Source organism: Chrysemys picta, chromosome 6, assembly GCF_011386835.1.
Source record: "Chrysemys picta bellii isolate R12L10 chromosome 6, ASM1138683v2, whole genome shotgun sequence".
In the NCBI taxonomy this organism is placed as follows: domain Eukaryota; kingdom Metazoa; phylum Chordata; order Testudines; family Emydidae; genus Chrysemys; species Chrysemys picta.
Window position 1 is genome coordinate 72,044,610 of NC_088796.1, and position 141,477 is coordinate 72,186,086.

General features: G+C 43.6%; 3 protein-coding genes and 1 long non-coding RNA gene across 11 annotated transcripts; 1 reads left to right on the forward strand and 3 right to left on the reverse strand.

The window, feature by feature from the left end:
* Nucleotides 1-10,855: 10,855 nt before the first annotated feature.
* On the reverse strand, nt 10,856-55,569 carry FEM1C (fem-1 homolog C). Of its 3 annotated transcripts, none has more exons than XM_065550339.1 (3): nt 54,942-55,569; nt 37,966-38,685; nt 10,856-17,116 (listed from the first exon to the last, which is right to left on the reverse strand). In XM_065550339.1, exons 2-3 carry the CDS (start codon nt 38,507-38,509, stop codon nt 15,807-15,809), a joined length of 1,854 nt encoding a protein of 617 aa, XP_065406411.1. In that variant the 5' UTR covers nt 38,510-38,685; nt 54,942-55,569; the 3' UTR covers nt 10,856-15,806. The 3 variants fall into 3 exon arrangements, with proteins under 3 accessions (XP_065406411.1, XP_005300189.1, XP_042710595.1); XM_005300132.5 differs by lacking the exon at nt 54,942-55,569 and adding an exon at nt 39,500-39,742; XM_042854661.2 differs by lacking the exon at nt 54,942-55,569 and adding an exon at nt 39,440-39,619.
* LOC135972396 (uncharacterized) lies at nt 41,202-61,060 on the forward strand. The gene is made up of 3 exons (XR_010588834.1): nt 41,202-41,326; nt 42,672-42,824; nt 60,925-61,060. It is a non-coding gene; the product is annotated as an uncharacterized LOC135972396 (long non-coding RNA).
* Nucleotides 61,061-61,145: 85 nt separating this feature from the next.
* Nucleotides 61,146-86,804, reverse strand: TICAM2 (TIR domain containing adaptor molecule 2). Of its 6 annotated transcripts, none has more exons than XM_065550341.1 (2): nt 86,665-86,804; nt 61,146-62,551 (listed from the first exon to the last, which is right to left on the reverse strand). In XM_065550341.1, the coding sequence occupies exon 2, from the start codon at nt 62,490-62,492 to the stop codon at nt 61,839-61,841; it is 654 nt and encodes a 217-aa protein (XP_065406413.1). In that variant the 5' UTR covers nt 62,493-62,551; nt 86,665-86,804; the 3' UTR covers nt 61,146-61,838. The 6 variants fall into 6 exon arrangements, with proteins under 6 accessions (XP_065406413.1, XP_005300191.1, XP_065406416.1 ...); XM_005300134.4 differs by lacking the exon at nt 86,665-86,804 and adding an exon at nt 72,761-72,900; XM_065550344.1 differs by lacking the exon at nt 86,665-86,804 and adding an exon at nt 72,224-72,245.
* TMED7 (transmembrane p24 trafficking protein 7) lies at nt 81,039-90,388 on the reverse strand. The gene is made up of 4 exons (XM_005300133.4): nt 90,232-90,388; nt 89,796-90,045; nt 86,665-86,910; nt 81,039-84,081 (listed from the first exon to the last, which is right to left on the reverse strand). Exons 2-4 carry the CDS (start codon nt 89,988-89,990, stop codon nt 83,845-83,847), a joined length of 678 nt encoding a protein of 225 aa, XP_005300190.2. The 5' UTR covers nt 89,991-90,045; nt 90,232-90,388; the 3' UTR covers nt 81,039-83,844.
* Between the last annotated feature and the right edge of the window lie 51,089 nt (nt 90,389-141,477).

Consider the following 141,477-nt stretch of genomic DNA (forward strand, 5'->3'; position numbering starts at 1 on the left):
TGTATGAGCAGGTGCAGAGCAAAGTTGATGCTCCTTCCAGCCCCCTCAACGCCTGTGTGGGTATTTGTCAGCTCACAAGAGGAGCGTGCTCTGAACTTCAGCTGATATGTTGGCACGATCTCTGCTGACCCACACAACCCTAATCCCACTGATTTGAGGCAGAGTACTTTTTGAAGGGTCAGAAGGAAGGGAATTATGGCCGGAACAATTGCCTCTTCTCCCTACCGTAGCCCTTCACCAATTCCACTAGCTTCTTCCCCACCAGAAGGAGGAAAGCACACAGCTCTGAGGGTGTAGTGAAAAGGACTTGGAGAATCACTGAAACTCCCTTATAGCCCTGGACTTACTGTCATATGCAACAAGATGTATATTAAGGATTTAGGAGAATGTAAACTATGTAAGGACACACAAGGAAAGCAGCTCTCTCTCTTTTGGTTTGTAGATATGACTCTCTTGTTCAAAAAAAAAAAGTGTGTGTGGGGGAGGCATATCTTAAGCAGGGTGCACTCGAAGTGGCCTGTAAGGCAAGTTGCCAGACAGAATACTCCAGGAGACTACTCTGAGGCTGTGCTCAGCTTTACTCCTATTTACACCTAAAGGGTCTGATTCTCCAGTTTTGCACCTTCTGCAGCATAACCAACTATGACTTTCTGGGGTGAAATCCAAATCAGGGAGAAGTTGTGTCACGCCTGCCCTGCAATTTTGGGTTCCTCACAATGCTTTGCTGCAGTAGCTCCCACCTGGACTGCTCACAAACAGCATGCAGGTCACATCCTGAGTGTCTGTGTATAGCCACGGCCCTTGTCCAGCAAGTCTGACCCCAGCAGCCTGTCAGCAAACAACAGCCACATTCTGACTTCTAGCAGCCTCGATTACTACTCGCAGGGTGACTCCAACACACTCCCAGTCCTGAATTTTCCCTCTAAACCATGTGTTCTGTACTGTGCAGCCCTCTCCTTGACTGTCTAGATATACTAGGTTTTTTGCCCCTCTAAGGGCATCACTATACAACAGTCTGGTACCTTAAATGGAGTTACCCAAACAATTCACAACACTGGATTAGTGTTAAAGAATGAAACAATTTTATTTTACTACAAGGCAATAGGTTTTGAGACCAAGTACAAGGCATTAAAGTCAGAAATGGGTACAAGAGAAATAAAGATAAAACACTTCTAAGGACTAAACTTAACAAGCTAGAATTGGCTCAAGATAAAATTCTTACCACATGCTCCCAGCAACAGGGCTGACCAAATTTCAGGTCAGGATCTGCTCCCAAAGTCCAACGGCTGTCTCTTTTGTTTTATTAGGTGAAAGAGAGAGCTGAATAGGGAGAGAGAACTTTGGGTGGTTTTGCCCCACACTTTTATAGTTTCCTGAGGTTACCCCTAGATAAAGTTTATTCCCACTATGTGAAGGGAAAACAAGGAGTCTGGGGGTGAAAGAGATTCCATGTGATTGTTTGCTAAGATGCAGATCTGTTTTCCCCCCCCCCCTTTCCTTGCCAAAGAATGGCCACTTGATAGGTGATTGCCCAACAGCTTTGATGACACCTGGCCAGAGGCATCTGCTTATTCTTTATCTTTGAGAAACAGGTTTACCCAATCCCCAGACTTGTCTGCTAAACACACTTCACTCATGATTTCAGCTTATGTTCATAACTTTACATATAACGTTGCTACATTTCACCATGATATTATTGATCAGCAAGTTATTAGTTTACAAATGATACCTTGCATGGCATATTTTTTACAAAGATTATTACAATGGTGATAGCAGTGGTGGGCAACCTGTGGCCCGCCCACTTCTAATAGCTCCCATTGGCTGGGAACGGTGAACCGTGGCCACTGGGAGCTGCGGGCAGCTGTGCCTGTGGACGGTCAATGTAAACAAACTGTGGCACAGCCCGCCAGCGGATTACTCTGGTGGGCCGCAGGTTGCCCACGACTGGTGTATCGGGTGTGCATACAAGGGGGCATTCCATCACACCAATTTTCATATTTGGGGGTTTTCTTAAACTCTCAGCTCCTGAAGCCTAGCAATTAGGTGAAACTCACTGAACTTTTGTTTCTTAAAAATAGAAATGTTCTAGCCCTCAGATTGTGTAGAAAAGCTTGAAAATATGACCCAAGAGCACCCTAGTGTCTCAGGAACCAGAAGACAAACTGAACATAACATTTATTATTTTTAAAACATTTCATAATTTTTAAGCCAATCTCATGAACTTTTGAAGCCTGACTTGTGATTGTGAATGATTGGGGCTGGCCACATTTCTTCTATACCCATCTCCCCCTATGTAAAATGGATGTAAACTATTAAGATTGATTTGGTAGCATATCACAGCCTCTTGCATAGGTGTAAATGACTGGAACGGGGCAAGGCAGAGAAGAATTGGGCCCAGTAAGTTTTAATATTTTATTTGTTCCTTGTTTTGCTTTAAGGAAAGCTGCTACAGCAGCTGCTGCTCCTTTAAGTGGGCTTGAGGTTAGGCAAGGGAGCTTCTTGTGCTGTGGTGTTATATTACATCTCACCTTCTACTGATGATTCCTGGGAAGTAGCCAATAGACTTTGACCTGGTCTACACCTAAAACTTAGGTGAACCTAGTGGCATCACTTTGGGGTGTGAAAAATTCAGAGACATAGGTAAGTCAACCTAACCCCAGTATAGACTTTGTTAGGTAGAAGAATTCTTCTGTTGACATAGCACAGTCTGCACTGGGGTTTAGGTCAGTATAGCTGTCTCTCAGGGGTGTGGATTTTTCACACCCCAAGAGACGTAGCTATCCTGCTGTAAGTCCCTAGTGTAGACCAGGCCTCTGTTATTACGAGTGAAACAATGATTTTTCCAATAGCAAAGCAGATAGCAGCACAGGTACCCTGCTAGAGGAGGGGCTTGCCCCTCATCTGATCCATAATAAGTGTGGAAGTTATAAAAGGGTCCATAGAAATTTGGAAGAGGGAATGTGTATGAACTGAATTTATAGTGATGGGATAGAACCTCTGCACCTGGGAATTTAGAACTATCCACAACATAAGGATTATTTTAAGAAGAAATAATGTTCTGCAGGAGTTATTATTAGAATCCCTAAAGGGGGGCAGGGCCGGCTGTAACTTTTTTGCTGCCCCAAGCAGCAAAAAAAAGCGCCGCCCCCCGAGCGCCGCGCCACCTCCCCCGCCGAGCGCCGCACCGCCGGAACCCCCCCTGAGCGCCACGCCCCGCGCCGCCCCCCCGCCGAGCGCCGCCGGAACCCCCCCAAGCGCCGCACCGCTGAAGCCTGCCCCCCAACCGAGCGCCGCCGGAACCCCCCCCCCCCAGTGCCGTGCCCGCGCCGCCCCCCCGCTGAGCGCCGCGCCGCTGGAGCCCGCCCCCCCCCCACCGAGCGCCGCGCCGCCGGAGCCCGCCCCCCCCGCCGAGCGCCACACCACCGGATCGCCCCCCGCCCTCCCCCGTGGAATGCCACACCGTGACGCGCTCCCCCCGCCACCCCTTACCAGGTGCCGCCCCAAGCATGTGCTTGGTTGCCTGGTGCCTGGAGCTGGCCCTGAAGGGGGGAAGCGTGATGGTAGTCTCCTGTGCCCTACCCACTTATGACACCCATATAAGCAGCTAATCTATAGTTTACACAAATTTTCTACTCTTCCCTCTCCTCTCTTGAATGCTTTGGCCAGCAGCAAAATAGTTAACTGTGTTGACATAAATAGTCATGATTGGGTGGCATAGTTAACTTTCCCACTGAAAGGACTGGAAGACAGCCCACCTCTCAGAGATATTGTTTCAGGCACTCTGCAGCCAGGGCAGCATTGATTTGCCACCAGTTCACTTTTGAAAGTTATCTTCTCAACCATAAAGGTTAGAGTTTTAATTTACTTTTAAATAAAAGATAAGATGCAAGCAGAAGAGAAAAAGTACCAACTCTGTGAGCTGCTATCTCAATTGCTGGCTATTAATTCTTGCACTGGTGTGTTTTCACCATTAAATCCCCATTTATTTAAGAACCATCTCTCACCACCTAATATTCTCCAGCCTAAAATATCTCCACTGCCAAATTTAATAGTAGTAATCAAACATTAAAAATACCCACCAAACCTATTCTACCTATACTTTCTACTATGCAGCATGCAGATTTTACAGGTATTGAACTTTCTCAGACACTGGAGATAAAAAAATTACTAACCTCAGTGTCTATGGAAAATGAAGCAAATACCCTAACAGTTGTGCTATTTTGCAAGTGAGCTATTTTACTAAGCAAACCACACTTCCACTTTTCAACAAGTGTGACCATTATGATGTAAAGACAAGGTCACATAGGAGTAGTTCCTCATTTATGTACAAGAAATAAAGGGCTAGATCCACAAAGGGACTTAGGCACTGCAATGCCTACCTTCTAGGTCTCTTGCCACCCAGGGGAATCTACAGTCCTGCATTAGGCACCTAGGCTTCCTGTACAATGCATGGAGAGAGGTAGGTACCTACGCACGCTGTACAATGTATGGAGACAGAGAGAGATTCACAAAAGCCAGCAAGCTGAGAAGGAAGCCACTTGAAATAGACAGTAGAAATGCTGAGGAGGAGAAGGGGGTGATGTAAGCCCTGCCCTCTCAGAGAACTAGGCAGTATGTCGGGGCTGGAGGGAGACACCTATCACTGCTTGGGATTCTCAGCCATGAACCCTTTCCTGGAGTTAGGCACTGAAGCTGGTTTTTGCAAGAAACACCAGAGGAAAAGAAGGAGATGGTACTGCCCACCCCCCATTTGTAACTTTTAGCCCTGTGGTTAGAACACTCCCTCAGGATGGGGGAAGACGCCGTTTTAATATTCCCTTTGCCTGATGTAGAGATTTGAACTTGAGTCTCCTCTCAGGAGGGAGCGCTAACCCCTGGACTATAGGATGTTGTGGGGCATGTTTTTCAAAACATCTCCTGTTGAAGCTGTTTCATTGTGTATATGTAGTTAAACAGTTATAGAGCCATAGCTGTGCTCTGTACAATAGCTGCTGTGTTTACACCAAATATACCGGCACAGTAGTGATGACAAACTAGATGCAGGAGTTTTGCAGATCAGTTTTTAAAGCACTGTAGAATCCTTCAGTGTGTAAGATCATTAACACAGTCTAGCAAAGGTTCAAGTTAATTTTTGTTTCCATTATGTTCTGTCACATAGGCCTAAGCATCTTTCTTCACAACTAAGAGTATCTATCACTAGACAAAATAGTGTTTAGATGTGCAGTTTTAAGTGTCATGTTATTGAAAATGTTAATCTTTGTAAACCATTTCTACTTAAGAGGATACACCTGTCTGAACATCTGGGCTTCCGCTGCGGCCAATAACTGGCAAGCAGGTGAACTAATAGGACACGGAGTTTTGATGCCATTGCTTCTCCTCAGCCCTTGGTCTTTCTATCCAGGGCAATGGGCCTTTTTTATTTTTTTAAAGTCACCTTGTGGCTTTCAGTCATGCCACTCTTGGACTAAAGGCATATGAAAAGTGAACACTAAGTTACTGTAAATGCTTTATAACCCATGTATAAAACAATCTATTTTCCTGGTGATTTATACAACTCAAGCCACAGGTGCTGGTCCCTCCCCTGAGGAAAACTAAAAATGAAACTTCTTAAGAAATGATTCCTAATGGTATTAAAGACTGTTTGATACAGACTTTTATGGCTGGTGCTAAATCCAATAATTTTATAGTATCTTTCAGCAGACTACAGTGTGTGTGTAAGGAATTAGGCAAGGAATAGTTAAAGATGGGGGAGTACTAGGAGTTTTAAAAAAGTCTTGTAAAACTCATAACCTCTTCTGTTTTTCTCATTTTCAGAATCAAATACTTCCCCTGATTAGGATCACACAGGAAAATTCCAAAAATTCAGCCATCTGATTGCCCAGATAGCATCAAATGGTATGAGGTCCTTCTGCAGAAATATCTCCCTCCCACACACATTGAAAAATGGATTTTGGAAAGTGCTATTTTTTATTTTGCTCCAGCAGATTAGATTTTTTACAAATAGTATAAGGAAATGGTCCCTCTTGCCTATGGACTGTCTATATTGCAAGCAGAAATGAGCCTCCCAGCCCAGCTCCCCAAACTCAGGCTAGCAGGGCTCACACTGGTGCTCTAAAAATAGCTGCAACAGGCCACATCTCTGGCTCGGAAGCCTTTTTGGGGGTGGGGTTTGAAAGCCCAACCCAGAACATGAAATCAACAGCACTTCTAGAGTGCTAGCATCAGCCCCACTAGTGCCTGGCTGTGGAGCAGCAGAGGGAGGCTCACTCCCACGTGCAGGTTGGTTTTAACGAGGTCCCCACTTTTACGTACCAGACACACAATTTTAAAAGAAGCAGATGAATGGCACATTCTTAATATTATCACATGCTTCTGCAGTACAAAAGTACAACAGAGGGTCACAAAATAAAGGAACTGGAACTTCCTGAATAGACAAAACTAGTGAAACTTTTAAAATGCATTGAAAAATGGACACATTGAGGACCGTTCCTCAGAAGTACTAAATTGTGCAGTGGGTTAGAACCACCACATCACAGGCTTTTAAATAGAGGGCCGAGCTTCTAACTACCTTCCTCCATTCAAGAACAGGAATCCACTATAAGTACTCTCCGAGTGCTTTGTTTACGGATTTATAACAATTCACTAAGGGCATGATCTTGCCCAGTACCCATCCAGAGTCTTGCAGAAGATAAACAGTGATGAACAGGACAGCTAGTCAGGCAAACCCAACCTTATATTAATTCCAGTGATGTTAAGCAGCTGCCAAGTTATTTTTCTGCTCAGTAGCTGGAGAATGGCTGGAGACAAAGCATAGCTAAGTTATTCCTTAGGGTGACAAGGATCATGGTGAAGCCCATGTCTCTTCTGACACACCCATTTCCCAATACAGTTTTGTTTAAATGAAAAACAAACGAAAAACCCGTACACTGTAAGGAGCAAGAGTACAAGAACCTTAAGATTTAGCAAAGGCCCAATCCTGCTGATGCCCTCAATTCCCATTTCAACATCAACCAGAGCAGGCAGCAGCTGTGAAAAAAGTGTGATGACAGAAGGGAGAGAGGAAGAGGGGGGAAACAAAGACAGAAGGGGCACAGAAGTGGCAGGGAAGAGAATGAGGAGAGTGGGAATTAAGCGGCAGAAAAGCTTGGGGAGGAAACAGAGAGGGATGGTCAGAGATGAAGGGATCAGGTATAGGAGAAACTGGGCTCCCCAATTTTAAATTTCCTTAGCAGGAGTCATTCATTCCATACACAGAAAAATAAATTAAGAGGGAAGATGGGTTGCAGCTCTTGGATACTGCAAGTGGGCTGAGCCCTGGGGAGAGGTAGTGCTCTCTGAAGGGGTAGGAGGAGAACACTCCGGACCAAGGACTGGGATGGAGTGTGATGGTACAGGGATTTTTCCACATCGACTAGTATGATTAGTTTTCAGAATGGTAGGTGGCAAGTATGTTTTCTCAAGCCATAATCCTTCCAAGTCTTAACCTTTGTCAGCCACTGAAGAATTTCCTCTCCCAAGCCCCATTTCATAACAACTTTAAGCATGTTAAAGTAAGGAAGAGTTGTCCTTCTTGAGTAGATCAGATATTTTATTTGCATCACTCCATACAAATCTGATTACGTAGTGTTTCCCTGAACCTAACTCCTCCTGAAGTTGTCATCAACGCGAGTGTCAACAGTATCAGAGCTCAAAGAGTTAAATTTGAATTCACTGTTTCTCCCCAACCTGATTAGCAGGCTTTTGTAACTTGTCTACAACTATTAATTCCAGACAAACTTGACATACATTGTTCTTTCACCTTATTTAGGAAAACAGGCAGATAAACCTCTGTGTGGTTCTGGAGAGTTTGTGCTGCTGCAGATTTCATGTTTCCAATTACATTCCATGGCATAAATAGAACACAGTTGAGCACAGTAACTTGGAAGTCAACAGCATGAGAAAAAATGATCTGTAAAAGCGCTGCTGCCCCAGTGCTCAGATACGACAGTGACGGGCACAGTATAGGAACTAAACAACAAAAAAATTAACACTTGTTCCTGTTTTTTCAAGAGACTATGCATGTGAAATTAATGACAAATTTATAGATTGAGGAAGCTTGGTCTTACAGTGAAGTCACAGGACAGACATGTTCAGTATATTTGATACATTCTCCAATCAGCAACAACATGCTACATTGGCAGAAGGAATGGACAGCATGATCCAATTCTACAGTAACACCGTGTGGCCTAAGGCACCTGACTTCGGATCAGGTGATTGAGGGTTTGAGTCCCTTCAGGGTTGTGCTTGTGTAGTTTCCCCTTTGTACTGAAAGTCCTGCTCTCTTGGGGGAGGGGAGAAGATAGCTCTGTGGTTTGAGCATTGGCGTGATAAACCCAGGGTTGTGAGTTCAATCCTTGAGGGGGTCATTTAGGGATCGGGGGTAAAAATCCATCTGGGGATGGGGGTTGGACTAGATGACCTCCTGAGCTCCCTTCCAACCCTGATATTCTTTGATTCTATGAACGTTGTAGTTATGTTCCTGAAAAATGCAACTTTAAGTAAAATATATATACACACACAGTATAAGTTTTAAACAAACAATTTAATACTGTACACAGCAATGATGATTGTGAAGCTTGGTGAAGTCAGAGGGTGGGATATTTCCCAGGGAATGTCTTACTGCTAAATGATGAACTAGCACTTGGCTGAGCCCTCAAGGGTTAGCACATTGTTAATATAGCCTCACACTCTCCTCTCCCCTCCCTCCATTCGTCCTACCTTGTAGACAGCATGGCAGACAGACAGGGACACACACCCTGTGTGAGAGAGAGAGAGAGAGAGAGAGAGAGATGCGCATTGCCCTTTTAAGTACTCTGACACCACTCTAAGTACATTGTCTTTTAAAGTCGATCAGGAAATTGAGACAGTAGCTGCGGCCAGCAAGGTCTCAATCCATGGTGTGTCCCCACCCCGCTCTATATGGAGAAGGGGTAAGTAGGGGGCAGGGGGATATCCTGATATTAGCCCCCTTCTTCCCCCCTCACAGCAAGCAGGAGGCTCCCAGGAGCAGCTCCAATGCAGAGGGCAGAGCAGCACATGGCAGTGAGGGGAGGGACAGCTGACCTGCCAGCAATTGATAGCCTACTGGGCGGCTTCCGCACAGGGAACTTAGGGAAGCAGGAAGCTGATAGGGGGGCTGCTGGTCCACACTGGTTCCAAGCCCCCACCAGCTAGCTCCAACGGGCTGCTCTTCCTGCAAGCAGTGGACAAAGCAGACAGCTGCCAAAGGATGTTGTAAGGGAGCATTGCACAACTTTAAACAAGCATGTTTCCTAATTAGTCAGCAATGTAACAACAAAACAATGTTAACCGGGACGACTTTAAGTGAGGAGTTACTGTAATTTGTCAACTTTAATTTGGATTTGTACAAGTAGAACAGCCATCTAAAAAAGTCTGCTGTAGCAAGGCTGGAAGTGGCAAGTTGCTCATAAACTGCTCTCTACCCCTAAACACGGCCCAGCAGCAGCAAGGTCCCAATTCTAGATTCTTTCTACTAACATAAGTTCTCTCATTATCCATCAGACCATAAGACTAATAGTCAATCTAGCTAAGAATACAATTTATATAAACGTTTTATTTTCCGCTTCAATATTTCCTATTTGGTTCATGTTAAAACCATGTTTTATTTTCCACTGGGGGGAAAAGGGGGGAAATGCTACTGGAAAAACATCAGATGAGGTTGCACTGGAGTTAGATAGATGGTGCATTGAACATGGCTGAAAGCATAACAAAGACTGTTGTGTCAATGGTAAGAAATGACAACCAACCACAAACAACAGAAAAACAAATCTATGTTTGTATAACAGTTTATGTTTACGATGCGAGATCAGGCAGAGCCATAATGCTGCTGGTCCACACGTTTTCCCATTGCTATTTCCTCCAAAGTTAGATACGGGATTTGACTGAACAGAAGCCACATCTTGCCTCATCAACACCCTGGTCATTCTACTGAACTTCTGCCTCACACAGGACAAAACTCCTTTCTTCTATGTTACCCCAAAAAATGAGTCAAATATACTTGAGAGAAACATATTTGAACCATTAAAATGTGCAGCTGCTTATCTGAGTAACTGCATATTTCTCACTGTACAACTCCTTAGTCTACCTCATCCTCTCCCTATTGCTTGCTACTCTGACTCATTGTGTCATGTCTAAATCTAAATGAGCAAACTAGAGTACTGAGCACTGCCTACTACTCTTTTTGGGGCACTACAAAAATAATCTAACTCCAGAGATCCCAAATAAACAAACAAACAATGAAAACATGGTTCAAAGCTTTGCATTCTGCATCCCGCTTCATGAGAGAAGATCATCTCATGGCTCTATACACCTCCACTCCCAGCACTCCAGTTCCCTATATTTTTTTATTCTGTAAACTTCAGGAAAAAGGCTTCAGAGACCACACTTTTTTGCTAACTTTTTGGTGACAGATTATGAGTCTTCCTAAAGTTTGTTCTGAAAACTGTTAATTAGGTTTGGTTATGCTGTAAAAACATAAGCAGATGTAATATTTAACATTTAAAATGGCACTATTAACCGTCTGTTAATTTTGTGTACTTTCTCTCCATCAGCTACAGTGTCTTTTGGAAACTTGAAGTTAATTTTTCTCCCGATGCCTGTATTCAGAACTCAAACAGTTCCATTATAGACAGCAGTCATGTTTAGTTCCCTTTTGGATACAGTCATTAATAGCAGCAGGAGGAAATGTCGAAAGCTGTAGCATCAGTGTTTAGCCATTCTTACCTTGACAGAAAATGCCCTCTTTCTTAGAAAGGCTATAGTAGCCCTTAAAGAAAACAGATATAGACTCAGTCAATTGTTCTCCAAAACAATTTTAATTTAATTTGTATTTTGGATCCTAAAGAGATTAAGAGCCGAGAAAAGTTTGTTATTCCTTTTTTACATTTCTATTAAAGCTTAATTACTTCACGTAAAAAAGAAATTGCAGTATTTCAATACACTGAGCTAGCCCTGCATAGGAAGTCTGTGACACGATGGGACGTTTATACAAAATGAGTTAAAAAATCAGGTAAACAATCACTTTTCCACTTTGCCATCAGCGAAGGGTCCAAATCCATACAACAGTTATTTTCACATTTACAGAAGCCAAGGGATTTGTACAGTATAAAATAGTGTCCTTCAAACTAGATCAGATTATCTCTTCCCCTCATTTACAATGTACTGCCATCAACGCTTTTCCCACAAAGTTACTTTGTAATACCAATTACCATGCCCTGTCAATTGACTTTACAGTAAAGACGATCAACATTAGTACAATGTCTTCATATTCACTTGTCAAAATTACATAACCTAGTCAGTGTTCTAACTCCTTCCATTTGAAATATCATTTAATGAAATTTGCAGCATAAAGTAGTCACATACACAGCTACTATTACTTTGCAATTGATATGAAAACTGAAGTGATACAGATGTTTTTCCTAATAAGGATTTTATCCTTTTGTATAAAGTCTGCCATGACATTCCATTCCTTTTTTAAAATAGCTTTTCAAAAAAATGGAAATAATTTATGTTCATCCAGTTTTAAAAGCAGTTCTCAACAGAGGATTGTTTTGGAAGCTAGGAAATATTTACCTATATTTTCTATCAAGAGCTGTTGCAGAATAGGTTTGGAATGAGATTGGATGGCTGAGAGATTGCGATTGGTATCTCAAAACCAGGTTGGAATTTAGCATCCGTCAGCTATTTGCTGACCTACATGAAATGAGTTGACTGTCTCATTTAAGTGGCTAAAGAATGGATGTCTGTATCACAACAAAACCATTTAAAATGCTATCTGAGACACTAAGGATTGAGTACTGATGAAGACTAAAAAAATCACCCTTTCCCTCAAAAATTTTGGTCCTCCAGTTCAGGAAGGATATTTAGTTCTGGAACAGAGAGGGAAAACTTACATTAGTACTGCTGTACATAATTTGCAGATAACAGATGGCTCTCAGTTCAGCCCCTTTCACAGACACTATATTGACTTTAAATTATAATTTGAATGTCAGAAAGTCTACCTTTTGCATCTGCTGAAACACCATCACACTCATACTTTAAAAAGTATCTTTACTTTGTTCACTACAGAAGTCAGAACCACCAAAGATAGCACAAACATATGGAGAGTACTTGCTATTAGGATGGCAAAAACAGAGAGAGAAATATAAATTTCACCATAACACTCTGAGGGGGAAGAAGAAAGTTTCATTTTATACCACTGTAATTCTCATCTCCCTGGCTGAAGTATTCCAATGAAAACTCTAAGTGGGATGAAGAACAAAAAAAAAAAAAGTAAAAAAAATCCTTTGAGTGTGTGTGCGCGCGCACATATGTATAAAAAAAAATCTACCTTCACATCTCTCAACAAGCAGGCCTCTTAGGGGTATCGGTATCCCATCTTCTTAGGAACATGCTGTAGATTGTTTAAATACTTTAAAATGTGTTGTACCCCAAAAATGCATAAGGTTGTATATAATGTCCTTGACACACGTGTGGCACTGGGTTGGTACCTCTAGAACAGTACATTCCAGTTACAGAAATATGTAACAGGAAGATAACAGAGGGAAGGGGAAAGAGGGTGTTAAGTAAATAATGACAGAAAGGAGAAAAGAAAATAATTCATCATCATGTTCTGAAGGTCCTTAGTTCCTTAGCATACTTCAATTCCAGCTAACAGTGCTGCTGCATTTTGCATCCCTGTGTTGCACTAGGATAACTCCATTCCCAGTATTAAAGGAGTAACACGACCAGGAACAAAAGTAATCAGAACCTTGTTACAGGTGGTGGACAGCTAAATTTAGGGCCTTATTTACAAACTCAATGAAAGCCCACAGCACCCTAACTTATTACCTTCCAATGGAGTCTGGACTGCTTTAATTTGAAAGTGAAATAAAAATTAAGAAAAGGTAATGTAAACGTTGGTGGCTAAGTGGCAGATAGGTTTAAATGTGCCAGCCATTACCCTCTGGAAGCCTAGGTTTAAATACCTGGAGATCATAAAAGTTCATTAGGTGGCCTCATCCCATTACAAACGCAAAATTCGGAATAACAGAGGTGCTGTAGGACAGGATAGCGGTACATTGGTAGAGATACAGGGAAAACATGCACAGGAGATTAGTCGCTCCCATACTTTACGATATTTGCATACATTTCTTTAGAAACAAACAGTAGAATAAACTTTCATACTAAGACTTGGCAACCTTCATTGGATCACTATTTAAAGAAAATGATCTGTTCCCTAAGATTTTTGTAGCCAGAAAACTCATGGGTATGTTTTCTAATTCAGAAATTTTGCTAGCACCATAATAGCAGCACAGTATTCCTGTTGTTTTTAAATCACAGTTCTGGACTCTCAAAAGGTAAAACTCTTGGAGAAAACTGTCCAACCAAATAACTATAGCTGTCCATTATCCCATTTAAAGTTAGAAATTTAAACTATTAACAATGAAGAGCAGCACAGATTCTAGAATACAAAAAACAATGTTCTAGAATCTCTTTTTCTATTATCCATGTTGGAGCTCCAACCACATTGTGGCTCATTCCTACAGTGTGGTGTTGATTATTAATTAAATCTTCTTGCAGAATGGTAAGCGAAAGAGGAAGAATGTTGAAAATAAGAAGCTGAAGTAATGAAACTTGTTCTTACGATCAATAATTGGTGTAGCATGTGTTTTAATAATTATAAATCAAAGAAATTCAGATAATTGAATAGAAATTTACTCATATCCTTGTGAAATTAAGTTAACTCATACTTTGCTTTTCATACAAACAATGCAAATGTGCCATGGAACAAAAAATAGAAAGTTGTTTCAATATATTTTATGAAGTTTTCAAACTTTGAAATATGTATAAACGACAGTGCTTCTGACATGACTGCTGGCTGTTTAAAAGTCATCAAGATCTGAGGGTGACCCAGCCACTCCGCTTCACTTTCCATCACAAAGTAAGAGAAGGAGAGAGAGAATACCTAAACAGCCAAAAGGTAAGGAAAGCACTGCCTTTTTACACACTGTCAAGGATGTGCTCATCACTAATGAAATTCACAAACATCAAAGACAAAAATATTCTAAAATAAAATTAAAAAACTAAAACCACTAAGCTCAAGTCACCTTAGTGTCATTAATTTGGCTTTTGAAATTCCTCTGCTATTATCTTTGCAAGTTCATAATCTGATGAAAGTCCAGATAAACCCACTGAATTTCTGGAATTAAAAAAACCCATTAAGTATGATTACTGACCATCACTGAAAATAAATGCCAAGTCAAATGACATTCACTGTGCTTGACCATTGAACTGGCAGTAAGTTTTACTCTACTCAACCCAAAATAATTTTCTCTTGAGAACATTTTTAAAACGTTTGTAGGGCTAACGTGCCAGAATAAGTTTTACTCTGAATCAACAATAAAGTGCTGAATTATATTAATTACCTGAATCTTACTCATTTAGAATCTTCACTTGTGGATTTCTAATCAAGTTGAAAGAGCCCTTTCTGCTGAGATAGCTAAGCTGTTGTGCAAATATTATAAAAATAGGTAACTTTCAATAGAAGCTATGTACACACCACAACCTCTGGTGTTTAAGTATGGCTGACAATACGAGAGGTGAAAAATGCATGCAAATTATCTAAAAGGGTATATTTAAAATGAAGGAAAGGGACACTGCTATGGAATTTGAGATATATTATAATGAGTGGCTCTCTGCCAAGGTAATATAATTATACTAGATGTCTAAACCTGGTTTGACTAGGTATCATGCCACCAACATGCTTTAGTTCCTTTTGTAGGTAAGGAAGTTGATTTGTAATTTCAGACTACTGCATACATTCAATTTATTTCTTATTCAAGTGTATTATTAAGTTTGAGGTTAAAAATTTGAGCAAACTCTCTACATCTAGTCACACAATCAGCACAAACAAGACATTAGTGCAGAGGGAAAAAGTCAGATGTACATGATAAGGACTCTTCCCTTTGCTGCATGATGCATCAGAATGACTTAGACTTAAATCTCAATTGGGTTACCAAGAGAACAAGAATAGATTTTTCTCCCAAATTTAGCACATATTTCCAGAGGACTAAGAGAAAGCAACCTCAGATACAGCTAGAATAAAAGTCAACCCAAAAAGTTTGGACAATTGACACATAGCTCCAAAAATTGTCATGCTGTGAAGGAAGTGTTCTCAGAAAAAGCTCCATAAAACTGCAAAAAATGCTGTTTGAGCTGAAGTTGGCCAACTGCTGCATAGAAATATGCTAACACACAACAGTCATGTTTAAGCCAGTGCATAGAGAAGATAAAGCACTTATGGTAATTGCAAATGTTAACAAGTCCATACAACTTGTTCAGTTTAGCAATGAGTTCATAGAAAAAACAGAATTTGAGTAGAAATGCACAAGCAAAAACAAAAAAAGATGACCTTCCAACTGTATAAAATCCACATACCAGTAATAGTAAAAAGACACCAGTGAAAAATATTAATCTCAGTCCCAAACACCCAACAGGCAAATAAAACCAGAGTAGACAAGCCTTTGGCAGACAATTTTAAGAGAGAGTCTAAATATGGCATTACATTTCTAAATAATCCACAAAATATATTATATGGCATATTCATATTAAATACTGGGTAGCCAATTCTGCAGATCTGATGCTAATGATGCTTTAGCCAATGAGAACATGATAGCTCAAGCTAAATCAACGCTGGTGTATCACAACAGTGCTTGAGAAAGCAACAATTAATGTCACCAACTCGTGTTTCAACAGTTGTCACACTATCATCTATGGAGCAACACAAAGTTCTCTAGCTTTTCAGGGATGTTCCCTTTATAACATATGCTATGATTCACTATAACACGAGCAGCAAGACACTGCAATGTAGTATGATTTATGGGCTGGATCAAATTTTTTGCCATTTCCTTCTCATCCAGCAAATCACTAGCAGTTTGTTTATGCAAGTTTGTGGTGTCAAAGTGTGAACCTGACTTGATAAGAAGATTCATGATGTCTGGATGGTTGTTCAGTGCAGCAATGTGCAAGGGGCTGTTATCATCAGAGTCTCTGACATTTACATCAGCACCACATTCCACCAGTATAGCAGTAACTTGTAGAGAGGGGAATTTGCAAACAGGGTAACGACCCACACATGTAGTATTCTTATCAACAGCAAGATGAAGTGGGCTGAAGTTATTCTTTCCTCTAGGCTGCAGTTTAAGAAACCTGTAAATAGTCTGCTTTTTAAAATGGTCTTGTTCTGGACTGCAAGGAACTTTTTCCAGCAAGCAAATTAAATGCAAAATGATAGAAAGAGCTTTGTTTAGCTGTATTTGGTCAGGTGGACACTGAGTTTGTTTGATAGCCCGATCTATTTCGAGGACACTTTTGCACAGTATTCCCATAAGATCATCAAATGTAACGGTGGTGCCTAGGAGGCCTTTTGCCCTATCCTGTAGCATGAAGGAAAAGAGTTCAGCAAATGATAGTAAACTGCTGGCTGTCATAGGGCTCAGGGGGTCTAAATTGCTTTGCTGCATGTCCAAAGCATATTTCCATAGGTTGATGCATCGTTTAAAGTTTCCAGAGTCTGCATAGACAGCACCTCTGTACCTAATATAATAAGATGTATCTGGGTGAGAAGGACCAAGAATACGTTCTCTAATTAACAGCGCTTGCATTCTCATCTCATCAGGGTCTGCAATAAGATTTTCTAGCTCTTCTGCACTATTCACCTCCTTGGCATAGTCATAAGCCATAATTAGTGTTTGTGGCACAGGTTTGCTGAGGATATTAGTCCTGTCACTGTACCTCATGTCCATAGCTCTTTTCCAGTATTTCAAAGCACCAAGCAGATCTCTTTTTTTGTCAACAAATGTTGCTCCTAAAAGCTCCAAAGCATTAATACGTTCTGCCTTACTGGTCTGTACATGCTGTGTCAGGAAGTCCACAATATTTGTATGACCCGTCACACTGGCTGACAGAAGGGGAGTCATTCCATAGCCATCTTTTTCCATCTTTGCACAGTATTTAAGAAGCATCTTCATGATGTCCAAGCTTCCAGATTCTGCACAGTCATGTAATGCAGTATTTCCTGACAAGAAAAGAAAATCATAATTGCACAAAAATCATGGCAAATTTATAGAGCTATACTAACAGCTAAAGGAGAAATACTCAGTGCATACATGTCAAAACAGGCAAGCTGCAAGTTAATAGCTGGAATACGCTGGACTTAATTAAAATACCAAGGTTGTCAAGCAGCTATACAAGTGCAAAGTTACTTGATAAAATTAAAGATGTTTCAAGTAAACTTTTGTCTCGTTACTCCAAAAACAAAACAAATCCTGAATCCTCCATTCTGTGGTAATTTCATATTTGCTTTTAAGGATAAAACATTAGCTCTAAACATGCTACCTCTATCCTTCCAGACTTTTCATATATCCTTCCTCCTTTCCTCTACCTGATTTTTTTTTAAAATACCCAATACACATAAACTTATGCCAACTCTTCAGCAGATTCATTTACTTGCACACGGTACACTCATTCCCTACCTTTCATCTGGGTCTTTAGATAGAAAAATCCCTGCCCTGAAAGGCTTACTTTCTGTATTTGTACAACACTAGTATAATGGGGCTCCAATCCCAATGGAGGCTTTTTGATGCTGTCATAACATTTAAATGATCTAGGAAATACACCTTTACCCCGATATAATGCAACACGATACAACACGAATTCAGATATAATGCGGTAAAGCAGTGCTCGGGGGGAGGGAGGGGGGGGGAAGAGTGGAAGAGTTGCACACTCCGGCAGATCAAAGCAAGTTCGATATAACGTGGTTTCACCTATAACGCAGTAAGATTTTTTGGCTCCCGCGGACAGCGTTATATCGGGGTAGAGGTGTATGGCTATTTCTTTGTCTAATCTATATCAATTCAAACACTCTCACCTTTGTATTTGATTAAATTATTCTACGGACACTGGGTTGATGAAGTAAAATGCATATAACATTTTGTCCACCTAGTCTTTATCCTAAAGTCCCAAGCTTTATCCCCCTGCTATTCTGGTTAGGATTCCCAAAGCCAAGAATAAGTTAATAGAAGAAAACATTAGCACATTGTTTCTTGAAAGATATTATGGGTGTCATCTACACAAGAGTGGAAATTGTAAAACACACCTGAAGAATTTATTTTTAGCTGTGGATTATTTCCCATCAGTACCACACTCCAAGTGTATCTTGTAAAATGTATTAAGTGTTCTAATGCTGTGTGTGGGAAGAATCCAGAAAAATGACAGCAAGCATTAATGACATTTCACTGAAAGCCATGCTTGCAGCAAAGTTGAAAGGAAACATTAGAAGCTACAGTCCACCAAATCTTTCATACTCCGGAAGTACTGTAGCTGAATGTCTTAGTTTAAATATGTACATTTCACCAGCAAAGCAAAAAAAAAAAAAAAAAAAAAAAAAAAAAGATGACCAAACAATGTCTTTAACACAGCTGATTTCTTTAAAAAGTCCACAATTTAACACAAGCTGTTCTTTAGCTCTTCATCTGGTACATGCATGTGTTCCATTTTAACACATGACTCCTACTGCATTAACAGGACACTAATTAGAAAAGTATCAAAGTTCACACAAAAATCCAGCTACAATTGCAGTGAAAATTCTAGCAAACAGTACATTTCCTACAGCATCAGAATTAACTGGAAGTCAACTGAGGATCATATAACCTATTAGAATTATTATTTCCTTGCTAGCTGATCAATATTTTTGGTGGAACTGTCACTCCACAGGAAATTAGGTATATTATCTTATTGTCAGTCATTTTCCCAACAGAAGAAATGATAGTTTTCCACTGGAACCTACTATTACAGCTGCTGCAGCTTGGATTATTGTTGCTCCAGCCAGCCACTTCACCATGTTCTCCTGCTCCATATTGTTTGTGTATTCTCTGGGCCAGATGCTCAGTTGCATTCTACTGGCTTTGTGCCACCCGAGAGCACAAAAATTCTAAATCTGGCCAGCTAGGAAATTCTCTGGTGTGGGGGAAGTCCCAGCTGATACAAAGCCAATATACCTGCCTCCTGCACCACCCACTCACATTCAACCCAAACGTAGGTGGTGTGTCAGAGTCGGGAGCAGGTATAGTTGGCATATGCTATGCTCCAGCTATGCTCAATTGGTGTAGTCTCTTAGAACTACAGCCAGCTGTCATTGTTGCACAGGCCACTCTACGTTAGATTGTAGATCAATCCCAGTATCAGAGGGTGGTGACCAATTTCTCTGACAGACCCTCCTTTTCCTTAGCATAGCAGACAAACATTTTCAAATTACACCTACTTAGGACATAGTATCAAATATTGTTATATGCAGTGTTGTAGCTGCATCGGTCCCAGGATAAGAGAAAGAAGGGTGGGTGAGGTAATATTTTTTATGGTTTCTCTCATGAACAGAAGTTAGTCCAATAAAAGATATTACCTCACTCACCTTGTGTCTATAGTTTCAGATAGTCATTTACAGAATCTATATACCTTTACATGACTTCTCTAATTGACAGTTAATCTTGAATGAACTATAGTTCACTAAGATACATTTGCAGTGTCCTAACTCGACTTCTCATCACTGTATGAAATTAATTTAGTCACATCATCCCTACTGTCCTTGAGAGTGTAGGGAAAATTCGTTTTTGTCCCCAATTAGCCTACCCAATTTGCCAAGGATTTCCAAACTCCAGTGACAGGTCTCAAAAGAAGATGGGATTATGAGGCTTTTATTCTAACAGACATCTCTCTTCTACTTATTGCAACCACGTATGGATCCAGAGGATTCCTCCTTGATGGACGCCCTAAGACTTTATTAGGAATTAACAGGGAATACAGGACAGTGAGACCAAAACAACAACTGGGATTATCCACAACTTAGTATAAGATGTCACTTCACAAAATAATGTAATGTTTTGTGGAGCACTTGCAGTCTTCAGATCCTTTCTTGGTGGTGCACAAAATAAAATATTTTGAGAACCAAGTAATGGAGTGGAGGAAGGATCAGAATATTGGGTGGGGAATATAAATAATAAAACTGTCTCTCTTATGCAAAAAACAGTCTGTAAAACAAAGGATGGAAAATGCTCAAATGTTACTGATCACTTTGTAAATGGTTTAGTCCAAAAAGACAGATGACTCTCCTGTGAAAATAAATATTCTACTATAAATTGGCAATGGCCATAAAGCTTATCAAAATGTTAATCTTTTCATGGAAAAAAAACAACCTAGATCCTGGTCTTGTCAGCACTTACTACTATGCTTACTACCAGAAGTGGCACTATTGATTTCCAGCAGCAGAAGTACTATACTTGACAGTGTTTTCAGGTTCAGGCCTGTAATTTACAAAATACTATGAAAAACTATGAATAAAAAAATCTTTCATTTCAACACTTGTCCAGTCCAGTAAGTTGTCTTTCAAAAAGTGTTATAAACATAAATTTTAATACTGATTTTGGTTGCATTGTCAACTAAATATCCACATCCTCACACTGTGCTTTTTTCCTTGGTGTTCTCTAGCTATTCATTTTAGTCTGATTTTACTTGTATAGTTTATAAGGAAGTGTCATTCTCCCGTGTTCCTTTTTGGCAGGTTCTCAGCTGTGCCTTCTGATGAAAGCTCTGCCATAATATTTCAGACAAGCCAACTGTCCCAAAAATAGGACTAAAATCAAAGTGACAGTCTCACAATCTCCACATGAATTTTGGGACAAGGATATTTCCTGAAACTGGGTCCCACCAGTCTAAACACATTCGATTTACCTTACAATTTTTGTTAATTTTTTCCTTAATTTTAGCCTTTTAGAATTGCAAAGCATTTATTTACTACAACTGAAGTCAAACACAAAAATGTGCCAGACATATCTAGAAAATGGAACAATATATGGGGAGTAACAAACTAAGACCAGGATTGAGGTATTAGCTTTGAAGTAACTCCTACTTTCTGATCATTTATTGTATACAGACATGGAGACAAAAAAAGTGACAGTGTTGTAGGTTTTATTATGTATAAAAATATATTTGGTATTATGTAATTTGCACACATACATGAAAAAAAGACTTTCATACCTTATGTTCTATTTTCAAATTTTATTTCACAAAAGGAACAAAAAATTTCCCCCCAATTCCACTTGCACTTATGACAATTTTAATTACTTTTATCCCCAGGGCATCTTGTACAGTTCAACAATGTCAAATGTTCTTGAGAATATCTTGTCTTTTTGCTATTTAGTTTATGTGGATAACTATGTTTACTACCAAGGTATGTCCCTTACCAGAAGGGAACCCACTGGAGTCATGCCAACTTGACAGCAGTGTCCCAGGACATGACTTCCCTGCAGTGCCCCCTTAGGCAGAGAGTGGCATTTCAGGTACTCCCTGTTTTCCCTCTCAACAACCCAGTCAGTCAACCTCAAGGTCTCTTGACTCAGCAATATCCTCCCTGGGCTGGTTTATTATAAAATGTTGTGAAAATAGTCCATGACAAAAGACCCAAATAAACAAAAGGCAAACTGGCTTTCAGGGTTTCCTCTGAAGCCCACCCTCTGAATTCTGTTCCCAATCCCATCAGTTACCGTTCAGTCTTTGTCTCTCTCCTTACAGCAGGAGCCCCAGCCCTCTTCCTGGAGCTGGGAAATTCAGCCACTTATTATCCCTCTCTTTAAACAAGAAATTCCCAGCTCTCCTGGATCTGGGTTGTAATTTAGTGCTCAGGAGGGCCTTAGCCAGTTCCTCTCTCAGCTGGCACTTTCCCCCTAATTAGCCCTCAGGCTCAGGGGGTCAGCAGGCCCATCTTCTACTGCTGGTGTCTGCCTTATTATGAGGTAGTAAAGGCAGCATATATGCTATTCCCTATCTCCCAGCTAATTCCAAATTGGTTGGGTGAGGAGGGGAGCTTTGCCCCTCTGTCTTTGCAAGGTTCCTCCCCTAAGCCCCTTAAAGATACAGTGGTGGGATTTCCTCCCAAGCACCATTCATTCCCAGGACCTCTTCCTCTCTATCCATATCCCCCTAAGATCCTTATCTTGGACATTTCAAATCCGTAAAGAGCCATGCCTCTTGGTGAGGTTGGTTGACCACTAGGGACTACTGCCTTTAAGGGGAAGGCTACTCTGTCACAGGCAGCATAGTTTCTCTTCCTTGTATTTGTTTCCAGCAGTGCCTGCTATATGCTTAGCAGGAAGAACTTTCCTTTTATATATATATATCTATATAATATATAGATATATATATAGATATATAGATATATCTCATAGAACTGGAAGGGACCCCGAAAGGTCATCGAGTCCAGCTCCCTGCCTTCACTAGCAGGACCAAGTACTGATTTTTGCCCCAGATCCCTAAGTGGTTCCCCCCAAGGATTAAACTCACAACTCTGGGTTTAGCAGGCCAATGCTCAAACCACTGAGCTATCCCTCCTTGCATCATTAGGACCACAGCCATGGTAGTGAGATCTTATGGAAGAGAGCCTTAAGTCCATACCTTTTATGACCAAGAATACCAAGCAGGGTAGACTCCCTCCAGTCACTCTTCTTCACTACCTATTCTTAAGAGGCATGAATAAGGGTAAAAAAAAATATTTAATAGCTACCTATTCAGTGACTACCATTCAACTTGGGCACTGAATGAGGCAGGGAGCATTTAGAAAAAATAGTATATAATCATATAATTAAGGACTGCATCCTAATGCATATACATACGGAGGCCAATTTAAGGAGGCACAAGTAACTTTAATTCTGGCATTTCCTAACTTTTGAGTACTAGACTTTGCCATTTTAACATCAGTTTCTTGTAGCTTTCTTTTTTAAATTATAATTTCACAGGTTTTTAAAAAAGCAAACTGAAAAAACAAAACAAAACATCATGTAGAACCATTCTCACTGTCCATATGGGTCATCAGCAGTGTTAGAAACATTCGATCCAAATCACAGATTTTCTACCATTTGAGCTAATAGAGTAACCAACAGAAGTAGTAGGCTGGTATACTCTATGTGGACCAGCCACTAGAGGAAGCATGGGACACTTTTAGCCAATCGGTTTTACATGGATTTGTTAGAGAGCAGAGAACAAAGGTACTCTGATATCCCAAGTTCTATTTCTGGTTCTAGAAGGAAGCATGTCTAGGAGTTACAGACCCTTCTGCCCTGATCTCCAGAGCCTCCCCCCTCTTTAATCTCTGTGCTTCTTCTTCCAAACTGTTTGTGCACCAGCAGGAGGAGAATTTAGACTACATGTGACAGTGTCTCACTGCTCACAATGCCAGTGGCCAGGACCACTGTGGCCGCGGCAGTGGGGAGGACAACTCCAGGAAAAATCGTGCTCAGCCCTGGAGTGGGGCATGCTCACTGTAGATAGAAACTTGGGAGAATTTAGCTACCAGCCTCTAACAAAGATCTACTGAAGATGTGAAAATGTTTTTCCAGAGGCTTACAACTGAGCCAAATTCTTGGGAGTTTTCACAAGAACAGCAAAAGGCACCTCTAACCCCAAGTTGATTCCCTCCTCCAAGGAATGGAAGCACTAAAATTTCTCAATAGAACAAGTGTAAGAACTTTTGAATATTGGCAAAATAACATTTTTCCCTAACCTCTTTCTTGAAAATAGTTAAACTGTTTTCACTGACACTTTCCAAAAAAAAATTCTGCCCAAGGTAGACACCCAGCATAAAATGTTTCAGCCTGAATGGTTAAAGTATGGCTAAGTTATAAGTAACTGAAAATAGGGTCTTACAATGGGGCTGCTCTTGGGCCCTCCCACGCCCGGCAGGTTGAGGGCTCCAGGCTCCCCTGGCCCCCTCCAGCTTCTGGCTTGACTGGGGGCGGGGAAGTGGCGGGGCAGTGGCACGGGCACAGAGGGGGCGGGAGCACAGCTACAACACTGCAAGAGACATACATTGTCATGACACATAGCAAAAACTCAACACACTTAAAACTAAAATTAGCAGCTAGCTGAATAGATTCAACTCTAAATCAAACATCTTTACAATCTCATGAATTTACCATAAATGGACACACAGAGAACCATGAAAAAAGTAGAATATTCCACAGAGAATCTCACTGCCCTCTCAGACTAGACTTCCATCTACAAACAGATAATTTTCCTTTTTACCTATGCTGAAAGAAACCATTGTTCTACCAGTTATCAGGCTGGAACTACCAGAAGTAGTTGGGTTTTGTTTTTTAGTTATTTGTATTACAATAGTATTTACAGGATCCAACTGTACAGAGAACAGTATAAGCACAGTAAGAGACAGTCTCTGCCTCTAAGGCAGAGGTGGGCAAACTACGGCCTGCGGGTTACATCTGGCCCTTCAGCCTGTTTAATCTGGTCCTCGATCTCCCACTGGGGAGTGGGATCTGGGGCTTGCCCTGCTCCCACGCTCCAGCCGGGAAGCAGGGACGGAGACCGCTCCACATGCGCGTGCCAAGGCTCCCAGAAGCAGCAGCACGTCTCCCCCTCCGGCTCTTACATTTAGGTATAACCAGAGGGCTCCACACGCAGCCCCCATCCCAAGTGCCACCCCCATTGGCTGGGAACTGCAGCTAATGAGAACTGCAGGGGCAGCCCCTGCGGACGGGGCAGCGCACGGAGCTGCCTGGCCGCACCTCCACATAGGAGCTGGAGAGGAAGGGGGGACATGCCGCTGCTTCCAAGAGCTGCTTGAGGTAAGCGCCTCCCGGAGTCTGCACCCTGATCCCCTCCCGTGCCCCAACCTCCTTCCCCAGCCCAGAGCCCCCTCCCGCACCGTGAACTCCTCATTTCTAGCCCAACCCCAGAGCCTGCATCCCCAGCCAGAGCCCTCCCGCCTCCTCAACCCCAATTTCGTGAGAATTCATGGCCCACCAAACAATTTCTATACCCAGATGTGGTCCTCAGGCCAAAAAGTTTGCCCACCCCGATCTAAGGCTACATCTATACTTAAAACACTAGAACAGCACAGTAGAGCCCTGTGCGGACACAAAATTTATATCTGCATCTGATCCGTAATCCATGGATGCTGATACCCGCAGATATTCAGCAGATATCCACGGGTTTGCAGGGCTCTATAGCACCAGCTCACAATAGTGCTTCAGTTTAGACACTCACTATAGCGACGGGAGGATTTCTCCCCTTGCTGTAGTTAGTCCACCTCCTTGAGAGTCAGTAGCTAGGTCAACAGAAGAATTCTTCCATTGACTTAGCGCTGTCTACATTGGGGTTAGGTTAGCATAGCTACGTGCCTCCGGGGTGTGGATTTTTCACACCCGAGAGATGTAGCAATGCCGATGTAAGTTTTCAGTGTGGACCAGCCCTAAACTTTAAACTAAATTAAGATGAAATGCAACAAGTGTTCGTAACAATCAGAAGGGACACAAGGAGAGGTTAGGGGAAAGGTTACAAGAATACACGTTTACATTGGCCAGACAGATGCACAGAGAGATGGCTTTGGTTTGGCTACATTTTAGAAATAATATATTGTGAACTCGGTGAAACCTTGTTATGGGTTGGGTTAAAGCATCTTTGATGTTGAGAAGTATGAACTCACTCATCAATTAACGTAACTATAAATACAAGTCAACCCTAAACCAAAAGGGGTGTGTGAACCTGCCCAGGAGCTTTTGGGATGAGTACTGTTTTGGGTAGGTGTTTGTGTGGGAGTGAGAGAACACACAGATACTAAGGCCGCTCACAGACAAGAACAGCAAGAAAAGGCAGAGGAAAACAAAAAGCCTAATAGGACACAGGAGCCAGTAAGCACAGTCTGACCCTGGAAAAAGCAAGACAGAACTTTTGGGTCTGGGGCTGGCTAAAGAAACTGCTCCTTTTGTTCTTGGTTCCTTCTAGATTCAGAAACACAGGACTTTGTAAATAAATAGAACTATACTAAAGAAATACCTGATTATCACCAATTTCTACTTCCAACTGGAACATCTCCAGGGCCCCAACTTTGATTAGCTGCTCAGGTCAAAAGGGGCAACAGTCTAACAAAGTCTATCAGTTATCTATCTAGTAATCATCAATTGTCAATTTGAGGGGGAATTTGAAGGATGGGGTGGTGGCTGTAAGGACTAGTTCTATCCTTAAGAAGGATATTCCGTGCTTTACCAAAGAATTTTGAAAGTATCACAAAAACACACCTATTAATAAAAAGTACAAATGTTAAATATGAATTAAGACTATAAAGTGGCTCAAATATCAATATGACAAACAGCCACTAAGTGATAATTAGCAGACTACTCTGGTTAGCATCTGTGAAGAATTTTCACACTGAGGAGTATAGGGATTAGAGTGGAGGAGAGGATGGTTTGTTTAGAAAAATATTCATACAAAAGGCTAGTTATATTGCTAATAATTCTCTGTCCCCTGTTATACGTGCATGTTGAAGTAAGCATTCTTTCAGTGTGAGACTGCAGTTAAGTCACAAGCATGACATTAGTTTGTTGCCACAAAAATAATTTGTAACCAATTCAGCATTATAACTCTCTTGCTAGATCAAATGAGGAGATAGCTGGCAAGGCAGGAAAAGCCTATGTGAAGCACCTCTCTTTTGATACGTAGTTTCCATACACCACTTTTCCAAGGGAAACAACGTACAACAGTTGTTAATGTATGTTAAAGAAATGGTGTCAAACATTTTAAAGTCTTTCTAAAAAAATGTAGTTATGATACTATCACCACCTTAGAAGGCTCAAAGTGAAATCTCTATTCAAATCAGTGTCTTCTCTTTTACAAGTTAGTTTTCTTACATCATGTCTAATTCCTTTTCCTTCCTAGAGTTATGGAATCTGACCACACATCTAGATTCTGGATATTCACGTGGATCAGTAGGACAATGAACATGAACATGTGCCATTCTGAAGGGCATATATGCTCTCCTCAAACTACCGGAAAGAACAGAATGTAACCAGAATTGTTAATCAGAGAAGTGGATGCATGTATACATTATATTGTTAATCATGGTTTTTTTTGTTTTTTTTTTTAAACGGGCAACAGCTTTTTAATTTATTCCTATTTGCACAACACCACTGTTTCACCCTAAAGAAGTCAGCAACTTCCTTTACTAATAAAAAAAATTAAGATATTAGTGAATTTCAACTCTCACCTAGTCCTCCCAAATAGACAGTAAATCTCAGTTGGCTTTGGGTCTTTACATTTTACAGTTATATTAGAGCCCCTCTTTAAAATAGCCAATACAATGAAAAAGCATACACAAATGCTACATATTTCAGTGCAACTAATTCTTTAACTCTCCAGTGCTACCAAAGTACATCTGGAGATTCACATTTATAATGAAACTATTTTTCTCCCCCACATCCAGGTCGCTATCAGAGGCAAATCATTCCAAAATAAATAATTTGCCTGTGACAGGGAAGGGAAAAGAAGAGAAGCAGTAAAACAGATAGTGATTTGGCTGGACTTGAATGATCATTTTGTAAATGTATTAAGTAGATTTAGTTAAAGCTTGATCTTGTTTCTGGATTAGTAAAACAATATTAGAAAATTAAAATTAAGTCATTCTTACCATTTCACATGCAAGGCCCCACTCCTGAAAATACTTGGTTCAGATGCTTAACATCACACACTTGTAGTCACATTGAGTTTAACAGAATTATTCAAATGTGTAAAGTTAGGCACGTGCATAAATCTTCACAGGTCCAGGACCCAATAAAATTAATGATCTTCTTGATTTAAAGATTAAGTGTTTATATTGCACTAACTTCAAGCAAAGCACATAAAGGAAATAAGTCATCTAGTAAATTTATTTATTACTTTAGTTTTAAAGATTGATTATATAAACATATTGATATGTATATAAGCCTCAGGGGTAGAGCCACAAAGGGACTTTAGGCACTTAAAACCAACACTGAGGTGCCACTGAGATCCTCTAAACCCTCTCTCAGCTGCCACTTAATTCTGGATGTGCCTAAGTTCTATGGCACCTAAACTTTTGCCAGTGAACAAATCTGCCTAGGTCCCAATGCCACCGAGTGGCTTGGCACTCTAATTCACGCCTGAACTCCAGAGGAATTGCAATCTAGGCATTTTCCCACCTCTCTCACCTGCAGGGGGGTCAATCCAGTAGGTGTTCTCAGAGTGCGCCTAACCCCATAGATGGCGGAGGTGGTGCTCCTCTTATACCCAAACAGCTCAGCGATTAGGGACTCATCTGGGAGGTGGGAGCAAATACCTCTTCTGGCTGACATGGAACAGGAATCTGAACCCACCTCTCAGGAAGAGTGTCCTAACTACTGGGCTGTGGGATATTTTGGGGCAGGTCTCCCAATCGCTCCTATGGAAACTCTTCCAATTGAACAAGTAAATATTAATTGAAGCAGTGGGACTGAAACATGGGTCTCCCACATACCAGGTGAATGCCCAAACCACCAGGCTAGTGCAGAGGTGGCTAAACTTACTGATGCTTCGAGCCACATACAACAATCTTCAGAAGTTCAAGAGCTGGGGCATGCCTTCCAGGGCTTCAGCCACACAGGAGGTGCCTATTGGGGCTTCAGCCTCCTCCTGCTGAAGCCCTGAGCCCCAGCAGGCACACCCTGCAGGGTTGAAGCCCCAAGAATCCCTCCCGAATGGGCAAAAGCCAGAGGTGACACATGGCGCGGGACACTTGACCCCACGTGATCTCCCCACTCCCCAATTTTTTTCCAGGGTTTGCTGGCCCCACTCAGTCACATGGTGCCACCGGGTCCCCTCCCTGCAAGGCAGCTGCTGGAGCTGACAAACTGGGAGCTGTGGCCATGGGGAGAGGCAGCAGCAAACAGCTGGGAGCTGCAGGAAGAGCTGCTGCTTTCGCGGTTCTCTCTCCTTACAGAGCTAAAGCACTGGCCCCTTCCTGCAGCTCCAGACTCTTTGCCGCTACCTGTCCATGTGGAGCTAATGCCTGGGAGCTGCAGGGAGGGGCCACTTGCGGTAAGAGGGGGGAGTACCTGGGGGGTGTGATTCAAGCTGTTGGGGGGAGCAAACCTTTAAATTGTGCCCCCCAACTCACAGCAGGCACCAGTCGTCTCTGGTAGAAGCCCCTAGCCCCACTACTCCATGGCAGGGCAGAATCCCCGAGCTCCCGCCCTCCCCACCCCCCTGAGTCTGGTAGGTGGAGAATGGGGAGATACCGGGGGCTCTGTGAGCCACACTTTAACTAAAAGAGCCGCATGCAGCTCGCGAGCCACAGTTTGGCCACCCCTGCTATAGTGTATAAGGAGAAAAACACCACCTTCTTCATTTTTCATGAGAGGACTAACCCATCTTAGGCCCCTAACATAGGAAAGGATTCACAGCTGTGAATCCCAATGGAGGGAGGTGCCTCCCTGCAGCCCAGAATTAGACACCTAAGTGCCTCACTTCTGCATATTCTATTGGCTATCCTAGGTGACTCCCAGCTCAGCTGCCTGACTCCCAGGAAGCCCATTCTCAAGCACCTAACTCTCCCCAAGCATTGTATAGTGAGCCTGAACACCTGCCATGGATCTATGGATTATAGCCATAAATGCCCAGCTGCATAATATATCTACATTTAAACTGCTACGCCAGTGCTGCAATTGGGCCACTGTAATACTTTAGTGTAGACACTTACTACAGTGAGGGGAAGGGTTCTCCCGTCACTGTAGTTAATCCACCTCCCCAAGAGGTGGCAGCTAGGTTAACGTAAGAATTATTCCAATCAACCCAGCAATGTTTACACCGGGGGGGGGGGGTTGCTCATCTTAGCTACATCGTTCAGGGTTGTGGATTTTCATAGTCCTGAGCAACACAGCTGAGTCCAGCCTATCTCATTAATGCAGATCTGGCCTAAAAATTAGGTGTTACAATGCTTAAGTCCCTTTGTGGATCTAGACCTCCGTTTTATTGATGTGTACTTCTCCTCCTACACTTACTGCTTTATCATTATAAAATAAATATAAACAAATAAAATAATGCAATCATCTAAGTAATTGGTGCCCCCATTCATTATTGATTATGGCTTTATCTGGAAGATACTCAACTGAACCACCATAAGTAAACATTAAGAATTTTTATAGTATGGTATTGCAGGAAGAAAACTAAAGCTGTGCCCTCATGAATAAGCTTAAAAAAATCAAACGGGATAATGAAATAGACAAGTTACTAATATCAACAAGTCATGGTTATGTTTTAATCTAATCTAATTTCTCAGACCACAAAAATTAATGCTATGGAACTAAGATATTTCTGTTCACAGATTCATCTCTCTCTAAATTGTATTTTCAAGATTATTGATGTCTCAACATTTATGAAGTATAAAAGTATTTGAATCACTTAGTTTCAACACCCCTCCCCCAATGCAAACTAAAAACATTTCCCTTCTTTTAACTGCATCTTCTTTCACTATTTAATTTATTGGGCTGGGTAATATGCATTCCTGCTACAGTTTAGTTTCACATAACCTTCATGCTCAAAATATCCTCACAAATGTAATGCAATGTGTCATGTAATACATCCAGGAAAAAGACACAGAACACATTTAGAGCAAGGCCAGGAAGCAGAGCCTTGTTTTTCAAAATGAAGCTTGGCAAGCAGGCAAGATAGAAAACTCAGGAGAGAAACAAACCTGTCAGACTTCTTGATATTTACAATTAGGTTAATTATTTTTAATATACAATACACCACATGCTGATTTTGAACAGACCAGAGTGGCTCTACCCTATTTCATCATTTCTGGAGCTAACAGGTATTTAGAGGCAGCGATTTTGCTTTTTTCCCCTCCAGCTTAGAGAACATTAAACATGTTTCAGTCTCCACCTAAGTTAAAGCCTTAATACAGTCTTCATACTTAGCCACAGATTCAAGTCTGTATACATATCCATAGGAGAAAATAAACTGAACAAAGTCTGCAGCTCTCTGTTAATTTAGAGAGTTGCTATATTGGATTTTACATCAATGACATCTTGTGGATTTTGCCAGAATCTGGGAATGGGCAACAGGAAATCACTTGATGATTACCTGTTCTGTTCATTCCCTCTGGGGCACCTGGCATTGGCCACTGTTGGAATATGGGATACTGGGCTAGATGGACCATACTTGGTCTAACCTACTATGGCCGTTCTTATGGCACAGGTCTTATTCGCAGCCATAACAGAATTTACAGCTTGCAAAACATGATTTTCTCCAAAAATCTCTCATGCTGACAGACCCATTACACCTGTCTTCTCTACACCTTCCTGGTAAGCAGGGAAAAATTTGCCAGACACCTACTTGCCAGAGATGAATGGGTGTGAAGGAAAAGAGGAGACAGGGAAAGGAAAGCTGTCAATAAGGTCCAGGAGCAATGCCTTAGTTAAAGAGACTCCTTACTCCCAGCTGTTGAGAAACACAAGAGTGCTGTTCCTGGACTCCACTCAGACTATCTTTCATATCCTTCAAAGCAGCAGCTCTCTTTCCCTCCCAACCACACCACCATACAGAGCCTCATGGCTGTTAGACAGGGTCCATCAACTATACCCCAATATCGTGGCCAATGAAAAGGGGTGGTGGAATTTCCACTACTCTACCCCTCATCCTTTATCCGTGTCAATCTGTAACTTGACAATGACCAAATTATAACACCTGTGTTTTGTTGAGTGTTATGTTATAATTGACCACTTATGTTTTTTACATTAAAAAAAACAGATTTTACAGAAGGTTTTCTTACTGTGAGAATTAAATAAACTAGTGTTTTAAAAAGAACCCACATGGATCATCAACAGGGTTTGAATCCTCAGCCTTCAGAGATCAGCACAGACCACTACCACTTCAAAAGAAAAAAAATGTTTACTCCTGTAGTTAATCAGCCACTAGAAAGGCATGCCATACACATTTTGCCAGGGGGTTACACAGCTATTCAATAGCAAAATGCTTGGATCAAGATTCTTGAGTCCTGTTTCTGACTCTGGGAAGGGAGTGCTGCCTAATGTGTACATAACACTGCCACTCTTCCCAGTGGAGTGGGGAACAGTCAGCTGAATTCATCCAAAATTGCAGAACAGTCCTGAAAAATCCAGTACACTTGAGAGATCTGTCCTTCACTTAGGGCCTGGTTTTGTGGTCCTCACCACGAAAAACTCCAGTGCTACTACTCATAGCTTACCCAAGTAGGATGACCAGACAGCAAGTGTGAAAAATCGGGACAGGAGTTGGGGGGGGGGGGGGGGAAATAGGAGCCTATATAACAAAAAGACCCCAAAATTGGGACTATCCCTATAAAATTGGGACATCTGGTCACCGATTACCCAAGCAACATGATTCTTGACAGTTCCTCTACTGTCCAGAAGCTTCTATGAAACTTACAACAGTATTGTTAATTTCAACCTGCTGCTGCTAAAGCCAAGAGTAGTTATGCTGGAACTGTCTACAACATTAGGAAGACAGTGCTGAATTGGTTCACATTTGGAAGTTTCGTTTTTCAAATTAAAACTTTAGTTCTACAGAAACTGTAGATATTCCCTCATCCATACACAATACTGAGTGGGCAAAAAGGTTTTTCAAGTCCTATTTGTCATTTTTCCCCTCATCCATACTTTTTGTGTGACCTAAATAAAATATTTTAAAATAGTCCCTTACTTTCTAAACAAGTTCCTTTGTGACTATTTGAACTCTTGCCTCTATCCTCCATAAGAATCCGTGGAAACTGTAGAAGAGGATTCTGGAAAATGGTGGTAAAAAGTGAAAGTTGAACACACCTTGAACCAAGATGGCCTATAACTCTGAAATTATCTGAGTACTGAATCATCTTCCATAGTTTAGCACTGTCGCGCATTTTAAACTTTTTCCTCTCGCCCACTGCCATCACCACCTATGAGGCACTGTTATCATTTGCTCTTATCTTGATCTTGACTCAGCTGAAATCCTCCTGTCTTAATCACTTACTATCTTTACTACTGCACTTCATTTTATGCTGTTCCCAAATCTCCACTTTCTAAGCTTCAGTAGTCCAGAATGCTATTGCTAGACTACTCACGCATTCCAGTGAAGTCCATCATTTTTAACTGCTTCAGTATCCATCTTTTCATTGAAATTTGCCATCCTGATTTTTGGAGCTCTAAGAACCTACCCCATAACCCACTCCATCTTCCCCAGCCCTAAAATACTCGTCACTAACAAGTGGGTAGTCATTTTTCCAGAAGTGAGGGTCTGGGGGTAAATGGAAAATCATGCATGGTACAGTAACTCCCACTTAACGTCTTCTTGCTTAATGTTGTTTCAATCTTACGTCCCTGCTCAATTACAGAACATGCTCCATTTAAAGTTGTGCAATGCTTCGCTATAACGTCATTTGGCTGCCTGCTTTGTCCACAGCTGGCAGCCACCCTATCAGCTTCCCTAAGCCCCTCCCTCCCCACAATGCCTCCTGCCCGCCGACAGACCCCACGGATCAGTGCCTTCCCCCTCCTAGCCCCCTCCTCCCGCCCATGGCAATCAGTGGGCTTGCAGTGTTCAGGAGGGAGGGGGGAGGAGCGAGGACTTGGCACACAGGCAGCCCATCCCTCCCCTGCCTCCTGACTGCTGCAAACCAGCTGATTGCCGCGGGCAGGACGGAGGGGGGAGGAGCGAGGACGTGGCGCACCTCCCTCTCCCTCCCCTGCCTCCTGCCCACGGCAATCAGCTGGTTTGCGGTGTTCAGGAGGCAGGGGTGGGAGGGGGAGCCTGTGCGCCGTGTCCTCGCTCCTCCCCCCTCCCTCCTGAATGCCGCAAGCCAGTTGATTGCTGCAGGCAGGAGGCGGCGGCGGAGGAGGAGTGAGGACGCAGCGTGCAGAGTAAAGGGGGAGGAGGAGGGAAGAAGAGATGGGTTAAGGGTGGGAGCTTGGGGGAAGGGAGGGCGTCGGCGGGCCGAGGCTCCCACCCCTGGTGCTTTCAGAGTAGGGGAAGCTGCCGCTGCGCAACCTGCTTCTCCTAGCTTACAGCACCTTCAGCCTCCTTGCCTGCCTCATTGTCTTCAGTCAGTGCCAGTGGGCTGTGCCTGTGTGGGGTAAGGTGGGGGCACCTCCCAACCATAGTACTGTACTGTGTGGCAAAAAAAAAAAATTTTCCCTGGAACCTAACCCCCACATTTACATTCATTCTTATGGAGAAAATGGATTCGCTTAACATAGTTTCACTTAAAGTTGCATTTTTCAGGAACATAACTACAACGTTAAGTGAGGAGTTACTGTACATTATAACTCACATTTATATATTTAAATTGTTTGGAGCTTTATGCCCCTCCCCCTCCTGTTTTCAAGAAAATATTGGAAAGACAGCCTCTGGTGCTCCTTATAACAGCAGCTTTCTAGTGGTACCCCATTTAATGAAGATATATTTAGCAGTCTTAGGCTACATCTACACTAAAGCCAGGATCCACGCTCGGAGATCAATTCACCGGCAGTCGATTTAGTGGGTCTAGTGAAGACCTGCCAAATCGACAACAGATCACTCTCCAGTCGATCCCTATACTTGTCTTCCAATGAGCAGAGTAAGGTAAGTCCAGGGGAGAGTTTCTCCCATAAACCTCCCCACGGTAACCTGCCCTAAGTACGTTGACTCCAGCTACGTTATTCACATAGCTGGAGTTGCATAGCGTAGGTCGACTTACAGCGGTAGTGTAGACATAACCTTAGACAGCTTTACATTTTCAAAAAGTGCTGTACAAATAATTAAATAGAAAAGCTTTAGCAGGTGTAAGGCAAAGGCAAACGCTAGAAGGCTCCCCCAACTGCCAGCTTAGGAAGCAGGGGCAAGATTCAACACATGCAAGCCAGTAGTAAAAGAATATTGGGAAAACCTACTCCTCAGATACTTAGGGCTCGTCTATACTTACCGGGTGGTTCGATGCCCGGCGACCGATGCATCGGCAGTCGATTTAGTGGGTCTAGCGAAGACCCGCTAAATTGACCACCGATCGCTCTCCCATCGACTCCTGTACTCCACCTGAAGGAGAAGCGCAAGGGGAGTCGAAGAGAGAGCGTCTCCAATCGACATCACATAGCGTGGACCCCACAGTAAGTAGATCTAAGTACGTCAACTTCAGCTACATTATTCACATAGCTGAAGTTGAGTTGCTTAACTTAGATCAATCTCCCCCCGTAATGTAGACAAGGCCCTAGTAGATACACTCCCTTAAAATCTCCCTCCTGTGAGCAGAGACAAGTAAACATTAACATATCCAAAGAACATAGTAGTTGTAGGAAGAGCAACAGGGACATCTATAGTAACTGGTTTCTTTGTTCATAAAAAGCAGCAACCTGGACTTTTCTTTCCCTCCCTCCTACTATGAGGCCTCTCTACTCACCATCAAGGTGACACTTTCTTATAAAATGGGAGAAGGAACTGAAGATATGCCTGGCCAGATTCTCTCTTCCCCTCCAGCACTATTCAGAATAAGGAATTTCAGGAAGCAAGAAAACTCTGTGGACTCATCTATACAGCATGGTATTGAGCACTAGAGGGGTGTGAATTCTAAAGCTCACCAACAGTTTGGTCAAAAAACAGCTCATGTAGACCCTTTGGTTGTGCACCAAAAATTCCCTAATGCATGTTAATGTAATACTGTTTCAACAACAGACATATTGAACAGTGTAGACAGCTGAGAGAGGAGTCTCCATCTGATGTCATTAGCAATGGGTAGAGTCTATTTCCAAAGAGCAAGAAAAGGCAGGGCATACTACATAAAAATACACTATATATGTATACGCACACTTTAAAAAAAATGTAATAGCCTTTACTAGGCTATAACAAATCCAATCTGATACTCACTTTTTTCATAATACAAGGATCAGCTATGCTGTAGCACTTCAAAAATCTCACCTTAAAAGCTCTCATCTTTAGATTATGGTTGTGTGACAAAACTATAGGAAAGGTGAATGCTTGGCATAATAGAGAGGTGTATAGTTCGGATACCAAGTGCCTTTAGCAGTCGTGTTCTTCTGCTGTTCACAAAATATTGTGAACAGCAGAAGAACACTCTCTTGGGTACTGCTGAATGGGTGAGACTTGTGCAATTGTGCTTAAGTCTTGAGTCATGCAGAAATTGAATAAAGTGAAGAGAAGAAATGAAAATAATAGAGGAGATGAGACCAGAAATGCTTATAGGTAGGGGTCTATATGATGGTCGTTTAAATAGAGCAAAGAACAAATAATGTCTGCATACTGGTATAAAAGGGGATATTAAGGATCAGTAAGTCTGAGACCTTTAACAGTCCACTGGCAGAGAGAGAAAAAGGGGTGGCCTAAATAAATGCTTTTATGATACATCAGACCTTTACACAGCTGTCTGGTAATCACCCCCAGTATATAGTTGGAACAATACACAAGACCATAGTGACTCATGAGTGGCTTTATGGCTTGGAAATTATTCTTCTTACAAGCAGAAGTAAGTTATTACATTCTGCCCACTGTGTATCTCATATTTCTACCACCAATTAGCATTTAGTTTTCTTTATATTACTCCCCACATATTTTCACTTGTATAGTATGTCTTTAAGTCAATGAACATTTGCAGTGCTGTTGTATCCATGTTGGTCCCAGGATATGAGAGACACAAGGTAGTGAAGTAATATCTTTTAGTGGATCAACTTCTGTTGGCAGAACAGACAAGCAGAGGTGTTAATTCCCACTTCATTTGAAGTGGTTTCTTGCAACATGTGTTAAGTCACTATGCTTAACAATCTGTCCCACTTATATTTAGCTGTGACACTCTGGTTACCTTCTCCAGATCTTAAGAAGAGCTCTGGGAAGCTCGAAAACTTGTCTCCTTCATGAACATAAGTTGGTTCAATAAAAGATATTACCTCACCCACCTTGTTTCAGTCAGTTAAACTGCCATTTAGGTGTTCATCTTTTTTTCTGCTAACAAGTCTTCATTTAAACAAGTATTAAAGATATCACACAATAAACTATATACTAGAAAGATCACTTGTCAAATTATATTTCATGCTTGGGAAACTTAACAATAAAATTAGCCAGAAACAGGAATTAGAAGACTATGTCATACACAGGCTTTAAGGGGAAATACCCTTGACATATATTAGAAATCAACTGTCCAAACACGGACCATCTTTCCGGGGTTAAAAATGCGTGGTAGTCTGCACTAACCAATACACCTGGTGAGTCAATACAACATTAGTAAGTGCACTGGTGATGCAATTAAAAAGCAGCAACATGCCCACAGTTAGAACAAGAGGTCCATGCAACTATGATCATAGCAAAAAGGCAGAAGTCTTCACTTTGAACAATAGTGGCAGGACCATTGTAAACAGAAGCAAAAAGACATCTGTTGCGATAACAGCACCACTGTTTACTGAAACTCTCTTTTGGCATGATCACACTCGCATTGGTCCTTATTTTTCACCCTAATTCCCATTTCTTAGTTACTGTAGCTAATAGATCAACTGAAAAATTCAAGAATCAGGGGTGGAAATTTTAAATACTGAAAAGACTTCCTCCATTTCCCTATTCTGATCTTAACAGTGCAGGCCAGTGAATTTTATTCAATGCACAATATATTTGTTTTGCAAATGAACAAATTTTGCACGATACAAGTTTATCTATATTAAAAAGTTATCACATGACCCACTAAGTTTTCAGCAAAAAGCCAATTAGTTTTTTACATACACACTTTAGCCAGGAGTATGAATCTGTGTAGCAAAATCTTTTAAAAACTGGGGTTTATAAATTAAAACTTGTTGATTTAGAATGAAATTTAGTAACTGTTTTTTTAAGTAACGAAACAGCAGGTACACTGGAAGATCAAATTGAAAAACTTACATAACTACATACAAACTATAAACATAATATAATTTCAACTTCTTGATAGCACTTTGAATATTTTACATTATCAAGTCAGATGAACATTTTTGGACAGTGGTCTCCTACCAAAAAAAAAAAACCTAACAACTAGATAGTCTCAGGAACTTTGCTGCAAGAAAAATAGGATATTGATCTTACCTTTAACACTTTTTCTATTAACATCAGCGCCTTTTTCAAGCAAATACTGAGCAATTTCTTTGTGTCCTTTGTAACATGAGATCATCAGGCATGTATGCCCATGTCGGTTTGATACTTCCAAATCAGCTTTATGCTCCACAAGGTACTTTACTATTTCCAGGTGCCCATCAAAACAGGCTGCCCTAAGTGGGGTTGAATTAGTCAGTGTTGTGTTGTTGACAGATGCTCCATGATCTAACAGACATTGGACTACCTTCAAATGACCAGCAGCAGAAGCTGCCCATAATGGAGGAGCCCCCTCAATGGTCTCACCATCAAAATTCACAGAGCCACCAACTTCTATAGAAGCCCAGCAATGCTCCAGCAAGTATTCCACCATATCAAGGTGTCCATAACGGGCTGCCATCAAAAGTGGTGTAGCACCACTAGTTTTTTCAGACATCAGCAAGGCCACCTCTTCTTTAGTTTTGTTTGCCAGTAACTTTGCAAGGAGCCGCAGTTTGCCATCACGAGCTGCATTGAACACTGCTGTCTTTAGATCCATTTAGTCTGTGCCGCTTTTATCCTTCAGTGTCACAGATAATGGGACTACTGGAACTACAGAGTCCAAACAGAAGACCCACACCCTTTTCTTAGATCTGTGTTATCTCTGTAAACAAACATGAAGGCTCTGATGAACTGAATTAGGTCCTAACAATTACACAGACTGTGCTCAGCAACCTGCAAGAGAATAAAAAATTGAAAACAATTTTTTTTGCCTCTTTAATACACTAAATCAGTGGTTTTCAACCCTGAGGGGTCCGTGGACTAGGACTGGGGGGGCGAGAAAGGAGGTCGAACAGTGATTTCCAATCTGTGGTCCGCAGACCCCTGGAGATCCCCAGACTGTCTAAGATTCCCAAAGGGGTACATGCCTCCATTCGAAATTTTTGAGTAATCCGCAAGAGAAAAAAAGGGGTGAAAACCACCGCACTAAATGCAATGGCACTTTCCTACGCCTTTGCTCAAACTGACCGCCCACTGCTTGTGCTATACACGGCACCAATTCTCCCGAGAGGAAAGGAAGTGCCACCTTCGGGGGCTTCCCCGGGCTTTGGGGAGCGCCCCCTCTCGGGAGGCTGGCGGGAGTGAGCGCTCATCCTCCCCCTGCCTCATTCACACGGGTTGCAGGAAACCCCCCCCTCTGCGCCGGCTGCATAAGGAGCCGCGACAGCTCCACCAACTTCTGCCGGACCCAGCCCGGGCAGGGAGCCGCCGACCGCTCTCTCTGGCCTGGCTCCTCCGCCAAGCAGCCCCCGACCGAGCTCACCGGCTCACCGCCCGCGGGAGCACATCTGGGACCAGGCAAGGGGAGCGAGACCGACCTTGGCTCCGCACCCGCCCGGGGGAGGCAGCCCCGCCGGCCCCTCGCCCCCTGCCACCTCTCCTGGCCCCACGTCGCCCCTGCCCAGGCACGTTCCCAGCCCCCCCGGACCTGCTTCCTTGTCGGCTGGGGCCCGGGGACCCCGCCCGCCCAGAACAGGCTCCGAGCTACCTTCCCCAGGCGCGGGCGCCCCGCCGGCTCCCTCTCTCCGGAGCCGCCTTCACCGGGAAGCCTCCGCCGCGCCCCGCGCCCCATCCAGCTCCTCCATGACAGGCGAGTCCCCACAGCAACGAGCCTCGGCGAGCGCCCAGCCCAGCGCCCAGGCGCAGCCGAACTGTCCTCTGCTAGGAGCCCCAATAGGGAAGGGGCCGCCGCCCAGTCAGCCACTTAGAGCGGCGGACTGCCGCGTGGGGGGCGGGGCTTCGCCTGGCTCAAGCTAGGCTGAGAGCGCGCAGAGAGGGGGAGTTGCTCCGCTGTGGGCGGAGGGTGCTTAAGTTTCCCTGCAGCTGGCTTGCGCCTTCCCCCTGCAGCGCAGCTCGCCAGGGGGCTAACGGGCACCCAGTGGAGCCGCGTGTGCTGCCTCCCGCGCCTGGAATACAGAAGCCGACCTGTGGTAGCATAGGTGCTAGAACTAGGGGAGTGGGGGGTGCTGTAGGACCCCCCCACCGCTTGAAGTGGTGACCATCATATACAGGGTTTACAGTTTGATTCAAAGGCTCTCGGCACCCCCACTATACAAATTGTTCCAGCACCACTAAGTGGTAGGGACGAGAGGGGTCTGGCAAGGCCATGCTCCATCCTAAGCCAATCACTGCACCTCTCTGCCTCAGTTTCCCCAGTCTGAAAACTTATTTCCCACTTTGTAAAGTGCTTTGAGAGCTACAGAGGCAACAGAAATGTAGGAGCTGAGCATCGTGTTTAGGGTGACCGTATTTCCCCAAAGGGAAAATGGGACACTGCACAGTGCTGGCCCAAGGCCCCCCACCAGGCCCAAGCTCCCCCTGCCTCCTGCATGCACGGGGCCAGCCCGAGGCCTCCCTTTCCCCTCCCCCTCATGCGGGACCCACCAAGCCACACCCCCGTGCCACCTGCCCACGCAGGGCTGGTCAGAGGTCCCCCTGTGTGTGTGGGGCCAGCCCAAGACTCCCTGCCACCCACCTGTGTATTTGTCCAGTTTGCTCTTGCCAACTGAACATCACTTGGCAAGAACAAATGGGTCAAATGCCCAGTTTTGCCAAAAAAGGTGGGATGGTCAGGACAGGCCTTAAAAAAGGGACTGCCCCAGCCAAAACGGGACGTATGGTCACTCTAATTGTGTTGGACTGTTCCCCTGGAGTTTTGCATAGTGGCTATCAGTGTGTTTAGCCACTATGTGAATCCAGGATTGCACTCAAGCAAGCCTGCATGCAGTAAGGGGACTGGATGGCTCAGGGGACTGGTGAGGTGCTGACTGTCAGCTTTGTTAGCAACCTTTGCAGGAGGCTGGATTTGAAAGAGCATAGAAAGTAAACTCTCTTCTTAGCCCTAGAAGTGGTTTTTTCACATTATGATTGGAGTATGTTAGTGGGGCAACATGGGGAAGTTTGCACTGCTGCTATCCATACTACTTGCTTCAGCAGCTCCTGGGGCTATCAATCTGGCACCTTTCATAGAATTAACTACACTTTAAAAAGTGAAGCTCTATTGTAATTCCAAATGGATGCTGCAATGCCAGCCGTGTTCTGAGACTTAGGGATGTTTATGAAAAAAGTAGGGAGGGAATTAGGGTGGCTGCTTGGACCTCTCCCACCCCTTCCTTTCCCTCTTCCCACAGAAACCATCTCTGATAGATACAGAAACATTGGCATTTACACATTCTCTTTCTCAATATTATCTATTGTGTTGATAGGCTACTACCTGTTCTGAGTTGTGCAGGTCTGTCCCATATCTTGGAAGATGCACTTGAAGGACATTTACAAATTCTGAATTTATTGTGGATAGGAAATCACGCAGGATGAGGTAATGCTATGATACAGTGGAATTTGTTAAACAGGATAAATCCCTAAAAATGCCAAACTTGGGTCCTCAGAATTCAGAAATGCTTGTTAGCCCTTAGGATAATGGCTAGCCTGATTTGTTTGCTCCATCAGAAATGGCCAGCTAACCTGGGACTTCTGAAGAATGCAGTGCTAGGAAAGAGAGATGGTCAGCTGTCTTGTGAACACACCCAGAACTTACCCTCCTGCCATTCTCGCCCTTTTGCATTTTCTCACACCAAGCAGCAGCAGAGGATTGTGTCAAGCGTTGGGGGATCAGAAGTAGAATAGAGGCCACAATGGCTCCATGTAGATTGTGCAGCCATTGGGCAAGGTAGAGTGGGGGCAGGGAACAAGATACTTTTTCCTCACTCAAGATGTAGAAGTATTTTCTTTTGAGAGCATTGAGAAGGGTAGAATTAGGGTGGCAGGTTGAGCCCCTTTAAGAATCTGAGAGGGACATGGTGCTAGGGCAGAGGTGAGGAAACAGAAGAGGGTCAGGAGCAGATACAGAACTAATCCTGCTTCCATTAGCTTCAGTGGGAATAGAATCAGGCCTATTCAAAATACAAGATTGCATTTGAACATAGGAATAGGGGCAACCCAGGTAATAACCAAATGTGTTATCTGTAAGCCACAGAAGGGATGGGGATAGATACATAGTAGTGATACCAAAAAAAGACCTATGAGAGACAACGGATGGACAGTAATGTAGATATCAGTTTGCAATGCAATATAGTGACAAAAAAAATACAATAAAAAAGGCAACATATCATAGACCAGGCTGATGTTAGTGCATTTGTATACAGCACTGGTGAGACCACACCTAGAATACTGATTACATTTCTGTGAACCCTGGAATTAGAAGGATTAAAACAAATTGGAGGGAATTCAGAGAAGAGCAGTTAAAATGATTAAAGGCCTGGTTGTATTAATGTATGAGGAAAGATTAGAAGAAGTAAATATCTACAGCTTGGTTAATTGCTAAAGTAGGGGTACGGGGAATATAGAACTGTCTACAAGATTGAAAGGGAGGGAAGGAATATTTAAGGTGATTCAGGGGTTTTCATGAGTAGTAATGGGATGAAATTAAGCAAAGGAAAATGTATGCTTAATATTAATGAACTTTTGGTGATGAGGATTGGATTTGGATTGGAATAGTTACCTAATAGTTTGTGGAAACCCACGGCTTTATTCATTTAAAGTTAGACTGTATATTGTACAGTCTAGATTGTAGATTGTATATACAAAGAATATACTGTAGGGAACAATTCTATGCTGGCAGGGAGATAAGATAACCTAATAGGTCTTGTCTTTCTAATTTTTAGAGTATTCCACATGATCACCTGGAGAAAATGTAGGACATAATCTTTCACACACTTCCTATTCCTCAGAGGCCCTGATCCAATAATGAGCTCTGCTTGGGAAGACCTCTGTGCTTGCATGAAACTCACTGTAGGACTGGGCCATTGTACACTGCTGTAAGTAGTCCTGTTGATGTCCGAGGGAATATTAATGGTGGTAAGTACTAGATCCAGCATTGCTTCACTGGATTGTAAGAAACTGTAGACACAGAACTGGCATTGTATAAATAAGACTGGAGGAATGTTGTGGCAAATTTCTGAGGGAAATAAAGGATTTGTCTTGATATTTTAGAAAAGTAATTGAAAAATCCTGAGTGCAGGCTTTGATGAATGAATGAATGAATGAATGAAAGAAATAAAATGGCAGTGGCAACCTGTGTGGAGCCCTTCTGCTATCCTTTTCTCCCATGCATAGTTCCTTTCCATACTTAGGCATCCATATATCTTTTTTAATTCTTTCAATAGCTTTATAAATGTAGTACTCATGAAAGTGAAGAATGTATAGGGCTGTAGGTATATTTCTGACAATCCTGCTAAATCCTGACCTGCATCATCCCCTGATATTCCATTCCTGAGCTTCCACGCTATTCTGTTGAGAGTGTACCTGACTTGCAATACCTGGCCTTCTATTTCTAGAAAATAGAGACAGTAATCATGCCAAATTGTATTAAAGTTACTGTGATCTGGATCCACTAGGATCTAGAATGGATCCTCCAAAGCCATTTTGCTGTATCTAATGTATTTTGCTGTTCTCCAGACTAATGTATTAGTCTATTGTACCTCAAGCCCTCCTAAAAACAGATTTGGGGTTACCACTTCACCCTTCAAGACCTCAGTTTAAAGTTTTATGAGGCACACTGTTGTGTTCTTTCCTCTGACATGCTCTCAGTATTCTGGCTATAGATAGGTGTTAGCAACAGCATGTGAAGTGATCATTTCCATCACTGCCACTGGGTTCCTTCTCACCCTGAGTTATTCTTGGTCTCGCATTTATTCATTCTCTAAATCAGGGGGTCCCTGATAATATGTACCACATATTAATAGAGAGTGTGTCTTGCGGATATGTACTGTTCTGTTTACAATTGCCAGACATCTCATCTCCCATTTATGATTGTATATTATCCCTGTGGCAACTACAGCAATCGGTTACATGAAAAGTAATATTAAAGGAAAATACTTAATGTATTTTTAGCTTCTTTTAATGTGAGTTAGCAGCTGGAAGTAAGTTTGTACCTATAACTCAAGAACGGAAAGGCTACAGGTATTGACAACATCCCAGCCGAACTGATTACATTCGGAGGAGAAATAGTAATAGATGTACTCACCAAGATCTGGCAAACCGGTGAGTGGCCCTCCATGTGGACACAGTCACTAATTATCACTCTGCCAAAGAAAGGCAACCTGCAATTGTGTCAAAATTACTGGACCATAAGTTTGATTAGCCATCCCACAAAGTGTTGTTGAAAGTCATATTGAACAGATTGAAGCCACAAGATGAGAATATCATTGCTGAAGAACAGGCTGGCTTTCGTGCTGGAAGAAGTATCACAGAATAGATTTTCAACCTTCGTGTTCTATGTGACAAGCACTTACAACACCAGCAGGACATCTACCACGTTTTGTTGACTTCAAGAAGGCCTTTGACAGAATATGGCACAAAGCTCTCTTGGCAACCATGAAGATATACAATGTTGGTCATAAGCTTATTCATACCTTTAAACAACTGTATGCCAAGGCCAGCAGTTAAGTTCTCATCAGTGGCACAATAGGAGAGTGATTTCACACCATTGTTGGAGTCCGGCAAGGCTGCCTTCTTTTGCCCACACTGTTCAACATCTACTTGGAGTGCATAATGACTGATGCCCTAGAAGATCACATATGCACAGTCAGCACTGGGGGGCGAACAATCTCAAATCTTCGGTTTGCTGATGACATTGACAGCTTGGCAGGTAGCAAAGATGAACTTGCCAACCTTATGAAATGATCGGATGAAACCTCCGCAAAATATAGTATGGAAATCAGTGCAGAGAAAACCAACCTGATGACAAACAAACATGACGGGATCAGCTCACATATCACTGTCAATGGACAAGAGCTGGAGACAGTGAAACAGTTCAAGTATTTGAGGGCAATCATCACCGATGAAGGATCAAAGGCAGAAATTCGGGCAAGAACTGCACAAACAACAGCAACAGTGGCAAAGCTAAAGCCAATTTGGAGGAACAAGAACATCTCCCTGGAATCCAGACTGAAATTGCTGCACGCACTAGTCAGCTCCATTTTTCTGTATGCACATGAGACATGGACCCTTACGGCAGAATTTGAATGGAAAATATAGGTAGTAGAGATGAGATACTTCCGTAAAATCCTGGGCATCTCCTACGTTGACCATGTCACTAATGAAGAGGTCCGCAACATTATCACCCAATGAGCTAGGTCATATGAAGACCTCCTGACAACCATGAAGAAGTGCAAGCTGAAGTGGTACAGCCATGTAACAAGATTCTCTGGCCTATTCAAGATCATCCTCCAAGGGACAGTACAGGGGAAGAGAAGAAGAGGTAGATAGAAGAAGAGATGGATTGACAACATAAAAGAGTGGACAGGAATGGACTTCGCAGAAACCAAAGCACTGACACACAATCGTCAGGGGTGGAGTTAATTGGTTGATTTATCATCAGTGATGGTGCCCCAATGACCAATGCAGTTATGGGAGTGATGATGATGATGATGACCTTCCCCAAAAGGCATACACTTGTTTAGTAGCAGAAGGCTTGTGTAATACACATTGTTGGGTTGTTCAAGTATACCATGTGAAACTGATGCTGCTCCACGTGAAATGGATGTTTCTGTGAAAGTACAAATAGGGCAGGTACATTGATGCTCTGAAAGGGAAACTCCAGAGTGTTGAAATTGTCTAATTAATCTACATTTCTGCTTACTATTCTGATGTCCGTAGTCAAACAGCATAAGATCAGTATTTTTTTTTTCCAGGAGATCCTGGAAGGTTTATTAACATAAATTGAGATTTTCAAAGCAAGCTAGGGAATTTAGACCCACATCTACCAGTAAAATTAATGGCTTCTCTAGACCAGGACTTGTTAGTCTTTTGAAAGCTGAGCCTCCACTATGATAAAATGAAAGCAATTCTGCACTTCCCCCCACCTAGTAACCCTAAACATGTGATGTAAAAGGCCTATTCATCTTAATTTATACATTTTCAATGCCCCCTCAACTACTCCTTTGCAGTCCCATTCTTTGGGAAATGCTGCCCTAGATTGCTATGAAAATCTCAACTATAGTATATGTCTAGCAACTCAACTTGCAGTTTGAATGCAGCAAATTTGGAGGCAGACAGCAGCACAGCATGATATTTTCATGTTGCTTGCCACATCAAGCACAAGAGGTATTTTGCCATAGTAAGGCAGGAATGTTTATGGACTACCAAACTGGCTTGTTTGGAATGTGTTGCTGCTTCTCTAAGGAGGAACCATGTAAGTTGATTGCATAGGCACTGGAACTAGAGTGCTGCTGCACTCCCTGGCTTGAAGTGGTTTCCACTATATACCGGGTTTATATACAGTTTGGTTCAATGGCTTTTGGCACCTCACTATATAAATTGATCCAGCACCCCTGGTTGTTTGACTAATTTTCTGCTGTGTTTGCAGCCTAGCCACACCCTTTTACCTTCAAAAGACTCTCCTACTGACTGTGGCATGGTCCTTGGTGCATTACAGAAGTGTAGCTGTCTGAGCAGTCTTGTACATCATGTCAGATTCCCTCTGCCTCCCACCCCTTACTTCATATGCAACACCCTCCTACACCTTCTCCTCTCCTTGCTCTCCAGCACAGTGAAGGGATATACCCCATAATGTAAATATAGAGATACAAAGCTCTAGGCATTAAATCTTCATGTTAAATCTAAGATTTTCATAGTGGGTAAAGAACCACACCCAACACCTCCTGCTTTCTAAATACAGAACAGACATTTTACTTACAATAGAATCTACCAGACTCGTCGTGATGCATGTGAGTATACACACCTCACCCCCTGGGCATTGGTACGGACCCCTAAATTAGTTCCACTGCAGAGAGTAATTACATAGCTGATTATTCAGGGAGCACAGTAAACTGGTAAAGAGCTTTAAAGGCTCAATAGGGTACATTGTGGTTGAAAGCTAGCACCCATGCAGTGTTATTCTGTTTTAGTTTAATTTTCCTGAAATAAACATCAGTAGAAGAAAAAAAAAAAGCTGGGGGAAGAGGGCAATATCAAAAAAATGTTCCATTTAGCATAAGAACCACATAGTATGAACACAGTGAGCAAAGAAAACAGAATACAACTGCTAGGCAACGATCTGGATTGAAACACTGCAGTTCCCGTAGAAGCTAATAACTGACTGAGAACGTTGTGATAGTATTTCAGTCCTTGGCTTCAGATGCAGATTGCTATAAGTGTCTTTATATTTTAGACATCTGCAGCTGTAACTGTCATTGGAAGTTTGCAAAAGCACAAGTGTTTAGTAATTTATACTAGTCATGACCTCTCACACTGTCATACTTACTAGTGTCTCTCATATTCCTAGCAAAAAATCAAAATTCACAGCAGTCGGTTGTGTGCACGCACCAAGGTGGGTAGTAGTATATATGGAAATGCAGTGTGTGTTCAGAGCTCACATGCAATGGGCTGTTTTGGCTCATTTCTGTTTACTGTTTAGTTTTCTGCTCATATTTCCTGTTTTGAATCATCTGGGAGTAGCTATCTGGAAGTGAGCATGTGACCAGTTAGCCCATGGACCTGTCTGGGAGTAGCTGCCTGTTAAATTATTAATAAAAACTTGCCTGTTAATCTGCTGTGTGATGACTTAAACCTGTCTCTAGAGCAGCATTTCTCAAAATGGGGGTTCTGACCCAGAAGGGGGTTGCAAGGCTATTGTGGTGGCTGGGTGGGGGTCGTGAGATGGTATAGTATTGCCACCCTTACTTTTGCGCTGCTGCTGATGGTGGTGCTGCCTTCAGAGCTGGGGGGGCGGAGAGCTCAGAAAGCAGCACCAACACCAGCAGCTCCATAGAAGAAAGGGTAGCATGGCATGGAATTTTTGAGGGGTGGGGGTCATCACAGCCTGAAATATTTTCAGAGGGGGTCCCAGCAAAAAAGTTTGAGAACCCCTGCCCTAGAGAAACTGAGAGTAGGGGTAGATAGGGTAGCTATGTTCAGAAGCATAGCTGCATTCTGGCTTGAGAAGCATCAGCAACCCCAGTGTTTGTAGGTGTCATGTGGTCCAAATACTGATGTTCTGGTTGGTCCTCTGAGGCCAAATATACTGCTGTAGAGCAGGGAGAACGATAGTTGGATCTTCTACTTATAGAGGAAGTTATGCTGGCATCAGTTCATAAAAAGCCCAACAGGCCATCTGGAATGAGTGAAGGAATGAATATAGAAAGGACTTGCAACATCCTGTTTGTACCATTCCTCTCTCTCCCAGTTTCTATCCCTCCCCTCTGTCTCACTATCTGGGTGCCTAAGGCAGGTTGGCCCAGTTTCTTCTCCAGCAGTAGCAATCATCAGAGACGCTGATGTCATTCTCATTCTGACTTAACTGCCTATTGAGTTGTGCCTATCCTTTGTCAAAGAGAGTTGTAATCTGTGAAATCCTCCTGGATTTCTATCTTCTCTAGCATTCTTGGGTGGCAGTGGTGTCCATAAATTCCTTTTACTAGCTGCATTTGACTAAGGAGTTACAACTTTTACTCTTATTTAGGCCTTGCAGTAGTTATTTATTTTGTCAACTCTTCCTTTATCCAGGTTATGTAGGTGATGTAGTATGTGAATGCCTACTCTGTGCTCTCCAAATTGGATTACTAAAATGAACTCTATATAGGGCTACTCATGAAGACCCCTCAGAAGCTTTAGTTACAGCAGATTGCAGCTGTTTGCTTGCTTTGTAGTGCTACCTGTAGGGAGCTTATTAGTGCCATAGATTACATGGGCTCTCATTTTATATCTATAAATCCTTTGGGTGTTGGCTATTCAGAGATTGCCTCTTTCCTTATGTATCATCCTGACAATATGTATCAGATGAGGTGCTCCTAACAGGCTCAGAGTTGAGTTCTTAGGGACTAGTGCAGGGGTCGGCAACGTTTGGCACGCGGCTCACCAGGGTAAGCACCCTGGCGAGCCGTGTGCCAAACGTTGCCGACCCCTGGACTAGTGGCAGTGCTGAAATGCATTCTCAGTGGAGGGCCCTTGGCTCTGGAATTTGTTTCCTTTATTGGTCCCACAGAGCTAGAGTCTGTTGATATTCAGGGAGCAATGGAAGGCTTATGTATTTACTCTGCCTTTTGTCTTAGTGATGGATGGGGCTAGGGTGAGATAGTAATGAGGACAGTTCATGTTATGCCATTTGTTGATTTGGTTGATAGGTATTTTCTACATGCTCCCAGAAGTTTTGTAATGGGTATATTTTTAGAAAAGAAACAACCAACTAAATAGCCTAGTCATGTTAATTATAGCCTTAGCACTTTGTTAGCCCTTTAGGAAAATTAAAATGCATCACTTATAATCTATAGTATAGTCAGTCAAAATATATAATTATACAGACAATATAATTACACTTGGATAATGTGGGTCTTTGTTGGGCTTTTCTTCATACAGATACTACTTTCATCTCCCTACCATAAAAATCTCTATGTACCTTTTTAATACCACATTCAGCACTAGGGTATCTGAGCATCTTATAGCATTGTGCTGGCATTAGAATGTGTCCGACCCGAAAGTGGTGCTGAACAGGAATCATAACAGAATTTCAGCTTACGACAGACAACAGAAGTTTGATTTGGCTGAAGTCAGTAACACTAACTCCCAGCCAGACATTCACTTAATTGTCAGGAACAAGATGGGTGAAGTAGTATCTTCTATTGGACCAACTTCTGTTACTGAGAGAAAAGCTTTTGAGCCACACAGAGCTCTTCTTCAGGTCTGGAAAAGGTACTCCAGCATCACAGCTAAATGCAAGGTGGAACCGATTGTTTAGCAGAAGTAGATAGTACGTATTCTGAGGGACCATTCAAGGTCGAGTGGCCCATAACCACCTCTGCAGTCAGAAGACATTCTCTCACCAACAGAAGTTGGTCCAGTAAAAGGCATTACTTCACCCACCTTGTCTGTCTAATATCCAGGGACTGATACAGGCAGTCATCAGCTGGATACCACACTGAGGCTTTAGCTACACTACAGAGCTTTTAGCGACATGGCTGTGTTGCTAAAAGTCAGGCAGTGTAAATGCTGTTACTTCCACCCCCTACGAGCGGGGTTTGTGTTGTCGACAGGAGAGCGCTCCTACCAACAAGAAGCCATTTACATTGCCATTTGCTGCGGCAAAACTTTTGTCTTTCAGGGGGGGCTTTTTTAAGCACCTTTGAATGACAAAAGTTTTGTCGTTCAATTGGCAGTGTAGACAAAGCCTAAGACCTTGTCTACACTACAGAGTTAAGTCAACTTAAGTTACTTCGACGATCATATGTGGTGTTAATTACATTGGTTGTGCATGTCCTTGTGTTGGTGGAGTGCGTCTACAGTCAGTGCTCTTGCATCGAGAGAGAGAGTATTGCATCGTGGATAGTTATCCTACTGTGCAACTTGCCACGCTCTGCTACTGGGAGATATGGGAACAGATCACAGTACATCGTGGTCCCATGATGCAGTTCTTTCTGTCCCATCATTCCATGGGCTTCCAACTTTGTTTTGCACTGTTTTTGAACAGCCCCTGTAAACTGTGCACCTGCCATCTCTGCTTGAAAGCATGGATCCTGAACTGCTGACCAGTCTGGTGATGAGTGTTATGAACACAACATGGCTGGTCTTGCAGTATTTCATGAGCTGGGAAACAGAAAGTGAATCTGTGGTGCCTGCTCTGCTGTGTACAACAGAAAGAAAGAATTCAAAATTGCTGCTGGCATTCACAGAGCAGTTGCACACAGGGTGGACCGTGGGTACTGGATTCAGGAAACAGGCACTGAGTGGTGGGATTGCATTGTGATGCATGTATGGGATGACAAGCAGTGGCTGCAGAACTTTCGGATATACAAAGCAACTTCTGGGGACTGTGGGTGGAGCTCACCCCTGTCCTGCGGTGCAAGGACACCAGAATGAGAGCTGCCCTCACTGCGGAAAAGCAAGTGGTGATCGCAGTGTGTAAGCTGGCAAATTCAGACTGCTGCCAGTCAGTTGCGAATCAGTTTGGAGTTGTAAAGTCCACTGGGGGGGTTGCGGTGATGCATGTGTGCAGGGCTATTAACCACCTCCTGTTACAGACTGTGACTCTGGGTAGCGTGCAGGAAATAATTGATGGCTTTGTGGCAATGGGATTCCTTTACTGCGGTGGGGTGGCATACCTATTCCAATTTTGGCCCCAGACCATCATGTGATGGAGTACATCAACCAAAAGGGCTACTTCTCCATGGTCTTCCAGGCACTGGTGGATTGTTTCACTGGGGCCATTTCACTGACATCAATGCAGGTTGGTGGTCAGGGAAAGTTCATGATGCACATATCTTTAGGAACACTGGACAGTATAGAAAGGTGCACGCTGGGACTTCCTTTTCAGACCAGAAGATTCCAGTGGGGGATGTGCAAATGCCCATAGTGATCCTGGGAGATGATGCCTATCCCATGCTCCAGCAGCAAGGAGTGCTTCAACCACAGGCTCAGCAGGTGCCAAATGACTGCTGAATGTGCCTTTGGCTGATTAAAAGGTTGCTGGCACTGCCTTTTTGTCAGGTTAGACCTCAATGAAGAAAATATTATGATGGTCATAGCAGCCCGCTGTGTTCTGCATAACATTGGTGATGCAAAGGGGAAAAGTTTTCCCAGTGGTAGAGCGCTGATTTGGAACAGCCAGATACCAGAGCAGTTAGAGGGGCTCAGCGTTGGGCTATTTGAATCAGGGAGGCTTTGAAGGAGCATTTTGACAACAATTCCCAGTAGCGTGTCGTTATGTGATGCATTTAGCCAGGCAATATTTACTTATCACCTTAAATGAATCTAGTAATGCTTGCTTCCTGAGCTTTAATTGTAGTGAGCAAATGTTCCTACCTATAGCCACTGTGTTTGAATTTTATCAGCAACTACGGTGTGCATTAAACAAATAAGGATACATTTTTATTTAAAGGATAAAACATGTTTTTTTTTTTTTTTTTGGCAAAACGGGGGACATGGCAATGATGAACGGTCTCTCTCCGTTAAGGCTCTCACAGCTGTGTGTAACTCCAGATTCATAGATTCTAGGACTGGAAGGGACCTCGAGAGGTCATCGAGTCCAGTCCCCTGCCCACATGGCAGGACCAAATACTGTCTAGACCATCCCTGATAGACATTTATCTAACCTACTCTTAAATATCTCCAGAGATGGAGATTCCACAACCTCCCTAGGCAATTTATTCCAGTGTTTAACCACCCTGACAGTTAGGAACTTTTTCCTAATGTCCAACCTAGACCTCTCTTGCTGCAGTTTAAACCCATTGCTTCTTGTTCTATCCTTAGAGGCTAAGGTGAACAAGTTTTCTCCCTCCTCCTTATGACACCCTTTTAAATACCTGAAAACTGCTATCATGTCCCCTCTCAGTCTTCTCTTTTCCAAACTAAACAAACCCAATTCTTTCAGCCTTCCTTCATAGGTCATGTTCTCAAGACCTTTAATCATTCTTGTTGCTCTTCTCTGGACCCTTTCCAATTTCTCCACATCTTTTTTAAAATGCGGTGCCCAGAACTGGACACAGTACTCCAGCTGAGGCCTAACCAGAGCAGAGTAGAACGGAAGAATGACTTCTCGTGTCTTGCTCACAACACACCTGTTAATACATCCCAGAATCATGTTTGCTTTTTTTGCAACAGCATCACACTGTTGACTCATATTTAGCCTGTGGTCCACTATAACCCCTAGATCCCTTTCTGCCGTACTCCTTCCTAGACAGTCTCTCCCCATTCTGTATGTGTGAAACTGATTTTTTCTTCCTAAGTGGAGCACTTTGCATTTGTCTTTGTTAAACTTCATCCTGTTTAACTCAGACCATTTCTCCAATTTGTCCAGATCATTTTGAATTATGACCCTGTCCTCCAAAGCAGTTGCAATCCCTCCCAGTTTGGTATCATCCGCAAACGTAATAAGCGTACTTTCTATGCCAATATCTAAGTCATTGATGAAGATATTGAACAGAGCCGGTCCCAAAACAGACCCCTGCGGTACCCCACTCGTTATGCCTTTCCAGCAGGATTGGGAACCATTAATAACAACTCTCTGAGTACGGTTATCCAGCCAGTTATGCACCCACCTTATAGTAGCCCCATCTAAATTGTATTTGCCTAGTTTATCGATAAGAATATCATGCGAGACCGTATCAAATACCTTACTAAAGTCTAAGTATACCACATCCACAGCTTCACCCTTATCCACAAGACTCGTTATCCTATCAAAGAAAGCTATCAGATTGGTTTGACATGATTTGTTCTTCACAAATCCATGCTGGCTGTTCCCTATCACCTTACCACCTTCCAAGTGTTTGCAGATGATTTCCTTAATTACTTGCTCCATTATCTTCCCTGGCACAGAAGTTAAACTAACTGGTCTGTAGTTTCCTGGGTTGTTTTTATTTCCCTTTTTATAGATGGGCACTATATTTGCCCTTTTCCAGTCTTCTGGAATCTCTCCTGTCTCCCATGATTTTCCAAAGATAATAGCTAGAGGCTCAGATACCTCCTCTATTAGCTCCTTGAGTATTCTAGGATGCATTTCATCAGGCCCTGGTGACTTGCAGGCATCTAACTTTTCTAAGTGATTTTTAACTTGTTCTTTTTTTATTTTATCTGCTAAACCTACCCCCTTCCCATTAGCATTCACTATGTTAGGCATTCCTTCAGACTTCTCGGTGAAGACCGAAACAAAGAAGTCATTAAGCATCTCTGCTATTTCCAAGTTTCCTGTTACTGTTTCTCCCTCTTCACTAAGCAGTGGGCCTACCCTGTCTTTGGTCTTCCTCTTGCTTCTAATGTATTGATAAAAAGTCTTCTTGTTTCCCTTTATTCCTGTAGCTAGTTTGAGCTCATTTTGTGCCTTTGTCTTTCTAATCTTGCCCCTGCATTCCTGTGTTGTTTGCCTATATTCATCCTTTGTAATCTGTCCTAGTTTCCATTTTTTATATGACTCCTTTTTATTTTTTAGATCATGCAAGATCTCGTGGTTAAGCCAAGGTGGTCTTTTGCCACATTTTCTATCTTTCCTAACCAGCGGAATAGCTTGCTTTTGGGCCCTCAATAGTGTCCCTTTGAAAAACTGCCAACTCTCCTCAGTTGTTTTTCCCCTCAGTCTTGATTCCCATGGGACCTTACCTATCAGCTCTCTGAGCTTACCAAAATCTGCCTTCCTGAAATCCATTGTCTCTATTCTGCTGTTCTCCCTTCTACCCTTCCTTAGAATTGCAAACTCTATGATTTCATGATCACTTTCACCCAGGCTGCCTTCTACTTTCAAATTCTCAACGAGTTCCTCCCTGTTTGTTAAAATCAAGTCTAGAACAGCTTCCCCCCTAGTAGCTTTTTCAACCTTCTGAAATAAAAAGTTGTCTGCAATGCAGTCCAAGAATTTGTTGGATAGTCTGTGCCCTGCTGTGTTATTTTCCCAACATATATCCGGATAGTTGAAGTCCCCCATCACCACCAAATCTTGGGCTTTGGATGATTTTGTTAGTTGCTTAAAAAAAGCCTCATCCACCTCTTCCACCTGGTTAGGTGGCCTGTAGTAGACTCCTAGCATGACATCTCCCTTGTTTTTTTACCCCTTTTAGCCTAACCCAGAGACTCTCAACACTTCCGTCTCCTATGTCCATCTCTACCTCAGTCCAAGTGTGTACATTTTTAATATATAAGGCAACACCTCCTCCCCTTTTCCCCTGTCTATCCTTCCTGAGCAAGCTGTACCCATCCACACCAACATTCCAATCATGTGTATTATCCCACCACGTTTCAGTGATGCCAACAATGTCATAGTTGTATTTATTTATTAGCACTTCCAGTTCTTCCTGCTTATTCCCCATACTTCTCTCATTTGTATATAGGCATCTAAGATACTGGTTTGATCTTTCCTCCCAGTTTTGTCCTGACCCTCCTTTCTCTCTGCCAATATAGCCCACACTCCCTCTCGTTTCCAACCCATCTCCCCGGTCTCCATGTTCCCCACTTACCTGTGGGCTTTGCTCACCTGTCCCCGTCGAACCTAGTTTAAAGCCCTCCTCACTAGGTTAGCCAGTCTGTGTCCAGATAGGGTCTTTCCCCTCCTCGAAAGGTGAACACCATCTCTGCCTAGCAGTCCTTCCTCAAATAGCATCCCGTGGTCTAGGAAGCCAAAGCCCTCCTGGCGACACCATCTTCGCAGCCAGGCATTCACCTCCATGATGCATCTGTCTCTGCCTGGGCCCCTACCTTTGACAGGAAGAATTGAAGAGAATACCACCTGCGCTCCAAACTCCTTCACCTGTACTCCCAGAGCCCTGTAGTCAGTCTTGATCCGCTCAGTGTCACACCGCGCAGTATCATTTGTACCCACATGGATGAGTAGCATGGGGTAGTAATCAGAGGGCTGGATAATCCTCGACAATGCCTCCGTAATGTCTCGGATACGGGCTCCCGGCAGGCAGCATATCTCCCGAGATGAAATGTCAGGGCGACAGATGGGCGCCTCCGTCCCCCTCAGCAGAGAGTCTCCGACCACCACTACCCTACGTTTCCTATTCGCACTGGTGGCAGCAGACCTCCCAGCCTTAGGGGTACGAGGCTTCTCCTCCTTTACTGTAGGGGGTGATTCCTTCTTTCCTGTATCAAGAAGAGCATAACGGTTACCTATTACCACGGCAGGAGGGTTCGGAGCAGGGGTGGAGCACTGCCTGCTGCCAGAAGTAACCAGCTGCCAGTGTCCACCCTGAGCCATCTCCTCCTCCACCAGTGGTGTATCAGCAGTCCTGTGTACTGGGACAGCTACCTCAGCTGTCTCCACATGGACACTGTCAAGGAATTGCTCGTGGATTCGGATGCTCCTCAACCTAGCCACCTCCTCCTGTAGCTCTCCCACCTGCTGCCTGAGAGATTCCACCAGCAGGCACCTCTCACATTGGATGGTCCCCCCAGCCTGGATATCAGTAAGTGGAAATTGCAAGTTACAGTCTCTGCAAAACCACACCAGGATCTGGGTAGAAGCATCCATGCTCAGGTGCTCTGTCTGGCTACAGGCACAGGTGGAGGAGACAGAAGCAGTGCTGGCACAGGTGTTGCAGGTCTTCCTAACCATCGTAAGCCTCCCTCTGTCAAACTCCCGTCTGCAGCCCCCTGACCGCTGAAAGGGTTGTTTAAGCAAGAAGTTTTGAATGTAGTTGGTTATAGGTTTTAAGGGAAATAGAGAGAAAACAGATAGAACCGGCAAGGGACCCTCGCCCCCTTCCTGCTCCCCTTCCAAACTCCCTTGCGAAACTCCCTGTTAGCAGCCCCTGTTCGCAAAATTTCAAGATTTCATCATGAAACCACTCTCTAGGGGTGGAGTGCAAGGGATATGGCGACAGAGTGGGAACATGCAAGGAAGGTGTTGAGGGAGTATGAGGAGGGCATGGAACAGCGTTATGTATTGGCTGCAAGGGGAGTCATGCACGGATGTGTTCAGCCTGCAGCGCTATGAGGGATTTGAGCATCTGAGTAGCTTTACCATCTGCTCCTGCCCAGTCTCCTTTCCAGGCTACCCAGCCTGAGTTTTTCATTAACTGTCTCCCTCCATGCTCTTGTTTCACTATGTGCTGGATCTGTTGACTGCAGCACTTCTCTAAACATATCCTCCTTATTCCTCCTGGTTTGCCTCCTTGTCTGACGGAGGTGCTCCACCAGTATATAGGAGTTAGTCCTCGAGGGCACATTTGCAGAAGCCAAAGAAACAATGAACAGAGACAGTATTGAGTACATTCAAAGCCATGAATCACCAAAGTCACATACACCTCTTTTTCATTGTCCCTTGGCTAGCACACAGGTCAGCAAGAGTCCCAAATATGGTAGGGTGGGGGGAGGATTAGAAAGCATGAATGGGCAAGAAGGGACACAGGGTCTGAGTGGTTGGCAAAGAGGCTCACTACACGCACCTAGGGAGAGTATTCTGAATATCGGCACCCTTTTCCACAGGCTGGGGTAAGCAAACCAGGTATCTCACTCGAGGGTAACCCCGGATGCAAGGGTGCATCTCCTGCATGCATGCGGCTTCAGACCAGGTCCGTATGCTGCTCACCTGTGTGTCGCTTTGGTCCCTGCAGAAATAATTTCCAGTTGGCGTGGCAAAGTTTCCTACATCGGGGAGAGAAACAAGGCAGCTTTGCAAACCTTTAGCAGAGGATTACAGAGTACCTACATGGACGTTTCCTGGAGATCTCTATGGAGGACTCCCAGGACATCCCTGTGTACATTAACAAACTTTTCTGCCAAGCCCCCACTGCGTAGCTGCATAGGCTCTGTTAATTTCTATCCCTTGTCCCTCTTCTACCATATAACAAGTAAATGAGACCTCAATCTCCTATCACTGTGCAGTATCAAAGCAAAATGCATGCTTACCAGAGCTTGCCTCTGCTGCTTTGTGTGTGCTAGAGCTGGAATGCTGGGATTGGCTAGACCCCTCCAGAGTCAAAAATAGGCACTGGCTTGCCACGCCACGAGATAACCCTATTGCATGTCCTACTTCCTCCTCCACTTCCTTGTCTACCATTTTGTCCTCAGGGTTGACTCCACTAGTTGTTGCCTCCAGTCCCCTGAAGTATTCATGGGGCTTCTGGTGGTGGTGGTGGGGTCACTGCCCAGGATGGTGTGCAGCTCCTCGTAGAAGCAGCATATCTTTAGTACTGCACCAGAACAATGGTTGATGTCCCTTGCCTTCTGGTACGCCCACCTCAGCTCCTTGATCTTAGCATGGCACTGCTGCGGGTAACTCTCATGTCCCTTCTTCTACATGCCACAAGCAATCTGCCCGTAGATATCAAAGTTCCTACGGCTTGAGCAAAGCTGCAACTGCACAGCTTCCTCTCCCCACAGACCCAAAAGCTCTGGTGTACTCCATGACGGAGTGCGTCTGTTGTGGAAAGCCAGCAGCATCAGCTGGGACGATGTTGTATGAACAGTCCATGCTGAGCAAATGGAAAGAGGAATTTCAAAAATTCGCGGGCCTTTAAACGGGAGAGAGGTGCATGCAGGGCAGCAGAGTTCAAGCTGCTGACCAGAGAGGTCATAATGGGCATTGTGGGACACCTTCTGAAGGCTAATTAGGGTGACATAAACAAGCACAGTGTCTACACTGTTGCTGTGTCGCTCAAACTATGTTGCAAAAAGTTCTGTGCCTCTCGTCAAGGTGGTTTTATTTTGTTGTCATAGTGGGGAGTTACATGGTTGGATGAGCATTTCAGTGCGTACACCTCCACTGTTTTGTTGATGAAAGCTGACTTTTGTCGACAAAACTGTAGTGTAGACAAGGCCTGAGTAGAACCTGGTAAGATGGCAGATTGTGATCAGCTACATGCTCCCTTTGGGCTACAAAGGAACTGCAGGATTTAGGAGTCTCCACAAATTTGGTAGGGCATGGAATGGCAGCATACAAGTTGTCCCATGGAAGCTTGCAGAGGTAGCGAGAGGGTCATTTTTATTTAGGGTCACTATCTAGTTTTCTTTACATTCTTTTAAAAACACAAGACAGTACCACGTGTTGTGGGAATGTCTTCTGGTTAAACATGCAGAAAGAAGTTGACACTAGAATTAAAATAAATTTTGGACTTTAGCAATCAAACATCAGCCAAGAACTACGTTAGAATATTTACCCTTGAATTTGGGCCTTTTTCCAGCATAGTGTTCATGGTTTCTGAGAGCAGCCACAAAGCGAATGATTTTACAGATGAAAATAAATCATGGCACCGACTAGAACAATAATGTTTTGACTTCTTTGACCTAGCGGCCAAAGGGTTACTTTCTCCACAGGGACCAACTACCTGAGTTTAAAGAAATCTGAGCTCCATTTTTAGAAACATTTGACTAAGGAACTCCAAGGCCCGGGGGCCAGTCCAGACCTCCTTCCCCTTCCTGCACCGCCTTAACTCTTTCTCCACCTTCTTTTCCCCCTGCTTTCATACTTTCCTTCCTGCCTTGTGTGTGTTTCCTCCCATAAATTGCAAAGCATTAAATTATTTGATTTCACAGTTTAGTATTAACGTTGGTGCATACACATATTAACGGTATGCTGTACATTACAGATGGTAACTTTAATTTTAGAAAAGAAAAAAACCCAAAATTGTCTATTGTGATTTTTCCATTGAAAAGTAAAAAATTAAAAAACCTTAATAAAAACCAGACAGTAATTAAATCAAATGAATCAATGTACACAGAAGAGCTCTACCAACCTTTCACAATTAAAATCCTCCTCCTTTGATCCACCCAATCCTTTAAGGAAAGTAGATAGGACTTGTACCCTGCACTGTAAGGCAACAGAACAGGGTTCTGTTCATGCTGATCCCAGTTTTGTTTCATAACCCTAAACCCAGTCTTTACACACTCTCCACTCAGCTGTCTATCTGATGCTGCCAGCTGCTCTAGTTGTTGCTGAGCAGTTGTAGTCAACATTGTCTGCATTGGACACTGTACTAGGTCACTAAGGAATTTCAGGGATTCTTCAGCGGCTAGGAAAATCCCCAGGGGACTGGAGCAAGACTTCTTCTGGAGACCTTACCAGACCTTAGAGAGGCCTGACTGACAACATTTCAACCTAGACAAATGGTATTTAGTCATTTCGGAGTGTTCACCAAAGCTGAGTATCAGCCTCTATACAGCTTTAGTACCTGATCAGTCAGCAGGGGCCTCTTGCGAAAGTAAAAAATGGTTTTGGTACACAATATAAATGACGAGAGATTCATAGCCAATAAGAAGTTTCACCCTGTTGTCAGAGTCCCTGACATCATAAATATCACATAATGAATAAATAGGCCCTGATCCTCAGCTGTACTAGGGGCACCTTGCGTAACTCTATTGGTGCAAAGCAGCCCAAAGCTAGTGCGCTACAAAACCACTGTAGCAGCTCTTACATCACAGCCTGCTAGCTGGTTAGTGTAGGTGCATGGCCAGAGCTTCCCATTGTCTTGGTGATTCCTAGCTGCCATAACAGCCCCTGAAGGCTACTGTATTGGCTGTATTTTAGAGCAACCCAAAGGCTGCTTTAATATAGGTGCACTTGGTCTGTCTGTGGCAAAGGCCTAGGATCAAGGAAGCATGAAAGTAGCTAATGGGGCCACCAGAACTACAGGTGGTGTAGAGGCAGAGGGCCCTATGGGGATCTGATGGGTTTAGAGTGCATATACCTCCTTCTCCCCATGGGGGCAAATCCCCTTCTCAGCAAGATGATGTTGCAAGGGAGCGACGTGAGGGAGTGCATATGGAGATTTCCTCCCCAATTTCACCTCTCTTTGGTTTTACCACACGATAGGCTGATGTGGCCTGATCGTGCATAGCATTTATATATATTATGTTCAAAGCACTGTACAGACATAACTAATTCTCATAACACCTTTGTCAGGAAAGTGTGCACGTATTAGTCTCATTTTACAGAGAAGGAAATTGAGGCAGCAGGAGAAATTGCTTCTCTGAAGTCACGCAGCAAGTCAGTGAGTGGCACAGCCAGGATTAGAACACAGGGTCTCCTAACCTCCAACCGCAATTGGACAGATATTGTGCCAAGGATCAAATCCTACTGTTTTTTTCTCCTCGGTGAGGGACAAGTGATTTTGATCAGAAGTTCATGGTCACCACTTGCACAAAACAAGTGATTTCAGAGAATGAAACATGGACACAGAAATGGGTATTAAAAAATATTAAAATACCCAAATGTCATGCTTGCCCTTTCATTAGGGACAGCAAAGACTTTACTACTGAATTAATACTTCCTTCTCTCCCCATCAACATTACACAAGTGCACTTAAATCTGACTTAATCAAACAATTGAATCATAGGCATTAATCCTATCATGTAAAGGAAAAACACATACCAGTGTAAATCCATTTTAATAAATCTGGGAAGATATGCCTAAGAACTGGGATACTGGAAGTGTTTTAAACTTAAATAACTCAAAATAATTTAACTTCTAAAATTTCTCCCTTTCTTCTTTTCCAACAGGAATGCATGATTCTTATCTCTAAGAGAGACCAGGTGGGTGAGGTAATATCTTTTAGCTAACTTCTGCTGATGAAAGAGAAGCTTTTGAGCTACAGAGAGCAATTCTTTAGGTACATTTTATCTCTAAGATCTTCACACAGTTTCCCAAGTTTCATCTCTCTATGCATCACTTTGCCAGTTTTTTCTTTAAGACTTGAACAAAAAACAAGTTTAGTCAAAAGAAATTGAGAGTGTTTGTTTATTTTAATTTTTAAAATGCACCTACCCATTTGGTCAAGATGCATCATTAGAAAATATATGCTTTTTAACAATTGCAAACATGACAAAAATAGAGCACACATATTTTGAGATTCTTCTTAAAATAGCAGCATATATTTTGTAGGGTGCTGAATGTATTTTCCTGGTTTCGTAACATTGGTAAGTATTTCTAACATATTTATATTTCTGATATAAAGATTGTTATTAATAGAATAGCCTTCCTTACAGGATGTTATCCTGTGTCGCTTCTGTTGGCTCTCAGTAGCAGCCACTGTTAGTACTACCCCATTTATTATTTGTTTCCAGTAGCAACAACAACATGTGAGGAGCTGTACAAACTTAAAAGAAGACACAGTATCTGCCCAGTAGAGCGTACAATATAAAGAGAAGCCAGACAAACAAAAAAGTAGGGGAAAGTGGCATATCATAAATAAAGGGGTCAAGGTGATGATTGGCCACATCTTGATAATACTGCTGAAAACATACAGGTGTTAAGTAATAACAATAATGCCTTTATGGGAAACTTGCCACCATCTTTTCTGTAGGTTAGTTTTTCAAAAGAAGGTTTCTCTCTCTTACTTGAGATGAGTAAGACAACTGATTTACCTCCTTCAATTTAATTATCAATTTAACTGTCTTTATGCATGTCTTTAGCTCTAGTGTGTCTCATTTGTTCTTTCTTTCTTCCACATTGCTTGCTGTTGCCTATATTTCGACTCCTGGAAAATCTTCTCCACTTGTTTAGCAAAGCCAGGACTATCTTCTTCCAGTGCATTAATGGCTTGCAGGACACAAGGAGTCTTCTCCCTTGGAAGTGGATTATTCAGTGGCCTCAGGGGTATGACAGAGTTATATTTATGCTGTTTGTTAAGAGCGTTCATCAGGGAGGCATAAGACTGGAACTCACACCAAGCCTCACTCAAGAAATGTTCTGTCAACAGAATAATAGTCCATGCTGACCTATTCACAGCATCATTTAAGTTTTGTAAGAAATGTCTACCACTAGGCATTTCAGCAAAGATTATTCCAGGTTTAATACAAAAATTATTTTGTAGCAGATGCTGGAGTCGGCTGGCTTCATCTGCATCATTCTGAGCATGCAGAATCACAAACTTGTAAAACACATCCTCAGGATCCTCATCACTACTGTGAATTTCTGAAACTTTTGTAGAGATCCCTTCTATGTCAAGAGACAGGCCACACAATTCCTGATTTTGCTTGAAGTCTCTCTGGCCTGCACTCACATTGGTACCCTTTTCTGTGTTATTTGGTGGAGGGGGCGGATTTCTTTTGGAGTTAGTGTTGCCCATTATGATAAATGTACACGCCAGAAGATGTGTTCATGTGGTTAACATCTACTCATTTCATTCTAAAAAACAAAAAGTAAAAAGCTGTTGAATCTTGTGACAACCTAAAAAAGGCATTCATCGCAATCTAGAAATAACCTGAACTGTCTGAATTGGGCTATTATACATCTTAATGAAAGATAGCAAAAATGCTGAAAGGGACCTGGTGGCAAAAGTTGACAAATTATATAACCGAGCAATATGATATTTCAGCAAAGAAAAAGTGATTTTAGGCTATGATAGGAGCATGTCATGGAACAGGGAGTTAACTGTCCAACTATACTATATAGACCTCAGCTAAGATTACATCTTGAATACTGTGTTCACCTTAAAGATGTTCACCAGAAAGATGTCAGCAAATTGGAGTAAATTCATAGAAGAGCAAGAGCCCATGTATTATATAGTATGTTAGATCTAAATTATACAACAAGGCTCCCGCCATAAATGCACTGAATTCTGCAGAAAACCAGGAATTATATGTGACAATGGTTAGTTGATTAGAAAGCCATTTGATAACCTTCAATTGTATTGAAATTCCAAAAATATTCCCACAAAGTTCTATTTCTGTAGATTCATGCAATGCAAATGGAGATTTAGGGTCTGATTCCCTTCCCACAGAAGTCAGTGAAAAGCTTCCAATAGATTTTAATGGACGTTGGATTAGACTCACATAGCCACATAATTATATTATACATATGGCCTTGTAGAAGAGCTATAAAAATGTTTAAAGAACTAGAAGAAGTGACCCTAGGAGGAAAGATGCAAGTATGCATAGACTGGTGAAACAATAAATGAAGGAGACATCATAACACAATTTATAAACATATGATGAGGGGTGTAAAAAACAAGGAGGGAGTGGAATTGTTTAGAATGGGTAAAAATGGCATGATGCCCGGTGAGTAAATGAAATTAAGACCAGAACAATTTAGGCTGGATATCAGAAAAAAGCCTTCTGGTTGTGAAAACTATTAATTTATAAAATAGTCTCTGCAAGGAAGTGGTGGGGGACTCTTCGCTAGTCTCACTTTAAAACTGAATTAGATAAAGCACTATAAATTGTTTGGGATCAATCCTGTATTGGCTAGCATTTTACTATTTAATTTAATAGATCTTCCCCATTCCTAACATCTATGAAATGGCACAATGAAAGCAAAGGGAAACTGGTAACTTTTTTGTACTTTTAAAAAAGATTAAAGTTTTCATCATTGATGCAAGTGAATAAATAATTTTTTAAAAAACAGATAAAGTGTTGTACAAAGAGTTAGCTATTCATTTGTAACATGATAAGAAGTGTGATTCAATTTCTGTGTGCTCCAATAAAGGGGCATCCATATAGGGTGACCAGATCACCCAAGTCAAATATCGGGACGCGGGGGGGAGGGGGGAGGCCAAAAAAAAAAAAACCCTTCCTCCGCAAGCGCTGGAGGGAGGCCCGGGAGACTCAGGTGAAGCGCGGGGCCGGGGTGAGTAAGAGTCCGGCCTGGTCCCAAGCAGGCAGGACTCAGTTGGGTGGTAGGGAGAGGATGGGGGCGGCCCGTGGTGCCAGGCGGTGGCTGTTCTCCCCCCTGGGCAGTGGGACTCGGGAGCAGCCGCTGCTGCAGCTCCCACTGCCGCAGGGGAGGAAGCGGCCATGGCGCTTGGCGGCTGCGGCTCTGGCGCCCCCGAACCCCCCGAGCCGGGGCCTGCTGCGGGGACCCAGCAGCGCGCACGCTGCGCCCAGCCCCTGGCCAGTCGCGTCTGGGCTGCTCCCCAGGTGGTGCTATCGCGCGGCGGCCCCGGAGTGGGGGCAGCAGGCCACAGCCCACCCATCCCGCTCGGGTCCCGCAGGGGAACGAACGGGGCTGGGCTGCCGATGCCTCCGCCCTGGGGCCGCCGCGGGATAGCACCAGCTGGGCAGCAGCCCAGACGCGACTGGCCAGGGGCTGGGCGCAGCGTGCGCGCTACTGGGTCCCCGCAGCAGGCCCCGGCTCGAGGAGTTCGGGGGCGCCAGAGCCGCAGCCGCCAAGCACCATGGCCGCTTCCTCCCCCCGCGGCAGTGGGAGCTGCAGCAGCGGCTGCTCCCAAGTCCCGCTGCCCGGGGGGGGAGAACAACAGCCGCCTGGCACCGCGGGCCGCCCCCCTCCTCTCCCTTCCCTACCACCCAACTGAGTCCTGCCTGCTCGGGACCAAGCCGGACTCTTACTCACCCGGGCCCTGCGCTTCCCCTGAGTCTCCCGGGCCTCCCTCCAGCGCTTGCGGAGGGAGGAGGAATGGTGAGCCTGGGGAAGAGGCGGGGATTCGGGGAGGGAGCCAATCGGGGGAGGAGGGGGTGGAGTCGGGACGGGGGGGGGGGGGGTGCGAGCACTTCCGGGCTCCAGGCTCCGGCGCATTTCCTTGTTTGTCCAGTGTCCCGACTGCACGTCGGTCGGGACGCGGGACAAACAAGGAAATATCGGGACAGTCCCGATAAAATCGGGACGTCTGGTCACCCTACATCCATATTACTTTAGTGACACATAAGTCATGATGTTCTACTAACGATAGAGTGACTGCTTTGACAGAGCCCTAGCAGAATGACACTGAAGGGGATCAAGATCTGTACATATAAAGTGATTATTATCTGTTAATAGGATAGCACTAATGAAAATTAAGGGATATATGGCAATTATTAAATAGTTCTGAAACACTTCTCTTTACATGTAGAATAGTGTCTAAAAACCTTGATACCTTTTCTGCGATTTTAATAAAATTAAATTCATCCAAGGTGAACTACTGGTTTGTATATCTATTGATTAAAATGCTTCCCTATTTATTTTGATAAGTGAATGCTTGTATTGACAAAAGCATCATAAAGCACACACGTTTCTGCAATAATACAACACTACCTTGTATTAAATAGATTAGCTGTTGTCATCTTATGTTTGCTTTTTAGAAAATAATATTGTGAAATGAATCATTTCACCAAGAACCGTATGGCTCCAATCCTATAAACTTTTATCCAGGTGAACAGCCCCACTGACTTCAAATTAATGAAAAATATTCTTAAAAAAACTGACATTTCAAAGGATATTTATTCCTGTTTATTAACATGCCCTAGAAGCTTTAACCCAGCTTTTGTTGCCTTAACAATTTATTTGTCCTCCACAGCCTTGTTAACGTTGCTCAGTGCTGAGTAAAGCAGTTGTTTTGAAAAGTTGCATGAAAATTGTACAAATTTGCAAACAGATACAGTATAAGAAAAAAATTTAAACCAATATTTTGGCCGATCCACCATGGAAGTATCTAAATGAAAAGCAGTTTGATCTTGCATTGCCCATATGTGCTGTATTTTTTAAAAAAGTGCTTATACACCTCTACCCCGATATAACGCGACCCGATATAACACGAATTCGGATATAACGCGGTAAAGCAGTGCTCCGGGGGTGGGGCTGCGCACTCCAGCGGATCAAAGCAAGTTCGATATAACACGGTTTCACCTGTAACGTGGTAAGATTTGTTGGCTTCCGAGGACAGCGTTATATCGGGGTAGAGGTGTATTCAGTTTCTTTTCTTTGCAATATTGGAACAGATTTTATTTTAGCTGGAACAGCGCCACCTTGTGACACATACTTACAACAGAGCATCAGCATATACATCATCCTTTACATTAAATGTATGTCAAGATGTTTTATAGAATTAATACATGGCCAAAATGATCCATTCCATTTCAATGAGCAGAGGAGTCTGAGATCCAGCAGATCCTCTCTTAAGACACAGAGGGCCTGATTCTGTTTTCACACTGTTTTTACAGTGGTATAATTTCACTGATCTCAGTGGAGTTTCTCTTGATTTACATTGGTATTAGCAGAATCAGGTCCAGATGATGTGAGGCCACAGCTCAGGGTATTTTCTCCTTCCCTTGGCCAGAAGGAAACTACTCTCCTGGAGTTCTGCACGGGGCAGTGCTCCACTGAGCTTTGAGAGCAAGAGTGGGAAGAGGTAGGGCTGAGTCTCAGCCAGCAGTATCCCTTGAGGAGAGGATGATTTTGTCCAGATTCTCATAACATGAAGGATAAGATTATTACTAGTCACTCTTTGGCGAATACATATTTTTGTTGGCAGAGCCCAATAATTAGTGTTTCTTCACAGGGAGAATGTATCTATGTAATTTCTTATTCTCCCAAATGATTTTTTAAATAAAATTAAAACTTTTAAAGTAAGCACACAGTGCCAGTTTGGCCCCAATTTCTGTAATTTAACTTTTGCTAAAATAACATTTTATCTTTTTAATCTCAGAATGGAGAAGCATTTGGGGAAGGTTTACATAACACTATCATACTTTTTTCAGTAACACATATCCATGCCCAAAGGTGGCTATGTATGCATCATTGGAATGGGTTGTGTGATTGGTTTGGTTATTTTTGGGGGGCGTGGGGAGGGTTGCAGGGAAAAGGAGCATAGAGGAAGGAAGAAATAATTCCTAAATTGCTTGCACCCAAACCTGATGGTATTCAGCTGAAGATGTAAAATACACCACTTTGATAAAGTCTTCCCCCATAATTTATGCTCTTACAAGTAAATACATAAAATCCTACAAACAAAAATACAAACTAAAGGAACTTGTAGAAAAAACTCCTTTTCATTATTTGATTTTGCACTCGCTATATTTTGTGCATCACTTAAACAGGATAGTGCTAGATGCTTCATAAAAACTTTAGGTAAACAGAATAGATATACTAATGCCAACACCTTGAATTGTGTCTGGGGCCTAGTCTTCACTTACCGGCTGGTCCGGCGGCACGCCATCGATGTTCTGTGATCGATTTATCGCGTCTGGTTAAGACGCGATAAATCGATCCCGGATCGATCCCGGAAGTGCTCACAGTCGGCGCCGGTACTCCAGCTCGCCGAGAGGAGTACGCGGTGTCGACGGGGGGAGACTTCCGGCCGCGTCTGGACCGCGGTAAGTCCGGACTAAGGTACTTCGAATTTGCGTACCTTAGTCCGAAGTCCGGACTAAGTGGGGACCAGGCCTAGAAATAACTAGGAAACCAATACAGTATTCAGAGGAGTAGCATAATGTTCTCCTTGCTACTGCTACCATCAAGAAGGCAAGCAACCATAATCTGCACTAGTTGTAGCTTCTGAATCATATTAAGGGGGAGCCCTAGATTGAAATGAGAGTACATGATCATTCTCTGTCACAAAGGCAAGGTATATCAGAAATTTTGCAGTCACAAATTCTTTTCCAGATGTAGCTAAAAATAAGTCTTTGGAATACCAATGCCCCCACAGAATGCAACAGAAATGGGGACCCCAAAGCACTCTACTGTGAACTTCTTAGAGCTAATAAACTCATTAATGGAGAAAAACTACCCATTCCATGCCATCCAGCTGCCAAACAATCTCATTAGCTCCTACAGAAACCAAATATATATGTTGCACAGGAGGCGTGACAGAATGCAGCCCTGCAGAATCGAGAGAGCAACGTTACTGAGCTTCAATATCCACCAGAGCTGTCTCTCAACTACCATTTTATCTAATGAATCTTTATATGTTGCAGGGACGGAGGTTATTTCAATCATTTGAAATTGTAAACCTTCCAAAACAGGCAAGGGACTCGGATGTCTGTACTGCTTGAAACTACTTTTAACTCATTTTTGGAACTGACTACATTTTAAGTTGACAGTGTCCCTTTAAGTTTTAAAACCAGCACTAATAAAAACTAATAAGTTCTTACGTTGTCAAAATGGAGATTCAATCAAGTTTTTAAACAAAAATTTTTATGAATGTCTTAATATTTAATTTTAAGCATAATTTGCAGAACCTAAGCAGACACCTGCACAGCCACACCAGCAAGCAGGGCCAGCTTTAGGAAGCGCGGGGCCCGACTGGAATAGTTTCAATGGGGCCCCAGCAGGGATGACTCACCCGGTGGCGCTCCGGGTCTTCGGCAGCACTTCGGCGGCAGGTCCTTCACTCGCTCTGGGTCTTTAGCAGCTCTGAAGGACATGGCCCCGATCCCCCGACCGGAGCCCCGGGAGGAGCGTGGCGACACCCCGGCCCCGATCCCCTGGCCGGAGCGGCGGGCGGAGCGCGGCGAAACCCCCAGCCCTGATCCACGGGACGGCGCGACAGGCGGAGCGCGGCTAAATCCCTGGTCCCGCTCCCCCGGGGGATCGGAGCCAGGGGTTTCGCTGTGCGGTGCCCGCCACTCCAGCCAGGGAATCGGGGCCGGGGGTTTAGCTGCGCTCCGCCCACCGCTCCGGTCGAGGGATCGGGCCTGGGGGTTTCTCCGCGATCCGTCCGGCGTTACGGCTGGGGGAGCGGGGCCGGGGGGTTCGCTGCCGAAATCCCGGAGCAAGTGAAGGACCCACTGCTGAGTGAGTAAAAGTTAAAAAGGTGCCTAAGTTAGGTGCTCTTCTAGACGCAGGGCCCGATTCAGGGGAATCGGCCTAAAGGCGGCCCTGCTAGCAAACTGCCATAAATTTTAATTTGCAATGTTCTTCAGCTTTGACCCCGGGCATTACAGCTCTTAGATCCAGTACATTTTAATTCTTACCGGGATGGCGACTCATGGGAGGGACACAAAGGGTGGGCACCAGCTAAAGGGGGGGAACGTGACCTCCCCATGTGACTCCTCCATGCCCCGCCCCAGCCTGGGACCCCTGCGCCCGCCCCATCCCACATTACCTTGGGGACTGGGATCTGCGCCAGCTCCCGCTGATATTCGGCTGCTCTTCCTGGCAGCCAGGCCCCGAAGCCACTCCCGGATGCTGCCTGGTGCAGCACAGTAGCTGCCTGGGAGAGTGCACGGCTCTCCCAGGCAGCGTGGCTGGAAGAGGAAAGGCTCTGGCCCTCAGGCCGGCTCTAGCCCCATCCCTTCCTCTCCCTGCCTGGGCTGGTGGGGGCACTTAAACCTGGAAAGGGTCACATGACCCTTTGTGCCCCTACCACCAGTCACCTTTCCTGACTGTCACATTTATATAGAAATCTGTGTCTGCTGAACCGCAGGGATCTTCCGGGAACCGCATCAGTGAAAGGAACAGAAGGTGGGCCTGGCCAGCGGCCCCACGCCTGGCAGACACAGTCACCTCCCGTCAGGGCTGGGTATTGTGGCTGGGGGTTAGGGTGTGGGAGAGTAGGTGGGTCTGGGGGGGTACTGTGCAGTGAGGGGTGGGAAGATCTGTGTGTGTTGGGGCACTGGGAAGTGTGCAGGGGTCTGGGTGGGGCACTGTGCAGTTGTGGCAGTGGGGCGGTGGGGGGCACTGGGCAGTGAGGGAATCTGCGGGGGGGGCTCTGGGCGGGGAGGGGCAGGGCACTGTGCAGTTGTCGGAGGTCTGTGGGGGGTCTACAGATAGGGGGCACTGGGCAGTGAGAGGATCTGGGGGGGTTCAGAGTGGTCTGTGGGAGGGCACTGGGCATGGGGGTTTGTGGGGGTCTTTTCACGTATTCACACACAAAAACGTGAAACAGTGCGCCTCAATTGACCAATAGAGATCAATTTGGCACATTAGCCAGGAGGAAGCAGACCGTGAGTGTTTTTGACCACAAACCCCATCCCTCCTAATTCGCAACCCCATGGACCAGTGACAGGTGCATGAGCAGACAAGTCATTGGAAATAAGGAAGGCGGAAGCCAGTGGAAAAAATGGAAGGGGCCACTCTGGTATGACCTTGGGCTCAGGGGCATGCTAGCCAGGAGGAAGCAGATCGATGAAAGGGGCCACTCTGGTCTCACCTTGGGCTCAGGGGCATGCTCCGTACCCCCAAAGCTTACCTCCCTTTTCACGGACTCACACACAAATACGTGAAACAGCGCGCCTCAATCGTACAATAGATCAATTTGTCACATTAGCCAGGAGGAAGCAGATCGACCAAAGGGGCCACTCTGGTATCACCCTTGGGGTCATGGGCCCGCCCCGAAGGGGAAGAAGCATGATGGGAGCACAGGGCCGGAAGGCCAGTGTGCGTCTGGCAGCTCCCGGTTTGTAAACAGTGCCATTGTACTGGGCTAGGTGGAGCAGGATTGTTCCTGCCGTGCCATGACCCATCTCCCATTGCCCCCGGCCAGCCCGTCGCTCTGAGGACTCTGCCCCCCATGCCCCATGTCCCCATTTCCCCCCTGGGGGACCACAAATATGTTTAGCACCAGGCCCACAAAAAGTTAATCCATCCCTTTTTGGGGTGCAGGCTCTGGGATGGAGTTGGGGTGCAGGAGGGTTGCAGGCTATAGGTAGTTTGGGTAGTTTGAGTGAGGGGTGCAGGCTCTGACCTGGGGCATGGGATTGGGGTACAGGAGGGGGTGCAGACATGTGGGCTCTGGGAGGGAGTTAGCAACTCAGCACGTTATATAAGAGAAATGAACTGCAGTGATTTCATATAGGCATAGAAACTGATAGAAGACACTTTTACATATTCAAAATGTGAGAGGCAGAGTTGGAGGGAGGGGGTGTCTGTACAATATTTCACCGCATTCAGGCTCCTGGCTGGATCAGTAACGTAGCCGTGTACAGGGCTGCCCAGAGGATTCAGGGGGCCTGGGTCAAAGCAATTTTGGGGGCCCCTTCCATAAAAACAGTTGCAATACTATAGTAACATGTATTTTGAAATGTAAAAAATAACCAGTGACATACATTCAAAAATTAATTTGTAATAATTTGAAAATACACGAAATACATTATTTAAAAACATTCAATGCTTTAATGGGATGTATACATTTGCAATTACATAATGGGCTGTTGCTGGGTGATGGTGATGGTTAGGATGGGGTCGGGGGGGGGGGGGGCCCACACCTTACCATGGCGCTTACCCCCTCTCCTGGAGCCTCAGTGTGCTGCGACCAGGAGCGGCCCCGGACCGCGTTGGAGCCACCGCGCTGCAGTGCGCCAGGGCCGCTCCCGGACGCGGCACGCTGAGACACCGGGGGAAGACGGAGGCGGGGGCAGCCTCCGACATATTCGTGGGGGCCCCTGCAGAAAATTGCCCCACTTGGCCCCCCCCGTCTGGGCGGCCCTGGCCCTGCAACACTTGTATAGGATAGAGAGGAGCTGCGTTGATTAATCTTTGACAGGCTAGGAATTGGAGGCCTGTGCCTTTAAGACCCCAGCCCCAGGAACCCGCCCCCTGCTCCGAGGCTGACATGCAGCGTCCCTGTGAGAACAACAAAAACAGCCTCTGCCCCCCCCACACCCCTAGATTAGCGAGCACAGTGTGTGGCTCATCCCACGGGGTCACTGTTCCCCCCCCCTCCCCCTCCCTAAACGGGGGTTTTGTACCCGCACGGGGTCTGGCAGTGTCACCCCTCCCCCGCTTAACCCCGGCTCTCACCCCCCACCACCGATTTTTGCCCTTCAGCCCCTCTTCTGCCGCTAGCTACAGTAGCTTGAACCCCCCAGGCCAGTAAAATTCTGCCCCCTGCTCAGACCCTGACAGCCCCCCCGCTGCGATTTGCCCCCTTAATACTTTTAAACCCCCCCAAAGAGGAGGGAGCAAATCGTTAGCAGAAGTAAGGGCAGAGAGAGGGCAGAGAGAGGGCAGTGGCTACAACGAAGGTTACTGAGCATGCTCAGTTCGACTGAGCATGCTCAGTACACCCAAAATAGCAAAACGGGAGCGGAGCATTTTGTGGGGCTACACCGGCTCCTAGAGCCTCTCAGCCCAGCCTTCTTCCCCGCCACCGAGCCGCGAGCTGCCGCCTCACTACTATGGAGGCAAAGCACAAGAGGCTTCACTAACTTGCTCTGTTTCTTGGCCCAGAAACAGATCTGTCTGCGGGGAGGAATCCTGGCACAGATCGGCCCCGGGGTCTGTACCAATTCTGCCAGTATAATCCCGGGCTGGGGCTGTTATTCTGCTGGAAGCAGGGGGCAGGAGCGAGGAGAAGAGTAAAAGAGAGTAGCAGGTGTAAGGCAGCAAATCGTTAGCAGAAGTAAGGGCAGAGAGAGGGCAGTGGCTACAACGAAGGTTACTGGGCATGCTCAGTTCGAGTGAGCATGCCCAGTACACCCAAAATAGCAAAACGGGAGCGAGAGCTGTTTGTGCCGCTACACCGGCTCGTGTCATGGGAGCCGCAGGGCAGCCGGTGCGGGACGGGCGCAGGAGGAAGCGGCGGGGGCCGGGGCTGCGACAGGGAGGGAACCGCGGGGCCGCGCAGGGGCGTCGCGTGGGGCTGTAGCTCAGGGGAAGCGGCTGGGCCCGGGCTCTCGGCGGGTCTCCCCGCGGGAAGGGAAGCGCCGCGGCTACAGTCTGGGCCGCCCAGTCGGAGTCACTTACCGGGCTGAGGCCGCTCGTCCTTCCCCGCAGGCGGACGCGGTGGCGCTGGCTGGCGAGGGACCGGGGCGGGGCTCGGCTACCGTTTTCCCCATCAGCTCCGGGAAACAAAAGCCGCGTGTGACGGGCAGGACCCCGCCCTGTCACGCCGAGCGCTGCTGGGAGCAGCCGCCCGCCTCAGCAGAGGAGCGGACTCGGGCCCCGCGCTGGGCTGGCTGAGCCGCATAACCCAGTGCGGGCGCCACATGGCGGGCACCAGGGGAGCCAGCCCCCGCCTCCGCTCTCTGGTTTTCACAAACGGCGAATTGAAAAGCGGCTGGAACACAGGTGCGCACAAGAACATCCCCTGGTAACGTGAGATTTAAAAGTTCCCCCCAGTTTGGCAAAGCGACAAACCCGAAGAAGAGCTCAGTGTATTGGAAGCGTCTCTTTCACCAACCCTAGTTTAGCCAATAAAAGATACCCCCTCACCCGCCTTTGCTCTTCCTGCTTCAAGGCATAAGCCAACCTTTGGAGGCATTCAGAAGCTTTCGTCGTAGGGTATGTTATTGCATCAGTTCCCATTTCAGGGGTTCTTTCACCTTCCTCTGTAGCATCCGGTACTGGCCCCCACTATAACCGAATGAGAGAGCACTGGGGTAAATGAACCTCTGGGCTGAGTGGCAGTGGTTATGGAGTAGGCTCCAAAAAGCTACTTAGGCGTTGTTCCATTTTTAGGCACCACTTGCGACCCACAAAACTCCTGCTCGCCTGCTGCATAATCCTGCGGGCTCCTAAAGTCACTCGGCCCCTATGGTTTTGCCTCTGGGCATGTATTCTGCAGCTTCACTTGAGATGGCTGGACAAGAGCCACATAGCTCTTGCCTGAGGACCGCATACTGCTCCCTCACTTGAGATGCTCAGATGCCTATCTCCAGCTAAGCCCCAGAGCAATTCACAAACTGGGAAAAAAAATTCGGCCCCGTAAATCATATGGGGAGGCCCAATCCCATAGGCCACCTCTGAGCATACTACCAGATTGGACTCAAGTAAATTTCACACAGAACAGCCAGGACTCATGGGAGGAGGTGGCTGTCCCATTTAGCTTTGTGGCTAGAGTACTTGCCCAGACTGTAGGAGCCCCATGGTTCAAAACCCCCTTTGCCTAATGAAGAGGCATTTGAATGGGGATGCGGCATCTCTCAGATCAAGTTGAAATATTAATGGGGCAGACAAAGAATGATTCTATAGCCTAGTGGTTAGGGTACTCACCCAGGGGGTACTAGGCCTGCTCAAATACCTTCTCCCCCAGTTGATGGATCTCTAGCAGACCAAGGCACTTATCTCAGAGAGTGGTGGGGCTTAGGACAGCTGTATTATCAGCACCTCCCATGGGCTAATTTAGGCAGCTCTCCTCTTAGCATGTTAGCTTTATGGATTGTATTCTTGGGTGCCTGCCTCTCCATATTCATTGTTAGGCAAGGGTTCCTCTACCCAAGCTTTATGGCCCATAATGTTATACTGGTGGAGGAGTGGCACTCTAGGTGAAAGAAAGCATAAAACAAATCAGTAAAAATCCTAAATGAATCAAACAGTACCATGGTATCTCTATGGATAGAAATGCCATGCTTGAATAATAAAAGTAGAAACATACTACTGACCACCTGCCCTGGATGATGACAGACTATGAAATGGTCAGGGAGATTAGAGGCTACAAAAAAATCCAATAATAATGGGGGATTTCAACTAGCCCCATATATTCTGGGAACAAGCCACCTCTGGACAGCATGCAGACAGAAAATTTCTGAATTTTCAAACCATGAATGACTGCTTCTTGGAGCAACTGTTGGGATCCCCTCTGAGATCTTTTCCACTCAGCTTATCTAGAACACCTTGTCCAGTTCTGGGATCCAAAAAACTCAGACTGCACATTTAGTCACTCAGGTTCCTTTATTTGGCATACAGCAAAGCTACACTTGAGTTGAGCAGACTCCAGCATACGGGGTGGGTATGGGACATACCACACATCCAAAGTTACACAGCAAACCTCTTCCATTATATGTATTTACACATTACATTGCATTTTACTACATATTGCATCATGTTTTTGGATTGGCATGGTTACTTTGCAGGAACTAATCCCTGGGCAACATGCTCAATTTACTCTTTACCTCTTATCTACATTCCTAACTTATTTTGTCCATTGTGAGTAAATGGTGAACTGGATGTTCTCCCTCTTATCTTAGCTGGCTCAGACATTTGGTCTTTTTAGCCTACTGCCATATTTACTTTCCTTGTTTAGCACAAATGTTCTGTTTTCAGCCTAATCATCTGTTTACCTCCCTAATTCTATCCTCCAAGAAATGAGGCCTCCCTCCAAGTGTGAATTACATGGCCTAGCCTCAGCTACAACGGCTAGTCCTGGAATCCTTTAGGAGAGAGACAGTTCTTGATTTAGTCCAAAGTGGAACACTGGATCTGGTTCAAGAGGTGAATTATTACTGAACCACTCAGTAATAGCTACCATAATGTAATTAAATTAGGGCTGTCAAGCAATAAAAAAATTAATCATGATTAATCACGCAGTTAAACAATAGAATACCATTTATATAAATATTTTGGATGTTTTCCATGTTTTCAAATATATTTATTTCAATTACAACACAGAATACAAAGTGTACAGTGTTCGCTTTATATTTATTTTCATTATAAATATTTGCACTGTAAAAAATAGTAATTTTCAATTCACTTAGTACAAGTACTGTAGTGCAATCTCTACCATGAAAGTTGAACTTACAAATGTAGAATTATCTACAAAAAATAACTGCATTCAAAAATAAAACAGTGTAAAACTTTAGAGCCTACAGGACCATTCAGTCCTCCTCCTTGTTCAGCCAATCGCTCAGACAAAAGTTTGTTTACATTTGCAGGAGATAATGCTGCCTGCTTCTTGTTTACGTCACCTGAAAGTGAGAACAGGCGTTCACATGGCACTGTTGTAGCCAGCATTGCAAGATAGTTACATTTACTTTATTTGCAAGATATTAGTGCCAGATGCGCTAAAGATTCATATGTCCCTTCATGCTGCAACCACCATTCCAGGGGACATGTGTCCATGCTGATGATGGGTTCTGCTCACTAATGATCCAAAGCAGTGCAGACCAATGCATGTTCATTTTCATCATCTGAGTCAGATGTCACCAACAGAAGGCTGATTTTCTTTTTTTGGTGGTTGGGTTCTATAGTTTCCGCATCAGTGTTGCTCTTTTAAGACTTCTGAAAGCATGTATCACACCCCGTCCCTCTCAGATTTTGGAAGGCATTTTAGATTCTTAAATCTTGAGTCAAGTGCTGTAGCTATCTTTAAAAATCTCACATTGGTACCTTCTTTGCGTTTTCTCAAAACTGCAGTGAAAGTGTTCTTAAAATGAACAACATGGTGGATCACCATCCGAGACTGCTATAATATGAAATATATAGCAGAATGTGGGTAAAACAGAGCAGTTTAATGAGTGTCATCAGCATGGAAGCATGTCCTCTGGAATGGTAGCCAAAGCATGAAGGAGATACGGATGTTCAGCATATCTGGCACATATAGGGGTGACCAGACAGCAAATATGAAAAAATCAGGACAGGGAGTGGGGGGTAATAGGAACCTATATAAGAAAAAGACCCAAAAATTGGGACTGTCCCTATAAAATCGGGACATCTAGTCACCCTAGGCATGTAAATATTTTGCAGTGCTGGCTACACAAGTCCCATGCGAATGTCTGTTCTCACTTTCAGGTGACATTGTAAATAAGAAGTAGGCAGCATTATCTTCCATAAATGTAAAACTGGTTTGTCTTAGCAATTGGCTGCACAAGAAGTAGGACTGAGTGGACTTGTAGGCTCTAAAGTTTTACATTGTTTTGGTTTTTTGTGCAGTTATGTTACAAAAAAAATCTACATTTATAAGTTGCGCTTTCACAATAAAGAGATTGCATGGTACTTGTATGAGGTGAATTGAAAAATACTATTTCTTTTATCATTTTTACAGTGCAAATATTTGTAATAAAAATATAAAGTGAGCACTGTATACTTTGTATTCTTTGTTGTAATTCAAATCAATACATTTGAAAATGTAGAAAAAACATCCAAAATATTTAATAAATTTCAATTGGTATTCTGCTGCTTAACAGTGTGATTAAAATTGCGATTAATCCCGATTAATTTTTTAAATAGAGATTAATATTTTTGAGTTAAGTTAACTGCAATTAACTCAAAGGCCCTAAATTAAATTTAACATCTTTGGAGTGGGGAAATACCAAAGTAACCCACCACAGTAGCATTTAACTTCAAAAAGGGAGTGACACAAAAATGAGAAAGCTAGTTAAAATGGAAATTAAAAGGAAAACTCACAAGAGTGAAATGTCCACATGCTGCATGGAAACTTTTTAAAAACACCATAATGGGAGCTCAAACTATATGTATAAATAAAAAAACAATGCTACGACGGCTAAACAGAATAAAAATGGTGGTTAGACACAAAATGACACCTTTTAAGAACTGGAGGTCAAATCTTATTGAGGAAAATAGAAAGGAACAAACTCTGGCAAGTCAAGTAAAACTAGGCAGGCCAAAAAAGAATTTGAAGAGCAACTAGCAAAATACAAAAACTAACAGCAAATATTTTTTAATTACATCAGAAGCAGGAAGCCTGCCAAACAATCAGTGGGGCCCCCTTGGACCATCAAGGTGCAAAAAGAGCACTTAAGGAAGACAAGGCCATTGCAGAGAAGCTAAATGAATTCTTTGCATCTGCAGAGTATGAGGGGGAGATTCCCACACCTGAGCCATTCTTTTTAAGAGGACACATCTGAGAAACTGTCCCAGACCAAGTTGTGAATGGAGGAGATTTGGAACAAATTGATAAATTAAACAGTAATAAGTCACTAGGACAGATGATATTCATCCAAGAATTCTGATGGAACAAATATGAAATTGCAGAACTACTAACCTGGTATGTAACCTATCACTTAAATCAGCTTCTGTACCAGATGATGGGGAATAGCCAATGTGACACCTATTTTTTTAATAAAAAGACTCCAAAGGTGCTCCCAGCAATTACAGGCCAGTAAGCCTAACTAGTATCAGGCAAATTTGTTGAAACTATCATCAAGAACAGTATCACCATAGATGAACACGATTTGTTGGGGAAGAGTCAACATAGGTTTTGTAAAGGGAAATCATGCCTCACCAATCTCTTAGAATTTTCTGAGGGGATCAACAACTATATGGACAAGGTGATCCAACTGATACAGCATGATGTTGTGAAGGCCAAGACTATAACAGGGTTCAATAAAGAACCAAGTAAGTTCATGGAGGATAGGTCCATCAATGGCTATCAGCCAGGATGGGCAGGGATAGTGTCCCTAGCCTCTGTTTGCCAGAAGCTGGGAATGGGCAACAGGGGATGGATCACTTGATGATTACCTGTTCTTTTCATTCCCTCTGGGGCACCTGGCATTGGCCACTGTCGGAAGACAAGATACTGGGCTAGATGGACCTTTGGTCTGACCCAGTATGGCTGTTCTTATGTAGTGAACTTGGACTTCCAGAAAGCCTTTGACAAGATCCCTAACCAAGGCTCTTAAGCAAGTAAGAAGTTGTGGGATAAGAAAGAAGGTCTCCTGGATCAGTAACTGGTTAAAAGATAGGAAACAAAGGGTAGAAATAAATGGTCAGTTTTCAGAATGAAGAGAGGTAAATAGTGTCCCCCAAGGATCTGTACTGGGATCAGTGCTGTTCAACATCTTCATAAATGATCTAGAAAAAGGAGTAAACAGTGAGGTGGCTTTGTTTGCAGATGACAATTATTCAAGACAGTTAAGTCTAAAGCTGACTGTAAAGAGTTACCAAGGAATGGGCACCAAAAAGGCAGGTGAAATTTAGTGAGTCAAGAATAAATAGGACCTCCTTCTCTAAGTGAACCCCACCTCCAGAGAAGGAATTCAGCATTCCTTGTTACTGAGCACTCTGAACTCGCCAATCCTTCACTGGTTGCACTGGAATTTGCTAGCTATCACCTAGGGTCAAATCCTCCATTCCTAAGCAAACTGCTAGTTAAAAAAGCAGGTAGGCATAATGAAATAGTGAAGAGATGGCTACTACCCTGCTCTCTCCAAATTATCCAGGCAGTCGGTCTTAGATTCCTGACGGAGTCATAGCATCAGTTTGTTAGACTTCATCCCATCCTTTCCAACAACCTGACTGATCACAGATACCATTTTTTACCTCCAGATGGGATTACTGCAATGCCTTGGACTGAAGCACTGGCTCTGAAAAGACTAACTGGTGCAGGAAAAGAGCAGCTTCACACTTTCAGCAGCATACAACATTGAAGATTTATTACTCATATATGCTACTATTGTAATAACTCCCTTATTCAACATCAGGTTAAGTTTAATGTCTCGGTCCTTCAACAACTTCAACAGACAGGGACCAAAGAGCTACCTCACCCTACTACCAACTCGTCTCCTTAGATGATTCCATTGGTCCTATCTCAAAGCCAACACTTAGGATACAGGAAACAACTTTCTTGACAGCTGGGTTGAGTCTGTGGAATTCATTCCATGAACAAAGGATGACCACAAACCACCTCTTGAATCTTGCTTTTCCCTAAAAGCATTTCAACTAATTACTTGCTGGACAAAAATATGTAACAAACTCCTAAAGGGATATGGTGGTAATGAGCACAGTATAAAAACCAATAAAGAATACTATATAGATGGGGAAGAAGAAGAAATGGAAGGGCATAAATTATTTATTTTTAAACACAATTCTGGAAGGTGCCCACATACCAAGGGGATTGGTAACATAAAATGCTGAATAGAATAGTTTTCAAAGTATTTTTGATTTGCTTCATTTACTAAATATTTATCTTCTTAGCAGCAGTTTGGTATAATAATCAGAACTCCACGTACTGTATAAGAAAAGCAAATTTGTAAGAATTCTTATCCTACAGCCTTAGGCACTTAGGCTATGTCTACCCTACACAACTTTTAGCGACACAGCTGTGCCGCTACAGCTGTGCCACTAAAAGGCGCACAGTATAGCCGCTGTTTGTCAGCAGGAGAGTTCTCCCGCCAACAAAAAACTTTCACTCCCAGTGAGCGGCAGTAGTTTTGTCAGCAGAAGAGCTCTGTTCACACCGGTGCTTTTTGTCAGCAAAATGTGTGTCGTATGGGGGTGTTTTTTTCACACTCCTGAACGACAAAACATTTGTCATTCAGGTTCCAGGGTAGACAAAGCCTTAGACACAGACATGTAGGGCTGAAAGGGATCTAGAGAGTCACCTAGTTAGTCCTTCCTTTCCCCATGGCTCCACTGAGACAAGATTACGTGTACCTAGACCATCCCTGACAGATGTTTGTCTATCTGGTTCTTAAAAATCACCAATGATAGGGACTCACAAACCCCCCTAGGTTACCTGTTGCAGTGCTTAACTATCCTTATAGTTAATTTTTTAAAAAATATCTAACCTAAATCTCACCCTTTCTGCAAACTAAGTCCTTTACTTCTTGTCCTACCCTTGGTGAAGATGAACAACTGATTGCCATCCTCTTTATAAGAGCCTATTATATATTTTAAAGACTGTTGTCCCCTCTCAGCCTTCTCTTCTCTAGACTAAACATGCCCAATTCTTTCAACCTTTCTTCGTGTGTCATTTTCTAAACAATTACCTATTTCCTTATACAAGACACTCCTGTTAAAACTTCCCAGAATGACATGTTTCGTAACAGCATCACATTGTTATCTCATTCAATTTGTGACCCACTATAACCCCTAGATCCCCTTTGATATGTACAGATTAAATATATAACTAGATAATTACATTTAGATAACTATACTATTCTCTAAACCTCATACTTGTGGCAGTATCACAAAAAGGGAAGTCTCTTTGTAAGACAAAACTACACCTTAAACTCCACTCAATCCAATAGGTGCAGGTTACAAAGCACTGGTACAGTGCACTCATGATGCATTGCTTAACAAGCAAGCAACCGTATTGCACTAACTCAAGTCTCTAAATTGTCTTAAAGTATAGCCTCATATGGAGTGCCTTGCAGTAATCCAATCTCAAATTTAAATAAATGTGGATAACAAGCAATCAAGTGGCATCTAATAAATTAATGAATGGATAAGTACTTTAAAAAATACTTATTCTAAAATATAGGTTAACTGGCTCAATCTCACTTGTTTTCTTTTGAGAAAGCTCCTTTCCCATCCAGTCTCAAAATAAAAATCCATTCAGACCACGTTCATATATTAATTTTTATTTTCCCATACAATATTCACAGGGTCTGCCTTTTGTCTTATTCAAACTAACAAATGTTTTCAAACTAAAACAGGAATTGACATTTCAGGCCACACAAAAAGAAGAGATTCCGTAAACATAAACATCCAAAGAATAGTAAAAAAAACGGGTGTCTTTTGCAGTACATAAAATTGTATTTTATCAAACACTGGGTGATTTAGCTGTGTACCATACACCTCTTATTTGAACCATGTCCTTAATATAAAAAGGATGAAGCTTCAATTGTCACACACCTTAAAATGTTTTTTCACCCACTGTTGATTTGTTAGCATGCGTCTATTATATCCTATTAATTTTATTCAGTCACTTATCCTAAAAAATATATACAGCTATGTTTAAACATGTGGTTTTGTGCCATGTTTTTAGAACAGAAAAATAAAGGCTTTTTTTTAAGCTATTGCTGCATAATATGCAGCAAGATACAGGACGATTGGTTTGAATACCCAACTTCAATTTAACAGTCAATTCCACAAGACCTCTGTAGTGGGAGGTATACTGAGCTATACAGTTCCACTTTACACATTCAAACAGGAAAAAATAAAAAGACACGAAAGAAACCGAGAGAGAGAGAGAGAGAGAGAATCTGTGACGATATAAACCAATATTTGGCCTACACCATTTAGCAATTTTGACAGTAACACGAAGCAACTGATGTAGAAAAAAAATTATTTCACATCTTTAAAACAAATGTTTTCATTGCCATTAAAGCTACTCATTAACTGATCTACTTACAAGTGATAGTTCAAGCTTCAGAAGATTACAATGGGATACTGCCAAAATTAGATCACATTTTCATCAAATGGTTATAATGGCAAACGTGCAACACGTGCCCTAACTGAACCCATTTGCTTTATTACTGCATGTAATTAAGTTTGTAAGAATCCTGCAGAAGATCAGCTTGTTGCCACACAAGAATAAAGCAGCCAAGCACATTCAGGGAAGAGTATCACATGCAGGCACAGGCTTGTGGCATTCAGGAAAAGAGTCTGTGCACTAGTTTATTTTTGCAAAGTTGTAACCAGGCACTGGCATTGTTTTTACCCCTCCAAATAAAGGAAGTTGTAGGTGCTTTAAAAAAATTCAATACAAGGTCTGAGAATATCAACTAGATTCCTTAAACTAAGATCCTGTTTTTCACCTACCAACCTCAGTGACCCCTAAAATAGGAATTAGCTCAAATTCTTCTTGGATGTCCCAGACTACAGGGAATTGATTTAATCACAGTAAGAATAAATCTAGAACCTCCTTTTATTACAACCACTGCATTTTAAATTGTTTTAAGTTGATGCCCCTGAGTTTTTTGCCATGTGCCCAAGTATGATCAACACTGGCAATAAATCAGAATTACACTCCTTTTACTGCGCGCTAGCTTAACAGTTTAAGTTAACAACCTCTTTTGAATTAAGAGGAAAATCAGTGAAAACCCTACATTTTCTTGTGTTTTTAGGTTAGTTGTTTCTCCTGTGCACTTGAGAACTGGTAAGATTACCTTTGTCCTTTCCGACTAGTCTGTACTAGCTTTTAACCTTATTTTGAATACCTTCATTCAAACAATTTATGTACGTTTGCCAACTTCCATGTTCTAATAAAACAAGACTTTTCAGAGTACACAATACAGCATCTATTAAAAACACAAGCAATGATAACAATGTAGACTGCAAACCTACCAAAAAAGACACCCTGAAACTTTTGAAACATTGCATGACCACTAGCAAACCAGAAGTGGCAGTTAGATGCACAAGGCAACAATGTATCAATGCATCACAACCATGGAGATACAATGCAGTATAAATAACAAATTGGACTGGATAATGATTTACTAGAAAGCTTCGTATGTGCCTCACACAGATGTCATACAACCATGTCCAGTGTCAGTGCTGTGCTACCTAACAAGCCAGTTTACCTCTGTTGCCTAATTTTGAAGAGCCACAGCAGCATACCTGACTACAGACACTACACAACTTCAGTGACAAAGTTACAGGATTCTCCTTATCTTATTGCATTTTATTTAAAAAAAAAAAGCCTTGGAAATTTTGATTTTAATAAAGTATAGAAAATTGGTTTCCTGAGTAGTCTCAGTTTACAATTTGTTCAATAAAAAAAAAAATATTGTAAAACAGGAAATTCATTATATTTTAATATAGGAAGAATGTTTTTTTTTTTTAAACAAGTTTGTTTAAAAATAAAACTTAACAAGTGTGAAAGGTGGAGACTTACCATTCTATAGAAGAACAGTATTTGTGCCATGATGTAGTGTTAACTTGCAAGTTTTACAGCAAAGAAAGATATATGGATTGGATTTTTCAGAGCAAATCAAAACAATGCAGTTCAATGCTTTGTGACTACAGTTCATCACATTTGCTTTTGGTTTTAATCCAACACCTTCAGGCTGAAAAGCTAAAATATCATCAATTTTTCCCATGTACTGTCTTCCATATCAACTATTTGGGGTTTTTTTCAAAGCATACCACAGATTAATCAGTGAATACAAATAAAGGAAAAACAGATCACTGCTGGATGCTTAACACAAACACCAAATAGTAAGTTCTCAACTTTTCCAAATATTTCAAATAAAAAGGTGTCCCTTTCACTTTGACTACTTTTTGTAATTTTTAATGAATGGGAAGGGGTAAAATGGTATTAAAACTGTTGCCTATCTTTAGTTCTTTTGTATCTACAATTAATTGGAGAACAGTAAGTTTACAGATGAACAGTGTACAGTGGATCTGAAGCATCATTTCACTACTGGTTATGATCCAACACGGGTTGTGGTGGTTCTTTTATCGGAAAAGAAGCTTTTCAGGAGAAATACCTGCCCAATACTAACTACTAGAAGAATGATGGCTTCCCCTATTGACCAATAGGCTACTCTGGTGTTTAGATCTTCTGCTCTGCTGCGACCTTGTGCTTCTCTCAAGCGGAAGTGAGTCTGATAATCGATAACAGACTTCAAAGCTTCATGAATTGAAACACAAGCAGACTCCATCTAGACAAAAAAAATATTTCTGAATTAGAAAAGCATTGGAAGAATTCTATTTTTGTGCTGTATCTGAGCATATATAGCCAGGACTTCTGTAATTTTAGATGCAAGTATGTTTATTCTCTCAACTCATATGCTTTTAAGCTCTGTCACATCTAACCCACATTAACCAATATACTAAATATTTCCCCCCTCAACCACATAAATATATTATTAAAGTTGCCTTACATTTCCCATTATATGGCCCCATTTTCAGCTACTTAGAACTTGGCCAAACTAACTGTTCAGGCTGAAATGTTCTACGCCAAGTGTCTGCCTCAGGTTTTTTGTTTTGTTTCAGCTAAAATGGTTCTCCATTTCAGAGAACAAGATTAGGGAAACATACACTGTTTTGCCCATATTACAAAAAAAAATATTTCAGTGATTTGTTGAGAAACCCTCGAGCCTTTGAAGCAGGGACTTAATATTTGATAGGGGCCACCTGGGTATCAGAGATATGCCTTTTGCCATTCCTGTGAAAGTTTGTCCAAGTTGGCCATGCACTTAGAAAAGTCGCAATTCATACATGCTCAGTTCCCTAAATTCTCTGAAGAGTCTGCCTGCACTGAATAGGACTTCCCCTGTAGTTGCTCCTTCTGGCAGCAAAGGGACACTATGGTGCAGGACAAGAACCGAGTGTTCTCAATACTCCCACTGCTGGTGCCCAGGCAACATTGAGGAAGCAACCACACTGGAACACACAGGGATGAGGAGAGAAAGAGCATAGCAGCATTAGATGGGTCAGCAGGAGAGGGAGTTGCAGGAGCCAGAGAGTAGGGAAAAAGAGAGAGAGAGGGTGGGGGACAGGAACCAGGAAGAGGCAGGGTAGATAGGAGCAGAAGAGGGACAGAGAGACAGACAGCTCTAATTACTAGAGAAAACTCCCCTACAAAACCTGGAACTGAACTCAGGAGTCCTCAAGTTCCTACATTCATTTGACAACAGCAAAGACTGTGAAATGCACTGGAAGAGAGATCTTTGAGTCCACTCAGGCCAGTAGAAAGATAGCTAGGGGATGGTGTTTATATCCTTGGTTCCAAAGTACTGAAATGGTGAGCACACTCACCTAAATAGCAGTTTTGGAGTGAGTTTGCTGCCAGTTGGCAGCACACAAAGTGTCTGTGGGTAATGTACTGAACACATTTAATAGGTTTGTGTTTAGGAGAAACGAAGTGAGGCTCACAGACAGACATGTAAAAAGCAAAATCAGAAATAAGACTTAAGGTTTAAGAATAAAACTTCACACAGCTGAAGCCTTTTTTATGGGGAAGCAGTGTTCCTGCCCTACTGTACATAAATAAAAAAACCCTAAACATCTATAACATTGAAAATAAAACATGTTTCACGTCTAGTTAGTTAATTTGTTTTGCTAGCCTTTTCTTTGCTTCTCATAATTTTGACTTACTGGACAGATTTCTAATCTAAATATTAAATTGGGCATTTCCTAATTATCTTATTCAGTTTTACTTTCCTTAAAAAGAGGCATGAAATGTAAATGCCTATTTTTATTTTTTTTACTACTTGATGTTTCTACAGAAAGGTAGAATTTAGAAACAAACTGTTTGAAAAGTTCAAAGCACCAACATTTCAACTTTCAGACATGAGTGAAGTCACAGCACTGAAATGCGGCTTCCTTAAGAAAATATACCTGTCTGTGATATAAATAATTCAGAGAATTATTAGTCTTATCATATGTAGCTATTTTTAGTTAAACAGTTAGTATCGTCGAGGAAAAGCAGATAAGCTTTTAGTATAAAATCTCAAGATTTTACCATGGTGGTATAAAAAGAGGAGTTGCCATTACTAAAATATTGTGAATTTAAATATATTTACTCTGTAACCTTTCAAGTGCATTTTATTCATCCACACTACATTTCTTTCCAGCAATCCCATTCATCTCCACAAATCATGCTGAGACAGGGACCTCTTGTGGCTAGACAGATTCACATACCACTGTTGCCAAAACAGTAGATTATGCAAAATTCAATATAATACTAAAGTCCAATTAAACTCTACTTTGACCCACAGCCTATAAGAAAGAGGCACAAAAATAGTGGAAGAGGCTTCCTTGCCATCTCTTGCCTACCTGCCACTTTCTTCCAGAACAATGTCTAGAAACTATGTCTGCTGTTGAATTCCTTCCTGACCCTGCAACGTAGTATTCCTCCAACATCGTCTCATCCTAATCATTTCCTTAAACAATGTCCTGTTGTGAATGACTTTGCTCTTTGCTAACTGGGAGGTAAATCCCTAAATCTTAGTTCTACTTCTATGATTAATGATGGCTACTCCAGTTTGGAGAAGCTCAGTTTTACATCCAAACTTTAAGCAGACAAAATTTCATTGTTAACATTAAGTCTTTGATTTAATATAACTCCCTAGTTAACTCAGGTTGGGATTTTCAAAGAAGTCTGAGGAAGTTAGATGCCCAGTCTTATTGACTTTCAATGCAATGTAGGTACCTAACCCCCTTAGGCTCCTTTGAAAATCATAGACTCATCTGCTCCATCTTTTGTTTTCCCATCAAGTCACTTTAAATCAGCCCTTTACCTGGGTAAGTGCAGTGACTCTGTTCTCACTAGGAAACAGAGGTGGATCTTCTCCAACCTGGAAGTCGAAGTATACAGTTTTGTGCGTGAAAGTAGAAAATTCATTGCTGAAGCAGAATTTGTATGTTCCATTCCTAGATGCAGTGAAGGTAAAGCTATCATACTGTTTTTTCATCTCTTTGTACAACACAATGCCATCAGGATCTTCCAGCCGACAATCAACATCATAATGCCCTCCAGTGATCACCTGTGGAGTGTGAAAGATTATTGGCACTTTAACAGAGTAGAAAGTTATTCTTAGTATTACAGTTATCTAAACACCTGTACTAGGTTTAAATAAAAAAGCTGTATCCTTATGATAGAGACACTATGCATTTAAGAATTCTTTATAGGTTTTAGACAGTCTTCATAGTAAACCTAGTTTCTAAATTTCAGTGGAAACAAGTCAGATAGGTTTGATTTCAGCACAACTTTATAGAAATTTTTTTGTTGCAGTTGCATTTAGGGGATTTTAATGCAGACTTAGGAATACTGTTGCCTCCCTCAAGCAGAGCTTGTGTCTTCTCCCAACACTGAATTAAGTTAGTCAAAGCTTAGAACTATCCCAAACCCTCATGTGATTGAGTGAAACTCAAAGTAAAAATATATAAAACAAAATATTTTCACAGCACCTGAAATCACATTGACAAACCTATAAGCAATGTAAAAGAAAGCCTTTGGCGAATTTAGAAACCACTGATTTATATCTGGATAAACAATGAGGTACAAATTTAAATGTGAGCAAGCATTTTACCCCCTTTTAAAACGAACATTTTGAGTGCATCTATAGACAACAAGCTCATCTAACTAGCAATGTCTATAACAGATTATTCAAAAGCCTACGATTGGAGAAGATAGAAACAACACTTAAATTTTAAAATAGATTAAACAAAGCACTAGAAAACAACAATCCTGCAGAGGATAGATTAGCCCCAACAGGTCTTATCTCCAACTTCCACAATTCAGATACAAATGGGTGCATCAGATTGAAAGGTTTATCCTAAAGATATTACATTTAAACAAATTGAAGATAAATGTTTTAGGACAGACTTCCACTCATACTAATTAAAATAGCTCAGATAGCGGATAGAAGAAGCCCAGTTTTTGTGGAAAATTCTTCTCAACAAAATTCAGATGACTGAAATATTTCAGTGTCAGTATTCAAAGAAATCATTTAGTTTCTTTAGATGCAAGCAGCCTCAGAAATTGCACGTTAGATCAACAATCTTTAACTACAAGTGGGACATTCAATTACTACCAAAGAGCTACAACTAATTTGACTAAGTATCAAATGATTAGGACTTGTTTTAATGCTAGATTTGAAAGACAAAACTGATAGAAATAGAAAATCACCAGAGTGATTTTTCTATGGGTGCAGAACAAGCTGAAAGACATTTGAGGCAGAATTCACCGATGCACAATTCCTCCAGAAAGCATGGGCACAAGTTAAACACTGAAAAGCAACTGCATTAATTCATAATTATTTATGATGTATTCTATTTAGGCTTGTCAGAATTCACCTTTTTATATATAATTTTGATGGATAATATCAATGTTTATTTTTAAGCAGTTTTTTCTATTTTTATTGATTTAAACTTTCACAGTTTTGGAACATTATGTGGATGACAGTAGACCATGATATAAAAAAAAGTTAAAGCTTTATGAATGCTACATAATTTTGTTTAGCTTCAACTTTGCGAACATCAGAGCTGGCTGTTTTATCAGAACTGTAAATATGTGCTTTATGCAGCACTTATTACATGTTTTTATACACAGTGAGGTAGGACTCAAGTTCTCAAGCAGCATTTTTCTTACTTTTCCTATCTGTAAATTTCTATTATCAACAGAAGTATTTTGTCAGGTTGTACGTGTATGGTGAAATACACATTACCAATAAAGACGCAATTCTTCCAATGTCAAGTATATTAAGTGTAGCAATCTAATTCCACAATTTACCTTCCCCAACAAGTCTCAAAACACAAGATAAAACAAGAAAGTTAAATGCCTTTCACAAGTGCAATGTTGTACAGTTAAAAGTGATTCACTTTTATTAGGCTGGCAAACTGTCTCAACAATTAAATGAATAAGGCTCCAAGTACTACAATCCTTAAGAAGCTCAAGGAATATCTTGTTATAGCAACATCATTTTGGCAAAGTGCCCATTTTACAAGGCTGATGCGAGTTTCACACATACACACAGGTGATGTACGCATAAATACATACAATGGATCCATTTGGGGAAGTTTTCCAAGAAGCTTACAACTAACTTATGCTTTTACTGTAGATCAAGAACATAGCACTTTTACATCTTTGCCTCCCACATAACAATTGCACAGCCTTGCATACATGTTATTGGGCAATAATATTCCAGAATCACAACTGGTTAGTACTTAATCACTCAAAATCTAATATTGAAGTAGGATTTAGGGTTTGAACTCAGAATCACAATGAAATTCAGGGACAGCCTTGTTTATTTCACGTGAATTAGAAATACCAATCAGCTGCACAAAGTGAAAGGGAAGGCAGGGAAAGTGAGGATGAGCCCAACACGTGTGTGGTGAGGGTTAACTCAGTAGAACAGCTGCCTTTACAGGGAAATGGGATACTAGCTGGCCGGTCGGGTGGGTGAAGTAGTGTTGGCAAACAGGTATAGATTAAGCTGATTTAAGGACCGTGTTATCTGGAATAGTAAGGTGCACTTGGTGCCCTACAAGATCACTTTATCAGAGCATTACTTATTGCTGAGCTAGAAATATGAAGCAATGCTGGCTGGGTTACAGTGTATTGGGTGGCTGTTTTAAGCGTTTCTAACTGGCTAGAGGGAACAAAACAAATACCCAAAACTCCAGGGGGCACCTGATCCCCTGTGCAATCTGCTGAGGGAAACACTATTAAGCTGGGGGTACCTCTGGCTTAGTGAGGTGTGGGTAACGATGCCTCAGGCCTAGAGACAAGACGTGAGCTTGACCCAAGCTAGCTATCTTGACGATAGATGTGAGGGTGCACGAGGGAGCTGTGTACCTGGCACTCTAGGGTGCCCTGCACGATCCCCCATCGAAGCGCTGCTGGGGCGCGGCCTGGGCGGGGGATTACCTGGAACTCCAGGGTGCACTTGGTGCCCTGCGCGATCTCCTCGTAGAAGCACTGCTTGGCGTTGTCGGGAAGCTCGAACGTGATCTCGGAGGCCCGCACGGCGCCCGCCAGGCACAGCAGCAGCACCAGCCCCCGCAACCCCGAGATCGCGGAACAGGCCGCGGCACCAGGGCCCAGCAAGCCCCGCAGCAGCATCTCCCCGGTGCAGCGGGGAGGGGGTCTCAGCACCCGGCGGCGGCAGCAGCAGCAGCTAAGGGGCAAAGGGGAGAATGAGTCGGAGCAGGTCCGGGAGCGGCTCTCGCTGGGCGGGGGGAGGAAGGGGAGCAGCGGAGGCCGCACCGACCAGGCCTAGCGCCCAGCCCGGCACCGTGACCACGGGCCCGCGAGCTGGACTGCGCCACGGAGGGGGCAGCGGGCGCAGAGCGGGGGAACTCACTGCGAGGGGCCCGGATGTAGTAGAAGGCGGCAGCCGGTGTCTGTGTGGCGTGGCGAAAGGAGCGAACGAACTGGGAACCCGGAAGTAGCTACGCAGGTCGCGCGCCTCCAAACCGGAAGTGCTTCCCATGGTTTGTCGACGTGGTGTTTGGGGAGGAGGGGGCGGGGCGGCAGAGGACAATGGGCGGGGCGGGGCGGTAAAGGACAATGGGCGGGGCGGGGCGGCAGAGGGCAATGGGCGGGGCGGTAAAGGACAATGGGCGGGGCGGGGCGGCAGAGGGCAATGGGGCGGGAGAAAGATGAGGGGGGCGGGGCGATCCGCAGCCGCAGCGAGGTGTCTGGGGTGCTGCTGGCAGCAGCTCTGGTGATAACGTGCTTAGCTGTCTCCTGAAATGCTGGTCCCTCTTCCTCCCGCAAGTCAGCCTGTGCCCCAACCCCGCCTGCAGCTTGCTTCTCTTTCATCCCAGTCACAGCAGATCGCGTTGCAATTGCACGGTGTAAATGCCAACTGTTCACTAATCAGGACTTTACATTCGCAACTATGAGCCTGTTCGCTTCCAGCTACCTCGTTCTGCAGCGGGCAGCATCTGTCATTCAAATTAGCCCCCTGTCACTTTAGTGTCAGGTGAAACAGTGATGGATAATAAGACCAGAAGGTAAGAGAAGCTAAGAGATAAAAGAAGACTCCCCTTTTACCACTTAAAATCTGCCTTTTATAATTAATACAATTTGTTTTGTTTATGATTAAACCCAGTTTCTGTAATTTCTAAATGGGGAGGGGGCAAGAAGTGTGCACACCTCTACCCACACTGAGGGAGGGGGTGAATTTCATAATGTATCTTGGGTCTGCACTTCAAGGGAGTTGGACATCTGAGTGCTGGAGCAAGTCTGAGTCTTCCCAGAGCTGATCTCCAGCTGCGTGTGGCTCTGCTTGTATGTATATTAGAGGAGGTTTTAAGAGCTTGGCTCAGCAAGACAGGTTAAAGGGGGGCCAGGCTGGCAGAACAGGTGTCTCAGCACATCAGGTGGCTTCCCAAGGTATCCAACCCGTCACAGTTTGTTCTTTTGTTCTTCACACAACAAAAATGATATGAAGAAACCACACGGGCACATTTGGGTCCTAAATAATCATGGTTAATTTACAAAATCTACACATATATGCAAGGCCTAGTCTAGCTATGTACATACCGCTAATCTGGTTGAGTTCTGGCAGACTTTACAATAATAGAACACTGAGTCCCGGTAAAGGGGTATTACCCTGTACCTATTTGTTATATATGGAGAGAGAGAGAGAAGATGATGATTTTCTACTTCATTGTTTTTTCTAAATTCCTATCCTGAAGTCTTTCCTTTTGTTCAGAGACATAGAAACCCAAAATATTATTAGTTTTATCCATCCAGATTTGCCATTCCATTTTTACACTCAATCCCATATAAAGTAAATGTTAATGTATTTAGATTTTTCTCTGCCATGGAACCCAATCTGTTAAGGTTGAAGCAAGTGTATTGCAAATTCTGCAGGCACAAACCTTTGTAAGCTGACCGTTCTGTTGCAACCACATGCTACGTTTACTGTTAATATAAAAAAGACACTGCTAACATACCCCTCAGAACCCAGTGGAGGGATGTACTGCTAATACTACCCAGCTTAGCTTCAGTGCTACGAAACCTAGGCATAGGTTACTTATATAAACACTGACTCCCTAGAAAAGAAAGTCAATAAATATCTCAAAATGCTAAACTGTACTAATGCTGGGGTTGTCCCTTTTCTGATTATATTCGTACTCAGGAGATATTAAAATATTGTTTTCCTTTTTTATATAATAAAGCATTTTGCAAGTTATTGTCTCTTTTGCTGATTTCTGTTAAGTGCTTCCAAGATCTGTAGTGTTCTCTCCCCAGTGTATATATATTCTCTTGCTGTGCAGTTGCTGTCCTCAGACATGCTTACAGATAAATAAATAAAAATCCTTTTCTCGTGGCCTATACATCCTACTCTGTTCTCTCTTTCTCTGTTGTCTCTTCCTTTCCCTTTCTATGCCACCCAGATTGAAAGGCTCCCTTTCCTCTTCCGATCAAGGAAAAATATATCCGGTATCCCAACCTGGCTTAAGAACAGCATGTCCCACCTTCTGCAAAGGAGACAAGAACAAACCCTTCAGGTTTCATCTCAGCAAAAAACTATTCCTATCCTCCCAAGCTCCTAGCAGGCAGGGCTTTATAACCCAGCTTTCTTGGAAGCTCAACAGTTCTGACCCTTCTCCTGTTAAAAAAACATTACACATGCTTTTCCATGCATTGTTTTACTGTCATTTTCCTTGTAATACTTTCCCCTTTAATGAGCCACTTAGTCACTGATAATGCTCACAGAGGAGATAATGAAAAATAAGTACAGAGCACATCCTCTCCAGTTTAATGCAACAGCAACTATCAGATTCTTTCTGTCTCCTTTTGCTCTACCTCCATGTCATCTGTAACCATTGTGTATTTAACAAAAAATAACATTGTACATGCTTCTGTCGTAGTGTAGCTTACTTTGCAAATAGTGAGTGATATTCCCAAAACTAAGGTCAGTATACTGCAGAGGCAGAATACTGTGAGGCCTTTGCATTTTTTACCAGGCAGTCAACCTATCTCCCATAATAGGACTGGCCAACCTGTGGCTCCGGAGCCACATGAGGCTCTTCAGAAGTTAATATGCGCCTCCTTGTATAGGCATCGACTCCAGGGCTGGAGCTACAGGCACCAACTTCCCAATGTGCCGGGGTGTGCTCACTGCTCAACCTCTGGCTCTGTCACAGGCCCTGCCCCCACTCCACCCTTTCCCTGAGCCTGCTATGCCCTCGTTCCTCCCTCTTCACCCCCAGAGCCTCCTGCATGCCACAAAACAGCTGATCAGGAGGTGCGGGGAAGGAGGGGGAGGCGCTGATCGGTGGGGCTGCTGGTGGGTGGGAGGAGTGGGGGGTGGGGAGCTGATGAGGGGCTGCTGACATATTACTGTGGCTCTTTGGCAATGTACATTGGTAAATTCTGGCTCCTTCTCAGGCTCAGGTTGGCCACCCCTGTCCCAGAATATGACAGGCTCGATTCTTCAGCTTGGTGTGTGGGTGTGGGTGTGGGTGTGTCTGTGTATGTGATGTCATGAAACATTCTCACGACAGATACTAACCTCCAACCCCATCAAACACAGCTGCATACTTCAACGAGTATGTTACTGTTGCCAGCACAGAGTGCCCGAGGCAAAGCAACAGCGGGGTTCGTTGCCCGGTGTGCTTCGCACCAATAAACACACCAGGGGGAGAAGCAAACAAAGTTTATTTGGGATCCCAAAGCGGTGCTAGGAGACAGGCACGTCTCAGATCAAGCACACTAACAGAAACAGTTTTTCATCTTTTATACATTTTGCAGTTAAGCCTCACCCCTCCCTTTCCCCTCTAGCCCTCCCTTTCTTCCCCCCCCCCCATTCCTCCCTCTACCCCTCCCGTCCCTGGTAATAGTTACTAAGCAAATAACGATTACATTTAAGCAGTTAAGTCATTCTTGGCATCTATAAGCCTAGCTTGTTAGTAACTTCTTTAAACCGTTATCTTGTCCTTTTTCCCTTCAGCCAGAAACATGCAGGCCTCGTTATTACTGCTTGAGCAGGGGGTTGCACACAGATAACTGGTTGCTTACATATTCCAATTGCACCTGGCTTTTGAGGTTGATTAGAGTTTAAACATGGAAGGATAGAGTTTGGTTCACTTAGGCCTAGTGCAGGAAGGTTTCATTGACACTTAGTGGCCTTCCACCCTCCCAAGTTACCTAGGGTGATGCCTAGTGACGTCAACATTACTGTGCTTGATTTTCAAGTTAAACAGAGATGTGTGTCTTGCATTGAAAGTAAGAATATGGCTCTCAGTTGATGAGTAGAAAAAGACTCTATTGTACTGTTATATTAGCTTGACATCAACTTTTGCACATGTATATGTGACATTGTGAGGGGCTGGGAAGAGGATTAAACTACCATCACAAAACAGCAAACCACTCTTGCACAGTGATAGATGGATTTGGACAGATGACTAGGGAGGAGTATAAAAATATTGCTCGAGCATGCAGGGGTGCAATCAGGAAGGCCAAGGCACAATTGGAGTTGCAGATAGCAAGGGATGTGAAGGGTAACAAGAAGTGTTTCTAAAGTATGTTAGCAACAAGAAGAAGGTGAGGGAAAGTGTGGGACCTTTACTGAATGGCGGAGGCAACATAGTGACAGATGATGTGGAAAAAGCTGAAGTACTCAATGCTTTTTTTGCCTCGGTCTTCACAGACAAGGTCAGCTCCCAGACTGCCTGTAGTGAGTCGGTGTGGCTCCCCTCCTGCCCGGAAGAGGGAGCCCACGTGCAGGCACCAGAGTGGGTGGGACCACCACCGCCTGTCCCCGCCCCCCGGAAGTCAAGGGGCGGGACAGGAAGTATAAAGGCCGGCCGCCAGAGCTCAGTCTGGGGCCAGCCACCACAGGGAGCAGACGTGCGGCCGGGAGCTCCCGGCCAGGAGACCGTAGAAGACCGAGGCCTGGACCCTAGCTGGCCCGAGCTACCCCGGGCCCGCTACGAGGAGGAGCCGCCGGAGCCCGTTCACGCCCGCTACTGGGAGAATCCCTGGGAACCGCACCCCACTAACCCTGAGGGTGAGACTGGACCCGAACCCCTTCGCCCCTGCTGCTATCCAGAGGAGCCGCCTGAGGACCATTGGCCGGACTTCCCAGCAGAGCTACCAGACTTGCCGCCGAGCCCGGGCAGAGAGGAGCCCATGCAGGTGGACTGGCCCGATCCCGGCGCTACGAATGAGGTAGGCTTTGAGGGGGATCACGGAAGTAGCCCGGGGGTAGCCGACCCCGGTCCGGCTGCAATTGAGTGTGAGCCTATGTCAGTGTGTTGCGGTCTGGATACCCCACTGACCAGCAGCGGCAGCAACTGCTGTTAGGGCCCCGGGCTGGAACGCAGTGGAGTGGGTGGGCCTGCGTTCCCCCCTGCCACCCTCCGCACGGGTGGCAGGCTTCCCCCTCACCCAACGCTCGGCTACAGAAAGCCTAGGCGTACCTTACTTGAACTATTTGCTCGCTCAGCCCCTGCAACAAGGGCCTGAGCCTACTGTGTTTGCCCCGCCCTGATCCAGGGCCTGGGCTCTGAACTATTTGCTCGCTCAGCCCCTGCAACAAGGGCCTGAGCCTACTGTGTTTGCCCCGCCCTGATCCAGGGCCTGGGCTCTGAACTATTTGCTCGCTCAGCCCCTGCAAACAAGGGCCTGAGCCTAACTGTGTTTGCCCTGCCCTGATCCAGGGCCTGGGCTTTGAACTATTTGCCCGCTCAGTTCCCTGCAAACAAGGGCCTGAGCTACCTGTGTTTGCCCCGCCCTGATCCAGGGCCTGGGCTTTAAACTGCTTGCTGACTCAGCTCCCTGCAAACAAGGGCCTGAGCTAACTGTGTTTGCCCCGCCCTGACCCAGGGCCTGGGTTCTGAACTGCTTGCTCGCTCAGCCCCTGCAGTCAAGGGCCTGAGCTTTAACTGTGGTTGCCCCGACTCTGCACCAAAGAGCCGGAGTTTCGGGACTAACTGACTGCTTGTTCCCATAGTAGGGAGTCGGTGTGGCTCCCCTCCTGCCCGGAAGGGTCGAGCCCCGGCTAGGACCTACTACACTGCCGCACTGGGCAACACAGTATGAGGAGGAGGTGAGCAGCCCTCAGTGGTGAAAGAACAGGTTAAGGACTATTTAGAAAAGCTGGATGTGCACAAGTCCATGGGTCCAGATCTAATGCATCCAAGGGTGCTGAGGGAGTTGGCTGATGTGATTGCAGAACTATTGGCCATTATCTTTGAAAATTCGTGGTGATGGGGAGAGGTCCCGGATTATTGGAAAAAGGCAAATTTAGTGCCCATATTTTAAACAGGGAAGAAAGAGAACCCAGGGAACTACAGACCGGTCAGCCTCACTTCAGTCCCCGGCAAAATCATGGAGCAGGTCCTCAAGGAATCTATTCTGAAGCATTTGGAGGAGAGGAAGGTGATCAGGAACAATCAACATGGATTCACCAAGGGCAAGTCATGCCTGACCAACCTGATTGCCTTCTATGATGAGATAACGGGCTCTGTGGCTATTGGGAAAGCAGTGGATGTGATATATCTTGACTTTAGCAAAGCTTTTGATAGTATTCTTGCCAGCAAGTTAAAAAAGTATGGATTATTGGATGAATAGACTATAAGGTGGATAGAAAGCTGGCTAGATTGTTGGGCTCAATGGGTAGTGATCAACGGCTCGATGTCTAGTTGGCAGTCTGTATCAAGCAGAGTGCCCCAGGGGTCAGTCCTGGGGCCGGTTTTGTTCAACATCTTTATTAATGATCTGGATGATGGGATTAATTGAACCCTCAGCAAGTTCACAGATGACACTAAACTGGGGGGAGAGGTAGATATGCTAGAGGGTAGGGATAGGGTCCAGAGTGACCTAGACAAATTGGAGGATTGGGCCAAAAGAAATTTGACGAGGTTCAACAAGGATAAGTGCAGAGCCCTTCACTTAGGAAGGAAGAATCCCATGCACCACTACAGGCTGGGGACTGACTGGCTAAGCAGCAGTTCTGCAGAAAAGGACCTGGGGATTACAGTGGATGAGAAGCTGGATATGGGTAAGCAGTGTGCCCTTGTTGCCAAGAAGGCCAATGGCATATTGGCCTGTATTAGTAGGAGCATTGTCAACAGATTGGGGGAAGTGATTATTCCCCTCTTTTCAGCACTGGTGAGGCCACACCTGAAGTATTGCGTCCAGTTTTGGACCCTCCACTACAAAAGGGATGTGGATAAATTGGAGAGAGTCCAGCAGAGGGCAACGAAAATGACTAAGGGGCTGGGGCACATGATTTACGAGGAGAGGCTGAGGGAACTGGGGTTATTTAATCTGCAGAAGAGTGAGGGGGGATTTGATAGCAGCCTTCAACTACCTGAAGGAGGGTTCCAAAGAGGATGGAGTTCGGCTGTTCTCAGTGGTGGTAGATGACAGAACAAGAAGCAATGGTCTCAAGTTGCAGTGGGGGAGGTCTAGGTTGGATATTAGGAAACACTATTTCACTAGAAGGTTGGTGAAGCACTGGAATGGGTTACCTAGGGAGGTGGTGGAATCTCCATCCTTAGAGGTTTTTAAGGCCCGGCTTGACAAAGCCTTAGCTGGGATGATTTAGTTGGTGTTGGTCCAGCTTTGAGCAGGGGGTTGGACTAGATGATCTCCTGAGGTCTCTTCCAACCCTAATATTCTATGATTCTATGATTAGAACATGTTCTGTCTAGGAATTCTGACAAACTTTGGCAGCACAGGCAGTTCATTCCCTGAGGGGTGGGACATATAAAGTTGAAGGAATGGAAAGTGGAGAGAAAAACTAAAGAAAGCTAGAAGGAAGAAGAAAATCAGGTGTACATGTTCCTTTTTATCTTGCTCTCAGTCTGTGTAATAGCTGAGTCAAGCTTCAACTCTGTTGCTTTGAAACGATTAGCAGAGGCAACCTTTGATGATACCTAGAGACTATCAGGGCTGCCCAGAGGATTCAAGGGGCCTGGGGCAAAGCGGGGGAGCGGACATAAAAAAAGGCGCCACCCGCTGTGGCGCTTCTACTCACCGGGTGGCGCTCTGAGTCTGCGGCGGCGGTGGTGGCGGATCCTTCACTCGCTCTGCGTCTTCGGCAGCACTGAAGGACCTGCTGCTGAAATGCCGCCGAAGACCCGGACCACCGCCGGGTGAGTAGCCAGGGAAGGGATTCTTGGCCAGGGCTCGCGGGGCCTGGGGAAAATTGCCCCACTTGCCCCACCTCCCCCCCCACACCGGGCGGCCCTGGTTTATATGGACTTGGGTTTGATTTTAGATACAGTTTTATACCAATAACAGTTTCTTTGACTTGTGTGGAGTTGGTCCCAGTTTAACCAGAGTCAGTGAGATCAGAATGAGAGTTTAGAACTGAAGCAAGGTTTCCTTTTGTTTGGGTGTTAAAATGGAAAGACATCAGTAAGTTCGATCCTGCAGTCCTTACTCATGCAAATGTCCCATTGAAGATTTCATAGGCTTATAGAACTTGGTTGCAGAAAAAATCTGATAAATCATTCCAATGCAGTTGTACGAGTGCAGCTAAGATGATCAAGCCTATTTTTCGCATACAGTTCTCTCTTAATCATGCAATCTACCAAGATGTACAGTTTCTTGCTTGAGTTGACTACTGCCACTCTGACAAGCATGTCAAAGTACAGTTACCATTTATATACCCGTCAAAATCTTGGCTAGCAGATTTGAAATTAATAATCAGACTTTGATATCTAAATAATGTCTTTCTTTCTTTCACCTTGGTAAGGTTTTGTAAAATTAAAAGGGCTGTCAATAGTACATTGCCCCTCATACTTGAAGAACTGGCCCTGAGCGTCCCTGGCACCTGTAAAACACTCTTGTATTTATTACCATTGTGATTTGTGCTAAGTCATAGTGTAGAGGAAAAACTACCAAACTTTAAAACCACCCCTGTTTAAGGTTCAATGCATTTACTAACCTCAAGTCTCATTCTTTCCTAAAGTTCAGTGAGCCTGGAATGAGTTATTCACCTCTCGGAAGCCAACAAATTGCACTGCTCCCACCGGGCCCCAACAAAGTCCAGGGTATCCTCCCACCCCTGATAACATTTAAAATAAGAAGTGAAGGTTCCAGTGCTCATTGGTTGAGGCAAAGGGAATCTGCAGAGTTTGGTTCTCTTCCAGTCCCCATGGCACAAACTAAGTTGCAGGGTTCATTACAGGGTGTATGAAACCCAATGCAACCCTTCCAAATCTGCAGATCTCCAACTGCACACATTGCAGACATATATGCAGAAACCCACTGCTGATTAGGCTTTGTTACTGTTGTTGTTGCTTTTTTAGCTACCTACCATAATTTCTTAAACACACTAGGGGGAGCTATTTAATTAGAACAGTTTTCAAGTTCCTTTCCCCCTTTTATGTTCAAAGTACAGTACCATGTGCTTAAACTCTTTTTATGCTTGGATGTGTTTTTTCCAATGAACTATAGTGTAATATTACAATATTAAAAATGATACAAAGAACACCCACATTCCTAATCTTAGGTAACATAGATCTACTTCCTAAAGCTCCGAGAATGAGACCCGTAGCTTTCAGGCTTCTAAGGGGTTGTGTGGAGATGATGCAGGACTACTTGTCCCATGGTGTAGGAGGGATTCAGCTGGGTGCAGAACCTGGAATGAGGACATCTCTAAGAAGATAAATGTGATTTTCAATACACCTTTCCTTTCCAGGTAACTGGTTTATAGGAAATGCCATATTGGATCAGACCAGTAGTCTATCTAATCTAGCATCCTGTCACCGACGGTGGCCAGCACCAGCTGCTTCAGAAAGCAGTGGAAGGTACTCTGCATTAGGCAGTTATATGATAAACTGTACCCAAAGAATGTTTCCTCCTAACCCCAGTGGTGTGAGTTTAGATTATTCCCTGAAGCTTGAGGGCTTATCCCCCTTACAGAACTCTTATTTATTTTTTCAATATTTCCTATGATAACACTGGATATTTTTACTATCCCTATGAATGTCCAATCTTTTTGAACTCTGCTTAGTTCTTGTCCTCAATGTTATCCTATGGCAATGAATTCTATATGCTAATTGTGCACTGTGAAAGAATACTTTATTTTATTGCTTTGAATTTGCTATCTTTCATTTCCATTTGATGTCTCCTTGTTGTATTATGAAAAGGGTGAATAGAGAAGGTAAATTGGGAACTTCTATGTGGCTCATGATTTTGTACTCATTTGTCATGCCCCCCTCTTACTCACCTCCCTTCTAAGGTAAACACATGAAATCAGGACTTCACTTGAGCTCTGGATCTCAAACAAGCAGGCATATTCTCCGAGTTTAGAACTGGACACGAAGGATATGGCTACATTGCAGCGGGGAGTGTCTCCCAGCCCAGGTAGATAAACTTGTGCTAGCAGGGCTTTCACTTGCACACTACCAATAGCTGTGTGGACATTGCTGTACCGATAGAGAATTGGGCTAGCCACTCAAACTCAGACCCAAGGAATAGGATGGACTTGAGCTAAGGTGGCTAGTGCTCCGTTAATGCTGCAACATCCACACAGCTATTTTTAGCTAGCACGAGCTCTGCTCCAGAAGTCTCTCTACCTGGACTGGAACGCGCACTGCCAGCTGCAGTGCTCTTGTGTCTACTGAGTTTGGGAGAAGGTGTGCTCCAGCTCACTGGGTGCAGGGGGGAGTGTTGGAGATGAGCTGGAAAAAGACCTAAATAACCTTAAAAAAAGAGTTGGGGTAAAATCATATCTTCATATGAAGTCATTGAGAGCTTTGCCATTGACTTAAATGGGTCCAGGATTTTATCCATGGAGTCTGAAGATGGGTCATGGTACATCATCTCCCTAACACTACTTGTAAGAGGGCATGCTGGCTTTTTCAGGACAGGGCCCCAGGGCCTGGTAACATTACCTAATGGAAGAAAAGGGGGTTCCCCAAATGGATCATGTAGACAGTAGGAAATGTCCCAGGTGATCCAAGAGATTGTCTGAGTCTTATCTGTCTAAGGACTTTTTCTTTTGTTGCATTCCATTCTTTCCCCTCCATTTCTAAGTTACCTATTTACATTTCAAAAACTTTGGAGCAGGGATCTTGTCATCTTACATGTGTGTAAAGCATCTAGGGCATTGATGAGGCTATATAAGTAATGAAGTTTAGAAAGGGGAAAGCAAGCATCTTTATACAGAGAATTATTTTTCTATGCATAATTTTCCTTTCTGTTACATGTGAGTATATTTCTGCTTCTTATATAGTAAACCCAGCTGGTCATTCGCAGTCTGTAGTTAAGTGTTAAAAATAAGAATGCATTTGTCTGTAACTTTCCCACATCTTATGACTGCTTTTTAAAGTTATAAGGAACAGTAAATTAGGGAAGGAAGAACCTTAATGTGACCAGCCCTCAAATAAACACGCTATTATTATATTTCCAGAGAGATGAGGTAGGCAATACAGAACTTCACTCAAGTAAATAAGGAGAGTCTGGTTGTAGTGTGAACAAATTTTATTTACTCTCTACTTTCCCATTTGCAGTCAACTTTGGGGTCCAAAAATATCAGTTGTGCCAACATTTGGTAAAGGAGCAGTGGGAATTGAGTTTAAAAAGAAAGAGGAGGCAAAGAAGTGGACCTATACAAAAGGTATCAGAGCTGAAGCTTTGATGTTTAAAACCACAGATTGGAATATAATAATATTTTGGTACAATAAAAAGGAAAATTACCAGGGTTTTGCTGTGAATAACTGGTGGATTAAAAAAATATCTGGCCAGGAGACCTCGGGTATTCCTTGAGAAAACACACATGCACCTGGAAAAGCAATGCATTGGGTTGTAGAAGTGGGCATTAATGGATGAAGTCATCATCAGGTGGACAGAGACTAATCACTGAGGAGAGTTGGAACAGATATGTATGGAGCAGCGTCATGTGAAATTATCTTACTGCTTTGGAGAGTGTGATATATATTCACACACATGCATTTTAGGAACTGTATGGTATCAATTAGAGGACAATGTATGGACCCCTTCAGTTGTCCCCTTTCTCTCGAAATGGTAGAAGCTTTTTTTCCTTCCAACCCCTGAATGAGAAGACCTCAAAGGGTATGTTGATGTGAAAGGCAAGCTTTAAAAAAAAATCAGATCAGTTGCTGAAGCAAACACCCCTAGCAGGCCAAGGAAGGGTCTGATGAAAATTACTCTGAACTTGGGTGATAGCTGGTGACTAATTCTAATAAATGGATGAAGAGAGTGCACATCAGTATCATGGAGAAAATAAAATGTAAATGCCACTTCAAACCGTTAGAGACACAAAAGCTTAACAGTAGTATTTGCTGATTGAAAACCCTAGTCCCACAAAACTCCTGAGCCGGAAGACTCATATGTGACCATGATCCTTTGGTGCTTGAAAGCAGGGGGGGTGGGAAAGACCACAGAATTATAAGGGCAGATATAATAAGGTGAGCAAGTTGCTAGCTATGTTAGAGCCCAAACCAATTTCAGACTCCACATTAAAATAAAAAGGGATCTTAAAGAAATTGTGGTTGTGCCAAACGGTTGGTTCAACTTCCTCATTCAGAAAGCAAAGGAGCAAGGCAAAGCCTGAGACCAGGACCACTTGTGGCAAATTACTGGATTATTGCCATGAATGTGGAGATCACCCATATGTGAAAAAGAAACCTCTTAAGTCAGTAAGCATCATTAATGGGAACTAGGTGCTAGTGCTAACACAATGCATCTCTTTGTCCCCTAAGGCCACATGTAAAGGAATAAGGAGACTCCTTACTTGAGCTAAAGGATGTCTTTCAGCCTTAGCAACAAAGGCCAAGCAGTTTTAAACTAATTAAACCTCTGTGCAAGGTCCAGTCAGAGGAGGACAGTGAGCCATGTTCATTGTGGGGTAACACAAGGACTACAGATCACTCTGCATGGCTTGTAATATCCAGGATAAAATTCCACCAACCAAAGGGTGGAGGCGGCCCAAAGGCAGACCCCCATTACATGGGTACATCAAGTCTGTTCCAATGTTGGACTCTCAGGCTGTCAAGCCTTTGCAGCTGTGCAGGAACAGACCAAATGGTGAACGATGACTATGGCCGACTGTTTAGCTAAGCATTGAAGAAGAAGACAGATCACAGGTGTTAAACAATTTATGGTACACAGTAACTGCATCCAGCCAAAGCAAGAGCTATCATCTTAAATTATTCCAACTACAGGATTAACTAGATCTCTAGTGCATGCAGAATCCCTCAGTTTGGGTATTACTGGGCTGAAAAGACAGTCCAGGGGAACATGAAGTGGATATACTGAATGATCTCCATTTGCAATAATGGGATTTGATTTAAAGGAACAAAATGAGAATTTTTAGACTGTAAGTTCTTTGGGGATAAGACTATGTCTTGGTTAGTGTTTGCACAGTGCTTAGTACAGTGGGGCCCTGACCCTGTTTGGGACTTTGGACACTAATACAATATGTGTTAAATAAAATAATAAGATTGCCTATGTTATTACCTAGAATCAGAGTAACTAGTAGATGGGAGTAGACTACTATGATACCAGTGATCTTGAAAGCTCTTAAGATGGCACACATCGGTGTGTTCAGAATAGAGGAAAATGAAGGAAGAAACGTTTTAGAATGACTGGGACAAAAATGAAGATGGAAGGATAATTGATGATGCTACCAAATCCAAGGAGAAGTTTAAGGAGAATCTAAATACTAATATTTTCTGAAACATCTCAGGGAATTTACTAGTTAGGAGGCTGCTGGTGAAGATCTTCTGACAAGACATGGGTACTCTGGGAAAACGGGTGGCTTTATTACAGGTAGGTATTACAGACAGAGGGGAAATGGAGGGATTAGCCGGAAGTAACCCTGTCTCGGCAATACAGAACACTTACTGCAAATTGCCCATGGCATTTATCTGGACTCCAAGGGTTAAAAAAAACAAAAGCTTGTTTGCCTAAGAAGTACTTCTGGCCAATAGTTTATTCCACAGTTGGCAGATTTGTACTAGCCATGTCAAGTATGGCAGCAGGGAGGATAGTGGTCAAGAGAAAAGTTGCCCTTGTACTTACGCCTACAGCAAACATTCTCTTTGAACGTGATTCAACTATCACTCCTGTGGAATACTCATAGTTTGATAGAGGTACAGAAACAGCAGCTGTAAATTGTGGTATTGCAACCAGCAACTGCTAGATTCTCTGCAAAGTGTGGAGTACTTCTAGCTGAACATGTTAGAAACCCTATTATTAAAGAAAACACATGAGGATGAGTAAGGATATCCAACAGCTTACTTTAGACTGGTGAAGCAATTCAAGAACAACAACTCCATAAAAAACACAGGGTCAACCAGTCATATTAAATGTCCCTTTGCTCAGGATTTCTAATCCAGACCCACTGTCTCAGGTTCAGAGCCCAGCCTTACCTAGGTAGTCTCTCCTATTCCTGGAACATCCACTTTCATGGGTCCCTCTTCGTAAAACTCATGTAAGATTGAATTGTTGTTAATCGGTCATTTGTTAATCTGTCACGGTAATGCCTTTAGACCCTGTCACAGTGAACAAGAGTGAAATAGCATATTTAAAATAGCTGAGTGTCATTAGGTCTTCGGAAAGCCCATGGACTTCACCTGTCCTAATAATGAAACCAAACAGGTCCTTCTGCTTGTATGTTGAACTGGTGCAAGCTGAATGCTGTGATGGTGGCTGATGTGACTGGGAGTCCCAGGGAGCCGCACTGAGGTTACTCAATTACGGTCAACTGCAAAGAATGGGTCAGACAATCCCCAAAGCTGGTGGATATTCCAATACTTAGATTTACCAAGCCAGCACAAAACAGCTTCTTAATACCTTACTGGTTACTCAGAAGCCAACAACACAGTTCCCTTAAAGCAACCCAGCCTTAGGCCTCCACCCAGACACCCAAGTCAAATATGATGAGGATCACTGAAAATCTTAATCATCATATACGAAAGTTCTACCAATTCAAAAGGATCAGACATGATTAGGCTAATGAATATTTCAGATCTTACCCAAATACACGCTTACAGCCAATTCTTATTAACTAAACTAAAATTTATTTAAAAAGAAAAGAGAGAGACTATTGGTTAAAAAGATCAGTATGCATACAGACATCATAGAATCATTCTGAGATCAGATTCATAGTAGAGATGGTAAACGTTGTGGTTGCAAAGAGTTCTTTCAGAATTAGTCCATAGGTTATAGTCCAATGTTCATATTCAGGGTAATCCAGATAGGACTGGAGATCTCAGTCTTATGATTTAAGATTCCCCTGCATGAAGCATCAATCAGATCTGAGATAAAAAGGATCAGGACCAAGGGTTTTTATACAGTTCCAGGCCTTCTTTTGACAGCTCGGAGTCCTTAGGTGAACAATAGGCAATCATGGAGACTTTGAAGTAGACCTATTTCCTAAGCATCATTGGTAATTAACTACACAGATTAACATAATGTAATTTATTCATTAAGCAGTTTATCACAGACATTAAAGAGACATATAGACAACGACATTATTTCACCCAAGAATTCATTTAAATGTTAATATTCTCTTTTGATCTCTGAATAAATAGCTATAGCAACAGACAGGACCTGCCTGTTTACATGGCTAACATCTAACAAGATATAAGTAAACACATACAATTAGCAATACCTCTAATTTCCTAACAATACAGGTTTGCATTTTAAAGTTCTAGCCTATCTAGCATGGAATGGCCCTAATTACCATTCACATACTTTTCTAACATGTCTCTGAAGGTTGACTCTGGGCCATTTAGCCTGCGAGCCACTTAACTCTTTCTATTGACATCTTCTTGGCACACTTTGTCATTGCAATTATATAACAGTGGTCGCAACACTGATTTGCTTGGTCATATTTTAATCCAGTAATGTCACAACATCCTGTATATCCTTTGTCGGAGTCACTATCTAAATGTGGTCATCAGTAAAGCTTGTTATGTTCTTGCAATTTATATCTGTAGGGTCGCAATACCAAAAATGACATTGTTCATCAATAATTCAGCAGAGAAACCTGGCTGGAACATCAAACTGAGCGCTTCTGATGACAAACCAAGTAAATGACTTCACACATTTACTGATACTTGATGCAAGTACTTAGAATACTCTAGAGGTCCTCAAAAGCTGGAATACTGCAGGAGATACAAATAATTTTCACCTTTCCTGGACACCGAGTATATGGTTTCATTCAGCATTCTTGAAGCAGCGTTAGGTTTTGTATGAGTAATGATGATAATGCTCTGAGTTTGCGGATGATACTTTTTATAAAAGTAGGTTTATATCTGGAGGAGTAAACATCTTTATAAAATAAGTTGAAAAATGTTTTTCCTGTATATAAATATTTTTCCTTATGTAAAATAGTTATATAATTCCACTGCTGTTTATTATCTCCTGCTGCTGTTCATTCTTAGCCTGTTTATTTAAGCTTTAAAAATACATATGTATTTTCATTTTTGTTTTCTTGTGACTATTCATAGTACTGTGGAACAGTCAACTGGAGATGGAAGAAGCCTAATATGACTATGCTCAAATTATACTCTACTGTTTCACCTGCAGTGTACAGTGAGTGGGAAATAGTCCTTAGTCCTGAGCAATTTATCCAAGAATAGAAGGGATGTTAATAGCAGAATAAAACACATTCCATTTTACCTTCTAGAAATAATTATTAATTCCCTGGTTATAGACATTTGGAGCAGGTCCTCTTGACCACAAGACATTACCCAGTTGAACTTCTGTTTATCTAAACCCTATTATGCATCAATATATTCTTCAAAGTATGGTATATACTCATATTCTTTACTTCTATTTTTTTTTTTTTTTTGCAGATAGACACCAGGAGGGCCAAATTCTGCCGTCAGTCACAACCTTGCCCCTTTGTGATTTTATTGTAATTGAAAATAATTTTTTGCTTAGAATGTTTAGTACTTACCTCTAAATGAAATCTGAATATGTCTAGCTACTGTCCTTCAGAGGGTAGGATTCAAAGCCATTTGCTATTGTCCGCTTTCTCTTGTTGGTTCTTTTCCTCTCCCCTCCCACATTTCCCCCCTTTCATAGCTTTGTTTGTTGTGATTTAAGTTGGTTATGTGTAAAATTCACTGATGAACTTACAGAAAGTGAATTGTTATGAGCTAGCAGCTCAGCTGGTGTAAATAAGTGGAACTCCATGGAAACCAGTGGAGCTGTGCTCATTCACACTAGTTGACGAGCTGGCCCTGCATAAGTTTCTCTCATTTCTCAGATATATATTCTACACAAGAAAACCATATTAAAAATGTTAAGGTGGCAAAGTAAAGCAAACAAACCAGTGATTTTTTTCCCCTCTGAGGTCTGAGTTTAAAAGGAGGCTGTTAGGCTGCTGTGTTATGACAAAATATATATTTGGGGGATCTCATACATATGGAAAACAGTGAAGACATGTGTAGATCTAGAGCTTCAAAATATGATTGGTCTCCAAACACCGAGGATGAGCCCAAGGTTTGACATTGTAAAACATTCATCAGAAAAATATTATGCTACCACTTGGGAGGCTTTCACTCCACAAAGCGTTTTAAAAGTGAAATTTAGGGGTTTAGAAACTAAGGTCTTCTACCTACAGAAGAGCTTACATTTGGGCAGTGCCTGTTAGCTTTTCCACACCACTCGGTCTCAGTCCTCTCCTGGAGGGGAACCAGATCGAGGTGGTAAGATGGCCTTTCGTCTCTCTGAAGAGACTGCCAGCCAGGCTTCCACTAACTCACAATTATGGCTTTGGTTTAGTTCTAAATTTAGAATATATGGCTAACATTTACATTTCAGATGTTTCTCATCCGGAAAAATAGATAATTCAGGCTGCAATCCGGCACGTGACTGTCTGCAATCACACTCTTCTGCCCTATTAAGTTGTATGTTGCAATTATTTTTACATATCTACCAAAGATCTACAAACCAGTTCTTCTTCTTTTAAGTTTTTAAAAACTTTCTATTTACTTCTGTTGCCCTTTTTAGCCTGCACAGTTAGTTGATATTCAGGGTCTTTCTGGATTGTTTCTGGTAGGAGGAAAAATTGATTATATGAGTCGGGCATTTCTTTGGTGCAATCTATTTATTTACAATGAATGTACACAAAGTCCCATTTCCTGAAACACAGTAGAAATAAACAACAGGAGGAAGTTTCCTTTCTCACAATTCCAAGCCTGCCTTTCCTGCCAGCATTCTGCCCAAAGGAAGCTCTATCTTTTCACTTCCTCTTAAGGCCACACTACCAGAACTTCTCTGGCTTTCTCTTGGCTTTTTTGGCTGCTTTCTCTTGATTCTCTGCTTGCTTGCTGTTTCTGACACACACAACTACAGTCCAGTCCAGGGGTAGGCAACCTATGGCACACGTGCTGAAGGCGGCACACGAGCTGATTTTCAGTGGCACTCACACTGCCCGGGTCCAGGCCACTGGTCCAGGGGGCTCTGCATTTTAATTTAATTTTAAATGAAGCTTCTTAAACATTTTAAAAACCTTACTTACTTTACATACAACAGTAGTTTAGTTATGTATTATAGACTTATAGAAAGAGACCTTCTAAAAACATTAAAATGTATTACTGGCCTTAAATTAGAGTGAATAAATGAAGACTCGGCACATCACTTCTGAAAGGTTGCCGACTCCTGGTCCAGTCAATGTCCCAGCCCCTGTGTTGCCAGTCAGTTCCCTGGGAATCCCCTCTTGGTCTCCCTGAGCTAGTCCTTGTTTAGGTTTTCTATGTAGTTTGGGTGGTAACTTCTATTGTTTCAGTTTTCTTACTTCATAAAGAAGCTTAATTTGCTACTTCCATTTAGCCAGAACGAAGGGTGGCTAGCATACATATCAGCTTCAGCCAGTTCTGTGATTGCCCATAGATGAAAGACACACTTGCTGGCAGCCACCAACACCCCCCAACATAACAAGTCTTACTTTTATTTTTTTAGCTTCTTCAAAGAAAACAGTAAAAATGTTATTTATTTAGATTAAGGAAAAGCACTGGCACTGGAAATATACTCAATCTCTTTATTTTACCATGTCCACTGATACATTCTGTATTTCTGAAAATTCAGTAAAAATGGAATATTGATTCAGTATCCTATGGGAGAAATGCTGGCCTCATTAAAGCCAATGACATTGACTCTGGGGTGCGGGTGTGTGTGAGTGAGGATTTCATTCCATATATGCAGCAGATACTTCAGAAATGACCCCAGCCATTTACTGCAATAACAAAGCTGTGGTAATAGTATTTGAGTAACAGGCTGATGTATGACATTGAAACACATAGTTAGTTAAGAGCCTTGACTCAAACTTTTACTTTATCTCTGTATAAAAGTGAAAAGTTAGCCACATGGCTGTATCTGTGCCAGACACTTAAGATCAAAGAAAAAGTCCTTAAAAATGTTCTTATCAAGTAGACAATTTGCTCTGCTTTATATTATTAGTGAAGAATAAATGCAGTTCCTTTCAGGAGATTTGGTCCAACAATGAGACAAGCTATAAATGGATATTCCTTTCGCACATCACAAACGTATACTATTTACCTTTTTAGCTTCCATCCATGTATTGTTATACTGATACCATTCCCACATACTCTAGTCTAATACAAAATGGAATGAAGCTTATCAGAAAAATTCAGTTCTGATACAAGATTGAGACTGTCCACCTTTCTTAAAGGTGACCTGCAAGGGAAAAAGAAAATAGGGTTTCAATCATTTTTTGCTTCTTAGAAGCACCAAAAGTTATTTTAAATTCTGCTTTGTTTTTTTTTCTTTGTTTTATTTTACCTCAGAAATTCAGATCCTGGGCTGGAAGACTCTATGACTGGAGAACTAGTGAAATGGTGACATTGTAAGGACCAAGAGAGTAAAAGTTGATTTATAGAGAGGGGATGGAATCTATAGACAGATTGTTTAACACACTGTTTTTTTTATTTTTTTCCTAACACCTGTTTATCTTTAATCATTAATTAACATTGTTTAAAAAAGGTTTTTGTTAAAGATTCACCATCCTCAGCAATTCAGTTAAGGTAGTAAGAACTCACTGTACACATCCCTTATCCTTCTGATTGCTCATCCAACAAAACTACAGAAGATAAAATATTATATTCCTGATCTTTTTGAAGTTAAAAATACCCCACTGCATCCCCATCCCAAAGCCCCAACATCGTTAGGTCACCTTTATACATCATAAAAAAGCAAAAAAGGAAATAAGCAGGTCCTCTTTAAGTTCTCCATGCTCTGCAGTACACAAGAACAGAGAAATCATGGTATGTCATAGTTTTGACGTTTATTTTATGCTAGAGTTCCCTACCACCACCCTACCCCCAATTAGCCCCTAATATGGTGGATGTACACAACTCAATTTACATAAAGGGATAATCTGGAAGATAAACAACAAGAGATCTACATTCACTTTCACCTTTCACTGATAAAAATACCCAACTTGTTGCCAAGCAAACATTGTCCTCTAGAACTCCAAGCATACAGCTGTGCTGATTAAACAACACAGGGGTTTATCAGTACTACGTGTATCCAGTCATAATTGAATCACAAATTCAGAAGCATGGATTGTTCACTTAATTAAAAGTTTTGGTTCTAGCAACTCACATCTTAGGCTGGTCTACTCTACAAAATTAGGTTGATGTAAGCCAGTTTGCATCAACCTAGTTGTGCATGTGTCTAACTTAAATTTATCTTCTCCCAGTAAGTGCCCCGTTACGACGAAGCAGTAACACCAATTCCCCACGCAGCGTTGAGCCATGGTAGATATACTGAGGCCAACACAGTGCAAGTGTAGACACTGCATTACTTATGTTGACTCTAACAGTCCTCCAGCAGCTGTCCCACAATTTCCAAACACTGATTGGTCTAGTCACAATTGTGAGCTCCATTTCCCAGGATCCTGGAGACCAGCAGGCCCCTCTCCCCTTTAAAGCCTAGCAAATTTTTGAAATGTCTTTTCCTGATTGTCCAGCATGGCAAGCACACCTAGCAGTTCTCTTCTGTTATGTCCAACTGCCCAGCTGACCAGGCCAGCTACACATTCCAGCTGTGTTTCAGCTTGGAGTAGACAGGAGATATTGGATCTCCTGGGCCTGTGAGGAGAAGAGGCTGTGCTACAGACCAGTCATAGAAACGTAGACATCTACAAGAGGATTGCATGGGGGATGCAGGAGAATGGCTATGACAGGGACCAGCAGCAGTGCTGAATGAAAGCAAAAGAACTGTGTCAGACATATCAGAAGCCAAGGAGGCCAACAACCAATTGGCCACGCTGCAGACCTTGCACTTTTACAAAGAGCTGCATGCCATCCTTGGCAGAGACCCCACTACCATCCCATAGACCACTGTGGACATTTGTGAGGAGCCAGAGTCACAGGCCTCTGGTGCAAACAGCAAGGATGAGGAGGTAGAGAAGGAAGCGGATGGGGGACATGCGACTGGGGAAGTCCAGCTATGTTGAGAGCCAGGACCTGTTTGAGACTCCACTGCAGTTCAGTCAGAGCCAGCAGTTGAGCACCGGTGAGTCCAATGCCAGGGAAGGAACCTTGGGTAAATGTATAATTGTATTTCCCATTACAAAGATGCACTGATGGTGCCCCCAATGTAAAGGACACAGCTACTGACTTTTCATTAATTTACTTACTAAAAGAGGTAGCAGTACGACAAAGAGAGAGAACATTGTTATCTGCTTTTGATTCCCCTGTAGAAGTATGCGGGGGGAGGGGCAGCAGATCACTTTCTTTGTGCACACAGGGATGTCCAATGAATCCTCCTGAGAGATCTCAATGACACTTTCATGGAGATACTCTGCAACGTCTCCTGAAGGTTTCTAGGGATGGCAGCCTTATTTCTTCCTCCACAGTAGGACACTTTCCTACACCACTTGGAGAGAACTTCTGCAGGCGCCATTGCAGTACATGGCTTCGGGATGACAGCAGCAGCTATTCTCTCTTTGCCTTTGTTACCCTCAGGAGTGAGAGATCAGCTAAAATCACCACCACCTGTGGAAAATGGTGCCAATGTTCAGTGTCATTGCCCTTTCTCATAGTTTCATGCAACTGAGCTATTCTCTCCTCATCTCCCCAGAGCTGGTGCTGTGAGTGGCACCATGCACAAGCACAAGTGTCAGTAAGTATAGCTTGTTAAAAGCTTTAGGGGAGCAAGGGAATGGAGCTCTGAATCTTAACTTTGGTTTTCCATTGTGACTATACTGACAATGGTACCTTTGGGTGCTTTATCTGCAACTTCTGCCATATGGCCTGGAAGGGTTCCCCCTCCACCCCTGTGGAATGCCTGAGGAGGAGAAAGAAGAGGACTCGGGATGACATGTTCAATGAGATCCTACAAGCCAGTGCTGCATCGGACTGTGAGCACAGGCCCTGGAGGGTGAACATTGCAGCCTGGAGAAGGAAATAGCAGACAGGAGAAAGCCTCAGGAGCCCCAGCAGGTAAAGAAGAGGGAGATGCACCAGGACATAACTGGGCTTCTCTGGCAGCAAACTCCAATACTGCGGCCTCTTATGGACCTGCAGGTTCAATAATCACGTGCTCACCTCCCTTTGTGGTCCATAGAAAACTCCACTGCAGCACCTCCCAACACCCAACCTCAACATTCCACATGGCATCTGGGGCTGCATCCCTACCCCTACCTAGTGGGAGACATTAGGGACAATCACTGCTTCACATACACTGACCTGAGAGAGCCACAGTAGCTGTATGTATAGCTAAAATGAACATTAATTTCTTTCCCTTTGTTAAGTTCTTTCCCACTAATTTATTATTTTTGAATGTGTTTGCTTTTAAATTTAACGGATTTTGTTTGCACTGATTTTGTTACTGAATAAAATTCTACAATTTGGAAAATAATTAATTTTTATTAGTTCACAACATATTCTGCAGAGTGCCTAGCGGTTCTGAAAGCACCCATTTACGTGTGGCTGTACAGTGTGACACAATTCATAGAATCAGTGACAAACACAGTGTTATAATCATAAATGTACAGCAAGCACCACAAAATTAATAGGTGCATTCAGGCCTGCTGATGAGGGGGTGAGGGAGAGGCAATTGCCACGGGGCCAGGGTGATTTAAAATGGCCCGGGGCCCCCGACTGCCACCACTGCCTTGGTAGCAGTCGTGGAGGCTGGGAGCCCCGGGCCCTTTAAAATCATCTGGGCAGGCTGCAGGGCTCCTAGGCATAGGCGCCAAGTAGGTGCTGAGCACCCACCGGCAGGCATCTCCTCCCCCACGCCTCCTGCCAGTGGTGGGCCCCACCAATCAGCTTTCCCTCCCCCCCCCCCCCCCCGAGTGCTTCCTGCCCACTGCCGTCAGCTGTTTGGCAGACAGCCGGAGGTGCTGGTGGGTGAAGAGCTGGGGGTGGGAAGAGGTGGGGCAGGGGCGGGCCTGGGCGATACATGGCCCAGATGCCGGGAGTGGAAGGGACGGAACCAGCGCAGCAGTCTAGGCCAGGGCTCGGGACTGCTCAGGCAGGTGGGTCAAGCCAACTCAGGGCGGCTCGGGCAGGCCAGGACTAGGGGCTGCTCAGCCGGGCTGGCTGGGGATTCTCCGGCTGCAGTGTGGGGCTTGGGGCTCCTCTGGCCCTGGCAGGTGAGAGCGGGGGAGATGGGTCAGGGCGGGTGGGGTCTCAGGCAGAAGGGGCAGGGGTCTAACCTCCTCGAATGGGGGTTCATGTGCCGCCCATGCCAGCCACATTGGCAGCATTGAGAAAAGATTCAACTACTGGCTCAGTCCGAGGGCACCCCATATACAACTGGTGCCAAGTCCGGGCAGGCTCTCTCAGGCAGCCGGCGTTAAAAGCGGCTCTCTCCTGCTCCTGCCCACCAGGGAGAGCAGCAGAATGTGCCAGGATGGGGGCAGGCACGGCAGAAGGACAAAGCGCCCCCTCCCCCCACAGGTAACATGGGACAGGGAGAGCACAGTGGCCCTGGGCTGGGCATTGGGGATGGGGGAACACGTGACCTGCCCTTTAGATCGTGCTCCCCCCCACTATGGGAAGGCACCAACTGTATATGGGGTGCCCGCAGGGGAGGGGGAGGAACAGGGGTGGGAAGAGGTGGGGTGGGAGTGGGGCACTGGGGGAAGGGGCCTAAAACAGAGCAGGGGGTCAATCATCCCCTGGGAAATCTGGAAGTCGGCGCCCATGCTCCTAGGCGTGTGCCGGGTGGTACCGGCAGCGGCAAAGGCATCTGGGCGGGCATGTGGAAATCCTGGCCGTGCCGGAAGAGCTTGCCCAGCAGCGCAGCTGGCAGCTCTCTGGGCATAAGCGGGGGCCTATTGACTGTTCTGCCCTGGGGCCCAGAATTGCTGTCGGCAGGCCTGGGTGCACTGACAGTGTATATGCATAGATGTACACCAGTACCACACAATTCCTAACAGCCCCAAAACACCAGGGCCAAGTAGAGCACAGTACACCACAACGCATTACTGTGGCACACTGTTAAATTGCTCTTTCAAAGCCTGCCTGAGCCAGATAGTTCTGCTTGAGCTCTTCTAATAGTCCTCATGTCTGGCTGTTCACACTCAACAAACAGCCACTTTACCTCCAGCCCAGTTGCAACTTTTCCCCCTTTGCTTCACACATATTTTGCAGGATAAACATTGGGATTTTTTTCATTGAGATCCAGTCTCATGAGTAAACATCCCTTCAATCTACCAAAAGTGCATTCAGTTGTCATTCTGCACCTGCTGAGCCAGTAGTTGAATCTTTCCTCAATGCTGCCAATGTGGCTGGCAAGGGCAGTGTGTGAACCCCCATTCAAGGAGGCTAGACCCCTGCCCTGCCCTTTCTGCCTGAGGCCCCACCTTCCCTGCCCCATCTCACACCGCAGCCGGAGAATCCCCAGCCAGCCCAGCTGAGCAGCCCCTAACCCCGGCCTACCCGCCCGAGCCGCCCCATGTGCCAAGCTGCCCTGTGCGCCAACCCGCCTGCCAGAGCTGCCCCGTGCCTTGGCCTGCCCGAGCCACCCTGTGTTGGCCTTGGTCCACCTGGCCGAGCCGCCCCAAGTCCCGGCCTGCCCCGAGCCTTGGCCTGTCCTGAGCTGCCCTGAGCCCCATCCCACCCTGAGCCCCGGCTGTCTGGAGGAGCTCTGAGCCCTGCCATGGCCTGGCCCTGGGGTAGGGAGCATTAGCGGAGGTTTGGGAAGGCTTAGCCTCCTCCAGCCTCCATTACATGCAACCAATGGTGGCTGGCATACAGCTTCAAGAGCCAGGAGAGCAAAATAGGCTCAGTTCCCCTGGATCACTGTTGGCATTTCAACATTCCCAATGGCAATTCACCGGTTGGGAAAGAAAGTCTCTGCTTGTAGCTTTTTGACCAGACTTGTATTCTTAAAGATGTGAGCGTCACGCACCTTTCCTGACTAGCCCACATTCATGTCCATGAAGCATCCCCAGCGATCCACCAGCGCTTGTAGAACCATAGAAAAGTAGCCCTTTCGGTTGATGTACTCTATGGCAAGGTGGTATGGTGCCAAAAGAGGGATGTGTGTGTTATCTATCATTCCCCCGCAGTTCAGGAACCCCATTGTTGCAAAACTATCCCCTATGTCCTGCATATTGCCAAGAGTCACAGTCCTTCATAGCAGGACGTGATTAATGGTCATGCACACTTGCATCACAACAACCGCCAGAGTGGATTTCCCAACTACAAATTGATTCCTGACTGACCAGTAGCAATCTGGTGTTGCAAGCTTCCACAGAGTGATCTCCACTCACTTCTCCACTCTCAGTGTAGCTCTCATTTTGGTCTTGCTGCACCAAAGGGCTGGGGCAAGCTCTGCACACACTTCCAGGAATGTGACCTTGCACATCCAAAAGTTCTGCAGCCTCTGCTCACCATCCCAGACCCAGGGCCGGCTCCAGGCACCAGCCCACCAAGCTTGTGCTTGGGGCGGCACCTGGAGGGGGGCGGCGCGGTGCTCCGGCTCCGGCCACCGGGGAGAGCGGAGCCCCGGCTGGGCTCTCCGCCCTCCACCCGGCGCTCTGGCCACGAGGGAGAGCGGAGCTGCGGCGGGCTCTCTGCCCTCCTCCCGGCGCTCTGGCCACCACTCCGCCCTCCTCCTGGCGCTCTGGCCACCGGGGAGAGCGGAGCCGCGGTGGGCTCTCTGCCCTCCTCCCGGCACTCTGGCTGCCGGGGAGAGTGGAGCCGCGGCCGGGCTCTCCGCCCTCCTCCCGGGGCTCCGGCCGCCAGCGGAGCCGCGGCAGGCTCGCCGCCCTCCCCCCGGCACTCTGGCCGGTTTGGGAGAGCGGCCTGCGGCCAGGCTCGGTGCCCTCCCCTGCCGCGCGCGGGGGAGGGGGGGGACGGGGGGGACGGCGGGAGGCTTTTTTGCCTGGGGCGGCAAAAAAGCCAGAGCCGGCCCTGCCCAGACCTACATAGCAATGCGATCCCACCACTCAGTGCTTGTTTCTCGGGCTCAGAACCAGCACTCCACCATCTGCAGCTGCTCTGTGAATGCCAACAATAACTTTGAATTGTTTCTTTCTGTGTCCCACAGCAAGCTAGCCTCCAAGGAAATGTCTTGTTCCCTACGGCTCCTCTGGTGGCTCTGCAAATACTGCAGGATTAAGCGTGTTGCATTCGCAATGCTCATCACAATGGTGCAGAGCTGTGCAGGATCTATGCTTCTCACAGAGAAGGCGGGCGTGCAGGTTGCGGGGCTCTTAAAAAGAGGCGTGAATCATTATGGGATGTAGATCAAATTATGGGATGGAGAAAACTACATCATGGGACATTGAAACCATGTCTTGTGACATGTTTGACCACAAGAGGCTTTGCAAACCCTTCCCAAAACACCCAGAACTAAATGGTAGCAAGTTGCACTGCAGGATAGCTACCCACAGTGCACTGCTCTCTCTGCATTGATGTATGCGCTGTTAGTGAGGACATGCACTGCTGACACAAGGAGCGTAGTGTGGACATGCAAAAGCTATGTAATTACTGTGGCGGCTGTATGTCGATGTAACTTAGGTAGACATAATTTTGTAATGTAGACTTGCCTTTTCCAAATAATTGATTTTCGTGCCTTTTATTGTTTTTGAGGTTCACACAGGAAGATAGGGATTAAATACTTCCCCTTAATGCTGCTGCTGTTTCTTCTTGATACATTAGTTAAATTTATGTCAGTCCCAGGAGGGTCCTGTCCTATTACATTAGTTACCACTGTTTATTAGCCATCCCAACACAAAGAAAGAAAGAAAGAAAGAAAGAAAGAAAGAAAGCTTTCAGCAGCCAGAATTCTCACTTTTACTACAAAACAGAAATTTTAGCCCAAAATATTGTGCAGAATGAAGTCAAGTCTAGGAAGAGTGTCAGCAGAAATTGGGGAAAGAAAATGCGGATATGGGGCAGAAGTGACAAAAAGGTAAGAGGGGTGTAGGAAGGAAGGGGATGAAATATGTTGGGACAGGAAGCCTTTCTAAAGAATAAAACTGCCTAAAAAATCCACAAGATTTATATTTTCTACGGTTTCCTTTATATCAAGTATAACATTTATAATACATATGGAGGTAATGACTACAGGCTTCAAACATAGGGTTACCATATTTCAGCAAGAAAAAAAGAGGACGGGAGGAGCCCCGCCCTAGCCCCGCCCCTGCCCCTCCCACTTCCCGCCCCCCCAGAACCCCCAACCCTCCCCCCGTTCCTTGTCCCCTGACTGCCCCCTCCTGGGACCCCTGCCCCTAACTGCCCCCCAGGACTCCACTCCCTATCTAAGCCTCCCTGCCTCTTGTCCCCTGACTGCCCCAACCCTTATCCACACCCCCACCCCCAGACAGACCCCTGGGACTCCCACGCCCCATCCAACCACTCCCCACCCCCTGACAGCCCCCCCCCAGAACTCCCAACCCATCTAAACCCCTCTGCTCCCTGTCCCCTGACTGCTCCGATCCATCTCCCCACCCCTGCCACCTGACAGCCCCCCCCCAGAACTCCCAAACACTCCCCCCCTGCTCCTTGTCCCCTGACTGCCCCCTCCTGGGACCCCTGCTCCTAACTGCCCTCCAGAACCCCACCCCCTACCTAAGACTCCCTGTTCCTTGTCCCCTAACTGCCCCCTCCTAAGACCCCCCCCAACTGCCCCCCAGGACCCTACCCCCTACCTGTACCCTGACTGCCCAAAACTTTCTCCACTCCCCCCAAAAAGCCCCCCCCCCCGTTTCTTGACTGCCACCTCCAGAACCTTCCTGCCCCCTGACCTCCTTACCCTGCTGCTCAGAACAGAGTGTTGGGCTCTCTGCAGCCGAGCCGGACACGTGGCTGAGCTCCCCAGCACAACAAAACCCGGTCCCTGGCCCTGCACAACAAAACCCGGTCCCTGGCCCTGCACAGTGCTGCCGGACTGGGCTGCAAGGGAGCTGCCGGCTCAGAATGCAGGGCGGATCCGGCTCCTCTACAGCTGCTCCTGAGTCCAGCCCGGGACTTCCCTGCAGCCCTCCCAGCCGCTCACTCTGCTCTGCCGGGGGAGGGGGAAATCCCGGACATTGTGAGTGCTTTACAAATTCCCCCCGGACGCTATTTTTAGCACAAAAAGGAGGACATGTCCGGGTAAATCCGGACGAATGGTAACCCTATTCAAACAGGTTGGGGCCCCATTGTACTATGTGCTATGGGACTGATCCAACAATGTACTTAAGCACATGAGTAGTCCCACTGAGGGACAAAAGTTATATAGACTTAACAGCATAAAGCAGAATAATTATAGATCCCCAGCTATCCCACTGCACTGAAATATAAATCTCTGCAAAGTCAATACAAACAACAGGTATTTGTATAGCAACACAGCACACAGAACTCTGTAATGAGGTGGAGAATGGCAATCCTTAGACAAGAGGAAAAAAGGAGCTGCAAGAAGAGAACAGAAATAGTTTTTTCCAAGTACTTTTAAGAAATGCTTCAACAATAAGTAGGTCTTTGTGGCATAAGACTTGATACAGTGGATCAATTTTTGTTCTCAGTAATACTCCTTCAACCTCACTGAAATCTAAGAAGTTTCATGAAAATAAGACTTGGTCCTTTCTTTAAACTACTGAAAAGCCTATAAAATGGGGAGCTGCTGAATGCTTATACTCAATTTTCTCTTTCCTGTATCTTCCTACAGCATTTGACAATATACAAGCACCATCATTATTCCATCAGTTAGCTAAATGTTTCATGCTGTTTAGTTATGCTGATATGTAATGGTTGGTCTTCTTGAATTTCAAAAAAATCATTAACTTGAAAACTGTCAGACCTTTGATTTATTCCAAACCTCCCTCTTCAATCTGATCCTTCCTTTGGCCTTTTTATCCTTCTCTGACCTTGCCTGGAAGGTGACCTTTTAGACATTGAAATCCTCAAATTCCTGTTGCTATAAGGCATTAAGATATTAGCAGATTTATAGATGGTTGATTAGGTGCCAAATCTTTGTCTGCCTATTGCTATCACAATATCCTGTGGTAGCAAGATCCAGTAAGAAGATTTGAGTAGTACAGTAAGTGTTTGCAATAGCATCATCATGATATTCTAGAAAGTCACAGCAAGTCCTCTCTCTGTGTGTACATTGGAATCTGTAGATTCTTAGCAACAAATTTATCATCCACAAAAACATGACATTTACAAAAGAATCACAGCAGAAACTACCACCACATCTGAAAATGGCTGAAAGGGTGCAAATTCATAAAGCCTCATTAAAGTGCCAGGATAATTTGTTATCTTTGACATATTTTCATATTTTGGGGGGGATTTTTTTTGTTAGAAAGGGAACATCTCAGATTTACTGCAGCCATTCCTCTCAGTCAGAGGTATTTGATGTTTAAAATCAATTTGACTTAAAGATTTCTACTGTAAGATTCTGGGATCTGCTGAGAGGTCATTTTAGTGGAGACTGCAGTGGGGAACCCTGGGGACCTCAACTAAAATATTTTTAGACTCCAGAATTACTTTTCTAATTCATCAGGCTAATCTCCCTTGTATTTGCAGTACTGGGGTGACCCAAATCTGCTGCAAATATTACATAAAAACAGAAGTCCTCTATCTAATCAAATAAACCCCCTTTATAAAAAGGAGATTATAAAAGCAAAGTATCTTCAAGACTCATAAAATTGTGGGAATTCTTCAAACATCTTTCATCTATCCACTAACAATTTAGGGTTATAGCTTCCCCTTCAGTCAGAAACGTGCACAGAAGGCAAATACCCACTTCAAAAGGTGCTGCTGTGGGGCACATTCTGGTCTGCAGCACCACTCCTTCTGGGAGGCAGAGTCTGCAGGAATAAGGATCTGGCAGCAGTGTGGTCTGGGGAAGGGCTGGCTGCCTAGAATCTTCAGGATTAGCAGAGGACAAACCTGCAACTCTTGGACCATCGACACTCAAAGGATTCTGTAGATCCTTTCTAATCTACTATACTGATGTACATTTAGAGTAACTCCACTGATTTCAGTGGATTTATATCAGTGTAAATGAGATCATAATCTGGTTCCATTTCCTTCCTGTTCCCAAGTCCAGGCAGCATGCTTTGCACAGTTGCTGTCCGGCAGTTGATTGTCCCACCACCACCTGTTGCCATGTGAGTCTTTCAGTGGTGTTAACATCAAGGATGTTGCTGCTTCAAAGTAGCATTACTGCAGGCAGATCTTTATGCTGAGTCCTACAGGAGTCACAAAACAGTTGCACATTCCATAGCCCCATATCCTCTGCTGCGAATACCAATTCCCCCATACTGCCTGTTAGGATGGAGCTGAACAGAGGGGAATGTTGGTCACTACACATTGATGGTAGTGAACATAGCCCACCTGATTTTGTCCTAGTTGCACCATTTTGTTCCTCTGTTATGGCTCAGAGCGGATCATTTGGGATCTCACAAATAGAGATGTTTCTTTAAGTTCTGCTGAACTTTGATTATAAGATACACAGAAGTTTCCTGAGAAGTTTTTAAGTAGTTTCTCACTGAGGGTACTAAACCCCACTATAACTTCTGGTTTTAGAAGACATGACGGTATGCCCAGTGACAACTTCAGCTGTAGATCATTATTGGATAATGTGACATATTAACTTTCAAGTAACCCTGCAGGATGTATTTGCTATCACAAATCTCTTTAAATATTGACCTCTTTACAAATTAAATGTTCCAGGCAAACACTCCTAAATCTATGATGCATGTATTGCAAAAGAAATTACTGTTTAAACCATGGAATGTGCAATATAATTCAGACTATTACTCCATCCTGTCAGTGCCACCTCCGACCACTCTCTGAGAAATCCTATCACCTTCTGCACTATCTGAGGGAAAATAGTTTCAGATCAGCCTTGTTACTCCAGAAAGTGTTATCATCAAACAAGCCTAACCACTGAATTGTGTTAGTTGTAATGCCAGCAATTCCATTTCTTACCTCTTCTGTCATCTATGGAATTTATTTCATAGTCCATGGTGATTTCGAGAAAGAAAAAGAGAGGTGTGTGTGGTCCCAGGGACTTTCAGTCTAAGTAGTAGGAGTTACCTCTTGTAAACTGCTGTCCTCTCCCAATAAGCTTTTAGTGGCCAGATCCTCAGCTGGTCTAAATCAGAGGAGCACCATTGAGTCAATGGAGTCTTTTTACTCCAGTGGAGAATTGGGCCGTTTATTGTTTTTTATACTTAAAAAAATACAAAGAAACAACTACCCACTGGCAAGCACTGACTGCGTGTAAATGCAGTAGCTGGTGGAGGATACAATATGCTTGTTATTTTATAGCAAAAACATCCCTTTGGAATGCAAGGATGACACTTAACAAGGGAAGGCTCTAAAGCAGGGAAGAACTGTCAGGATCACTTCAAAGCCACACACATTTTGTAACATATACAACTGCTTATCTGCCCTATCCTGGATAGTGAGGATGACTGAATTACTGTCTGAGCCTGTTTGATCTGATAAATTGGTGTGCCTGCACTCCTGGCCTAAGTTTGCCATCTGTCAGGTTTTCAACTTGAATGTCAGGTTTTGTAAGTTTTGAGCAATTTATAACGAAAAAACAAAAACAAAAAAATCCAAGCATTTTAGAAGACCCTGGGGCTTGCCACTCCAGACAGATTTATCTATGGTGTCAAAGCTATCCTGAGCTACTGGGCTCTTTCAGCTCCTGAGAGTATGGGAGGTTTAAAGCTCTTTTGTTGTAGTTCACCAGATTGCTGGGGAGCCTATAACAGCAACAATATGGGGGGAGGGGAGAAGGGGAGAATTCCCTTCCCTCTATTACCTTAAGGCATATGTGGGAGGGGATAAGAATCTGGGCTAACAGCCTGTCTACAAATAGATGGGACAGATCCTCAGCTGATGTAGATTTCCATTGCTTCATTGACTTTGGTGGAGTAATGCCAATCACTTGACTATAGCAGACTGCTAGCCCCATTTACCTACCTTCCTATTAATAATAAAGGTAGAAGCTCCACTGCCACAGATACTAGATTTCCTATTTCTGTGCATATGCTGACTCTGGGTATTCCAAGTCTTTTAGCAATTTTACATCTGTTTGAATAATGGACTGATTTCAAAGTTTTCTACCATATGTAAATTAATGCCTTTGTGCACAAAGAAAACATTCAATACAAAGTACACAATGCAAACCAAATAAAGTGAAAGAAGTGAATATTGTTTAATGAAAGGTACTGTGGGAGGTGGATTACTGTTTTCTCTCTCTGATTGTCTTGGGTGCTATTACATTTAAAAAATATATATTTTTGAGACATAGATACCATGGGAATTGTCTTGTGCCCAGCCAGCCATGTAATTATGTCAATATTGCTTAGTAGGCAAAGCTTTTGCTTCTAGGGCTCTATCTACACTGGAAAGTTTTTTCAGAATATGTTTTTACATTATAATTAATGAAAGGGTGCATCCAAATACTTTGTTTATGCCAGTTTAAGCTACTTCCCTTGTGAACCATTGCATCTACACAGCTCTGCACTTTCCCCAAATAATCGCACAGCATTCTGGAGAGATATCCCATGGTGCAATATTCTGCCCCTAGGCTCTGTGCACTCGGAGATTTTTCTCATGGTGAATTGTAGGATGCCTACCAGAACTTATTGTAATTCTGGGATTTGGGGTCAAACTAAACAACTCCCAGGATTTCTCTTCTGGGATCCCATAATTCATTTTTTTGTGAACCAGTGCCACTTTCAAATTGATGTCAGTAAGAATGGAGAGAACACTGCTGAGTACCATGATCCTGAACATCATTAATATGAACAAGTTGCTCCACATGTATTGGTGGTCATGCAGCTTTGGATGTCTTTGGCTTTGGATGATTTTCAGAGACAGCCACAGTGATTCTGCAGCAATGCAGGTAGAGGAGGATGTGGATGAAATCAAGTAGTTACTTCAGCAGGACATTATCCTGGAACAGCTTCACTTGGTGGAGCGACACTTCTGGGCTTGGCCAACTAGCACTGACTCACGAAACAGGATAGTGATTCAGGCCTGGGATGACAAGCAATGAGAACTTGAGGATAATGAAGGCTCCTTTCATAGAAATCTGTTCAGCGCTCCTCCAGAGCTGCAGTGACAGAACTCCAACATGATAGTTCCCCTCAGAATGGAGAAATGGATGGCCATTGCTATCTCGAAGTAGCTAACCAGTGTGGTGTGAGTAGACCAACTGCTGGGCCTGTTCTGCTGGAGTTGTGCACTGCTATTGAAAGAGTGCTGCTGTACCAGGTCATAAAGGTTGGCAATGCACAGAAGGTTATTTTCATGGCTGAGATGTAAGTGGTCAGGCTTAGGGGGTAGGACCTGGAGCAGGAATAGGTCCTGGTGGCTATAGCAGAAATCAGAGCCAGGAGTCAAACTAGGAGGCGGAGCCAGTCAGAAACCAAGAACCAGGCCTAAGGTCAGAGCCACAGTCAGGAATCAGGAATCTAGCCAAGCCTCAGAGTCTGGGGTCAAGCCAAGAATCAGAAGCAGAGTTCAAAGCAGGGAATGAGCATAAGAGTATGTTTTAGCAATAGGTCATTTACAGCCAGATTACACAAACAGAATTCCTTCTTAGAAATTGATATGCTAGGGCCCATAACGTTTAGTATTTTAGGTCCCAATTCAGCAAGGTACTTAAGCATGTACTTAACTTTAAGCATAAGTAGTCCCAATTATTCAGCTGCTTAAAGTTAGATATACTGTATCTTAAGTGACTTGCAGAAATGGGGCATTCTACTGGAAAGTTACTCCAGGCCAAGGCATGATAGAAATAGTGGTAAACTCAAAGAGCTCATATAATGATAAACTTAAAGAGCTCAATCTATTTACCTTACCAAAGAGAACGTTAAGGGGTGACTTGATCACAGTCTATAAGTATCTACATGGAAAACATATATTTAATAATGGACTCTTCAGTCTAGCAGAGAAAGGTATAACACGATCCAATGGCTGGAAGTTGAAGCTAGATAAATTCAGACAATGAAGGTAATTAACCATTGGAACAATTTACCAAGGGTCGTGGTGGATTCTCCATCACTGACAAATTTTAAATCAAGATTGGATGTTTTTTCTGAAAGATCTGCTCTGGAAATTATTTTGGGGAAGTTCTCTGACCTGGGTTATACAGGCAGTCAGACTAGATGATCACAATGGTCTCTTCTGGCCTTGGAATTTGGAAACTATGAAATATTCCCAAAAGCACCATTCATGTCAGTATGTAACTATGAGCAATGCCTTTGCTCCTATACTCTGAATGCTTGAAGAATTGTAGCCTTGCCCTTAAGGAGCTCTTGGTGAAACTAAACTCTCATTCCTAATCCCTGAATATTTATTACTTCCAGAAAATATGGAAGGGTAGTAAGTTATAGGGAGCCAGGTGGGAGTGAAGTTCATTTTCTATTTGCTCTTTTATTGTGTATTATTATAGGACCCAGTCCTAAAGTCTGTACTCAGTTTAGGTATTTCTACTATACTCATCAGAAGAGGAAGTTAGTTCCTGAGGGATTCACTCTGCCTCCTCCCCCTCAGTGGCAGAGAGCATTGTTTGGTTTTGGCTGTTCAGGAGTTCTAAAATATATTACTGTTGGAAAGCAAAGGTAAAGGAATAGGTCTTCTGGGTGATGAGATTTATAATAATTCTGATCTCCCACTGATGTTACTGGGAGCTTTGTTTGCATAAGGATTGATTTTAAAAAACTCAGGTTTATGCTCTGACATTTTGGGTTTCATATATTTTAACAATAATTTTGTTTCAGTATTTTTAACCATAGAAGACAGATCTCTACTAAGCAACCACCAGTAAGACTAGGATAAACACAACAATCCATTTTTGCCCTGTTCTGTTATTTGGAACACACATCTCTCTCTCTCTTTTAAAATGTCCTGTAGATCTACGTGGCACAAAAGATGTATTCTGTTCCCTGCCCTCCAGATAGATGGAGACGCTGGCACTTGTTGGTGTGGGGCAAGATATTTCAGTGGCTGGGAATGTCATATATGGACTTTTTTTTTAAAATGGCTATACAAAGAATAATGCAGAATTGATCATAACTTATTCCATAACACGGAAGGAAAATATACTGGAGGTAGGGATCTTACGTATTGTCTTTCTCTCTGGCAAGCAACCAAGAGTGAGACTTAAATAATTTAATGTTCAGCACAATGTATCCATGTTAAATACACCTGAAAGGGTTGGCAGCAGCACCAAGACGGAATACAGAGACAGTGGAAAGAGGAAGATGTGCAGTCCTCTAACCCCAATATCCCTAGTCCTATATGTCAACAGTTGTGTTCTCCCTGGCCCTGAGAGTTTTGCCCTTGGAGTTTCACACCCTGGATATAGGATCCATTTCTCAGCCTCCTAAGTAGATAAGCTCTGGTACAGAACCATTTATATACCTACTATCACAAGAATTATGGCTCCTACATATTCGCCTATTGCTTATTTAATGCAGTGTTTTGCTCTTTGCATTAATTTACCCTGTGGCACTTTTTTAAACAGCAGAAGACCATGGAGGTCAGAGAGAGGTGCCTTGGTTCAGGGGCTCAGAGTATCAATATTACAGAATAAGCAGATGGCAGGTGTCTCCTCCCACTACAGTAATATTGATATACAGTATCTTTGATCCACATAGCATTTCAGTCTAGTAGTAAATATAATGTAGTAATTTTCTGGAGTTGGTTTTAGGAATAAGGTGATAGAAGAAAATCAATCTTCAAACAGTTTCCAATAAAAGAAACAGATGTATATATATGCCAATCTCTTAGTCCCTCTTCTACCCTTGGCTTCCCATAGACCTAGGCCACAGAACAAAGCTCTTAAATGAGAACTATTACAAATGTTTCAATCATAACTGGGAGACTGATCCTACCAAAAGAGTAAGAATTCTGCCTCAGGCCACAAAACCATCACCTTAGTGAGGCATGTGCAAATAAGACCCCCCACAAGGATTACAATGAAACCACATAAAAGGTTAACAGAGAATACCTCCAAGTATTTTGAATTTCCGTCCATTTCCTAACCCCATGATTGTTCTAGAATGCTAAAGAGGAGAAGCATTCTGCACCAAATGGACACTGCAAGACTCAGTAACCAGAGGCACTTAAGATTCATAAAAACTTGTGTTACATAATAGCATTGGACATGCATCCACATTCTGTTTGGACTCTGTATGGGCTTTGTCATACCGATCAGAGTGCTTGAAACACTAGCACATCCCACCCCACAATGATTGCAGTCAAGCAGCGATTCCAGACAGGTGAGCAAGTGTGCCAAAAAGCCTTCACCATCTGATCTAAAGCCAATGCAAAGTTTCCCATTGACTTCAATGGACTTTGGATTGAGTCCACAAAGGGCAGTTCTGCTCTAAAAATTGCTTCTGTGAAAGTGGCAGTTGGGGTTCCTGGTTTAGTATTTATCTTTGTTGACCAAATCAAACAGTCTCAGTTTCCAGGTAACATGATTTCCCCTTCTTCCCGACTGCCACCCCTAAGAATTCTGTGTTCTGTTCCAGCATCATCACCAGAAGAGCTTTCTGGAAAATTGCATCCCATGTTTGCCTTCCAACTTTTTTCCCATATGCTTGAAAGACCAAGTCAGGATTTGAACATAGATGGCCAAGTTGCTGCTCTTAAACATTTCAGTTCATTTTTGTATGTATTTACTGTTACAATTCAGGGCAACTGCTCCTGTATTTTCTCTCAGTGGCCCTCCAAGGATGCTTACTCTCAGGCTTCCGGCTCCTCTGGCCATCACCTCTCTTGGGTGCAGACACCGGTCTCTCTCCCTTCTTACTGGAGTATCTCCAGGCTGCACAGTTCCCTGCCTTCATTGTGTTATTCCCCAGCACAGACAGGTTGCTCAGGGACACCTGCTTGCTTTCTCTGTAGGGACAGTTAACAGTAATTGCTGCAGTTACTAGTTACCACATAGCTCTTCTAAGAAAGCCTACTTTATTCTTAAGGTACAAAGCATTACAGAGAAAACATATTAAAAACAATAAAAGAACCCACATGCATGCTAATAAGCTTGCCACCGTTCACTCCAACTGGCAGGAGCAGTCCTTCAAACCCCCACCCCAGGGGGATTCCCTGTGGGTACAAGTTTATCACAGCTTCAGCTCAGAACAAGCACACAGTCCTACATGGCCTCAGCAGGTCCAGTCCTTCCAACCCTACCCTATGGATTGGTGTCCTCCAGAGATAAGGCGTCCTCTCTGTTGCTGGATCAGGAAGAAGGTCCTGAGCCAGTTTAAAACCAGCCTACTTAACAAAAAACCTTTTCATTGTCTGTTGGTCCCTGGAGTAGCCAATCTGAAGTAGTATTTGCACACCTCTCCAAGGGGTGGCTTCTCTGGAGGTGTTACTATCTGAGTGAATTTGCCTTATCAGCCCTTCTTGTTCTACTTACCCTTCCCATGGAAATACTTACAATTCCACAGTAACACACACACAACTTCATTTTTAATACAATGAATCCCAAAGATGTTAAACCTAATTCAGAAAGGTTTAACTTAATTCAGTAAATTTCATTCAGCATATGGCAGGAAATTGTCAGTCGATCACATTTACATCTCACCACCTTTTCACAATGCATTATGTGAAAATTTTGCCCCATAGCATCAAAATGGAGAGACAGGATGGTCTTGCAGTTGCATCCCTGGACTGGAACACAGAAGATCTGTGTTCAGTTCCTTGATCTGCCTCAGTCTCCCTGTGTAGCTTTAAGCAAGTCATTTAATCTCTCTGTGCCTCACTTCCTCATCTGAAAAACAGGATGGTAACACATCCTTTCTCCTACCCTTTGCCTGTCTTGTCTCTGTAGGTTGTAATTTCTTTGGGGCAGGAATGGTCTCTCACTACATGTCTACACAATGCCTAGCATAATGGGAAGTCCATCTCAGCTGGAGCTTCTAAGCACTATTGTAATGCTAATAATAGTAGTAATACAAAAGTTTGGTTGTTTTTCAAATTAGCATTTGTTTGGGCTGTTAGTTTTTCTCATCACCTACAGTGAGTTTAAACGGTAAGGAATAAAACGAGGAATAGATTAGCTCAGGTCACTGATTGCTTAATGACATCTATGGAATAGAAGGACAAACAAAAACCAACAACCACAAGCTAATTTTTTCACCAGGTGCCTTATCACAGGGAATTTACAGCAAGACTGGATGTACCATCTGTGCTTGTGTAATGAAAAGAGGGGTCACCACTCTCCTCAACCTTTGGTATACAAGCAAATATTTCTGTGTCAACAGAGGGATGAGACCTGTCCTCATCCTTTCATGCAAAAGTTCTGGTAGGTTTACTGCCCTCCAGCTGGCAAAGCTGGAAGTTAGCATTGTTTTAGTTCAGGGCCAGATGGCTGGCCGGAGCAGGAACCTACCATCAACTCAGCTGCTAATTCTCTTCATTTTCCATCCGTTTCTTCTGTTGTGTTTGAAAAAGCACCACAGCACAAAGGGCAAAATCTCTTCTTGAAAGAACTGGCTCTAGAAGTTTAAAAGGAAAACGTTTTAGACATACACTGGCCATCTTGGAAAAGCAAAGACTTGAAGATATGCTGGCCACAGGCCAAATTTCTGAACCTTGTCTCCATATGTTTAGTCCCCCTTTGCAATCAGTGGGAGTCACACAATCATACATTCTACGATCGAATTTAAACCTGATGGCCAAATCTGTCCTCAGTTATAACCAAATGATTTCAATGGGGTTGCAAGAGTATAAGTAGGACAAAGCTTGGACTTAAGTGTTGATTCATGGACTTCATATTTAGATTGAGAGATGTGGGGCCAATTTCAGAAGTGAATCTAAGGAAATTTAAGTTGGTGTAATTTACACCTGATTCCAGCCTCTTCAGTGGCTAACTGAGAATCACTGCCATTTACCAAAGTGTAACTAACACTTTGCCTCTGAACTCAACACTCCAAGGCTAAGGGAGTTTAAGTTGGTGTAATGTACATGTTAAGAGACCAGAATAGTCAACTGCAACAGGAAAAGCAGCTAACAAGTGGGTCTAAGTTAATGCAGACCACCTCCACTTTAATTTACAACTTCTACTGGTAAATTAGTTATGCCATTTTACAGTCCCTTATGCTCACCTGCCAATATGCAAATTTATGCTATACCTCCAGATTAGACCCAAAGAGATCCAAAGATAAGGTGTAAAAATCAATACTTCAGTCCTGCTCCTACTGAAATCAACTGGAGTTTTTTCCATTGTGACTCCCCTGGACTAAATCAGTCTTTGGGTCTGGCCCACTGTTCTCACACCTCAGTGTAGACAGTGTGTCACTAAACTACAAAAATGTCAAGTTCCTGGCAGCAGAAAGGGGCCATGTTTCCATTTGAACAGGTACAGTATTTCTTAATAGAGAATTTAAAACTTTCATATGATACATTTATACCAGTTATATGCTATTTGAGTGTTAAACAAAGTATTGCTTATTTGTACATAACAGCATGTCATGTAACAGTAGATAATATTGTAGGATTTCACATCTAGGACCTAAATTTTCATTATATAGCATATTCTGGCCATTTGGAACTTTATAATGACATTAGGAGAACTCCAATCCTTCTGCTCCAAAAACACACACTGCTACCATGTGAGCTAAAAATGATTTTCTATTAGCAGTACAGTGTATGACACACAGTTGATGAGTTCTAATTCTGTCCCATTAGAGGGCAATGGTATACACACTAGCCAGGTCATTATATAATACCTTCCATAATACCTTGTCCTGCATGCAAAACACATGATTTAGCTGTAGTTATACTCCCATCTGACTTTACAGAGCCAGTGAAGCTAGAATTATTATTTAAACATAGCTCCTTTAGATTAGAAAATAATTCATATTGCTAAATATATTCAACCAATTCATCTTTAATTACTACTGGCAAATTGTTCACAAACAGATTGTAACTTTCACCACTGTATTTGTTGTTCAAAATGGTATGCAAATTTTTTGCGAACAGTTCTTGAACTATGAACTTGTTTATGAGCATTGAAAATCCAAACTGTTTCCCAATTGGCTGAATACAACTCTTAGAATCTGATTCTTGTGCAAATAACAGTGATTAGGAAATCACAATTCACTTTCTGAAAATAGTGACTTAAATTCACTCTTCAGAAAATATTTCCACTCTCAAACTAATCTGTTGGAAAAGTGGAAAATGAAGACAATCTAAGAAAATGAGTTTAACATTCTGAATACATATTTTATTTATTTATTGCACCAGTTATATTGAAATTTACAGATGAATTTTGAAAATGTTTCTATCCTCCAAGGTGAAGATATAATATTTGTATTTAATGTGTGCACTATTTTTTATGACATTATGAATTAAAATATTTGCCTACTAAAGGAAGAGCTCTCAGACCTGGCACCAGGAAAACTCAAAGTATGAGCTAAAGGCATTAGAAACTTCATCCAGCTATTGTACCACACACTGCAGCTGGCCTTTCTCAGAAGCCAGGTGGAGTTTGTATGGACTTTAGCCATCAATGATGTTGGTGATTATATGGAAAGATTCCATTCCCTTTGTGTTCCCTCAAGATCACCTTGGTATATGTGATGTGTCAGATACTTGGCACAGCACTGGGGCACTTTACTTGGCATGTTGGGTAACAGATAAGCTTCAATTTACAGTGCTAGAGGTTGACCCTGGATTTTTGAGGAACAACTCCCCTTGACGGCAATGGGGATTTTTTATCTTACTGAGGACATCAGGATCTGGCTTTTAGCTTTAAAATAACTGCTTATTTCTATCATTTCTGGGATTGCAAATCTTGCATGTGGAAGAATAATATATAATAATCCCTGTAGGCTCTCTCTCCACTTGCTCTACTCAGCTATGGTGTCTCTCTTGAGGATCCTCATTGTAGTAAGGAAGGGACCTAGCCTTCAAAATGAGTCCAAGAAAGGGACTTGTAGATTTCGTTAACCATTCATTCTACAGTGCAATTTCTTGCCCTTTTTAATCTCAGTTCTCCTCTGTATATACACAAGCCATAGCCAAATCACAGCATCAAGACTGGCTGAAGGCAGGAAATCAGTTTTCCCCAACACATGAACAGAACTGTAAACTGGTGTTAGGGTTCCTTATGATGCAGGTACTCACCCCTCACCCCCACCCAGGAACAGACAGTTTCCCTCTGTGTTGTTCATAGCCTCTGTCACAAAATGATTTTGAGATGCTGGTTAGTCTTTCACCCAAGCATCTTGCATAGCATATGGCAAAGTGCTAGCTCTTCTCTACCTGCCAGCATTTGAAAGCTATAAATAGGTGCATATTAAACTCCATTGAAATACACGCCAACATTTCAGATACTTCAGATACAGGCTTGAGTTTGTGGGAAGCAGGAAACAGATTCCTGCATGATGATCAAAAATGTTGCCCCATGAAGATAAAGTAGCTGTGAAGCAACGCCCATCCTATGGAGATGGACACCGAGAATTTAATATCAGGAGCATAACAAAATCATCCATGTGCTTGGGCTCCTGGCTAGGACAGAGGGTATTGACCTATTCACCTTCTGGAAGAACATTTTGTCTCCTGTGCTGCTCAGGAAAGTTAATGGATAACTATGAACGAACACTAAATGGAGACGAGTTACTGCATCCCTGCCAGCCCAATGGGTGCTACACAGGTGCAAGGGATATTGTACAAGCTGTTCAATTGTCAATGGAGAGAAAAGGGTCAACTTCCACTGAATCCAGTGCTACTCCCATTGACGTTAATGGCAAAACTCACAGTGATTTCAGTAGGAGCATGATCAGATTGTTTGCAGTTACAGATGTTCAGCACTCCTTGAGAGATGTCAGATAATCTTACAAAACACCCTCAGTCCCTAGTCAAGAGGCTAGTCTCATGACCTCAGATTTTCTTTTCAGATATAATTTCACTCCCTTTTGGAATCCTCACAAACTGGACTATGGTTTATCTAGTGCCATAAATGGACAAAGGATTGTACAATGGGTTAACATTGCCAGGTCAACAAAGTTGCTGCCGCAGCAGTAACCTTTATTGTCCCCATTTTATATATAGGAAAAACAGAGAGAGGTTAAGAAACTTGTTCAAACAAGGTCATAAAGCAAATCATAGGGATAGGAATAGACGGCAGATCTCCGAACTTTCAATAGGAGAGAACACTACTATAAAAACACTGGCTAGTAACTCATAATTCTATCTAGCTGTGATCCACAACTACTAAAGAGTCAGTTCTGTTAGAATCCAAAAGTTGGACCCCTTCATGGTCAAATTTCTGTTGGTTGACACAGAAGTATTTGCCTCAGGATCTTTTCTGGATGTCCCCATTATCTTATCTATGAGGCTTCTGTCCTACTCACACTCCACTGCTTGCTTCCTTTTTGCTGTTATCACCGTACTCCTCAGGAAGAACCTCATCTTCATTATGAACCTTCTTATATACTAGTTGATTCTCATCTTAGTCATCATGTTACTTCTGAAATATGATCTATCCGGCTTGGGCATCAGTCTGCACAGAGAGAACACTGGCTCCAGCTCAGGGTCAGGGTCTCCCAAGCAGTAAATATCACAAGCCTCTGACTTTTCATAACTTGTGGTTAAGGAAGGGGGCTTGGAGTCAGGAGGACTGGGTCCTATTCTAAGGTCCACCAAAGACTTCCTCTGGGACCTGGAGCAAGCCACTTAACCTTTTTGTGCCTCAGTTTCCTCATCAGAAATGCAGATTTACTTATCTCACAGGGATGTGTGAGGCTGAATTCATTAATGTTTGTGAGAAGAGCTGAGATTCTACAACAAAGGTGCTGTGTAAATGCAAAGTATCGTTACTCTTATCAGTCGACAATACAGTTAAATGCTCTTGGACCACCTAGATAGAAAAGATGTGGTATTTCCCTCTGATATTAGGAGTTTAACTGGTGGCTCATTATGGTTTATCTGTTAAAAAAAAGTCCATGAATATGATTAACCAGCCTCCTCCAACACACCTTGTTCATGCAGATGAGCTCGCAGTGAATGTTGGAGATCTTTGATTTCATTGCCTGGTTACAAACCACTTAGAAATGTAAAAATTGCAAATGGAGAATTTGGGGTGTAACCATCATTCTTTACGTTTTAATACAGTGGAGATTTTATTGATTTTAATCTCTTCCAATACAGACCAAGCACTGTATCCAACCCATTAAATCTAAATCCAGTATTTTAGATCGTAAACTCTTTGGAGCAGGGATTATAATTTACTATATAATTTATATAGTGCATAGCACAATGGGGCTTTATCTAGATGAGGCCTGATGACTACCATAGGATCAATCACAGAATAGAATAATAAAAATATAGGAGTGGAAGGGATTTTGATAGGTTTTCTAGTCCAGTCCCCTGCACTGAGGCAGGACTAAGCATTATCTTTCTAGACCATCCCTGGCAGGTGTTTGTCTAACCTGTTCTTAAAAACCTACAATGATGGAGATTCCACAACCTCCCTTGGTAATTTGTTCTAGTGCTTAACTACCCTTACAGTTAGGAAGTTTTTCCTAATGTCTAAACTAAATCTCCCTTGCTGCAATTTAAGACCTTTACCTCTGGTCCTGTCCTCTGTGAATAAGGAGAACTATTTATCACCCTCCTCTTTATACAACCTTTTACATACTTGAAGACTGTTACCAGTCTCCACCTCAGTCTTCACTTCTCCAGATGAAACAAACCCAATTATTTCAATCTTTCATCATAGGTCATATTTTCTAGACCTTTAATCATTTTTGTTGCTCTCCTCTGTACTTTCTCCAATGTGTCCACATACACCTCTACCCTGATATAACGCGACCAATATAACACGAATTCGACTATAACACGGTAAAGCAGTGCTCCGGGGGGGGGGGGGGGGCTGCACACTCTGGCGGATCAAAGCAAGTTCGATATAATGCGATTTCACCTATAACGTGGTAAGATTTTTTGGCTCCCGAGGACAGCGTTATATCAGGGTAGAGGTGTATTTCCTGAAGTGTGGTGCCCAGAACTGGACACAGTACTCCAGTTGAGGCCTTATCAGTGCTGAGTAGAGTAGAAAAATTACTTCTTGTGTTTTCCTTACAACATTCCTGCTAATACATACCAGAATGATGTTTGCTTTTTTTGCAATAGTTTTATATTGTTGACTCATATTTAGCATGAGATACACTATGACCCCCCAGATCCTTTTCTGCATTACTCTTTTCTAGGCAGTCATTTCCCATTTTGTGTTTGTGCCGTTGATTATTTAATCCGAAGTGGAGTACTTTGCATTTGTCCTTATGAATTTTATCCTATTTATTTCAGACCATTTCTCCAGTTTGTTAAGATCATTTTGAATTTTAATCCTTATCCTCCAAAGCACTTGCAACCCTTCCCAGCCTGCTATCATTCACAAACTTTATAATAGTGTGTGCTCTCTATTCCATTATCCAAATCATTTATGAAGAGATTTATCAGAACTGGATCCAGGACAGATCCCCGTGGGATCCCACTCAATAAACCCTTCCAGCTTGATTGTGAACTATTGATAACTACTCTGAGTATGGTTCTCTAACCAGTTGCATACCCACCTTATAGTAGGCTTGTCTAGACTATATTTCCTTGTTTGCTTACAAGAAGGTCATGTGAGACAGTATCAAAAGACTTACTAAAGTGAAGATATATCACATCTACTACTTTCTCCCTATCCACCAGGCTTGTTGCCCTGTCAAAGGAAAATATTAGGTTGGTTTGATATGATTTGTTCTTCACTGTTTCTTATTACCTTCTTATCTTAATCTAGATTCTTACAAAATGATTGTTTGATTATTTGCTCCATTACCTTTCCAAGTACCGAAGTTAAGCTGAGTGGTCTATTATTCCTTGGGTTATCCTTATTCCCCTTTTTATAAATAGGTACTATATTTGCCCTTTTCCAGCCCTCTGGGATCTCTCCCATTCTCCATGAGTTCTCAGAAATAATCGCTAATGGCTCAGAGATCTCTTCAGCCAGTTCCGTAAGTATTCTAGGATGTATTTCATCAGGCCCTGCCCACTTGAAGACATGTAACTTGTCTAAATAATTCTTAACTTGTTCCTTCCATATTTTAGCCACAGATCCTACCCCATTTAAACTGGTGTTCACTGTTAGTCATCTGATCACTGCTAACCTTTTTGGTGAAAACTGAAACAAAATGTCATTTGGCATGTCTGACATTTCCACATTTTCTATTATTGCATTTCCTTCCTCACCAAGTAAAGGGCCTGCCCCGTCCTCAGTCTTCCTCTTGCTTCTAATGTATTTATAAAATGTTTTCTTGTTAATCCTTGTGTCCTTAGCTCATTTTGTGCCTTGGCCTTTCTAATTTTGTCCCGACAAACTTACGTTATTTGTTTTAATTGAATTAATGGAGCTATCCTATCTCCTAGAACTGGAAGGGACCTTGAAAGGTCATTGAGTCCAGCCCCCTGCCTTCACTAGCAGGACCAAGTACTGATTTTGCCCCAGATCCCTAAGTGGCCCCCTCAAGGATTGAACTCAAAACCCTGGGTTTAGCAGGCTAATGCTCAAACCACTGAGCTATCCCTCCCCCCAAATATATAGTCATCCTTTGTAATTTGACCTAGTTTTGACCTAGTTTCCAATTTTTGTAGGACTCTTTTTTGAGTTTCAAGTCAATATTTATTTATTATGCTTATTATTAATGATCTTTATAACTAGAGGCCTTCATTTTTCCTATTAAAATGTATGAAGAGAAACCAAGCAAAAACTATGCAGAAAATTCAAAAGGCATAAAAACAAACAGGGTGCAAAATTTAACACTCATTAGCAACCTATTTTAGAGAAAAGTTTGGAAATGATACCCATTTTAGAACACAGCCCTAACTACAGAGTCGCTACTAGGTGCCTCTGTAATACTAGGAGCTTCTATAACACTTCTGTCCAAAAATCTGAAAGCGCTTCATAGACATTAAATCAGGTGTGGGCAAACTTTTTGGCCCAAGGGCCACATCTGGGTAGAGAAATTGTATGGCAGGCCATGAATGCTCACAAAATTGGGGTTGGGGTGCAGGAGGGGGTGAGGAGTCTGGCTGGGGGTGCGGGCTCTGGGGTGGGACCAGACATTAGGAGTTCAGGGTGCAGGAGGGGGGTCCAGGCTGGGGCAGAGGGTTGGGGTGTGTGGGGGGCGTGAGGTCTCTGGCTGGAGGTGTGGGCTCTGGGGTGGGGCTGGGGATGAGGGATTTGGGGTGTAGGAGGGTGCTCCAGGCTGGGACCAAGGGGTTTGGAGGGTGGGAGGGAGATCAGGGCTGGGATAGGGGGTTGGGGCATCGGGGTGTGTGTGAAGGCTTTGGCTGGGGCCAGAAATTAGGAGTTCAGGGTGCGGGAGGGGGCTCCAGGCGGGGGTAGGGGGCTGGGATCCGGGGGTGGGTGGGTGAGGGCTCTGGCTGGGGGTGCAGGCTCTGGGGTGGGGCTGGGGATGAGGGGTTTGGGTGCAGGAGGGTGCTCTGGCCTGGGATTGAGGGGTTCGCCAGGTGGGAGGGGAATCAGGGCTGGGGCAGGAGGTTGGGGTGCGGGAGGGGCTCAGGGGTGCAGGCTCTGGGCCGCGCTTACCTCAAGCAGCTCCCAGAAGCAGCGGCATGTCCCCCCTCAGCGCTTGGGGCGGGGGCAGCGTGTGGAGCCCCCTGGCTGCCCCTAAACATAGGAGCCAGAGGGGGGACATGCCGCTGTTTCCGGGAGCTGCTTGAGGTAAGCGCAGAGCAGTTCCCGACCGTGCTCGCCAGCTGGAGCGCGGGAGCAGGGCAAGCCCCAGACTCCCCTCCCCAGCAGGAGTTTGAGGACCAGATTAAATTGGCTGGTGGGCCGGATGTGGCCCCCGAGCCATAGTTTGCCCACCCCCGCATTAAATGAATGTATCCCTATGAGGTAGGGAAGAAATACATTCTCTCATTACATGTGGGCAAACTGAAGCACAAATCCAGGAAGTGGGAGACCCCAGCTCTAGTCCCTTGCTCCAATGGCTCTCATTATTCACCCAGAGTGGAACAGCTTGAACAGGAGAGACTGAGGGAGCCCCACACCAACTATCCCAAAGCTCAGTGGTTGGAGCACTCTCCTGAGAGATGGGAGCTCCCTGATCAAATCCTCTCCCCCCATGGCAGGGCAAGGGGGAGCGCGGGCGGATTGAACTTGGCTCTCCCACATCTCAGGTCAGTGCTCTAAAGTCTAGGCTAAATGTTATAGGGTTGGCACCTCCTCCTCTGGCCATTTTTTGTGGAGTGAGTGGCACTTAACTCATTCCCGAGGAAACTACTTAAGCGCCTAACTCTAGGCAGCAGGTTCCCATTCACAGACTGCTAAACAGAGATAGGCACTTCCTCGCAGTCCAGATTTAGGCACCTATCTCTGAGGGATTGGTGGTGCTTAGCACACATTCCTCTGGTTACCATCTCTCATTGGCTAGTTTAGGCAGCTCCTTGCCTAGCATGGTGGCTTTTGTGGGTCTCATTCTTGGGTGCTTACCTCTCCCCATTCATTGTACAGGGAGTCTTGGCACCTAAATCAACTTTGTGGATCGCAGTGCTGTCCCTGTGATTTTCTAGGTGCCTAAAAGTTAGACACTTTAATGTTCAGCATTACAATGGCTAAGGCCTTTCATGGATCCCACCCTCAGAGCCTGATCTAACACCGTTTGGGGTCAGTGGAAAAACTCCCATTTGCATCAGTAGACATTGGATCAGGTCCTTGAATCATTCAAGAAAATATTGTCATGAACCCATTTGCTGAGTCCTAACTATTTAAAACTTCTTTTCTAGGACTGGTATGGTTTAATCTGATCAGAGTAAACCTTAAATTACTCATGTTCTGGCAAGAACAGCACAGGCTAGTGTGAATCATAGAATCATAGAATCATAGATTATAGGACTGGAAGGGACCTCGAGAGGTCATCGAGTCCAGTCCCCTGCCCGCATGGCAGGACCAAATACTGTCTAGACCATCCCTGATAGACATTTATCTAACCTACTCTTAAATATCTCCAGAGACGGAGATTCCACAACCTCCCTAGGCAATTTGTTCCAGTGTTTAACCACCCTGACAGTTAGGAACTTTTTCCTAATGTCCAACCTAGACCTCCCTTGCTGCAGTTTAAACCCATTGTTTCTGGTTCTATCCTTAGAGGCTAAGGTGAACAAGTTCTCTCCCTCCTCCTCATGACACCCTTTTAGATACCTGAAAACTGCTATCATGTCCCCTCTCAGTCTTCTCTTCTCCAAACTAAACATACCCAGTTCTTTCAGCCTTCCTTCATAGGTCATGTTCTCAAGACCTTTAATCATTCTTGTTGCTCTTCTTTGGACCCTTTCCAATTTCTCCACATCTTTTTTAAAATGCGGCGCCCAGAACTGGACACAATACTCCAGCTGAGGCCTAACCAGAGCAGAGTAGAGCGGAAGAATGACTTCTCGTGTCTTGCTCACAACACACATGTTAATGCATCCCAGAATCATGTTTGCTTTTTTTGCAACAGCATCACATTGTTGACTCATATTTAGCTTGTGGTCCACTATAACCCCTAGATCCCTTTCTGCCGTACTCCTTCCTAGACAGTCTTTTCCCATTCTGTATGTGTGACATTGATTTTTCCTTCCTAAGTGGAGCACTTTGCATTTGTCTTTGTTAAACTTCATCCTGTTTAACTCAGACCATTTCTCCAATTTGTCCAGATCATTTTGAATTATGACCCTGTCCTCCAAAGTAGTTGCAATCCCTCCCAGTTTGGTATCATCCGCAAACTTAATAAGCGTACTTTCTATGCCAATATCTAAGTCGTTGATGAAGATATTGAACAGAGCCGGTCCCAAAACAGACCCCTGCGGAACCCCACTTGTTACGCCTTTCCAGCAGGATTGGGAACCATTAATAACAACTCTCTGAGTACGGTTATCCAGCCAGTTATGCACCCACCTTATAGTAGCCCCATCTAATTTGTATTTGCCTAGTTTATCGATAAGAATATCATGCGAGACCGTATCAAATGCCTTACTAAAGTCTAGGTATACCACATCCACCGCTTCACCCTTATCCACAAGGCTCGTTATTCTATCAAAGAAAGCTATCAGATTGGTTTGACATGATTTGTTCTTCACAAATCCATGCTGGCTGTTCCCTATCACCTTACCACCTTCCAAGTGTTTGCAGATGATTTCCTTAATTACTTGCTCCATTATCTTCCCTGGCACAGAAGTTAAACTAACTGGTCTGTAGTTACCTGGGTTGTTTTTATTTCCCTTTTTATAGATGGGCACTATATTTGCCCTTTTCCAGTCTTCTGGAATCTCTCCCGTCTCCCATGACTTTCCAAAGATAATAGCTAGAGGCTCAGATACCTCCTCTATTAGCTCCTTGAGTATTCTAGGATGCATTTCATCAGGCCCGGGTGACTTGCAGGCATCTAACTTTTCTAAGTGATTTTTAACTTGTTCTTTTTTTATTTTATCCGCTAAACCTACCCCCTTCCCATTAGCATTCACTATGTTAGGCATTGCTTCAGACTTCTCGGTGAAGACCGAAACAAAGAAGTCATTAAGCATCTCTGCCATTTCCAAGTTTCCTGTTACTGTTTCTCCCTCTTCACTAAGCAGTGGGCCTACCCTGTCTTTGGTCTTCCTCTTGCTTCTAATGTATTGATAAAAAGTCTTCTTGTTTCCTTTTATTCCCGTAGCTAGTTTGAGCTCATTTTGTGCCTTTGCCTTTCTAATCTTGCCCCTGCATTCCTGTGTTGTTTGCCTATATTCATCCTTTGTAATCTGTCCTAGTTTCCATTTTTTATATGACTCCTTTTTATTTTTTAGATCGTGCAAGATCTCGTGGTTAAGCCAAGGTGGTCTTTTGCCACATTTTCTATCTTTCCTAACCAGCGGAATAGCTTGCTTTTGGGCCCTTAATAGTGTCCCTTTGAAAAACTGCCAACTCTCCTCAGTTGTTTTTCCCCTCAGTCTTGATTCCCATGGGACCTTACCTATCAGCTCTCTGAGCTTCCCAAAATCTGCCTTCCTGAAATCCATTGTCTCTATTTTGCTGTTCTCCCTTCTACCCTTCGATAGAATTGCAAACTCTATGATTTCATGATCACTTTCACCCAGGCTGCCTTCTACTTTCACATTCTCAACGAGTTCCTCCCTATTTGTTAAAATCAAGTCTAGAACAGCTTCCCCCCTAGTAGCTTTTTCAACCTTCTGAAATAAAAAGTTGTCTCCAATGCAGTCCAAGAATTTGTTGGATAGTCTGTGCCCCGCTGTGTTATTTTCCCAACATATATCCGGATAGTTGAAGTCCCCCATCACCACCAAATCTTGGGCTTTGGATGATTTTGTTAGTTGCTTGAAAAAAGCCTCATCCACCTCTTCCACCTGGTTAGGTGGCCTGTAGTAGACTCCTAGCAAGACATCTCCCTTGTTTTTTGCCCCTTTAAGCCTAACCCAGAGACTCTCAACACTTCCGTCTCCTATGTCCATCTCTACCTCAGTCCAAGTGTGTACATTTCTAATATATAAGGCAACACCTCCTCCCTTTTTCCCCTGTCTATCCTTCCTGAGCAAGCTGTACCCATCCACACCAACATTCCAATCATGTGTATTATCCCACCAAGTTTCAGTGATGCCAACAATGTCATAGTTGTATTTATTTATTAGCACTTCCAGTTCTTCCTGCTTATTCCCCATACTTCTCGCATTTGTATATAGGCATCTAAGATACTGGTTTGATCTTTCCTCCCAGTTTTGTCCTGACTCTCCTTTCTCTCTGCCAGTATAGCCCACACTCCCTCTTGTTTCCAACCCATCTCCCCGGTCTCCATGTTCCCCACTTACCTGTGGGCTTTGCTCACCTGTCCCCGTCGAACCTAGTTTAAAGCCCTCCTCACTAGGTTAGCCAGTCTGTGTCCAAATAGGGTCTTTCCTCTCCTCGAAAGGTGAACGCCATCTCTGCCTAGCAGTCCTTCCTCAAATAGCATCCCGTGGTCTAGGAAGCCAAAGCCCTCCTGGCGACACCATCTTCGCGAAGGGAAATAGGGAAACCACAATCAATTATTTCAAAATAAATAACAGACTTATCCCTGCTGTATGGCTTTGTGCCCGTTGGATATTATTATACAGTTATTGTGCCACCCTTGTTTAGATCTAGGTGTGTTATTGGAAACAAAAGGAAAGCA

What these genes read in the sequence shown, in the direction of transcription:
- FEM1C (XM_065550339.1), bottom strand. Translation starts at nt 38,509, where the DNA reads ATGGATCTAAAGACAGCAGTGTTCAATGCAGCTCGTGATGGCAAACTG. An exon ending in TAATAGAAAAAGTGTTAAAG is followed by an intron (nt 17,117 to 37,965) that starts GTAAGATCAATA and finishes TTTTCTTGTCAG; the next exon opens with GAAATACTGCATTACATGAC.
- TICAM2 (XM_065550341.1), bottom strand. Translation starts at nt 62,492, where the DNA reads ATGGGCAACACTAACTCCAAAAGAAATCCGCCCCCTCCACCAAATAAC.
- TMED7 (XM_005300133.4), bottom strand. Translation starts at nt 89,990, where the DNA reads ATGCTGCTGCGGGGCTTGCTGGGCCCTGGTGCCGCGGCCTGTTCCGCG. An exon ending in AGTGCACCCTGGAGTTCCAG is followed by an intron (nt 86,911 to 89,795) that starts GTAATCCCCCGC and finishes CACACTCCACAG; the next exon opens with GTGATCACTGGAGGGCATTA. An exon ending in GAGTCACTGCACTTACCCAG is followed by an intron (nt 84,082 to 86,664) that starts GTAAAGGGCTGA and finishes TTTTTTGTCTAG; the next exon opens with ATGGAGTCTGCTTGTGTTTC.